Genomic DNA, 144179 nt, shown 5'->3' with positions numbered 1-144179 from the left:
ACAGACAACTAAAGAATGTACAGTTGTCAAATGCTTATATGTACATCCGCGGTGTAAGTCCTATGTTTTCTGGTAAATGTATGATTGAATTCTGCAAGTTAACACACGAGCAATATTCATTATTGGCATCATTTCTGTCCCATGCAATATCATTGACAGATATTACAATTCGCTCTGTCAAATGTGAACAGAATGGATGTGAAGGTCATGGAGTAGATTTGTCTAATCATACAAAACTAGAGAATATAGACCTTTCATATACCCAACTGTACATCTTCGGTGTAAATCATACATTTTCCGGCAGGTTTATTGTCAAATGTTGTATGTTAACACATGAACAATATTCATTATTGTCTTCGTTCCTGTCAAATGCTTTATCGTTGATGCATATTGATTTACTTCGTGTCGAATGTGCACGGAATGGATGTGAAGGACATGATATAGATCTATCAAATCATGCACAACTACAAAATATAAGCCTGTTATCTACTCGTATGAATCTGTTAGGTGTACATCCTACGTTTACCGGTAGACCTACTATTAGACATTGGCGGTTTATGTGAAGTCTGACTGTGAACATAGAATGCGGACTGTCTAGGGAACGTTTCAAAACATTTTCTTTTCAAATTCAGAATAATAACTCCGCAAACATAATTTCGAGCGTACGTGCCAATGATATGCTCAACAAGGCTTTATACCAAGCACTTTCTACTATCATTGAAACCGTTGAAGCGTTGACAAAAAATTCAAGCAGTGTTTATACCCTATAAATCTGCCCCCAGTAAAAAGAGGTAATCTCAAAGCATAGAAACTATTTTTTTTTCAGTTCTGAATTTAACTCAACCGAGTGTTACATTTTAGAAATTTTGCCGTTTTAAAATAGTTTTTTTTTCTGATTTGTATGTATATTTAGGTCATTAAAACAACAGTTATACTGTTGAACAATTTCTGAAATACAATCCATTAATATTTTACACAAAAATATCTTTACTTAGATATTGTTTATTTGCAAATTTTCTCAAATAAAACAATTTCTAAGAGCATTTTCCTAATTCCACTGGTGTTGATGGCGTTCCCAAAATGATGAAAAAGGAATTTCTAAGTCAAATAAGGCGGCGTAAAGAAAAAAAAATGTTTGTTTCCGGTATCCCGACCTACCTTAAAATTTTGGCCCGACCCTAAATGTTTTATGACCTTGGAGAATAATTTTTTCAACTTTTTGACAAAAAGTTGCCGAACTGCACTTTCTATGCTTTACACATGGTCAGTGATGTTAGAAATCAACTTCCTGATGCTCTAATGACATAAACCCCTAGTTTGTATTCATTTTTTTCTACACAAAAATAATTTCCGAAAAGACTCCCTTGATAAAAAAAAAAAAAAAAAGAATCCGACCTACCTACCCTAATTTCTTTTGAGCATGTTACCGGAAATCGAGATCTTTTAGGCCTAACGAAATACAATTAATTTGTTATAATCATTCAACATAAAATCTGTAAGTTGTGAAAAATTAGAAATTTAACGATTCCTAAGACGTTTCAGTCAAATCACTCAAACAGTATATTAGGAGAAGTAGTCCAAACAATTGTTTTTCACTGCAGTAAAATCAATAATGAACATAACTCCGGAAAAATATTTCGAGCGGTATATCAACGATATGCACATATTATTTCAGCAAATCCCTTAAAGCTTCAATGAAATCTGGTCAGAAGGTTTGAAGATGAATTACAGAAATCTCTTCATAGATTTTATATATGGTAATCAAAGGGCCATTACTTAGCACAAGATCATTTAAATATAAACCCTGCAATACATGTTCAGCTAGAATTTATTACGGATCATTCCAATGAAATTGTATTCAAATCCTGCTAATTATAAAGCGTTTCGGACAAATTTTATTCAAAAAATTTAAGGGACCCTAAGTCCTCATAAATGTCCGAGGATACGCACAACAAGGCTTTATACATAGACGATATATATGTTTGTTTTTCGTGAATATGGAATATATCTCGCGTAAACAGACATGACGTCAGACATGTTGTGACGTTAGAAAGAAGCACATAGCATAAAGTTCCATTTTATTTTACTTTTTGCTGCATAACGTTATGAAATTCTCATTTAGTAAAATAATTTGAAGAAATATACTGTAAAGAACAAAGTGCGGCTACAATTTTCATCATGTTTTAAACAAATAACTTATAATTCATACACAATGTACAAGCAGATCGGCATTTACAGTGAGTGATATCAGTGAGTGGTATGGATTATATCTCACTGATAAAACACAGTATTTCATCAGTTAGTATAAAATAAATATCATTTCTGTGAAGTTCCGTTTAAATCCTAACAGAGGATTTTGAGAAGCAAAATCAGGTTATGTGAAAACGGACTGATGGACGCACATCTGATGAAGGCAGAAAAAAATGTACCAAATGAAATGGGAAACTTATGTAGATCTTCTATATTTTCTTTTAAAGAAATCTTATACTAAGTACATGTATAATTTGGAGAGCTCTTGATAAAACACTTTACTCGTGCTTGGTTACAGTATCTCTTCTAATGTCTTATGAAGACATTCCGATACTAATATTCAGGGGCGGTTACAGGATTTGGTGTAAGAGGGGGCGTAAAATATTTGTAGTATAGAGCAAGTAGGGGGATCGGGGGTTGGGGGCATGCTCCCCGGAAAAGTTTGAAAACAATGGATCCATCTGGTGCATTCTGGGCGTTCTGAGGTACTTTATTTGGTATTGACAAATGACAGGTTTTGCGACAAAATCAATACAAATAACATGCAAACTATAGTCATGTTTTATCAGTTGTCAGACTTACTCTTCGCAAGTATTTCGGAATTACTTAGTCCAATTTCTGTGGATTTTTATGGGGAGGGTTTACCTAGGACTATTTAACATAAAAATTGTAAAGAGCTTGATATGAGCTCGTGCAAACTTTGTCCGACTTTATATGTGTGAGCATAGCGAGTGGGAAAAAATGCATATTTTTCACCCAGAACAGAAGACAAATTAACAATGTGATAGAGAAAAAATGCATATTTTCTTTTTATTTTGCACCCAGAACAAAAGACAAGCTACGTATTCGAGCTTAGCTAGCGAGAAAAAATCCATATTTTATATTTTTCAGTCAGAACAAAAGACAAATTATGTACCTGAGCGTAGTGAGCAAGAAAAATGTATATTTTGCACTTATTTTACCCAGAACAGAAGACAAATTACCTATGCTCCGGAGATTTTAGAGGGGGCACGCGCCGGTTGCACCCCTCTGGATCCGCTAGTGATATTCATTTAAATTATCCAATAATTACCTCCTACACAAGCATAGAACATAACCCAGACTCAGTTTTATACAGTCTGTTTATATGATACTTGAATGACGTTATGAACTGTTAGCTACTGTAACAGTGAACAAAATACAATTATGTTTTGAGAAGACCCCCAGGATTTACAGCGCATTCACAGTTCATTGTCCACATCAGCTTAAGCCGACAATGTCTACTGGAATATGTACTCATTACGACGATTCGGTTGGGACATTGATAACATATAGAACGATTGAATAAAAGCTATTAACCACAAAGGATGGATACTTGAGAGGTTATATTTATGTGATTTGTTACACTTTTATTGTCATTGCATTGTGATACGTTCACTTCGGATGGCACTACTCATGGAAAGTGCGAGTTTTGACGCGACATTTCAAACAACTATCAATATGCTGATGATACTGTCCTTAACTAAAATGTATGTGAGACCAGGTCAGTCAAAACAGTGTAATTGAAAGAGAAACAAAAAGTTGCATATTAATCGCGGTTCGTATACTTTCCATTTTGGAATAACATATCCCGAACAGTTTTGCATTACTTGCTTCCATTGCACTGCGGATGGAAGTGAGGAAATTTCTAATAAAGCTAGATTACTTATGTAAATTCGTTTTGAAAAAAAAGAGTTAAATGTTGGAAATGAAAGTGTGATGCTAATTGTTCCAGCTTGTCAAATTTTAAACAGTTAATGTTTAGGGTGTAATTTGCATAACAGTGTTCATCAGAACAATACCCTTTCCTTTTAGCTCACCTGAGCACAAAGTACTCAGGGTGAGCTATTGTGATGGCTCACCGTCCGGCGTCCGTCGTCTGTCCGTCCGTCCGAAGACACTTTTCTTTAAACAACATCTCCTCCTAAACCACCAGGCCAATTTTGATGAAACTTCACAGAGATGTTCCTTGGATGGTCTTCTTTAAAAAGTATTCAAAAAATTGTATTCCATACAGAACTCTGGTTGCCATGGCAACCGAAAGGAAAAACTTTAAATTCTTCTTGTCCAAAACCACAGGTATAGGGCTTTTATATTTGGCTCTAGCATCACCTAGTGGTCATCTACCAAGATTGTTCAGATTATACCCATAGGGTCAAATATGGCCCCGCCCTGGGGGACACATGGTTTACATAGACTTATATAGGGAAACACTTTGAAAATCTTCTTGTCGAAAACCACAGGGCCTAGAGCTTTGATATTTAGTATGTAACATCATCTAGTGGTCCTCTACCAAGACTTTTCAAATTATGCCCCTGGTGTGAAAAGGGGCCCCACCTTGGGGGTCCCATTTTTACATAGACTTATATAGGAAACAACTTTAAAAATCTCCTTGTCTTAAATAACAACCCTAGGCCTTTGATATTTGGTATTTAGCATTGCCTTATGGTCCTCTACCAAGATTGCTCACATTATGCCCCTGGGATAAAAAGAGACCCCGCCATGGGGGTCCCAAATTTTACATAGAAAGGAAAACACTTTAAAAATCTTCTTGTCTGAAACTGCAAGGACTGGGCTTTTGATATTTGCTATGTTGCATTGTCTAGTGGTCTTCTACCAAGAGTATTCAAATTATGCCCCTGAGATGAAAAGAGGCCCCACCCAGGGGTTCCAAAGTTTCACATAGACTTATATAGGAAAAAATCTTTTAAAATATTCTTGTCTGAAACCATAAAACCTAGGACTTTGATATTTGGTGTGTAGCATTGCCTAATGGTCCTCTACCAAGATTTTCAAATTATTACCCTGGCGTGAAAAAAGGCCCAAACCCAGGGGTCCCAAGTTTTGCATAGACTTATATAGGAAAATATTTTAAAACTCTTCTTGTCTAAAAGTTCAGGGCCAAGGCCTTTGATACTTGGTATGTAGCATTGCCTAGTGGTTCTCTAACAAGACTGTTCAAATTATGCCCCTGGAGTGAAAAGAGGCCCTGTCCCGGGGGTCACTTTTTATACGAGTTATATTTGAAAAAATACTTCAAAAATTTTGGACGACTTATACAATTTTGCACATCGGTCTTAAAACTGACTTTCAGTTACCATGAATGTGACCAACTGACCTACTTTCTTAATATTTTAGCATCAGTTTGACATTTGAAACATGTAGCTCATATTACTCTGGTGAGCGACCCAGGGTTATCATGATCCTCTTGTCTTTCTTAAATTTCACCTACTGATATGCAGGAGACTGTTAAAACCTTGTTTAATCGATGTTATTGACACTACAGAAAGCAACCGTGTTGATATTACATTACAATATAACAGCATATCAATTTCTGACATGTTTTTCACAGTGAAATATTGAAATACTAGAATGAAGCATGTTCAGCAGCCTGGACCAAGAACATAATTCCAATTTTTAAAAAAAGAGAGATTAAAAAGATTAATAATAACAGGGGAATAACTATAATAAACTATATGGATAAATTATTTTCACATTGTTTAAGAAATAGATTGAATAAATGGTGTGAAAATGAAAGTATAATTAATGACGCACAATTCGGCTTTTGAGATTATAGCGGAACAGCTGACTGCATTTTTATTCTACATTCATTTTTGTAGAAAACAACACTTTGAATAGTATATTGAAATTGTGTTGTTGCTTTATTGACAATAAGAAATGTTGTTACACCATAAGCACTGATGCACTATGGGTTAAACTTGAACAGTTGGGAATTTGCTGTAAATTTTAAAATATTATAAAATCATTGTATGCCTTTATATCTAAAAATCGTTTTGACCTTTTGTATCGTCTTGTGTAATATTGCCATGTAATTTTAATAGAGAAAATCCAGACTTTTCAATTTGGATTGAAATAAGAATAGCCACTCTCGTCTTTACTTTTTATCCTATTTGTTAATTATATAAACCAGTTATCGAAAATTTACTACTGTTTGCAGCTGTTATGGCAATATATGTAACAGATAAGTGTAGTCTACAAGCACAACTTAATAGTAATATTGTATGTATTCTAGATGAGGTCTAAAGATAAGTGTAAATAAAACCAAGATCTGTGTTTTTGAAAAACGTAGGCAGATTCACAATTTTGAATGGTTCATCAATAGAAGTTTAGTTTTTGTTACCTGAGAGTTAAGTTCTCGAAATCTGGTTCATTTGTACATTCAGTTAAAAGCCAAAAACATTTTATATGCGCTGTTTACAAGAGTAAGTCTTGATGTACAGACTTAACTAGTCCTTGTTTTTATATGGATCGGAGGTGTGGAGAATTTATAATTTTAGAGAAATTGATGCTGTACATATTAAAGTTTGTAAAGCGTTTATTATTAATAAGACAACACGTTACAAATATTGCTGTTTTAGGTGAATTACGGTGGAATCCATCTGGTTTATCTGCTCAAAGAGACCTAAATATTGGACCGAAATCAAAAGTTATGAAACTTCTACAATTCACAATGTATATTTAGACAAGAGGACCATGATGGTCCTGAATCGCTCACCGATCCCCACATGACCCAGTGTTGAACTGAGTATGACGTCGTTATTTCTATTATTTGACATAGTGACCTAGTTTTTGAGCACATGTGACCTAGATATCATCAAAATAAAAAATTCTGACCAATTTTCATGAAGATCGATTGAAAAGTATGACCTCTAGAGAGGCCACAAGGTTTTTCTATTATTTGACCTAATGACCTAGTTTTTAAAGGCACGTGACCCACTTTTTAACTTGACCTAGATATCATCAAGATGAACATTCTCAAAATTTTCATGAGGATCTCATGAAAAATATGGCCTCTAGAGAGGTCACAAGGTTTTTCTATTTTCCGACCTACTGACCTAGTTTTTGACCGCACATGACCCACTTTCGAAGTTGACCTAGATATCATCAAGCTGAACACTGTCCCCAATTTTCATGAAGATCCATTGAGAAATATGGCCTCTAGAGAGGTCACAATGTTTTTCTATTTTTAGACCTACTGACTTAGTTTTTGAAGGCACGTGACCCACTTTTGAACTTGACCTAGATATCATCAAGGTGAACATTTTCACCAATTTTCATGAAGATCCATTGAAAAATATGGCCTCTAGAGAGGTCACAAGGTTTTTCTATTTTTCGACCTACTGACCTAGTTTTTGACCGCACGTGATCCAGTTATGAACTTGACCTAGATATCATCAAGCTGAACACTTTCACCAATTTTCATAAAGATCCATTGAGAAATATGGCCTCTAGAGACGTCACAACGTTTTTCTATTTTTAGACCTACTGACCTAGTTTTTGACCGCACGTGACCCAGTTTCAAACTTGATCTAGATATCATCAAGTTGAACATACTGACCAATTTTCATGAAAATCCATTGAGAAATATGGCCTCTAGAGAGGTCACAAGGTTTTTCTATTTTTAGACCTTAGCTACTGACCTAGATTTTGACTCCACGTGACCCAGTTTCGAACTTGACCTAGATATCATCAAGATGAACATTCTGACCAATTTTAATGAAGATCCATTGAGAAATATGGCCTCTAGAGAGGTCACAAGGTTTTTCTATTTTTAGACCTACTGACCTAGTTTTTGACCCCACGTAACCCAGTTTCGAACTTGACCTAGATATCATCAAGATAAACATTCTGACTAATTTTAATGAAGATGCATTGAAAAATATGGCCTCTATAGAGGTCATAAGGTTTTTCTATTTTTAGACCTACTGACCTAGTTTTTAACCGCACGTGACCCAGTTTCGAACTTGACCTAGATATCACCAAGATAAACATTCTGACCAACTTTCATAAAGATCTCATGAAAAATGTGACCTCTAGAGTGGTCACAAGCAAAAGTTTACGCACGGACGCACAGACGACGGACGACACACGATCACAAAAGCTCACCTTGTCACTTTGTGACAGGTGAGCTAAAAACAGTAGTCAAATTGATAGAACTGGAGTCTGCTGGGCAAGATATATCAAGAATAAACTATCAGTTAGGTTTAGTAATTTGTTAGGCAATTTAAATATGCATATTAGCTATTTTCTGTCCGTACAAAGAAGGATATGAGATCATTATGTACAAGAAAGGCAAATGACCATAAATGCCACTCCCTAAAGTAAATTGTTTTGCAAATAATTCGATATATGAATGCTAGTACTTAGCATTTATATATCGAGCTATATAGGCAGAAAATACGACATGATTGTTCTGATTCATGCTTCCCTTGAAAAAATGCCTTTTTGTAAAGCCGAAATAATTAAACTTTTGATTTTGACAGTGTGTGAACATAGCTCACTCCCTCTCTCAACCCCACCACCACCCTCCCCGCTCTCTCTCTAACAAAACAATAAATTTTATTTAAGTCAGGTAACATAATGTAACAGTATGACTGAATAATGTAAAATAAATTGTGGATGTTTCCTTATCAATGCTACAATTAGCATAAATTTCTTTAATGACAATGGGGATAGTTATTCAGTTGGAATAACTCTGTTTATAAATTTCCTATGTGTACTGTATACTATATGCATATAAAAGATCAATGGCTTGAAATGCACTTGGACATTTTCCCTTATAATAAAGCTAAAGTGTTTACAAATTTAAGATTATGAACCATATTCCTGACATATTCAAAACAAGAGGACCATGATGGTCCTGAATCGCTCACCTATTCCATCATGACCCAGTGTTAAACTGAGTATGACGTCGTTATTTCTATTATTTGACATAGTGACCTAGTTTTTGAGCACATGTGACCCAGATATCATCAAAATAAAAAATTCTGACCAATTTTCATGAAGATCCATTGAAAAGTATGACCTCTAGAGAGGCCACAAGGTTTTTCTATTATTTGACCTAATGACCTAGTTTTTGAAGGCATGTGATCCACTTTTTAACTTTACCTAGATATCATCAAGGTGAACATTCTCACCAAATTTCATGAAGATCTCATGAAAAATATGGCCTCTAGAGAGGTCACAAGGTTTTTCTATTTTTTGACCTACTGACCTAGGTTTTGACCGCACATGACCCAGTTTCGAACTTGATCTAGATATCACAAAGCTGAACACTGTCACCAATTTTCATGAAGATCCATTGAGAAATATGGCCTCTAGAGAGGTCACAAGGTTTTTCTATTTTTAGACCTACTGACCTAGTTTATGAAGGCACGTGATGACCCACTTTTGAACTTGACCTAGATATCATCAAGCTGAACATTCTGACTAATTTTCATGAAGATCTCATGAAAAATATGACCTCTAGAGAGGTCACAAAGTTTTTCTATTTTCAGACCTACTGACCTAGTTTTTGACCGCACGTGATCCAGTTTCGAACTTGCCCTAGATATCATCAAGATGAACATTCTGACCAATTTTCATGAAGATCCATTGAGAAATATGGCCTCTAGTGAGGTCACAAGGTTTTTCTATTTTTAGACCTACTGACCTAGTTTTTGACTGCACGTAATCCAGTTTCGAACTTGACCTAGATATCATCAAGATGAACATTCTGACCAATTTTCATAAAGATCCATTGAGAAATACGGCCTCTAGTGAGGTCACAAGGTTTTTCTATTTTTAGACCTACTGACCTAGTTTTTGACTGCACATGGCCCAAATTCGAATTTGACTTAGATATCATCAAGATGAACATTCTGACAAACTTTCATAAAGATCCCATGAAAAATGTGACCTCTAGAGTGTTCACAAGCAAAAGTTTACGAACGGACGCACGGACAGACGGACGACGGACGCTGCGTGATCACAAAAGCTCACCTTGTCACAAAGTGACAGGTGAGCTAAAAAATTCAATATCATAATATCATTAAACGTTGTCAAAGAGGGTACACTTTGCAAAAATATTCGTTAAGGAAGAATTTCATTACCTTATTGAGTATGACTATTGGTATAAGCAAATGTTTATTATTGATTTAACCATACAAGCTCATTTAAATTGGATGACATTGACCTGACGAATTGCAAAATTAAGACAAAAAATATTGAATTGTCTTTATTTAAGATCGTTATTTAATAGTTGCATTCTCCGTAATATTTTGAATTTATAGTTATAATAACACTTGTGTAACTTTTATTATAAGTTATGATATTGAATCAGTTTTAAAACTGTAAAGTACCGCATTTGTAAACATTGTTTTATTGTGTATACCAGTGTTGTCATCTCATGAATACCATGTACCTAGATGTGCAATAAACTCTTAAGCAATTGATTATGGAAAATGATGTTGTATCTGCTTATAATGACACACTTAATACATATACTATTTATGTTTTTGCTTCTTTTCTGTAATTGTTTGGCTTCTGACAATTTAAGATTGCGGCGGAACCTGTAAAGACAGGCAAGGTCATTACAGTTTGTAAATATTTACATTATATTTCATAATTACATTTATACCTGTCAAATCAATGAAAATATGTTTGATTTCTGTGCTGTTGAGAATATCTGTATTTATATTTTAACTGCTGTTGAGAATATCTGTACATGAAACAACTTTCAGCCTTTTCCATTGTTTTTTCTCAACAATATCTGCAGAGGTTAACTGTAGTATGATTTATACGTGTCAGCCACATGTCGGTTCTTTCGTTGGAAAAGGGCCTAAAATAAATGTTACGTTACTAATTCCATGATTGTGATAAATAGCCGCAGAATTCTTTAGGAATTGAAAAATCAGTTTAATGCATAAAAAATACTCTTCTTTAACCTTTAGCCTGCTGGCAGCGAATATTTCAGCCTTTGCGACCAGTGCAGACCAAGATCAGCCTGCACATCCATGCAGTCTGATCATGGTCTGCACTGTTCGCTATTCAGTCAGTAAATTTTCAGTGAACACCCCTTCAAATAATAAATGGTATTGGCCAAATTGAATGATGGACCAGTCCATTTAGGAAATTTAGCAGGCTAAGGGTTAATTTTGAAGTACACAGAATGATTCTTTATTATAATGCCAGTAATTGATATTTTTGTACCTATTGTATTTTCTTTTAATTTCAGAATTATATTGCATAATATACATTTGACATTTGATTTGATATAAACTGGTATTGAAATAAACTACATGTATAAAATAGAAATTGTTTATTATCCTTTACCTGTGTCCGATTTCCATTTCGTAACCGGCGTTATAGGCCTACATTCATAACATTTAATGTTTTCTTGCCAACATCTTTACTTTAAACTTTACTGTTAGTTAGCTGCTTTATTTTGTCAATATAATCCTGTTTTATTCTGAAACACATTACACTCCAAGGCCATGTTCTTATAGCGATTAACTGCTCAACGAGAACAAAAAAAATTTAGAGATGAAAATGTTTTTTAAGTACAGTAGTTATACAGTAAACAAAGGTAATGTTAACATGACATTTCGAACAGTCAAATTATTTGTTTTTGATTAGGCCTAAAACAGGAGCTGTCACAGGAGATAGCACGCTCGACTATTTCGATGCTGGATAGTGAAACTGGGCACATCTGAAGAAACTGGAGCTGTCACTTGAGTGTTTAATGACTCCAATTGTGGATGAAGATATTGCACAATAGCTTAAGTCTGTATTAAAAATATTAAGTAATAAGAGAGGTAAAGATAAAAAGTATCAAAACACTATATATTAAGTATAATTCTAAGCAAAAAGGGGGTATAATTAATAAAATATTGGCGCAACAGTTATGTACCTTACGTCATATGATGTGGGTGATGATGTGGAACAACTACTTCAAGTTGAATCAAATGCATTTCGTAAAAACTGAGATATACTGAAAATGCATCAAAATTAACCTAAAATTCTAAGTAAAAGGGGGCATAATTTATGAAAAATTGGTGCCAGAGTTATGCACCTGGTGTCATATGATGTTAGTGATAAGATGGAACAATATTTTAAGTTTGAATCAAATCCATTTAGTAATAACTGTGATAGATTGAAAGTGTATCAAAACTTTAACCTGAAATTCTAAGTAAGAAGGGGGGATAATTCATGAAATACTGGAGCAAGAGTTATGCACCTTGTGTCATATGATGTGAGTGATGATGTTGAACAATTATTTTAAGTTTGAATCAAATCCATTTAGTAATAACTGAGATATAGTGAAAGTACATCAAAACTTTAACCTGAAATTCTAAGTAAAAGGGGGATAATTCATTAAATATTAAATATATAGAGTTATGGGACTTGCGTCATATGATGTGGGAGATGATGTGGAACAACTGCTTTCAGTTTGAATCAAATTCATTTAGGAACAAGCAAATTCGATGAATTGGTATTGCCTGCCGAAAGGGTTTGTGGTGAGGAATGGCAAAAAAATATATCTGGCAAAAAGTTAAGGATGTTTCTAAGAAGCAAATAATTTCATTAGTCAAAATCAATTTAACAGAAAATGAATGCTGGGGAGGGGCAGCGGGTGTGATCGGGTGAGGGTACAAAACTTCACATGTTGGTTATAAATATTGATGGAAAATTAAAAATGAAAAAAAAAACAAGAGGGCCATGATGGCCCTATATCGCTCACCTGTTATCATTGCACTTGAGGACAAGAAGGTCCTCAGAAAAAATATCTAAGTCCAAAGGACAGGAACAACAAAGGAAAGAAATTTAACCAAAAAGAAAAACAAAATTCTTACAAGGTACAGATATGTCAAAATACACCTAAAAATTGGAGGTACCATCCATGTTGTACCACAGAAAAGTGGTCTCAGTTTTTCCCTACGGCCAATAATAAAAAAGTTACTAAAAATAGGCTATTTATAGTAACGTAAAAGGGAAGTAATTCAAAAGAAAATTATTGTAAGATAACAAAAGAAGGATCTGCCAAATAAATCTGTTAACATAAATGAAATTTCAGATCAGTATCTTCATTAGTTACGGAGATATACCCATTTTAAATTCAAAAATAAAGGGAGGTAATTTGACATAAAATCAGTCCATAGTTATATACCCTGATCGCCTCGGTCCAACTAATGACAATAATGAAATTTCAAATAAGTCCTGTAAGTACTAACTGATATAAATCCATTTTGACTACAATCAGGGGAGGTAATCAGATATAAAATAACTCTGGAAACTACGAATGGATCTGATTTGTCATGGAATCCAAGATTTATTGTTGTTGAAGATATTTTGGAAGTTTGTATCAAATAAAACCATAAATGAAGTCTCTTTATGGCGGCAAAAGCCAAAATAGCCAATTTTGGACATTTAAGGGGCCATAACTCTGGAACCCATGATGGAATCTGTCCAGTTTAAGAAAGGAACCAAGATCTTGTGGTGATACAAGTTGTGTGCAAGTTTGGTTAAAATCCAATCATAAATGAAGTTGCTATTGTGCAGACAAGGTCAAAATAGCTAATTTTGGCCCTTTCAGGGGCCATAACTCTGGAACCCATAACGGGATCTGGCCAGTTCAAGAAAGGAACCGAGATCTTATGGCAACACAAGTTTTGTGCAAGTTTGATTAAATTCAAATCATAAATGAAGCTGCTATTGTGCAGACAAGGGCAAAATAGCTAATTCTGGTCCTTTCAGGGGCCATAACTCTGGAACCCATAATGGAATCTGGCCAGTTCAAGAAAGGAACCAAGATCTTATGGTGATACAAGTTGTGTGCCAGTTTGGTAAAAATCAAATCATAAATAAAGCTGCTATTGTGCAGACAAGGTCAAAATAGCTGATTTTGGCCCTTTCAGGGGCCATAACTCTGGAACCCATAATGGGATCTGGCCATTTCAAGAAAGGAACCGAGATCTTATGGTGATACAAGTTGTGTGTAAGTTTGGTTAAAATAAAATCATAAATGAAAACACTATCGTGCAGACAAGAAATTGTTGACGGACGGACGCACACACGACGGACGAAGGGTGATCACAAAAGCTCACCTTGTCACTATGTGACAGGTGAGCTAAAAAAATGGTGGGGGATGCATGATCGGGGTGGTGGGCAAGACTGGTTGAAGGAGTGAGGTTGGGGAACGGTACAACTTTGCATGCTGATAAATATTCATGGAAGGTTTGAAAAAAAAAATTTAAAAAAGGAATGAAAAAAAACAAACCAAGGCAATGTGGTGACCAGTTGTGGGTACACAACTTCACATGTTTATAATAAATGTTCATGGAAAAGAATGAAAGAAGTTTAATGAAATTCTACCAATTGGTTGGTTTGTTATGTACAAAACTGTGGATTTTTAAACAATTAAAGGGCAATAACTCTAAGGAAAATTGACCAATTAAAAAAAAAGGCGGGCATCATCGAAGTATGTTGGTCCATATCTATTTCAAGTTTCATGGAGTTTTACCAGCTTGTTACTGAGAAATGGCTGCAGACATGGATTTTTCATTTAATCAAGGGCAATAACTCTAAGGGAAATTGACCAACCAAAAAAATACTTGACGGACATCATCACAGTATGTTGGTTCATGTTTATTTCAAGTTTTATGAAATTCTACCTGCTAGTTACAGAGAAATACCTGCGGACGGATGGACGCACGCACACAGGCATGGACGGACAACACCATTTCAATACCCACCTCCCGATTTCATCGGCGGGGATAATAAGTGAGATAAAGTGAAAGTGTATCAAAACTTTAACCTGAAATTCTAAGTAAAAGGGGGGGGGGGCGATAATTCATAAAATATTGGTGTGAGAGTTATGGCTCTTGTGCCATATGATGTGGGTGATGATGAGGAATAACTATTTTAAGTTTAAAGCAAATCCATCAAGTAATTACAGAGATAAGGAGAAAAAAGTGAAAGTGTAAACTTTAACCAAGGTGTGGACACGGAAAGACGCCGACGCTGACGTGAGTAGGATAGCTCTCCATATACTTCGTATAGTCGAGCTAAAAATGTTTGTTTTCGGTATCCTGACCTACCCAAAATGCTGACATGAGTAGGATAGCTCTCCATATACTTCGTATAGTCGAGCTAAAAATGTTTGTTTTCGGTATCCTGACCTACCCAAAATTTTTGGCCTGACCCTAGATGTTTTTATGGCCCATGAGAATTTTTTTACAACTCTTTACCATCAAAAGCTGAGGAAGTTGCAATATGGGTGGGTTTTTTTTTTGTAAATAATGATGTCTTTCTTTTCTCTCATCTTACTTTAATTCAGTAGTTTTAGAAACTTATGTACCAAATCAGTATAGTCAATAAATGTGTGAACTCTCAGCTGAATGGTTCAAGCATAGCTTTTATTTTTGATGTGACGAAAAACCCATAACATGTTAATTAAAATACCTTTTCATGAATTACATCTTACTGTAACCAGTATTTGTAAAATGTGATAGAACTCACTTCATGAAAAATAGTGAAAAAATACTAAATTTAAATGTTGAAAACTACAATTTTATAACTGCAAAACTTTTCTGAAGTCCTTATGTTTCTCTTTAGAAGTCCTTCAACCTTTCAGCTTTGACAACAAAGTGTAGTTGGTTTTTTTTGTTTAATACCAAATAATAACATAAAATAAGCAGCAATTTAAGGATTCCAATATTACATTTGGCAAATTGTGAAAAAACTGTACATTTTACTTGCCATAATTATTGACATTTTTGAAAAGTTTCATGGAAATCTACATTGTGGAGCTTCTTCTATAATGATACAATGTCATCAAAAGTGCTATTTTCCCATAGAAGCTCATTGTGAAAGTTGACCTGATGATCAATACTTTCAAATCAATCTAACAAAAAATCAAGAACAAGACCTTGTATTTTTTATTTGCTTATTTTTTTTCAGATGCAATAGTGCTTTGTAAAAATATGGTTCAATAAAACTCTATATTGTAAAACAATAATTGAGCCATGCCATGAGAAAACCAACATAGTGGGTTTGCGACCAGCATGGATCCAGACCAGCCTGGGCATCCGCGCACTCTGGTCAGGATCCATGCTGTTCGCTAACAGTTTCTCCAATTCCAATATACTTTAAAAGCGAACAGCATGGATCCTGACCAGACTGCGCGGATGCGCAGGCTGGTCTGGATCCATGCTGGTCGCAAACCCACTATGTTGGTTTTCTCATGGCGCGGCTCAATTATTTGTTTCAAATGTGTAGAACTACATTAAAAATGTGCTGGTTTTGATATCAGCACGTCAATATTTCTTTTCATAAAGTACAATTAACACCAACTTCTCTACACTAAGACTTGTAGGATAAATGACTTTGAAAAGACTGTTTACTGTCAAACTTTCAAAGAGAACAAGCTCCTCGCCTAGAGATCAATTCTGCAACAGTTAGACAAACAGCTCTACCTACTGAGCTAATCAAGTATGCTTTTCATTTAACCCATATCAAGCTTGACACGATTGATTCTGCCTTTGCGACCAGTGTAGATTATGATCTGCACTGTTCCCTATTCTGTCAGTATATTTTTGGTTATCACCCCTTATAACAGTTAATGGTGCTGTCCAAATTGAAAGATGGACAAGTTCATTATAGAAATTTAGCAGGGTAAGGGTTAATACATCATGTCTTTGGACATATTATCACAAAGACTGTTGTTCTAATGGTACATTAGCCATGCAAACCCCGGCTGAACCTCCTCCTTTCAGTTTAGAAACACCCTAGGTAAAAAAATATCTTCAGGGGGCACAATTTTTCTTCAAATTCCTTTTCAAGCATTTTCAAGGTCCTTTTAATCTTATTTCACACTGGAAAGTCTTGATCTTTAAGAAATCCTTTTCATCCAGACAGTTTCACGTGATCCTAGCTAGGAAAGAAAATTTCAGTTTGAACAATTTTCCTCTAATTTCTCTCTCTGTTCTTTGTAAGCATATTCAAGTTCTTTTTGATCTTGCTTCAAGAAGTCTTGCTGTATATCTTCAGGGATATCTACTTCCTTCAAGTTGTCTCCAAATTCTTCAGATGGTTCATCTCCTATTTTTAATAGAAATCATTATTAAATCTATATTTTACCTACAGCCATTTCTACTGATGTAAACACAGTCACATTATTAGTGATACAAGAGGGTCATGATGACCCTGGATCGCTTACCTGAGTAATATGAGCTACATGTTTCAAATGTCGAACTGATGCTAAAATATTAAGAAAGTAGGTCAGTAGGTCACATTCATGGTCACTCAAAGTCAGTTTTAAGATCGGTGTGCAAAACTGTACATGTTATTCAAATTTCAAGGCTATATCTTAAAAACAAGAAAGTAGGTCAGTAGGTCAAGGTCACAGTCAAGTGATCCCTAATTACTTGAGGTCATCAGGTAATTATAATTAAACAGTCTAGGAAATATGATCAGATAATTTTTGAAGTATTTTTTCCTATATAACTCATATAAAAACTAAGTGACCTTCGGGACGGGGTGTAATTTTAACAATCTTATTAGAGAGCCACTAGGCAATGCTACATACTAAATATCAAAAGCCTAGACCTTGCAGTTTCAGACAAGAAGATTTTTAAAGTTTTTTCCTATATAAGTCTATGTAAAACTTCGGACCCCCGGGCGGGGCCTCTTTTCACCCCAGGGTAATAATTTGAACAATCTTGGTAGAGGACCACAAGGCAATGCTACATACCAAATATCAAAGGCCTAGGTCTTGTGGTTTCAGATAAGAAGATTTTTAAATCTTTTTCCTATATAAGTCTATGTAAACCATGGGACCCCTGGGGCTGGACCTCTTTTCATTCCAGGGGCATAATTTGAAAAATTTTGGTAGAGGACCACAAGGCAATGCTACATACCAAATATCAAAGGCCTAGGTCTTGTGGTTTCAGATAAGAAGATTTTTAAAGTTTTTTCCTATAAAAGTCTATGTAAAACTTGGGACCCCCGGTGCGGAGCCTCTTTTCACCCCAGGGGCATAATTTGAACATTCTTTATAGAGGACCATTAGATGATGTCACATGCCAAATATCGAGGCTCTATGCCTTGTGGTTTTGGACAAGAAGGTTTTCAAAATTTTCCCTATGTAAGTCTATGTAAAACATGTGACCCCCAGGGTGGGGCCATATTTGACCCTAGGGGGATAATTTGAAAAATCTTGGTAGAGGACCACCAGATGATGCTTAATACCAAATACAAGCAGCTAACGCCTGATGGCGTTTCAGCCAGGTTTTCCGAATTAGGTGATAATGAGTTAAAAGTTCTAAATAAATACAGGTTTACAAAAAATAACCTCCAAATTAAAGCACTATTGAAGGAAAAAGGGAAAAAAAGAAATAGACAGGTAGAAAATGAAATTAAAGAAATAAATTGGTGTAAAAAAAATCAAAGTAAGAAAAACACCATTTTCAATGTTTATATCCCTGTGACCTTGACCTTTGACCCCAAAATTAATAGGGGTCATGTACACATCAAGACCAACATACGTATGAAGTTTCAAGGTCCTAGGTGAAATACTTGTCCAGATATTGAGCGGAAACAATTTTCAATGTTAAGATCCCTGTGATCTTGATATTTGGCCCAGTGACCCCGAAATCAATAGGGGTCTGTACACATCAAGACCAACATACCTTTGAAGTTTCAAGGTCCTAGGTGAAATACTTGTCCAGATATTGAGCAGAAACCATTTTCAATGTTCAGGTCCCTGTGACCTTGACTTTTGAGTCAAAAGTTTTGACCCAGTGACCCCATTCTCACTTTGGACAAACTAGGGTAATATGGGATCATTCTGACCAAGTTTCTTGAAGTTTGGATAAGTAGTTGTTGAGAAATATGAATGAACTAGAAGGTTAATATGAAAGTCATTATCCCATCCATCCGCCCGCCTGCCCATCTGCCAGACAGCCTTAATCTACAAGCCGGATTTTTCTTCGAAAACCCGGCTAATAAAAGCCCTATGACCTGTGGTTTTTGACAAGAAGATTTTTAAAGTTTTTCCTTTTGGTTGCCATGGCAACCAGAGTTCTGTATGGAATTAAATTATTGAACAATTTTTAAAGAAGACTATCCAAGGAACATCCCTGTGAAGTTTCATCAAAATTGGCCTGGTGGTTTAGGAGATGTTGTTAAAAGGAAAGTGTGGACGGATGGACGCCGGATGGTGAGTGATCACAATAGCTCACCCGGAGCTCAGGTGAGCTAAAAAAGTTATATGATCCGAGAGAGGAGCAAAAAACCCATTCTGACCTACATGAAATGTGACATCATACACAATGTAACACCTAACTTCATACATGTGATACGTCCTGGTTTGACCGGGATTGTCCCAGAAATATCATGCTCGTCCCGGTGTCCCGGACAGAGTTGAAATGTCCCGGAGAAATAAATATACAGGTAAAAATAAAAATGACCTCCCCAAAACTAGTTCTGTGGTCTATAATTTGTTTAATTTTTCCCTAATAAACACAATAAACTATCTCCGGTGTCACCTTGTTTATTCTAATTATCCGGTATCAGATGCCCTCGAGCGGGACACGTGTTGATCATTGATCTCTCTCTCCCGCTTTGCACAACTTTGATATAATTGTGAACGATTAATTGATTAATGACTGTTAAAGACACCATCACTGAATATGTGTGAAAAGCACGAGTTTCATGCTTAAGCCGAAAAAGCTATCTAATTTTGTCCCGACAAACTTAAATGGGTAAGTTTAAGTGCAAACTGAAAATGAGTGTATGTTGGTTAATAAAAGTTTCGGCAGATTTCAAAGGGATGACAAAAAAAGAGCAGTCATTAATGCGTTTTTGAGTAAAGATTACATGCATATAAAGTATCGTAATAATCTTATTATAAAATACTATTAGTTTTCATAAAATGAAAACATCAGCTGTAACAAGCAACAGTAACGTAAAAATTTAAAATCAGATGAGCGTGTGATTCGAAATTCTTGATTCTAAATCGCGATGCCCTGGTTACTTCTTCGTATATAGTAAGTCTCTTAAAATTTCCCATCACATCGGGAACGCAAATCATTTCAGGTGCCGAACTATAGATGTGTGTATTACTTGTAGTATTTACCTCCCTTAGAAAGCTTGACGACATTTGCAGCAAATATGCGCGAGAACAATGTTTATCTCAGGAGTCTGGAAAACATGTAATTTTATGATTTTTATACATAAAAAAGACGAATGCCAATGTCACGGTGTTTGTCCCGGTCAGAGGATGAAAATCCCGGAAATTTCAACTCAGAATCCCGGAAATGTCCTGAAAAATTATGGCATGTATGCCTAACTTAGTTTTTTTACCATAACATAATATGCAGGAATCACCCCCAACATAAATAGCCAGGGAAACCCCACAAAAATTTGTGTACCTTTAGTCGATTAAAATTTCTAAGGCAGATATAGATGTGTTAGCAATGCATATCTGCGAGCCATAATGATTTTATCGTATACAAATTAAATCTGTTCAATTTCTTGAATATTAGATCTAGGGCACTGTGTCTTCACTTCAGCAACAATCATTGAAAAAGTAACCATAGAGACTGTACTTACCAATTAAAACATCAATTAAACTCATTGCTGCAATTTCATTGACATGGTCTATTTTCCTCTCCCAAGCATAATACTCCCTCATGATGACATATGTGTTCTTGTCTTTCACAAATTTCTTCCCTTTCTTAGTGGCACATAACTGCAATGAGTTTTACAAATATATGGGAACGATTATAATACTGTGACAAATGGAAAAGTGTGGTAACTCATTTACAAATTAAAAAAAACAACAAAAGCTTTAAAAGACTGATTTCAAATTTAGATGGGAATATCTCCAGCTTTATGTCAAATTTCCAAAATTTAGGTGTTTTTCTTTAGTTACTGAATGTAAACAAAAGGTGAAAATGAAATGACATGAAACCTATTTTCAAAATCAGTCATGTAGTCTATATTTATGAAGAAAAGCTCTCTAAGTCATCAGTTAGATGCTCTATACAAATATGCTGTAAAGTAGAAAGAATATAGCTGTACTTTATACTATTCTGTACTCATAGATTATTATACTATTCTGTACTCATAGATTATTATATTATTATTAACAAATCTGGTATAATAATATAGATAAACAACTCAAATACCTTGTAATACTGAATTTCTATACATAAACCCTGCTATCTAGAGGCATTCTGTGTAGATTTCATTAGATTAGCTTTTATTGAATATGTGAACAGATAATTCTAAGTAAAGGAAACATTTTAAAACAATGATAATGTTGCATTAATCTAAGAATACTCATGGTTGCACTGTTGAAATGCACATGTATGTATGTATGACTACTACAGCAGGATATTGGTAATTTTCAGTTTAGGAAATTTACTGTACTTGCAGCTCCTCTAAGTTGCATAATGTAAACTGTCTGTACACAGTATTCTAATCAGACAGAATTTTAGTCAGAGAAGTTTCTTAGCCATAGTTTCATAACTTCTTAGTTCTAGTCAAAAGATCACTCTAACAGTCAGTGGTGTAACTGTTTTAAGTTATGTAACCTATTTCAGTCATTTTTTTCAAGCATTTTATAACCTGTATTAGTTATAAACTATAAGTTAACTCAGGTAAGTTATTCAAAAAAGTCTTTTTGCTGTTCTCACAAAGAGACCTATACAGTGAAATAAGTAGCAATTTGTGGTTAATCAAATTCTCTTTCAGTCTGATCATGACCTGATAAGCATAATGGGATGCTAAGAGTTTTATAGCTTTAAACCTTTTGGGTAAAACTTTATCAGCCTTGCATAAAAATATTTACTGCACAGCAGGAAAGATAAGAGTTCAAGGATTCAGGAAATAATTGCATTAGTCACATTCAAAATGAGGAATTGGCACAGGAGGGCTTTGTAATATTTTATGATAACTGAAACAAGTTATGAAAATATAAGCAATAACTCAAATGGGTTATAAACTGCGATAACTTAAAACAGTTACACCCCTGACCGTATAAGACTTTAAATTTTAAAATCTCTGACTTAACCTACATCTTCCACCAACTCACAGATAGTTACAATGGTATATCATTTTAAAAATGTAAAAAATCACTTACTTGTAAGATTGCTTCAGTCAGCATTTTCCTTATATAGGCATCTGGTTCTCTTTGCTTATCTGACGGAAGATACTGCAGATCATCCGGTAAACGTTCCATGTCATCATCATCAAACTCCTCTGGTCCTGCCAGTGGTAACAGTAACCTTGGTAATATGTCAACTTGGTCACCTAGCAACCATTCATGGTATTCTGAAAGAATAAACATAATTTAACATTCATTTATAACGAATATATTCAGAAAAACATGTATTCAGTTTATTTCATTTTTAGGTTTAGCCAGTCAGTTAAAAAACCACACAATACCTGGATGTTGCACTACAGTAACTGACCACTATAGATCATGGACCAATGAAACCATACTATATAATTATAATGTCTTCTGTCATTGTCACTAATGACTTAAAGTGTATTTTCCTCACCTAGGAAGCAAGCAGGACATCTTTAGATGGGGTCCTTGCTGAGCTAACATCTTTTTCAGAAATATAATGATACAGGGATTTGCCATTTAGAACATGTGCATTATAAGAAATAGGGAAATGCAGTTAAACAAATTCTGGAAAAGCAGCTGATGCCATCTGAACTTTTAAATTGTTCCCACAAAAAAGTAATGCACATGTATTAAGCTGCAAATTCCTGTAATTATATTACGTAATTACATACCAATATACATATAATTAGTAACAAAACTACATCTTCAGGACAAAATCCTGTAACCCAAACCAAATAACCGGAAGCATGCATTATAACCAATTATTAGCCCGCCAGTGATGAATGATGTAATTTTTAACACCATTTTGACCTGTGTTGTCACTATAAAACAGTCTTAAACATCAATATTTTATACAATTAACTGATTCAAGCAATCAAGTCAATGTTATTGCGTTTAGGCATATAATATTAAGCAACACAATAAACAGCAATGACATTCCTTATATGGTTGCAAGCACTCATAAACCTATATTAGCACTCTGTCTATGCCCTCATGCAGTAACAGTTTAGTCATGAATATAACCACTTAATTTAAGGCCCGCCATAGCTGTTTGATAAGTGTACAGTAAAATATCTCGGTGAACTTTGGAAATAATTTATCTCTTAAAATCCTGTGAGATTTGACAGTCATTTAAAAAGCTTTCAAAAAGCGTAGAAAAAAAGAACAACATTAACACCAGCTCTGGTTTTTATGAAGAAAACTAAGGTGAAATTAACACAATATGCTTTATGAGGAAATTCAGAATCATTACATTCCTGCTTGTAAACAAAAAATCATAAATTACAAGATCAGATATCCGATATTTTTGCAGCCATTTACTTTCACTATTTGCTAACTTCTTCCATATTTATGAATATTATAATAAATACTTGCAAGAGTTCAAGTTGTAATAAATGAGCCGTGCCACGAGAAAACCAACATAGTGGGTATGCGACCAGCATGGATCCAGACCAGCCTGCGCATCCGCGCAGTCTGGTCAGGCTCCATGCTGTTTGCTAACAGTTTCTCCAATCCCAATAGGCTTTAAAAGCGAACAGCATGGATCCTGACCAGACTGCGCTGATGCGCAGGCTGGTCTGGATCCTTGCTGGTCGCATACCCACTATGTTGGTTTTCTCATGGCGCGGCTCAAATAGCCCTGTATGTCACTGAAGTTCTAAAGCTATGTTACAAGTGTTCTACCAAATCAGCAAATTCTCATTTTAAGTAGTGAACTTTTTGCCTTTTGTAAATAATAATACAATAAGTTAGCTAAGGTGACATATTTCTGCCATGAGATAGTCAAGTTATCACGATACTTAAAAATATGATCTTGATAAAGAGAAGTTTTCTAAAAATGTTATCTAAGTAGTCAAAAGTTTCCCAGACATTACTACATTTATCTCAATACTTTTTACGCAAATGTCCAGAGCTGCCATTGTTTTTAGCTAGGTAGGCTTTAGCTATCTCAATACTTTAAAAAAATATCTTGATATTTCTAACTTTTCTGAAAAATTCATCTAAACAGTCTAAAGTTTTCTGAAAAAATAATTTATTGAGATGTTTTCAGAAAAATGCACAACAATGTGAGATTATAGTGATAGCTACTTAAAGATTTCTTGTGGCAGTTTCGAGCATTAACACGTCAAACTTTAGAACTAAAACATATTTAGGAAGTAAAAAGAAATATCTAGAAAATGTAATGTTTTCTGAATAATGCATACATTTCCTGGAAGGTTTAGAATATCAATGTTATAGCTACCTATCTATCTTGTGGCAGAAATATGCCACCATTGTAAACTTTTCAATATTTCATAACCAGAATAGTTTGTAAATGACTTAAGTTCACTCTTTTTAAAACCTTACCTGTGTCAAAGCAGCAGTTTTTCAGAGTGCCAATTATCCCACCTCTTCTCACAGACGACTGTTTAAACTCTGTAAAGGGGAGTAACCTCTGCATAATACAACGCTCCTTATCCATAATTCTACATCTAACCTCCCTTATCTGTGATAAGTTCTCTAAAACAGCGCCCAAATAGTGCAAGTCTGCTTTTGGGTTGTGGGCAAGATTACACAAAACTAGCACAATCTTTTCAATACTAATGTCATCATTTTCTAAAACTTGTTGTGAAACGCGACCTGCACATTTCTCTGATCGAGTCAAATTTGACAACAATTTACAAATATTATCTGCATTTTTACAAGACGAGTCCAAAGCACTTTGTAACCACTCGGTGAATTTATTTTCAAATTTTTCCAAGTTTAAAATAGTCCAACAAGTCTCTTCATCACTCATTAGGTTTATTAATGCCTTAAAGACACTTTCCTGAATATCTGTCCTTTTATCCTCTGTCAATGAAACTAAACCTTCCAGTAATCTCTCACTACCCTTTAGGAATGTCTTTCCTTCCTCTGAACCAGTCAGACCAACAACATTCTCCACTGCAATTGTTTTAATCTCCTCTTTTGTGTTTGGACTAAGGAACGGAGCAAGCTCTTTCTCCAATAATTCTTTGTCCATTCTTGTTTCTCCTGGAACAAAATAAGCATTAGAACATGAAAACTTGCACATACATATTACAGTAGAGCAGAGGTGTTAACCAGTCAAGCACAACATTAAAGATTCCGGAGTCAGAACTGTGACAATCTGGAGCACTTCATCTGGGAGTGTTTTCGACTTGTCCACTCCAGTTACAAGAGTAGAAATTCTGGGTATGCGCAGTAAATTTTCTCGTGTTGTCATTCCTGAAAGCAGTACTCTGATCTCAAGTTAAAAATGCACAATGATCACGATATACACAACAAAATTTTCATTACAAAAACGCTTGCATTCTGCCAAATGACTATACTTAAAAATCTTTGATTTCACAAATAAATCATTTAAAAACAAGTGAATGAAGTATTGCCATGCATTGCAATACAAAGTCCACTACTGGAAGGCACTTAATTTTCTCTACTGCAGAATAACATAATATACTGATATCTGTCAATGATGTATAAACAATATTGTACTATATATACAAGACGTTCTAACAAAACACTTGGATTAAAGTTTGCATATACACAAACCTACAGTAACCGCTGTTAATTCTATATCATGTAAGTCCACAAAAAACTCTTTACCAGGTATAGATAGGTCAAAATACACCTAAAAACTGGATGTATCATGCATGTTGTACCACAGAAAATTGGTAAGTTATTTACAGTAACAACAAATATGACAAAGGGAAGTTAATCCTTAAAAAAAAATTCTATATAATATAAGTCCACAAAAAAATCTTTACCAGGTAGAGATAGGTCAAAATACACCTAAAAATTGGATGTACATGTAACATGCATGTCGATCCACTACCACAGAAATGTGGTATCGATTTGTCCCTACGGCCAGTAATAACTAGAGCTATCACTAAAGGTGATGAATGTACCCCCCGCATGCACTGACACAGTACACTGAATTTGACACACACAAGACTGCATAATTATGTGGACTGTATGTATACAGTATAGTAACAAACAAGAGCTGTCGGAGGACAGCAACGCTCGACTATTCAACAGCCTTGTCAATTGAATGAATACAAGTTGAAAAAGGGGCATAATTTTGTAAAATGCAAAGTAGAGGTATTGAACCTCTGTACTGCATGTCATATCATGACAGTGAACAAGTGTGTGAAGTTTCAATCCTTTCCAATTTGTGGATACTGAGATACCAGCTTACATACAAAAACTTAACAAAAAAGTGCTAAGTCAAAGGGGCATAATTTTGTAAAAATGCCAAGTAGAGTTATGGGACCTTCACAGTGCATGTTAGATCATGACAGTGAACAAGTGTGTGAAGTTTCAATCCATTCCAATTAGTGGATACTGAGATATCAGATTACATACAAAAATTTAACCAAAAACTGCTAAGTCGAAAAAGGGGCATAATTTTGAAAAAAAAGAGAGTAGAGTTATGGGACTTGCTTAGTGCATGTCAAATCATGATAGTGAACAAGTATGTGAAGTTTCAATCCATTCCCATTAGTAACTACTGAGATACCAGCTTACATACAAAACCTTAACCAAAAATTTCTAAGTCGAAAAAGGGGCATAATTTTGTAAAAAAGCAAAATAGAGTTATGGAACCTGTGCAATGTAAATCAGTTCATCACAGTGAATAAGTGTGTGAAGTTTCAATCCATTCCCACAAGTGGTTACTGAGTTACCAGCTTACATACAAAACCTTAACCAAAAATTTCTAAGTCGAAAAAGGGGCATAATTTTGTAAAAAAGCAAAATAGAGTTATGGAACCTGTGCAATGTAAGTCAGTTTGTCACAGTCAATAAGTGTGTGAAGTTTCAATCCATTCCCACAAGTGGTTACTGAGATACCAGCTTACATACAAAACCTTAACCAAAATCGGGACGCGGACGCGGACGCAGACGCCGACGCCGACGCTGACGCCGACGCATGGGCGAGTGCAATAGCTCACTATTCTATGAATAGTCGAGCTAAAAACAAAGTCCCATAACTATGCAGAATATTTATCTAAAAGAATGTAACATGCACCATGCACAACTAGGGTTGGTACTGATCACTTGTGTGAAGTTTCATTAAATTGTGTGCAAGGGTTTGGTAGATTAGGCACGCACAAGATTGCATATGCAGGCTGTATGTACATAGTATGTTAACAAGAAACAAAGTCCCATAACTCTGCAATTTTTGTCGCTGAAAGAACCTAACATGCCCCATGCACAACTACTGTTGTTACTGATCAGTTGTGTGAAGTTTCATTAAATTGTGTCACGGGGATAAGGAGAGATGGTGCGCACAAGATTGTGTCTATGTATATAGTATAGTAACAAAAAAACAAAGTCCCATAACTCTGCAAATTGTTTTTCTAAAAGAACCTAACATGCCCCATGCACAACTACTGTTGGTACTGATCACTTGTGTGAAGTTTCATTAAATTGTGTCAAGGGGATGAGGAGAGATGGTGCGCACAAGATTGTGTCTATGTATATAGTATAGTAACAAAAAAACAAAGTCCCATAACTCTGCAAATTTTTTTTCTTAAAGAACCTAACATGCCCCATGCACAACTACTGTTGGTACTGATCACTTGTGTGAAGTTTCATTAAATTCTGTCAAGGGGATAAGGAGAGATGGTGCGCACAAGATTGCGTCTACGGACAGACGACCAGACGGACAGACAGACAGACAGACAACCTGAAACCAGTATACCCCCCCTTACAACTTTGTTGTCGGGGGGTACAAAAAGTTACAATATAAGCTATTTATAGTAAAACAAAGAGAAATAATTCTTAAGACAAGGGTGCCTCATATCAGTGAACATTTGTGCCAAGTTACATCAAAATTCCTCCATGCATAAAGAAGAAATGCTCCGGACAAAGTCATTCTTGAATTTGACCTTTGACCTCTAAGTGTGACCTTGACCTTAGACCTATGGACCTGATTCTTGCGCAAGACAGTCCGTCTCATGGTTGTGAACATTTGAGCCAAGTTACATCAAAATCCCTCCATGCATGAAGAAGAAATGCTCCAGACAAAGTCATTCTTGTATCTGACCTTTGGCCTCTAAGTGTGACCTTGACCTTTGACCTAGGGACCTGGTTCTTGTGCATGCCACTCCGACTCATGGTGATAAACCTTTGTGCCAAATAATATTAAAATCCCTTTAAATATTGTTGAGTTACAGACTGGACATGAAAAAAGCCCTTTTGGCCTTTGACTTCCTAGTGTGACCTTGACATTTCAGCTAAGGGCCTGGGTTTTGCGCAGGACATGTTGTCTCATCCAGGGGAATATTTGTGCAAACTGGTATTTAAATCCTGTTTCGCATGACAAAGTTATAGACCAGACAGGAAAAAAATCATATTGATCTTTGATCTCCAAGTGTGACCTTGACCTTTAAGCTAGGGTTCTGGGTGTTGCGCATGACACATTGTCTCATCATGGGGAACATCTAAGTCAAGTAAAACTGTAATCCCTTTTGGGTAATTTTGATCTTACATACATGTCTTTACAATGGTTTTAACAACAGTATACTATACATTTAAGCACGTAACATCACATAATGACATCAGCACAATCAGCATGACGTCTTTGATCCCAGCCGCAAGGAATAAAGGTGGTTTCATTCAACCATTTCCTTTAAAAATGTACCTCAATCTGTAAACAAGAGCTCGTCGAACACGAAATGCCCCCCTTGATGCATTCAGTAATTGCACAAGGAACAGAAATTATATGCTCACTGTAAACACAAATTCCATTTCGGAACACAAAACTATGCAAGTGGTCCAAATTTGAAGCCTGTACCTTCAGAAATGTGAAAGTAGGTCACTAGGTCAATCTCAAGATGAAAGTTCATTTCAGTACACAAAACTATGCGTGTGGTTCAAATTTGAAGGCTGTAGCTTGAGAAATGTGAAAGTAGGTCACTAGGTCAAAATCAAGGTCAAATTTTATTTTGGAACAAAAAACTATGCATGTGGTCCAAATTTGAAGCCTGTACCTTCAAAAATATGAAAGTAGGTCACTAGGTCAATAACAAGGTCAAATTTTAAGGTATAAGAATCGTTCCTTTCTGGTAGAATCATAACATAACGGTTTTTGGAAAGAACTGAATATTCTTTGGTTTTTTGTTATTCACTGGAAATTTAAAACATGACATCACCTTAAGGTATTTCCGCCATCTTGAATTTAGGGTGACTTTCATCATGTTCATTTGAGGTGTAAATATAGTGAACAAAAGCTTTCAAATGCAGCTGTTCCAGAGTACAAAAACAGCTCAGTTTGCAAGACCTGAACTAAAATTAAAGTACATTGTAGCTGTATAAAAAGTAAAACTAAAATTTGGAAATAAACAAAGAAGATATTTTACCTGTATTTTTCCAAATTTTTGGTTAGATTTATAAATCCTTTCAAAATACTTTATTAACAAGAGGACCATGATGGTCCTGAATCGCTCACCTATCCCCACATGACCCAGTGTTGAACTGAGTATTATGTCATTATTTCTATTATTTGACATAGTGACCTAGTTTTTGAGCACATGTGACCTAGATATCATCAAGATAAAAAAATCTGACCAATTTTCATGAAGATCCATTGAAAAATATGGCCTCTAGACAGGTCACAAGGTTTTTCTATTATTTGACCTAATGACCTAGTTTTTGAAAACACGTGACCCACTTTTAAACTTGACCTAGATATCACCAAGGTGAACATTCTCACCAATTTTCATGAAGATCTCGTGAAAAATATGGCCTCTAGAGAGGTCACAAGGTTTTTCTATTTTTCGACCTACTGACCCAGTTTTTGATCCCACATGACCCAGTTATAAATCTGACCTAGATATCATCAAGCTGAACATTCTCACCAATTTTCATGAAGATCCATTGAGAAATATGGCCTCTAGAGAGGTCACAAGGTTTTTCTATTTTTAGACCTACTGACCTAGTTTTTGACCCCACGTGACTCAGTTTCGAACTTGACCTAGATATCATCAAGGTGAACATTCTGACCAATATTCATGAAGATCTCATGAAAAATATGGCCTCTAGAGAGGTCACAAGGTTTTTCTATTTTTAGATCTACTGACCTAGTTTTTAACCCCACGTGACCCAGTTTCGAATTTGACCTAGATATCATCAAGGTAAACATTCTGACCAATTTTCATGAAGATCCATTGAAAAATATGGCCTCTAGAGAGGTCACAAAGTTTTTCTATTTTTAGACCTACTGACCTAATTTTTGACCGCACGTGACCCAGTTTCGAACTTGACCTAAATATCATCAAGGTGAACATTCTGATCAATTTTCATGAAGATCCATTGAGAAATATGGCCTTTAGAGAGGTCACAAGGTTTTTCTATTTTTAGACCTACTGACCTAGTTTTTGATCCCACATGACCCAGTTTCAAACTTGACCTAGATATCATCAAGATGAACATTCTGACCAATATTCATGAAGATCTCATGAAAAATATGGCCTCTAGAGAGGTCACAAGGTTTTTCTATTTTTAGATCTACTGACCTAGTTTTTAACCCCACGTGACCCAGTTTCGAACTTGACCTAGATATCATCAAGATGAACATTCTGACCAATTTTCATGAAGATCCATTGAGAAATGTGGCCTCTATAGAGGTCACAAGGTTTTTCTATTTTTAGACCTAATGACCTAGTTTTTGACCCCACGTAACCCAGTTTCGAACTTGACCTAGATATCATCAAGGTGAACATTCTGACCAATATTCATGAAGATCTCATGAAAAACATGGCCTCTAGAGAGGTCACAAGGTTTTTCTATTTTTAGACCTACTGACCTAGTTTTTGACCCCACGTGACCCAGTTTCAAACTTGACCTAGATATCATCAAGGTGAACATTCTGACCAATTTTCATGAAGATCTTGTGAAATATATGGCCTCTAGAGAGGTCACAAGGTTTTTCTATTTTTAGACCTAATGACCTAGTTTTTGACCGCATGTGACCCAGTTTCGAACTTGACCTAGATATCATCAAGGTGAACATTCTGATCAATTTTCATAAAGATCCCATGAAAAATGTGACCTCTAGAGTGGTCACAAGCAAAAGTTTACGCACTAACGGACGCACGGACGGACGACGGACGCTGCGCGATCACAAAAGCTCACCTTGTCACTTTGTGACAGGTGAGCTAAAAATTCATGAATGGCAAAAGTTAGCTCAAATTTCAATTAGTGCATAGGAGAATTGTCTTACTGAATAGAACTAAACTTAGTACAAAATCTGCTTTCAAATCTGACCACCTCATGTATTAAAACGAAAATAAATCTGTACATACTGCTATTTTCAGCATACATAAAAGTAGTGCAATGGGCGGACAATGATTTTTCTACGTATGGTGTACCAAATTGCCTAAAATTTTAAGAAGTCTCAGACTTAATGTGAACAAGATTTGGCAAAGATCCAAAATTCTTTTCAAGGATTGTGCAAGTATAAGAAAGGTTTAATTTTAGTGGAATTTATTTACTTATATGCGCTGCTTATCTCACAGAAAATTTGGTGGAAATGGAATTTTCGGCACGGTAACTACCAAAATTACTTAATGTAACTTTCTCACACATACGTGATTGTATATTTATAGATTATAAAAACAATCAAAATATTTGCTTTATCACGATATATGCAAATATTTTTAGACAATCTTGAAACATTTGGCCACAGTATTTCCGCATACTGGTCCGGGACAAGTTCGATGTGTATAGTGATTCCTTATTAGATGTTTCATGCATCGTAAACTAACCAATTTTGATCTATCGACATTTTATACAATATGAGAATTTATGCAGCATGTTTTTAAAAACACAGTGAGAATAAATCGCAGAAAAAATGTACAGCCAAATATGTTAGGAGGTAATACAATTTGTATCAGGGTTGTTAACAATTACTTGCAAAAGTAACGCATTAAATTAGCATTACTTAGAAAAAAATTGGCACTAAATTAGCATTAGCATTACTCATTTTTGTCAAAATAATGCATTAAATTAGCATTACATAGGGTGCATTAGCATTAGCATTACTTTTTGTGAATCATTGCATGTTATAATCGAATCATTATTTGTTTGTTGTTTGTTTTTCATTTAATTATTTTAGTTGTTTATTTCATAGCAGCAACACATGACAATCATTTGTAATGAATCAAATCTACCAACTAGGGATTATATATAATTTGTATGAAATACTTGAAATGATCCAACAGCACCATAAGAAATACAGCATTTATGTCTCAAGTGCTTGATATTATCAATGTATTATAGTTTATCACTGTTGCATTTTATGAACATGAGCTGCTCAAAGATTTGAGCGTTTTGTCTGCTTTACAGTATTTACCTAGGTAATCTATAGTTAAATACATGCATGACTTTCTTATATTATATCTGAATTTTTCTTTTACCATTACCATTACTTTATAAAAAACACTTATGTTGAAAGTCAAGTACCTGTTTAATGACTCCCTAACAGCCTATATGACATGTAAAAGCTAGCTGCCTTAAGGTCTTTAACATCACTATCAGTGGCATACTGTTAATTGATAAAAAGGTGTCAAAAGATAACAATAGATTCTGTTTGATATTTTGGTTGACAAAACTAATTATGTCACACTTTAATGGTAATTATAAATTTGCACCTTGGAGCTGTCCCAGGTTTAAAATGTATAGTTCAATGCATTAATTTGCATTAGATACACTGTGTATATTTAATTGGTTACAGACAAAATTAATAGTGCTAGTGTTTTAGGTAAAATTGTATGTTCAAGAATGTGTCATACCTAGATGGCCCATATATGATTTAAATCTTATCAGTATTTAGGCAGAATATTGTGCATACCTGAACATTTGGATTGTGTTTTATGTCCTTCAGATTGAGGTTTGTGGTATATCTCTGGATCTGATCTGGTTCACACCAAGTTAACTTGAACCTGGGATTTCCAGTGATACAGAAAATAATGCCTAAGTAATGCTAAGCATTAGCATTAGCATTACTAACAATGGCATTAAATTAGCATTATTTTTAATGCTAAAATTGTGGCATTAATCATTACTTGGCATTATTTGAAAAAAATAATGCATTATTAATGCATTAGCATTAGCATTACTACAACCCTGATTTGTATACAATTCGTAGATAACTACGAAACATTTTACAAAATGCAATCAGTTGAACTTCTCACACGAAAACCTGAAGATTAAAATCAGCAATATCTCAAAAGTAAGTTTTCTGTATCTTGGTTGTTCGTTAAACAATGATATTTTTTCACACTTTCATAGATTTAAACTGATAACAAATGTGTATTGAAATTCCGGCATAGAAATGGACACTGACTTTAACATTAGTGATTACTGCGGTATTTTTTGTGAAAGAGTAAAATTGTATAATCTGAAATTGACTGGGAGTAATGTTACTTCTGAAAATTTATAATGAATGTGAACAAAAATTCAGAAATGAGTTTTATAACATATTTATTGGGTACATAACACCCATGAATTTGCTTGCAGTTAGTTTCAATTCGATATTTAAGTTTTTGATTCTTTTTTATCCCTTGGCTTGCTTTGGCTTCATTCACCAAAAAATATGGAAGTCCAACATTAAATAAAGATTTACCTTTCGTTATATTTTTGGGATTATTTTTGTTGGTTTGAAGAATTCATAGTGTTTGTTCACTTTTCCATTCTTAGAAAAAGACATTTTTGTTGTTTACTCCACAGTGGAAGTTGCTATTTTAAATCGACGTCGCTTTAAAATACACTACTGTAGCGTCAATATTAATTCCCAACTATCTGATTTACGCACACATCGAGTGTATAATAAAGTTTAACCTAGGTCTATCGAGTACCATTCAATGCATGTGGGAGAATGCCTACTGTGCTCTGTTACATAAAGCATCCAGACAATCAGATTTTGTTTACGCTAGTAAAAAGTAGTTGCGTTCGTTTCTGTAATTTCATATACGTTTTTATATGCTTAAAAATTATCAGACATGCGTATATGCATTATTTCAAAGCGTAATTTACGCTAATACGCATCTTATCTGGAGCCCTGATAATAGACTTGCTATTTGCTGAGTGCACACTTGTTTTCCATCGTCGTTAAAATAAAGTAGACTAGTAAATATTCGTACATATGCATAATCTCATAAACACTTCTTTAATGTATGTGCTCTGAAACTAACAAATAACTGGCTCAACTGAGACACCATACTTTGAAGTAAATTCAGTTTATTCATCACGAGGTTCAAAATGCACGGGAGTCTCGTGATAGTACATGCCTTTAATTTCACATGGTTGAAGTGTAAACAAATAGTTAAATTTGCTTCGTTTTATTTCTCACGGAAAAGATCGGACGTTTTTTTATATTGGAATAATTATAGAACATATATGCATTTAAAGTTGAAAGTCGATTGTTTTCTACAGGACGTAAAACTGAAACAGTAAGCACTTTTACTTTTTCAGCAATGTTCCTCAGGTGAAGTTTGACATTGTTTACGAAGAGAAATCAGTACTGTTTTGTGTCATCTTGAAATGCGTTGTTTGGCTGAAACGTATAGTTCCCGGAAAAGTTCTAAAATGGTTTATTTTGGGGATTTTTGTTTTATTTATGAATTCAACACAATGGGTAGTATTTCCAGTTTTTGAAAATGATTGAAATTCAACTTTATTTTAGAAAAAGTTCCGATCTTTCATTAATATTTTGCCACGGATGCTTACAAATTTTAAGTGAAACGGCTTTCTTGTCCAAGAGAGGTGTGTAAAGCGAAAAACTATCATTACATTGTACACACTGCATTTATTCTTTGGTTTAAACAATATTTTATTCATATATATTTACAACATGAAACGTTACATAGTTACAGCATGAAGGATTGAATAGAAAGCCAAGCTTATTTGAAACTCTCTCCTTCATTTATTCTTTAATTTTAAATGTGAAGGACTGGTAACAGATTAAGGAGATCGGACAGTGAAAAACTATACTAAATGGATATCTCCAACCATGAATAAGGAGACATACATGTATATTTCAGTAAGGAAGTCTGAGGTAAAAGAACAATCATATATTTTATTCCTTGAAATAAACATGGCGGCGAAATATTTTAGAAAAACCGTGCATGTGTTTTGCACATTACAATGTATAAAGACATTTTCTTAAAAAAGTAACGCTCGTGTGCACTATTTTGGCATTTATTTGATTTGAATATAAATATTTTATAGCAATTCTAAGGTTGCATACGACACCAAAATTTTGCACCAAAAATGTTCACTCATTTTGTTCCAAAGCACTGTGGAGATAGGGTTCAGAGTAGCTTTCATGCTCGCAAGTTTACCTACAGATACACTGGGACCCCGTTATAACGCTGTCGTCGGGGTCCAAGGTTCGAGACCCGCAGATCTAGCGGGGTTAAATTTATAACGCGGGTTGATCGTATCAGCGGTATACGCAATACCCCACCCACCGGTAACGTATTTTGGACGCTGTTTTATGTTAATAAGAAATAAGAATCGTATAAACGGGACATTTATTTACCTTAAATGCTACTGAAAAATACATTAAAAGAATTATAATGCTGTGTCATCTTCTCATTTTGTCGTGATTATAAAAGAATATCCCGGAAGTAAACATATATAACGCTGTGTGAGGAGTGCGCGGTCGTGAGAATTACATATGCACTGCAATTGCACTGGGGGTTTATGTAACTAAAAGAGAAAAAACGCGGACAGTCTTAAAAAATTAATTTTGAATAGATCTACATGAAGGAAATCGATAAATAAGATAGAAAATTTTTAAAACACCGTCGTTGATATACGATATTAAAAAGGGAGCACATTCTCAGTAAGGCTTTCAGTGCGTTGAATCTTCGTTATTTCCGATGAATTGAGTGTGATGATTACGAAATACGGCTGCAGTTTATTACAAAATTCGATTTTTTATTCACTCAAGTGATCATGTCATCTGCTTAATTGGGGCAAACTTAAACGGTTTGATAGTTGACTGACCAATGTTACACGCCTGTTATGCAAACAATCTGATTTTGACATGGTACTGATTGCCTAATTGTCACATGTCTACATGTATTGAAACTTTAACAAAGGCAATATGCAAACAAGTAAGCTAGCGGACGATTATTGATTTTTGTGACAGTTGTCTTGAAAGGTGTTAAAGTACAGGTACTTGAAGTTTTAACGCTGGTTATGATCAAATTAAGTAACATCCCCAGATTTTTTTTTTTTTTTTTTTTTTTTTTTTTTTTTTTTTTTTAATTTTTTACCTCTAAAATTTGGGTGCCAAGGCCATACAGCGTTATACCAAGGACCGCGCGTTATAACAGGTTTCGAGTGTATATCTTTTCAACTTTTATCATATATATTTTATGTCCTTGCGCTTTGAAAGCTGTTTCGAGGATTCTGATTTTTCACATAAATTTCTAATTTCAATTTGCAGAAGTACCTTCAAGAGTTATGAATTAATACTTCTGAAATACTTGCGACTGAAAAGTAAAGAAATCGGTTGAATGGCTTCAGTACAATGTAATACAAAACTGCCATAGAAATAGCTACCTAGGGGCTATTTCACTATTCGTACAGGAGAGCCGTATGAATAGCCTGAGAGGCTATTCTCACGGAACCGTACTAATAGCCACGAATTAGGGACAATACGGACCATGGGACAACCCGGACCAGACAACCCGGACCATACTGGGGACAACCCGGACCATGTTCGAGGACGACCCGGACCACGTTTTAGGACGACCCGGACCATAAATATAATAATATATATGTGAGCAATATTCATTGTCAGTAAACTTCATTTACCGACAAACGTTTTGGATGATCTTATCGTGGACGACCAAGACCATCATTTAATGAAGTTTAGTAATCCTTTAATTGTCATCAAAATTGTCAAGTGTGTCTATTAAACATGATTATTGAAATAATTGCAATTTTGTTTGCCTTTTCATGTAGGTGCAACATACGTATCTTTAATCATATGTTAATTGAGATACTTACCTTTTCATGTTTTAAATGTGTGACATACGTATCTTTAATCAAACGTTAATTGAGATACTTACCTTTTTATGTTTTAAATGTGTGACATACGTGCCTTTAATCATACGTTTATTGAGATACATAAAATGTGATAATGCTTATTACCAAATAAAATGTGATAATGCAACAATGTTAGTCTTTCATCTTTTAAAACGTGTAACATACATGTTTTATTCCTTTTTCGTGAGTAATATTTGGTAAATGAGAGGGAGATATATAAAAGCCACACAATCCTGTTGTTGAACAGAACATAACTAAGATAAGGTAAGATATGATAAAGATAAGATTTATTTAAAGTCGGCAAGATACAAGTACAACATAAGCTCCTGTGAGCTTTTAATCCGACCACAGAATAACGTACAGTATATATTAAACAATTGTATATAAAGCTGCATTTATAATGGAGTATATTACCGTTAAGAGTAAAATATTATATATGAACTATTATATATTTCAGGTGTTCCAAGCTGTCCTTCGACTGTTACCAACGACCCATGTACAGTCATTTGTGGCCGACTTTGAAGCAGGGATCTGGCAGGGATTGCGGTCCGTGTTTGAGGAACCTGAAATCAAAGGATGTGCGTTCCATTTCGGCCAGGCACTGTTCAGAAAGGTGCAAGATAGTGGATTACAGGTAATTATGTCAAACATTTGAAATTATTAATTCGTATTGAAAGAAACAAGATCGCAATATTTGATATAACACTGAAGTAATGATATATGATGTGGCGAGAAACCACAAATTCACTTTGTTTCTTTCTGAAACATGTGATTCAATATAACGGAAGTATTATAAAACGAACAAGTATTCGGATAGTATTCATATTCATAAAACTATTTCTCTTTTTCATTTTCAAGTGTGCCGCAATTCATTAAATAAACCATATTATATTAACTTATTGTAATGAATAGAAATCACATGACATTTTACTATATAAAGATATTCCTTCTATTTTACAGACTGCCTATACTGAGCGTGACGCCGTCTACCGCCTACTCAGAAAGACCTTCGCGTTACCACTGCTGCCTGCCGAGGACATCCCAGCAGCATTTAACAAGCTTCGAGAGAAAAGCAACGATGAGCGGCTCAACGCGTTCTTTGAGTATGTACAATCAACGTGGATTAACAACAATTTGTGGCCAGTGGCGTCGTGGTCCGTGTTTGGGAGGTCGATACGAACGAACAACGACGTAGAGGGTTGGCATGCTCGTCTCAACCGCCGTGCTTATAAGGGCAACCTTCCATTCTACCTGCTGGTAGACCTTCTCTTCAGAGAATCGAAGGACATTCCCATTCAAGTGAAGTTGGTGAGGGAAAACAAGTTACGACGCCACCAAAAGAAGGCAAGCCTTACCACGCAGGGAAAGTTAATGACTTTGTGGGCCGAATACTCAAGAAATGAACGGTCAACGCGCAGCCTTTTAGATGCGTGTGCATCTATGTACGGACCAGTTTAAAAGTGGTATTAAGTGTATTAAGCACTCTTTATCGGCTGCAGTGTTACTTGACGTGAGTTTTCTTTTGCCGTGTATTAAGGGAAAATGTGAATGGATTATTTATATTTGTTCATGTATTATATAATGTAATATATTGTTATGTTGTATTATGTGCTGCTTGAACTATTAATAAATCTTTAAATAAAAAGTTTGCATCGTTTTCTTTTTCAGTAACATCGTTTTCTTTTTCAGTCACAAATAACTATTTCAAATTAAGATAATAGATAAATATAACCCTTAAATACTATTGGTTAGTTTTTTTACGACGCAAAGTGATTTAAGCTATTTTCATTACTTTTAAATCTGAAATAAATGAATTTAAATAATTTAATTTAAACTATCGATCGTGTAATTAAAGATCATCAATAATATTTGATGAATGTTTAAGATCAATAGAACTGCCGGCAATCATTTTCTTACTTACGACAATTTTGATTAATGACAAACTGTAAACTAAATTGATCTGTAATCAGGCATTGACATTATCACAGCTTTTATGCAAAACAAAACAATTTCACTAACGCAATCGGCAAACAATATTCTTTTCACTTAATTAAACATAAATATAATAGATCTACATTTTGTATTTTACAAAAAAATATATAAATAAAGTAAGAGTAGAAAAATCTATCTCCTCGGTCATTTACATATCCTAATTATCTCATTATCCCCTTTGTTAATGACGTTATTAATGTTATAAGAATATGATTATATTTCTAAACCAACCAAATTAAGTTTCTAAACATGGTACGAGTTGACCAAAAACTTTGGTCCGGGTCGTCCATAGTATATGGTCCGTGTCGTCCATAATATGGTCCGGGTCGTCTACAAAATGAGCCTGTAAGTTAACTTTAATAAAAATGAGCAATGTTAGTAATAGACATTATTAGTAATTCTGAAACTTTAAAAACATGTATTTGGTACAAAATAGTGGCCTGGAACTTTACAAAATACAGCTCAGTTCGTTCTGAAACGTGGTCCGGGTTGTCCCAAATATGGTCCGGGTTGGCTGATCCGTATTGTCCCATGGTCCGTATTGTCCCAGTACCATAGCCACTTCCTTATTTAAAAGGACATAAAAATACATCAAAGTAAGAAAAAGTAATATAGTCTTACTGTAAATCTGATGAATGCCTTTATGTTTTATTTGAGAAAAGTATAATATTGCCTGCTTTGCAAACTAGTGTAATTTGACATCATAAATAGTCACTTATAACTATATGACAGCAAAATAAAAATGGGCGTCAAAAATCATACATGTGCATAAGAACAGATGATCGAACAATATAAATGGGCATCTGGTGCATTTTACAGCATTAAATTCCCATTCACCCTAAAACCTGCGTAAACTCACGCATAAAAAGTCATTTGCAGAAACTGGTGATGGATCTATATTTTAACCCTCGATACTTATCCGAATAAATCCTTCCGAATATAAGGCCAATAGAAAATGTGCACGTGTTCAACATTACTTCATTTAAATTGAACCGGAGTACTAAAATTGGTTACAAAAACGTTGAGGCTTGTCACATATGGAATAACTAAAGATTACCAAATAAATAAACTCAAAAATTCCCAACGTTTGTTGTCCTTTATCCAAGTTGTTGTTGTTCTAGTCGTGTAGCTGTTAACTCTAGTGCGAATGTGTTGCCACATCATTGTCATCCTTAGTACTTTTTAAACTCATGTGCTTAAACTCATTTGCTTATTTAATTATATGTCAATATTGGGAAGAAGTTTATTCCGATTCGCTGCTGAAGCGACTAGCAGGCTAAGTAAATACGGAATTCCGTTAGGGCCATCGCCTTTTAATTAATGCGTTGATCTGAAACGCGATACTCGATAGTACGATGATGGAAACGCGAAATCACGAAACTACGATAACGAAAACGCGACAACACGATGATGATAACGCGAAACCACGATTACGAAAACGCGATGATACGATAGCACGATGATGATAATGCGATATACTATCGCGTTTTCATCATCGTACTGTCGCGTTATCACCATCGTAATATCGAGATATCGCGTTTTCGCTATCGTAGTATCGTACTATCGCGTTATCACCATCGTACTGTCGCGTTATCACCATCGTACTGTCGCGTTATCATCATCGTACTACCGCCTTCCGGTGCTCATGCGCATAGAAACATTTCCCCTCAATGTGACAAACTGTCTGACTCAGAGTCAGATTACGAAGGTAAACATTAGGCTAATTCTGATTCATAAATTAGTAACAATGGTGCGATAATGATAACGCGACAGTACGATGGTGATAACGCGACAGTATGATGATGATAACGCGACAATACGATGGTGATAACGCGACAGTACGATGGTGATAACGCGATAGTACGATACTACGATAACGAAAACGCGATATCACGATATTACGGTGGTGAAAACGCGACAGTAAGATGGTGAAAACGCGATAGTATATCGCATTATCATCATCGTACTATCGTATTATCGCGTTTTCGTTATCGTAGTATCGCGTTATCATCATCGTGTTGTCGCGTTTTCGTTATCGTAGTTTCGTGATTTCGCGTTTTCATCATCGTACTATCGAGTATTGCGTTTCAGATCAACACATACAAAGGCACGGCTACTAAACGCTAGCGCCACCACCGAATTGTGGTGATAAGGAAAAGAGCTATCGACATTTCCGTGGTGCAGCTATCGCCCGTTTCTATCTGTAAATACGTGAGTACAATTTATATTTTATCTTATATTTTTATTGATAGAACTTTTTTCGAAAATCGGAGAATGTAGTTCCGTGTAACAACACTTTTACTACAAGTTGGCTGTTATTTCATTTAAATATTATGCAAAGTGTGGTGTCAGGAGCTTTTCTCCCGAATCTGACAGTGGCATATTTTCATATCGGCAAGTATTCGAACACCATTCCGATGAATAGACACACTATAAGAACATACCTGCGCATGCAAATGGTGTAGAAATGAATTACACGTATTCCCACACATCAATAAATTACGAAAAACACAGTAAAAAATTAAAACACGACTATTTTCGAAAGTGGTGGCGTTATCACTCAAGTGGTGGCGCTATACTGTAGTGGTGGCGCTGTTGTATATGATTAGTGGCTAATATATTCAATTTTAATATATAAAAATGTCTGTCTGCAAGCCACGGAAATTTCTACAATAATCGATGATATCAACCTATCCCACACTATACTAAAATTACGTTACTCAACAAAATACATAAATAAAATAATCTACATATATATGGATTCAGATTGTACATGTAAGCCCTAATTGATTAATCATATTTAATCGATTGGAATTGAAAATGTACTGTATTCACTTTTCAGAAATAATTGTGAAAGTAAGGTCTTTTGTTTACAATGACATGCAAACAACGTATAAAAACAAAGGGAAGTAACTTTCAGAATATTAATATAAAAATAAATTCTACACTGTCTTCAAATTATTGCCTGGACACAAATCTTCGTTTGAAATAAAGGTATTGCTACTATTTTTCTTGACCCGAATAAATATTTACTTTGACTACATGTGTCCCAAGGGTCTGTAAGTATTTTGTTCTCTTTTTTTTTTTTGGATAGAGAATGTTTCATAAAGGTAAATACACTATGATCGTGTTTTTCTTTCTTTAATAACATAATTATTTGCAGGAAAATTATCGATTAGAAAAATGTTGCGTTTGTTTTGTTCTGGACGCGTCAGCAGTTCGTATTATTGAATGTCGTAACAGCTCCACCACTACTGTATAGCGCCATCACTAGAGTTATAGCGCCACCACTTTTAAAAATCCTGGTATATTTCTTCTAACCCGAGATTCTATTATCATGGTGTGTGCGTATATAATTATTTATCATTTCTGCACCATTTGCATGCGCAGGTATGTTCTTACAGTGTGTCTATTCATCGGAATGGTGTTCGAATACTGGCCGATATGAAAATGTGCCACAGTCAGATTCCGGAGAAAAGCTCCTGACACCACACTTTGCATAATATTTTAATGAAATAACAGCCAACCTGTAGTAAAAGTGTTGTTACACGGAACTACATTCTCCGATTTTCGAAAAAAGTTCTATCAATGAAAATATAAGATAAAATATAAATTGTACTCACGTGTTTACAAATAGAAACGGGCGATAGCTGCACCACGGAAATGTCGATAGCTCATTTCCTTATCACCACAATTTGGTGGTGGCGCTAGCGTTTAGTAGCCGTGAAAGGCGATGGCCCTAACGGAATTCCGTAAGTAAAGGGATAAGGACCTGCACTTTGAAATGGGTCTAGCTATGTGTGACAGCTCTGTGAACATTGTACATAATGCAAACCTTAGATGCATCTCACTTATGCTACAGGCAAAACATAATCGAATGTCTGTGTTCGTGGATTTTGACATATCTTAACGTATCACGGTGTTGTATTTCGCCCACACGTTGCCTATTGAATTACGTTTTCACCTCATTTCTTTTGTTTTATGTGTCTATTTTTGGCAATTAACACACTCAATCATTATTGCATACATTTAGAAACTGATAAGGCAAACTAAAAAATACTAAATTTATATGTAAACCGACAATGTCTTTTAAGGACATATAACTACTAATTAGATTTAGTAACTCCTTATTTAGGCTTTAGTAAGTACTTTTGAGTAAGAAGTTACACCCTCATAATTAGGATTTAGATACTCCCAGTATACTTATTAGGATATCACAACTACTGAAAAGCAGGTGCAGGAATCCATATCAAAATTGACGACTTCAGCTTCAGCGGTTGCAATACCGATGACGTCTGCAACACACTACGGTAATATAAAAAATAACGGCAATTTTCAAAGACACCGACGATCATCCCGGTGACAACACTTACATAGACGTTTACAATGGCTACACCAAGGACAATTTCGAAACCGATTAAAATTGTTATCCCAACGGCCAGTGATACTCTGAACGACTGCTATACTGGGTAGCGATCGAGTACGTCGCTTAAGGTAGAACGCGACACTTTGCGAACATTCGAGTAGCGTCTTGAACTTTTGCATGTGTAAAGTTGACCATATTTCAAACAAGATGCAGTTTATTTTACACCAATAGAGCCAATCAGTTTTTGTACACGAGACGTCAAAGTTGACCACCAAAGCCCGTTTTTGAAACTGACGTTGCCGCGTATCCTTGGCAACTGTTACGGGCACTGCAACGGCACCAGCCAACAAATTTTCTTAAATCATACATTATTCGACGAGAATTAGTTTTTCCTTTATGGTGATGTAAAAATCATTGTTTTACACCGACAAATATTTGAAAAATGGAAAGAAAATCGCCGTTTTTTGACTAAAATTGACGTTCAGTTTCGCAGCATTTTTCGGCTTTAAATCAGCGTATTACAAAATCCCTGAATTAATTTTTTTTATTTTTTTCAATAAACGGTGTTTAAAATCATGTATACCGAGTGCAAATGACAAATAAAACTGGGGGGTCACCGACTTAGTTTTTTCTGTACATGTGATTTTATTTCCCCCACCCCCATGCGTAAATTTTATACTGTAATTCGACATCTGCAGATACGTTTGAGACATCATGATTTGGCCATTGTGTTTAGCTTATCAGCTGCACCATTTAGTGTTTTACTGGTTCTTAAAGAACGTTATACAAAACAAGAACAAACATTTTGTTCCATGGCAAGACGTTTATATATAAACAATGATGAAAGTGTATTAAAAAGTGAAATCTTAGTACATTTCAATATATTATATAACGTGCCACTGGTGCAAAAAAAAAATCAAAAAAAAATCCGAAGCATTTGGTATCTTTAAATGCGTCAAGTGGACACAATTTGCTATAATTAAGGTGGAATGCGCCTAAATTCAGAAGTTATTGGGTTCCGTTTCGACATTTTGTTTAATTTAAAATCCAGCATATTCCTCATATACTATGATGCGTATTTTACATTTTTGATATTTCTGTAACGTTTTTCTCCGCAAACCTTAGATGAACCATTTTTTGATGAACCGTGATTTCACGTCCGTCGGACTGTTTTCAGTGCCGTAGCCAGACACAAATTTTAACCGAGGCAACCTAGGGGGATCCGGGGGCATGCCTCCCGGATTTTTTCCCCAGGACGTCTCTGGTGCGGTCTGAAGCACTCTCAAACTGTTTTATATCACAGTAAAATCGTCCCTTTAGCCCTATATTTCACAGAACGTTCATATTTTAAGAAAAAATATATTTATAACAAGGATAATTGGGAATTTATCCTATTCTAATATAGTCTCGGATACAATCATTCAAAGTTTGTAATTGAAAGGCAATAAAATCAGAAAACCATCAGTAAGACATACAACATGCTTGTTTAGCTCACCTGTCACAAAGTGGCGTCCGTCGTCCGTGCGTCCGTGGACGTCCGTTCGTTCGTCCGTCCGTAAACTTTTGCTTGTGACCACTCTAGATGTCACATTTTTCATGGGATCTTTATGAAAGTTGGTCAGAATGTTTATCTTGATAATATCTAGGTCAAGTTCGAAACTGGATCATGTGTGGTCAAAAACTGGGTCAGTAGGTCTTAAAATAGAAAAACCTTGTGACCTGTCTAGAGGCCATACTTTTCAATAGATCTTCATGAAAGTTGGTCAGAATGTTCACCTTGATGATATCTAGGTCAATTTTGAAACTGGGTCACATGCCTTTAAAAACTAGATCTTTAGGTCAAATAATAGAAAACCTCGTGACCTCTCTAGAGGCCATATTTTTCAAGGGATCTTCATGAAAATTGGGTCATGTGGGGACAGGTGAGTGATTCAGGACCATCATGGTCCTCTTGTTTAGTATACTAGTAGTTTATTAGTTTATAACCCGGGAGGGGGTAGGTACTGGAGGGGGACTGTGTCCATGTTGGTGTAAAGATAACTATGAAATGGTGGCCTCTGGTGCATTTTTTTGGTCTGAATTTTAAGGTATTGGAGGGGATTCCACTTCAGTTTAGTGGTGATCAGATGGTTCTCTTATTTTGAAATACAGATACGAAATGGTGGCCTATGGTGCATTGTTTGGTCTAAAATTTGAGGTACTGTAGGGGGGTCTTCTCAATTTAGGGGGTCAGGGGGCTCTCCCCCTGGAAAAAATGAATTACAAGTATGAAATGGTGGCCTCTAGTGCCTTTTTTTTGGTCTGGATTTTAAGGTATGGAAGGGGATTCACCCTCATTTTCAGGGGGCTTTTCCCCTGAAACATTTTGAAAATTCAGTATGAAATAGTGACCTCTGATGCATTTTTGGATTTAAATTTGATAAATATAATACACAATTGGGTTCGACTTTGATGAGTAGTTCACTTCTCAGCCAACTTTGGGGAGGTGGAGAGGGGGGGGGGGGGGGGGGGGGGGGGGGGGGGGGCGTGGACAAGGCTATCAATATGGCTGTTAGGATTTCCGCCTCACCTTGCCTCAATGATGTCATGAGGCAGATATATTATGTTATATTCTCATGATATTAATATACTTCTCTGAACTTTTATAACTGAAATTTTCATCAGTGTGAAAGGCCTACTTTTTACTCTTCTTTTGTTTTTGCCTCTCAAATTTTAACCGAGGCAACTGCCTCGGTTTGCCTCAGTGTGGCTACGGCGCTGGTTTTCGTAAATCGTTCTGTCCAGTCAACAAGTATCTGCATTTAAAATGGTATATAATTTGTGGTGATCACTGACCTTAGACTCGATATTAACGTTAAAGTTACGTCAGAGCGACAAATATGACGTTGAGTTTGTAGGGATAACGCATGTTTTTTCGTGTTATAACATCTGCAGAATCCCGAGGGATTGGTTGATACACGAGCCCGTTAGGGCGAGGGTACCAACGTATCCCGAGGGATTCTGCAAATGTTATAACATGAAATGAACATGCGCTAACATTATTCTGGCATAAAACGCGTAGAAACTGCTGATAAATTGATAAAATGTCTCTCAACGTCATTAATTTTCCACCAAATGCGCGGGAATGTCTAAGTTGTTTTTAACGTTGACGTCATTTCGTTTTGAATTATCCGTTTTGGGGCCGAATGACGTTTACGCTTTGCCACGGAACGCGCATATATATATATATTATAAATTTTACGTTTTGGAAATATTTCGATTGTTTCGAGAGTAGTTAAATACCCCGATTCCAAAAGTGCAGCCACGGGGAAGCAGAATTTATATTCATTGTACGGAGGCTGTTGCTCTGAAAAGATTAATTTATTAACAAGACTAGATAGAAACACCATCCTTTACAAAGAGGTTTTAGTACTCCAGAGATGTGTTTTAAGAAAGGTTATCCTTGTATTCATAGACACATAATAGAAACATATTCCATATATAATATTTTTCCTAATATTAGAGACCTGTCAAACATAACAAGTACGAGTAAATACTCTGCTAAAAATGATAGATATTCCATAAAATGAAAATAAAATGAAAAAAGAAAGAAAAATGTTTGCATTGTTTGTTTTAGGCTTACCGCTGTTTTCTGTTACGATAGGCGGTTAACCTAACCAGTGTTCCTCAACAAGTAACTTTCAACTTCACCACATAAAATCGGAGGTGGAGGACGAATGATTTCGGACAGATACCTTCTACCAAATTGTCACGCCCTACCCAGGGATCGAAAAAGCGATTCATAGAACTGAGCTAAACGGATGGGGTAAAAGAAAGAAACACAGAAAACAATGGTTTTGATGGAAACTCGCTGTAACTCATCAGCCATGCCATGAATATCCTACCACTTTAGATTTCATACAGTTTGCCGGGTTTTAGTGATGAATATAGCCAGTCTATCCCTCTGATCCATGACACTCCGTGCAAAGCATGGTTGCAAATTCATTCCGTGCAAAGCATGGTTGTAAATTATCTAAATACATGTACACTGCTGACTAGCGTACAAATTAAACCAACAACAAATCGAGTCTGCAATATTTACTATTTGTTTTGTCCTCGTTGCTTCTGAGGAATCTATTTTTCAGATTTTGTTAGGGCCTAATATATTATGTTGTTATTAAAGACGTTCGCGGTAGTAATTTCTGCGCATCTTTTTCACGCATGTACTGTATTAGATAATTTTAGGATTTTATTTAATGATAACATCCTTACATCATTTAAATATGTTTCAGCAAATAACTTTTTATTTACACTACAGTATGTTCTTCGATTTTAATGCCGACCGTAACTTTGTAAAATCTTGTCCGTGCTGTAATTCTGTCATCCATGAGGATAGTTTGGCATAAATATATTAACCTTAATGAGACGACGTTTCATGTGTAACACTCAGACCCCTTTCTACAAGGTCAAGGTCACACTTAAAAGTCAAACAGTCTCTTTTGTGTCCGGATCGTAACTTTGCCATTCATCAAGAGGTTTTAAAAGTACTTAGCATAAATGTTTATCAAAATGAGAACCCTAGCTCCAAGGTCAATGTGTTAACAGTGTTATTTTTGTGTCCGGTCCATATTTCTGCTATCCATGGAGGGATTTTGAAATATCCTGGCATAAATGGTAACTATAATCAGACAATGTGTCACGCGCAAGACCCAGATCCCTTGCTCCAAAGTTAGTGTCATATTTAGAAGTCATATCATAATATTTAGTAATACATTGTCTTAGCCTTATATCTGTTACTGTCAACCTGTAATTAGACACTTGTTATTTCTCATTTCTCCATACAAAAATGTATAATTACAATTATGGAACAATCTGACTGAAGTACTTGATCTTCTAAACGAACTTGATCCGAGAATGACCCATTCTTAATCGTCTTCTGTACATTTTGATTTCCAGAATTGCTATTTTTATTTTACGCAATTCTATTTTTGTTTATTTTAACCAATGAGACGATTTGTTTGAATGTCAAAGATTAAGAAAAATGTGTAGGCTGTCAGGGACTCGAATCCGAGACCAGTCGCTTACAGAGCAAGTGCTCTACCGACAGAGCTGACGCTTTACCGACAGAGCTAACCGGCTGACACTTTACGTCATAAAAAATGTAACTATCAAAAACCCAGTCTAAATATAGATTTTTTATTCTTACAAAATGTTGTAAGTAAGCCTTCTGTCTGGCTAACGGAATGGTCGTCAGAACGAGGCTATCAATAGCACGTTTTCAGATCCTAAGTATAGCGTAATAGGAGATGTACTTTAGTCAGACAGCATTATGGAAATACAAATGGTTACAGTTAGTTAGTGTGTGTCTTTAAGGTAACTTGACAATAGCCACTACTGACCTTGACATTTTAAAGGGATAAGTACAAATATATATAACTCTCAAAGTTAGAATTGAAGCTCAAACAAGAGATGGCACTATTAGTGACAAACGCCCCAGAGGTTTGTCCAAGAATGCTACAGTTTGATGCGCAAAATATGCCAGAATAGTTAAGGTATGACTAATTTTTCGACAAGAGAAAAAATTTCTCCGAAGGTAACCTTGACCTTAGAGCTAGGGCCTGGGTCTTGAACATGACACACTAACTTATCATAGGGAAAATTGTGACAAATAATGTTTGATGATGGCAGAGTTATTGACTGGACAAGAAACATAAATGTTAGCTTTTTAATCTAAGTTTGACTTTGACTTTGAAACTAGAGATTTTGGACTTGCGTCTGACACGTCAACGTTTATGCCATGTTTGTTTGTTTGTTTGTTTTGGGTTTAACGCCGTTTTTCAACAGTATTTCAGTCATGTAATGGCGGGCAGTTAACCTAACCAGTGTTCCTGGATTCTGTACCAGTACAAACCTGTTCTCCGCAAGTAGCTGCCAACTTCCCCACGTGAATCATCAGAGGTGGAGGACTAATGATTTCAGACACAATGTCGTTTATCAAATAGTCACGGAGAACATACGCCCCGCCCGAGGGTTTATGCCATGTAATTTTAAAATGTCTTCATCGACGGAATAGGTATGGAACTGACAAGAAACACACCATGTAAACCGTTAACCTCTAAATGTGACATCGATCGTGGAGCTAGTGGTCTGGTTGTTATGCACGAGACGTTTTCTCGTTATCGGGGAATATTTCTGCTAATTAATTTCGAAATTTCTTGATTAATGACAGAGTTACGAACCGGATATGAAACAGACCCTTTTAACCTTTCACTTGACTTCTAAGTGTAAACTTGGTCTTGGAACTAGGGGTCTGGGTCTTGCGCGTAATCATTTTGTAGGGTCGAATCTACGTGAGTTTGTTTCATGTTTTGTCTTTTTGTGTGTGTGTGTGTGTGTGTGTGTGTGTGTGTGTGTTTTTCTTTTCGTTTTCTTTTTCATTCCCATATTTTTGTTTCATTCTTCGATGGTTTGTATTTGTATGTATGCCTTTATATAAAACAACAGTATGTTTATTATTTGCATGGCTTAAATGCATGCATTAAGTCAATATCATCTTTGATATAATGGTAAACTTTTCTGACCTGCCATATCGGCTTATGATAGTGTTGTCACATAGTTCATGAATGTTTACGAGAAAAAAAATAATGTCGATGGTGAGTTTCGAACCCACACGGTAAAATATTTGTTTAACATGGACTGCATGCTTTACCACTGAGCTAATTTGCAATTGGTAATATTTAGATTGTAACATGATTAATGACAGAGTTACGAATCGGATCTTAACCTTTCACTTGACTTCTAAGTGTAAACTTGATCTTGGAGCTAGGGGTCTGGGTCTTGCGCGTAACACATTGCCTCCTTATGGTAAACATTTATGCCAAGTTGTTTCAAAACCCCCTCATAGATAACAGAGTTATATATCGGACACGTAAAGATCTATATTATTCAATTAATGTAGAAGTATGCGCGGTACTTCATGTATTAAGGTGAGTTTAGATCACACTTTGTTTCTATATACAGTGTAAGATAGTTATTATTCTATTTTTTATAAAACTATACTGAGAAGAGAATGACTGAGTAAGTTTACAGATGAAGTTATGAAAACCAGACTGAGCTTGTCCACCTGTCATCTTGTAGAATAGTTGTATGATACCAGTATTACCAGAATTATTTGCACAAAGTTCATGTGGGAGGAAAAGGTAGACCACTAGGTATTGGTGGGTATTTAACTCTTCTAACTTGTTAAATACCGATGGATAAAAATAAATGCTATAGCCTATAATTAACGGTCAATGCGAATACGTTAATGTTACACACCGATAGCCACACGAAAACTACATGCAGATATAGACTTGCCACAGTTCTCTACTGCGAAAATCTAAAGTGGTAATTTTGACCGGGAATTCACGGCATGCGGTTAAACATGTATAATTCTATGTTGTAATTATCTATATGAGCGACTCAAGAATCGTAACTTTGTACATAGGACCGACGGCTCAAACTTGCTAGTCCTGGTCTCGTATTTACGAGATACTAGGATTTGTACCAGTATATGTATATGTGTAAGATTTTATTTTTTATTTATTTTTATTTTAATAAGCGTCTGAGATGTCAACATTCAGAATGTAACAATTTTCAAACAATTTAGCAGTTCACTCATCAGAATTTTATAAAGCTACGCTTATGCGTTAATGTAACTTTAGGATGGTATTCAAAGCGATACCTCTTATTGAGCCGTGCCATGGGAAAACCAACATAGAGCATTTGCGACCAGCATGGATCCAGACCAGCCTGCGCATACGCGCAGTCTGGTCAAGATCCATGCTGTTCGCTAAGGGTTTCTCTAATTACAATAGGCTTTGAAAGCGAAAGCACGGATCCTGACCAGACTGCGCAGATGCACAGGCTGGTCTGGATCCATGCTGGTTGCAAACGCTCTATGTTGGTTTTCTACTGGCGCGGCTCATATCATGATTGTCCTGGAACTCATATCTCAAATAGTGCCCTTTGCTATAAAATTTCAAAATAATCTGACTAGTAAAACCAAATCCCGCCGTCAAAATATGTGAACATTTGCGTGGAGCTGATAATTAACCGGAAGAGTCCATAGAAACTAATCTTATTGTCATATGTTACTAGGCTGGAGAAGTTAGAAACGAAATAGTAAAAAAACGTATGACAATGGGATGTGCGGGCGTGCGTGCGTGTGTGCTTATGGAGGAAAAGGGATAATATCAAGAAAAACACGATATTATATGTATTTCTTTCTCTTATTCTATATCTCAGTCATACACGTAATGCACGTAATGTGGAAATACATGACACGCGTCCACAATGGCTGCACGGACAAACACACGGATGAATTGCCCCGGGGAACCTCCGTTAATATCCGTGATAAAACGTACATTACCGAGGATCGCCGATTCAATAATGAAACTGCAGACGATACAAACATAATAAATATGGATTTGGCGCATGCGCGAGAGTTAAGTATTAGTTTCTGGAAAAAAGACTTAATGCACGGCGCACGTAACTATTAAGTATAAAACACTCTATGAAAATAACGATCCGTGACACTTCCAAAGGATCTGAATTCCTGACGATGCTCGAACCAACGAAAGAGAGGACAGCCTTAAGCACTCGACCACGTGTGATGATGATTTTGATGAGAGTTATGAGAAAGCGTGTGCGACAGAAGAGGCGAATTACGATAGAAAAATCACGATACAGATTCCGGTCTCAGAATGCAACTTTGCTATTGGTACATTCAAACAACCAACCAGGAGGTGAGGTTATAAAGCCCAATTCGGAGTCTGACGCATCTGAATGCGCAGTTTTAAAATTGATCAATTTCACACGGAAGCATTTTGAGACTGGTCTCCAAATTCCCATTTGAAGAATCTTGGACCGAGGATACCAGGCCATTTACTATATATTTTGTTTTATTTCTATCCCCAATCCAGGCCATTCACTATATATACATGTATTGTTATATTTCTAACCACCCCTCCTCCGAAAAAAATCACTTTTATCAGAAACCACGTTAAAGTGACCTTTAGATATATTTTGAAATTATTGAATATCTTGATGTAAATACCCGATAATCACTTTAATGTTGTTTTTTTTGTGTGTTGTGTTGTGAATGCATACTTTATTATGACCTTGATTACAAAATAAATAAAAAAAGCCCAGAGGCTAAAGTACACCCATTGAATTGTTTGTAATTTGACCACTCAAACACACGAGCTATACATGAGTCTTCGCTCACAAGTCAAAAAGTGGAAAACTAGTTGACTGGCTGACAACAATGCTAAAGGTTAGAAAATGGTGCAGAAGAAATGCCGACGACGGCCTGGTAGCAGCATGTTTCATGAAAGCAGGTATGTTATAGCTTGATATCTTTAAAACTTGGTAAAAACTAGGTGTGATTCTAATATATAGTCCTGTCGAACGTAAGGATTGTGCTTGAAATGCTTCTTCTGACAAAATTCGAACCCTCGTTCAGTTCATCTCAGGTCTGATCCTGAAATTATAACTTCCTTTAGCTTTGTTTTAATTTATGCATCTCTTTTGCTTTTTTGCTGAGACGGTTTTTTATATACTCGCCCCGGCGTCGGCGTGACCTTTCTTGGTTAAAGTTTTTCGGCAACCTTTGTTTTTCTGTCTTATCTTTGTTACTATTGCTTATATCTTACTGTAACATCACATAAACATTGTCCAGTATACAAACAAAGTATGTGTAGGGACTGAGCCCATTATATCCAAGTCAAGGTCACCAAGGTGTTATACTTAGGTTATTTTTAAGGTTAAAGTTTTTCGGCAACCTTTGTTTTTCTGTCATATCTTTGTTACTATTGCTTATATCTTACTGTAAGTTCACATAAACATTGTACCGTATACGAACAAAGTATGTGCAGGTCAGAAAGTTGTTATACTTGAAATTATTTTCATATATTTTTTTTTCGAAAGCTTCGTTTATATACATATCTTTGATAGTTTAAAAGGTAATGACTTGAAATTAAAAATATTTCTTTATAATCAATAATCACCATCTGCATGTGTGGTTACAAACCCCATAACTCTAATTGTATTTTTGACAGCATTATGCCTCTTTTGTACTTAAAGTTGTTTTTTTTTTTTGCAATCTTCGCTTTCTGGATATAACTTTAATGCAATATAAGATAAAGACTTAAAACTTAAAATGTATTTTTATCATCATTATCTGCATGTCTGGTAACAATCCCCATAACTCTGATTTGTATTTTTGACCAAATTATGCCCCTTTCATACTTATTTTTTTTAACAAACTTCGTTTTCTTGAAATAACTTTGGTACTATATAAAATAATGACTTGAAACTCAACATATATCTTTATCATCATCATCTGCATGTGTGGTAGCAATCCCAATAACTTTAATTTGTGTTCTTGACAGAATTATGCCCCTTGGTGTATATTCCCATTAAAGTAGAGTCTCTTATTGAGACATACATTCATTTTACTGTCAAATCCTCGAATAGTGGAGCGCGCTGTCTTACGGACAGCTCTTGTTTACTTTTGTTCCTTATAAATTTGTTAATAATACATAGTCGATTCAAAAGCACCTGGAGTTCTTATGTTATATTGTTGCGTGTTTGCCGACTAAAAATAAATTTGTCTTCTCTTATCTTATTAGCTCGACTATTCGAAGAATAAGTAGAGCTATCCTACTCACCCCGGCGTCGGCGTCACACCTTGGTCACGTTTTTCGTACCTGTCCATATTTTGACCAAGCCTTTTGAGACAAAGCTTTGAAACTACCAACACGTAAGTACCATCACCTTAAAATAATCGGAAAAAGTTGTTACCCTTTGAAAATGAATGCCATTTGTACTTAAAATAATCGGGAACAGTTGTCTCCCTTTGAAAATGAATGCCATTTGTAAAGAAATAAAGATAAACAATTGCTGAAAACTATGTTCCACCTTGTTATGCGAAATTTCACCACTCGCACGCTATTGCAAATGCATCAAAACGAACATGTGTAACTGTTCTTTGAAAATGGTGAGTTTTTAAAGGCGTTTAACTGTCCGGAAGTGGAGCCCCTTTAGGCAGCCCTTTTCCGGAATTCAATATTTATATCACTATACTGACACTTGTTTCGTAAAGTAATATACATGTTTTACATGCTGTTCAATTTTCATGTCAAACAACTCTTTCTTTCTATGATTTAGTGTTGTTTGATTTTTGTTTCTCAAGGCCTCCATCGAAACCTTAAATATGTAATGAAGTATCTTCATCAAGTTAGTTGAAAAAATCGACATAGGTGTTCATTTTACTTGAATAAATAATATAAGAGTTGAATATTACTAAATCCTTACCACATAATTAAAACACGTACCCGCAGAAATGTCGCGGGAACCGAGTTAGATCGGTATTTCAACTATGGAAGCATATCTATGTAGTTTATTCAACTATAATATCAATATGAGAAGCACGAAATATACATTAGCGTATGTAAGATCATAATACGGAAGGAGTGACATGAAAGGCACGTGCAGTTTCCCGCCAAAATGCCCTTATATATGTAACGTAAAATGCTTCCGCTTTCCTGCAAAAGATTTTGGATTATAGATGAAAGAAAATTTTTGGATTTTACTCCATTATGTTATATTCCAATTAGAATTGTTGCATTTATATTATATATTGCGTTTATATTAAAATCAGTTTACAAGACGACCTGGGAACAAGTGGTAACATTTGTATGCGCGCATGGAGACATTTGATTTTATTTTAATGGTATTAAACCAAAATTTATTAGAGCGGTAGGTATAAATTGTTTACAAAATAACAATAGGTCATGGTTGCACAATGAGAAGCAAATGCCCCGACTTTCCTCTGGATTACCGCTTTTCCTTTCCTCAGATAGAAAGACAGATAGATTCGAGACGAAACGGCTGCAGCGAAAAAGAACCGGCATAGTTGCTCAGTACGCACGTGTTAGTCTAAGAAACAGCTATGCACGTGCCCACGCAATAGCTAATAAGTGATCTCTATAGTAAGTTTTCAATCATGCCGAGTGATATGTACGCAGAGGTATTTTTTATACTATTACGTGCGCACGTAACGTAATTCTTATTACGTGCGGAAGTAATAGATATTACGTGAGCACGAAGTAATTAATACGTGCGCACGTTTTAGTATGACAAAAACATCCATGTCCCCCGCTGTAATACCTTAACTACATGTATATACATTCTTCCGTTGTTGTTTTTTAAATCATTACAGTTATTCTAGAAGATAGAGAGAGAGAGAGAGTGGGAGAGAGAGAGAGAAAAAAAAATAACACCTGCATATGTGCCTTCATTTCAAAAGCGTATTCATTAACAGTGCAGAGAGCCTAGCTAGTCCGGGTCAGCTTCGACTCCGGTGGGGCGGGGGTGGTATTGGGTTTGATCTCCAGCCCCGTGATACCAAAGACGTGAGAAATATTACCAGTAGCTCCCTAGCTTGGATGCTTGTCATTAAAAGGGAAACTGGTTTCTCTGCTCCTACTCTGATGATGGATTCATCAGGAATGGAATGTCGAAATTGATTTATATAAGTTGTAGAACTTGCTTCACAAGCTCAATAAGGCCACCGCAGCTTTGCGGATCCCCGGGAAAAGTTTTTCTTCTCCGTGACGATTTGATAAGGGGTATTTTGACTTCATCATTCGTCCTCCATCTCATAATCATGTGGGGAAATTGACAATTACTTGGGGAGAACAGGTTTTTACTGGTACGGAATCCAGGAACTGTGGTTAAGTTAATTGTCCGTTACTGTTGAAAAACGGCTTTAAAACGCAAAACAAAACAAATCACAATCAACCTACAATAAATTATTAAAAACAATAATAAAATGACGCGTCTTTCGATATTTTTGATAGTCTTTAAACACAAATATAGCTTAGCTATTTTGTTTTTAAAATGGTTGTAGAATCTAGTGGGATTTTATCTTTTATTCATAAAATAAAATATTTTACACCGGAAATGACATATCAGTGACATTTATTGACTCAACATACATTTATTTATGAAACTTCGTATAGTAGTCGCAACTTGACCGCGATGGTTGACCTTAGGCTGATTATTCATATCGATTACTTCATTATAGTAATCAAGGGTGCTTAGTGTAGCCGTGTATATTTATATTGAATTAGTTTGTATACATTGCAGTATCAAAGTATATATACTTACATTTGATCAGTTAAAATACACTAATTTTTATCTACATAAATTTATATTTCCATTTTCTCGCGCAGCTCGTGTTTTACGTACGCTCCTTTTCAATAATAGGTTGTGCCTCATTATGTATTATAATGCAAAGGTCAACCATCGGGGTCAAGTTGTGTCCACTATACGGCGATGAAACGGAGTATTTTAAAATTGATGAAATAATTCTCAGTTGTTGACTCGCTATTTTTCATACGTCATAAAAAAAAAGTCCATATAAAAACACATGTTTATAGCTTTATCACAGACATACAGTAAACAGTAAAAAAAACAAGAGATCACAGAGTGATCTTGGCGCCCACCAATGTGCCATTTTTGAGTGTTCCAAATTTCAAGACTTACTGACTAGCTCAAGGTCAAATTTCATTTTCGTACACAACACAAATCTATGCATGTGGTCCAAATTTGAAGCCTGTACCTTCAAAAATGTGAAAGTAGGTCACTAGGTCAATGTCAAGGTCAAAGTTTGTTTCGGTACACAAAACTATGCATGTGGTCCTAAATTTGAAGCCTGTAGCTACAGAAATGTGAAAGTAGGTCACTAGGTCAATCTTAAGGTCAAAGTTCATTTTGGTACCCAAAACTATGCAAGTGGTCCAAATTTGAAGGCTGTAGCTTGAGAAATGTAAAACTAGGTCACTAGGTCAAAATCCAGGTCAAATTTTACTTCGGAATACAAAACTATGCATGTGGTCCAAATTTGAAGCCTGTACCTTCAAAAATGTGAAAGTAGGTCACTAGGTCAATGTAAAGGTCAAAGTTTGTTTCGGTACACAAAACTATGCATGTGGTCCAAATTTGAAGGCTGTAGCTTGAGAAATGTAAAAGTAGGTCACTAGGTCAAAATCAAGGTCAAATATTATTTCGGAATACAAAACTATGCAAGTGGTCCAAATTTGAAGCCTGTACCTTAAAAATGTGAAAGTAGGTCACTAGGTCAATGTAAAGGTCAAAGGTCATTTCAGTACACAAAACTATGCAAGTGGTCCAAATTTGAAGGCTGTAGCTTGAGAAATGTAAAAGTAGGTCACTAGGTCAAAATTAAGGTCAAATTTTATTTCAGAATACAAAACTATGCATGTGGTCCAAATTTGAAGCCTGTGCCTTCAAAAATGTGAAAGTAGGTCACTAGGTCAATGTCAAGGTCAAAGTTTCTTTCGGTACACAAAACTATGCATGTAGTCCAAATTTGAAGGCTGTAGCTTGAGAAATGTGAAAGTAGGTCACTAGGTCAAAATCAATGTCAAATTTCATTTTGAAACACGAAACTATACATATGGTCCAAATTTGATGCCTGTACCTTCAAAAATGTGAAAGTAGGTCACTAGGTCAAAATAAAGGTCAAAGTTTTTTCCAGTGCACAAAATTATGCATGTGGTCCAAATTTGAAAGCTGTAGCTACAGAAATGTGAAAGTAGGTCACTAGGTCAAAATCAAGGTCAACTCATGTCAAGGTTCATCTTGCCACTCAAAAATATACATGTGGTCCAAGTTTGAATGTTGTAGTTACTGACAAGAACATTTTAAAAGCTTTTCCTATATAAGTCTATATGAACCAATTGACCCCCGGGGCGGGGCCATATTTAACCCTAGGAGGATAATTTGAACAAACTTGGTAGAGAACCACTAGATGATGCTACATTACAAGTATCAAAGCCCTAGGCTTTGTGGTTTGGACAAGAAGATTTTCAAAGTTTTTCCCTATATAAGTCTATGTAAACCATATGACCCCCAGGGCGGGGCCATATTTGACCCTAGGGGTATAATTTGATCAATCTTAGTTGAAGACCACTAGATGATGTCACATACAAATATCAAAGCCCTAGGCCCTGTGGTTTTGGACAAGAGGTTATTCAAAGTTTTTCCTATATAAGTCTATATAAACCATGTGACCCCCAGGGCGGGGCCATATTTGACCCCAGAGAAATAATTTGAATCATCTTGGTAGAGGACCACTAGATGATGCTTCATACCAAATATCAAAGCCCTAGGCTCTGTGGTTTTGGACAAGAAGGTTTTCAAAGTTTTTCCCTATATAAATCTATATAAATTATAGAAATAAACAAAGGGCCATAACTCACTCATAAATTGTTGAACCAGTCTGATTTTAAGGGGGACACAACTAGGGTACCAATACATCATTCTGACAAAGTTTGGTCAAAATCCCCCAAGTAGTTTCTGAGGAGATGCGATAACGAGAAATTGTTAACGGACGGACGGACGGACGGAATGACGGACGGACGGACCACGGACGCAGAGTGATTTTAATAGCCCACCATCTGATGATGGTGGGCTAATAATTGAATAATTATAGAAATAACGCGGTTAAATGGTTTAAAATATTTTAACTCGCGGTTAAAAATATAAAATCTAAATATGGTTTGCAATTATCAAAGAATGGTACTTTCTGTCGTTTATGCAAGAAAAAAAGTTTTACAGGATTTGTTGGGAATCGATCTCGCATACCACTGGCATCAGGCATAAAATTTAATTTTAGTCGTCGTGCGTCACATGTACAAACTATGTCATACTTTTTTACATAAAAGAACTATCTACATGTGTCTACTAGTTGCGGTGTGCATGAGTTATCTTTCTTGTCTCTATAACATTTACGTAAACAATAACAATTTTCTTTTAAACAACTTTAATTACACTTTATTTTTTCTTTAAAAAATGCCGCATAAACAAACTTTGATCAACTTGAATATAATCCCGAAATACAGTTCACGTAGAACTTAAAGTTAAACACGTAACTGATCATTACTGAAGATAGCTTGGCACAGAAATAATAATACTAAAAAGAACAACCCAAGACAGTTGTATGAATACATCACTTTTACTATCAATAATTTTACTATAGCAAGCAATTAGTATCTAATTTCGTTTAAATTAATGGTTGGCAGAAATTGGTCACAGCTTCACATAAATGTCAATATACAAATACATATGATATAAAGTATATGTTTAAAATGCAGATGTGGAGGCCCTGTGAACAGAGGCCTAATACAGTATACTTGAAACAAACAAACTTCTTATTACACAACGTTAAGATATACTGGTGGAGGCTGACCTAACCGCCGAACCTGGGATCAGAATTCAACGGAGATCAGGTATACAAACAAGAGGGCCAAGATGGCCCTAGGTCGCTCACCTAAGAAACACTCTGTAACAGTGTAAAACATGTTTGACCTAGTGATTTCATGGAAACAAATATTCTGACCAATTTTCATTAAGATTGGACCAAAAAATTGGTCTCTTGCGATAAAACAAGCATTTTCTTAGATATGACCTAGTTTTTGACCCTAGATGACCCATGTTCAAACTCGACCTAGATTTTATCAAGGCAATCATTCTGACCAAAATTCATGAAGATCAACTGAAAAATACAGCCTCTATCACATACATAAGTTTTTTCTTTGATTTGACCAAGTGACCTAGTTTTTGACCTCAGATGACCCATATTCAAATTCGACCTAGATTTCATTAAGGCAATCAACCTGACCGAATTTCATAAAAATCAATTGAAAAAAACAGTCTCTATCGCATACACAAGATTTTTCTTTCATTTGACCTAGTGACCTAGTTTTTGACCCCAGATAACCCATATTCAAAATCGACCTAGATTTCATCAACGCAATCACTCTGACCAAATTTCATGAAGATCAATTGAAAAATACATCCTCTATTGCATACACAATGTTTTTCTTCGATTTGACCTAGTGACCTAGTTTTTGACCCCAGATGACCCATTTTCGAACTCGAACTAGATTTTATCAAGGTAATCATTCTGGCTAAATTTAATGAAGATCAGTTGAAAAATACAGCCTCTATTGCATACACAAGGTTTTTCTTTGATTTGACCTAGTGACCTAGTTTTTGACCCCAGATGACCCATTTTCGAACTTGGTCTAAATTTCATCAAGGGTATCATTCTGACCAAAAGTCTTGAAGATAAATTGAAAAATACCGCCTCAATCGCATACACAAGGTTTTTCTTTGATTTGACCTAGTGACCTAGTTTTTGACCCCAGTTGACCCATTTTCGAACTCGGCCTAGATTTCATCAAGGCAATCATTCTGACCAAAATTCATGAAGATCAATTGAAAAATACAGCCTTTATCCCATACACAAGGTTTTTCTTTGATTTGACCTAGTGACCTAGTTTTTGACCCGAGATGACCCATTTTCGAACTCGGCCTAGATTTCATCAAGGTTATCATTCTGACCAATATTCATGAAGAAGAATTTAAAAATACAGCCTCTATCGCATACACAAGGTTTTTCTTTGATTTGACCTAGTGACCTAGTTTTTGACCCGAGATGACCCATTTTCGAATTCGGCTTAGATTTCATCAAAGTTATCATTCTGACCAATATTCATGAAGATTAATTGAAAAATACCGCCTCTATCGCATACACAAAGTTTTTCTTTGATTTGACCTAGTGACCTAGTTTTTGACCCCAGATGACCCATTTTCGAACTCTGCCTAGAATTCATCAAAGTTATCATTCTGACCAATATTCATGAAGATTAAACGAAAAATACAGCCTCTATCGCATATACAAGGTTTTTCTTTGATTTGACCTAGTGACCTAGTTTTTGACCCGAGATGACCCATTTTCGAACTCGGCCTAGATTTCATCAAGGTTATCATTCTCACCAATATTCATGAAGATCAATTGAAAAATACAGCCTCTATCGCATACACAAGGTTTTCACGTGATATGACCTAGTGACCTAGTTTTTGAACCCAGATGACCCATTTTCGAACTCGGCCTAGATTTCATCAAGGTTATCATTCTGACAAATATTCATGAAGATCAATTGAAAAATACAGCCTCTATCGCATACACAAGGTTTTCATGTGATATGACCTAGTGACCTAGTTTTTGAACCCAGATGACCCATTTTCGAACTCGGCCTAGATTTTATCAAGGCAATCATTCTGACCAAAATTCTTGAAGATAAATTGAAAAATACCGCCTCTATCGCACACACAAGGTTTTTCTTTGATTTGACCTAGTGACCTAGTTTTTGACCCCAGATGACCCATTTTCGAACTCGGCCTAGATTTCATCAAGGTTATCATTCTGACCAATATTCATGAAGAAGAATTTAAAAATACAGCCTCTATCGCATACACAAGGTTTTTCTTTGATTTGACCTAGTGACCTAGTTTTTGACCCGAGATGACCCATTTTCGAACTCGGCTTAGATTTCATCAAGGTTATCATTCTGACCAATATTCATGAAGGTTAATTGAAAAATACCGCCTCTATCGCATACACAAGGTTTTTCTTTGATTTGACCTAGTGACCTAGTTTTTGACCCCAGATGACCCATTTTCGAACTCTGCCTAGAATTCATCAAAGTTATCATTCTGACCAATATTCATGAAGATTAAATGAAAAATACAGCCTCTATCGCATATACAAGGTTTTTCTTTGATTTGACCTAGTGACCTAGTTTTTGACCCCAGATGACCCATTTTCGAACTCGGCCTAGATTTCATCAAGGTTATCATTCTGACCAAAGCCCGCCCGCTTAGCTCAGTAGGTAGAGCGTCGGTCTACGGATCGCGGGGTCGTGAGTTCGATCCTCGGGCGGGGCGTATGTTCTCCGTGACTATTTGATAAACGACATTGTGCCTGAAATCATTAGTCCTCCACCTCTGATTCATGTGGGGAAGTTGGCAGTTACTTGCGGAGAACAGGTTTGTACTGGTACAGAATCCAGAAACAATGGTTAGGTTAACTGCCCGCCGTTACATGACTGAAATACTGTTGAAAAACGGCGTTAAACCCAAAACAAACAAACAAACATTCTGACCAATATTCATGAAGATTAATTGAAAAATACAGCCTCTATCGCATACACAAGCTAAATGTTGACAGACGACGGACGACAGACGACAGACGCCAGACGACAGACGACGGACGACGGACGCCGGACATCGAGCGATCAGAAAAACTCACCTGAGCATTGCTCAGGTGAGCTAAAAACAGACATACAGAATCAGTGACTACGTTAAACGTTTATATATGACACATACACATTTCACAGTTCTGGAAAACAGACACTGTCATGTCCATACATCAACATGTGAAAACTGCCAATATTCCATGTGAAGCTGTAACGACTGAAGGGAAGGAAGGCGTAGGCTGAACTTGAACACATAAGATGTACCTGAAATTATAAAGAAAAAGAAGAACACAAGCAAAATAAGGGGAGTGGAGGGTGGGATATTAAACATCAGCAAGTATAAACAATCGATGATTCCTTCGATAAGAAGCAAAATCAACCCTCGCATCTATTTGCAAACGACCTTCTTCTTCCATGTGCAAAACTGAAAGGACCCAAAAGGAGATTAAATCGCAACAAGTATATTAATATACCAACAAGACATAAGCTAAAGCGGGCCCTTACAACAGGATAAGAGCTCCTTCAGTAACAGGTTTTGAATGGTAATCATTAAAAACACATTACTGAAGATAGCTTGGCACAGAAATAATAATACTAAAAAGAACAACCCAAGACAGTTGTATGAATACATCACTTTTACTATCAATAATTTTACTATAGCAAGCAATTAGTATCTAATTTCGTTTAAATTAATGGTTGGCAGAAATTGGTCACAGCTTCACATAAATGTCAATATACAAATACATATGATATAAAGTATATGTTTAAAATGCAGATGTGGAGGCCCTGTGAACAGAGGCCTAATACAGTATACTTGAAACAAACAAACTTCTTATTACACAACGTTAAGATATACTGGTGGAGGCTGACCTAACCGCCACATGTCGAGAATTTGGAACAACGTGGAAAATTCTTGACAACCGCCACTAAAATAAGTTCATCAATATACATTAGTCATTAATTCAAAATCTAATTACCATACAACACAATGAATATAATGAGCAACTCTCTTTTTTATGATAGAACATAGCCAAATGGGCAAACACAGTTCATCAATATACATTAATCATAAATTAAAAATCCGATTACCATCCCAACACAAAGTATATAATCGGCAACCATCCGTTTACCACCAAACACAAATTATATAATCGGCAACCATTTTGTTAATGATAGAACAGAGTCAAATGGGCTAAACACAGTTCCTCAATATACATTAATGTTAAATTCAAAATCCGGTTACCATCAAACACAATGGATATAATCGGCAACCTATTCTTTTATGATTGAACATAGCCAAATGGGCTAAACACAGTTCATCAATATACATTTATCATAAATTCAAAATCCGGTTACCATCCAACACAATGGATATAATCGGCTAAAATAAGTTCATCAAAATATAGGCATAGGAAATAGAGATCAATATAATTGCACCTTACTAATCCTACCAGGTGTTCTGTATTACAAAAGTGATTCTCATGTGACATTTTGATACAAGCAAAACTGTATTATCTGCACTATAAAATACTTACAAGTATTTCATTTTATTATCGGCTTGTTAAAAGTTATTTTTTCACCATAAGTAAGTTGACAAAATCATAGGAACCAGGTTTTGAGGGGTAAATCAAATACATATGAATAAATCCTAAATGTTTTTGTTGTGCAAAAAAGTATCATATTGTGTCTTAAACCGTTTTAATTTTCCACTCATTTGTGTAATTGCAAGGGAAGTAAACTAATAGATATCTCTGCTTATAAGTTCTAGCCCAAGGCAAGAGTTGTCATTCTTTGTGGATCACAACTTTAAATTAAATATTTAAACTTCTGTAACTGATATTAACAAAACTATCATAAATTTCACATTTGTGAAACCATTTTTGGTTATGTCAAGGACTTGGAAATCAATATCTAGACTTAATTTAATGTGTTTCTATCATTGAAAATTTTAGGGTCTATCTCTACAAAATACATTAATCATAAATTCAAAATCCGATTACAATCCAACACAATGCATTTAATCCGAAACCTTTTTTTAAAAAATGATTGAACATAGCCAAATGGGCTAAACACAGTTCATCAATGTACATTAACCATAGAATCAAAATCCGGTTACCATCCAACAAAAGGGATATAATCGGCAACCTATTTTTTTTATATATTTTTTTTTATTATTATTATTAAATGATCGAACATAGCCAAATGGGCTAAACACAGTTCATCGATGTAAAATAATCATAAATTCAATATCTGGTTACCATCCAACACAATGGATAAAATCGGCAAACTTTTTTTTTTTTTTTTTTTTTGAAATTATCGAACATAGCCAAATGGGCTAAACACAGTTCATCGATGTAAAATAATCATAAATTCAATATCTGGTTACAATCCAGCACAATGCATATAATCCGAAACTTTTTTTAAAAAATGATTGAACATAGCCAAATGGGCTAAACACAGTTCATCAATGTACATTAACCATAGAATCAAAATCCGGTTACCATCCGACACAATGAATATAATGGGCAACCTTTTTTTTTTTTTTTTTTTTTTTTTGTTTTTTTTTTTTTTTTTTTTTTAATGATCGAACATAGCCAAGTGGGCTAAACACTTAATGTACAATAATCAAAAATTCAAAAATTTGGTTACCATCCAACACAATGGATATAATGGGCAACCTATTTTTTTTCTTTTTTTTGAAATGATCGAACACAGCCAAATGGGCTAAACAGAGTTCATCAATATACATTAATCATAGATTCAAAATCCTGTTACCATCCAACACAATGGATATACTTGGCAACCATTTTTTTTTTTTTTTTTGAAATGATCAGACATAGCCAAATGGGCGAAACACAGTCATTATACATTAATCATGAATTCAAAATAAAGTACCATCCAACACAATAGAGATAATAGCAATTTTCTTAACTTTCTCTTTTTTTTTTATAAGAAATGATCGAACATAGCCAAATTGGCGAAACACAGTAAATATACATTAATCATAAATTCAAAATCAAGTACCATCCAACACAACGGAGAAAACAGCAACTTTCTTAACTTTCTCTTTTTTTATTAGAAATGATCGAACATAGTCAAATGGGCGGAACACAGTCAATACACATTAATCATAAATTCAAAATCAAGTACCATCCAACACAATGGAGATAATAGCAACTTTCTTAACTTTCTCTTTTTTTTATTACAAACGATCGAATGTAGCCAAATGGGCGAAACAGTCAATACACATTAATCATAAATTCAAAATCAAGTACCATTCAACACAATGGAGATAACAGCAACTTTCTTAACTTTCCCTTTTTTTTTTATTAGAAACGATCGAACATATAGCCAAATGGGCGAAACACAGTCAATATACATTAATCATAAATTCAAAATCAAATACCATCCAACACAATGGAGATAATAGCAACTTTCTCTTCATCCCTAAGCAGTAATCATAAATTCAAAATCCAGTTACAAACCAATACAAAGGATAAGGATGGCACTCTTTTTCCTAAGGCAAGTACGGCTGATACAATCAGACATTAGCAATTGGGCTAAACTATAGATTATGATCTGAAAGGCTAACTATAGATTAAGATCTGAAAAACAGTCATCCTTCTACAAATGACAATAAGTTATAACTACATTTTTTTTGTTTTTTTTGTAGGAAGCCAACTTGTTTTATATTTTTTCATTTGATTGTTTTATTAAACAATATTCTTCTATACAAATCATATACATTAGCCATCAGGACTAAAAACAAACATACTGCAAGAAACGGTGGTATATTGAAAAGTGAAACTACTTATTTTCCTCACACAGGCGCACTTAATTACTTGATCCGTGCTCATGAAAATTTAACTTTGCTTAATATATATGTGAAATGGAAGTTTAATTACTTCACTTTAGAAGAAAATACTTTTCAGCGAGATTAAATCTGATAAAGTTGCTTAAACCCTACTCTGTTTGTAAGCAGGTATCATGAATAATAGACTCTTCCACGTGTTTATTGTACTACATATATAGTTTAACAGATTCATGAATAACTCGCCACTTGTATACAGAAATCGTCTGCTACACTGCTAGCAGTGATGTTTACACATGTCTATTTTTAACCCTGCATTACAAAGGAATGCATTGTTATCAAAATTCGCGTGGGAAACCACATAATTACCTACATAAATTTGCAAGACATATTACCAATTTAATAATTCATATTACCTTCGGATTTCGACCTGCTCTTTTACCTCTCGTTTAAGTGTACACCTTCCAGTAACACACAAATAAACACCTCAACACTCCAGGATTAAATTGTAGCAGGTCACAAAACAAATAGTCATTATGATAACTGCAAAGTATAATAGAAAAGCTATTAATCAATTTAATGTTTAAATCCTTCGGTAATTACACAGATATATCCGTACAATAAATACAACTACATTAAAAATAAGCAAATAATACCAGCCTACCTCCCTGCTATATAAACTGCATAACTTACAGATTAAAATCACTCAACAAAAATCTCAAAATACTATTTAAGTATTCTCTCACAATATCTAAATGCGCATAGAATAATTAAGTCCATATATTAAACATCAGCAAGTATAAACAATCGATGATTCCTTCGATAAGAAGCAAAATCAACCCTCGCATCTATTTGCAAACGACCTTCTTCTTCCATGTGCAAAACTGAAAGGACCCAAAAGGAGATTAAATCGCAACAAGTATATTAATATACCAACAAGACATAAGCTAAAGCGGGCCCTTACAACAGGATAAGAGCTCCTTCAGTAACAGGTTTTGAATGGTAATCATTAAAAACACATTAGAATGTCTAGATCTAGTTTCAGTTTCACTTTTGTATTACTGTAAACTCGGCTTTAAACATTTAAATTTCTTATAGAAACAACTTTTCGTTATCGGTTTCATGTTTAGAACAAAGCTCCCGCGTATCTGTTTGATGCTCGGTTGCTTTGAGATGAGCACGTTATACTGTTTCCATCAAAGAAAAGTGAGGCTAAAAAGTGCGAAAAAGTGGAAATTCAATATGAGCCGGAACGGGTGTCAAGTTAATTTTTTCTGAAAATGTATATTTTAGTAACCTTATTTTCTCAGCAAATCTTCAGCTTGACACCAGGTCCGGCTCACAATGAAAATCGAGCATGTAGTGTGTACATCGCGTGTAAAAAACGGTAAAAGTCACGGACCTCGACTACTTTAAAGGTGTGAGTCGTACAAATAAGTTGGTATTGAAGTTTTTAAAAGTCATATAGTTTTTACGATTTATTATATTCTTCTTTTTTGTTTTAGACAGTTAAAATTTCAATTATGGAGTTTTCATATTCTAATTATTTAGGGGGCCATTTCGTATATCTTATCATATTCCGCCCCTTTGATGCATTTTCATTTCACAAGCGATTGGATTCAAACGTAAAATAATTTTTCAGCATCACTACCTACTTCATTTGACACAAGGGGAATATCTGTGACACCAATATTTTATGAGACTATCCACCATCGAAATAGTCGAGCGCGCTGTCTCCTGTGACAGCTCTTGTTAAAAATATCTATGAGGTCTTACCGTCATTTGATCGTCGACGTCGGTTAAGATTTTTGCATATGCCCATTTTTTCTCATACACTGTATCAAATTAGATAACAGCAATTGATAATTTAGATATTTTTAGCTCGACTGTAGTAGACTTCTAGTTATTCTACTCACCCTGGCGTCGGCGTCGGCGTAGGCGTCACACATTGGTTAAGTCTCCTTGATCGAATATTTCGGTGCTTTCCACAACACTCTGCAGAGGTACGCCGACTGGGGTGATCAGCCTCAGCCCTGAACCACCAGCTAGCTCTTCCGCCTCTCTTCTCTCTTCCTCTTCTGCCTTCTTAAAGTTTTCATGCAAGTACATATGGCTATCTTTAAAGGCAAATAGCTTTGAAAATTATCTTCTTTTTATGCCCCCGGCATCTACTGATGCGGGAGGCATATAGTGATCGTCCTGTCCGTCCGTCCGTCCGTTCGTTCGTCCGTCCGTCCGTCCGTACGAGGTTAACCAAATGGGATCATTTCGTCTAGCATCAATACCCCTTACAAGAATGACTTCATACTAATGCAGATGTAACCTCTGACCATTCCTCATCTTCAGACATCACCTGACCTCAGTTTGACCTTGACCTTGACCTCATTTTGGACTTAGGTTGCTTTATATGGGCCATCTCTTGGTTAACCAAATGGGACCGTTTCATCTAGCATCAATACCGCTTACAAGAATGAATTGATACTAATACAGTTGTAACCTGTGACCATTCCTCATCTTCAAACATTACCTGACCTCAGTTTGACCTTGACCTCATTTTTGACTTAGGTTGCTTTATATGGGCCATCTCTTGGTTAACCAAATGGGACCGTTTCGTCTAGCATTAATACCACTTACAAGAATGAATTGATACTAATACAGGTGTAACCTGTGACCATTCCTCATCTTCAAACATCACCTGACCTTAGTTTAACCTTGACCTCGTTTTGGACTTATGTTGCTTTGTATCGACAAAGATGCCACCGGGGGCATCAAGCGTTTATTGAACGCAGCTTCTTGTTTTCCAGTTCAATTACCAATCTTACTAGGTCAATACCTATAACTCTGACACGTATTTTGACCGAATTATGCCCCTTTTGGGCTTAGAAAATCCTGGTTAATTTTTTTTTACATGCAAATTACTATCTCCAAAACTGATGCAAATATTGAATTAAACTGCACATGTGTCTCCGGGTTTATAAAACTAGTAGTAGGTGATAGCATCAAGTCTCATAACTCTGACATGCATTTTGGTCAAATTGTCACCCTATGGACTAAGAAAATCCTGGTTAAAGTTTTACATGCAGGAACATATAGCTATTACTTAAATATAGCGTTGAGACTTACTTTTTCTTTTTCTAAGTCAGTTTCCAATATCACTGGGTCAAGTCCCATAACTCTGACTTGTATTTTGGGCAAATTATGCTCCCTTCTAGACTTAGAAAATCCTGGTTAAAGATTTGTAAGAAAATTACTTTCAGCGAAACTGAACTGGAACTTTAGATGTGTCTTTGGGGTTATAAAACTAGGCAATAACATCAAGTGCCAAAACTCTGACATGCGTTTTGGCCATATTATGCCCCCTTTTGGACTTATACATTCATTATGTTTATTTTGAAGCTCATTACACTACAACATGTAAATCTGGAAGCTGTGCTTTTGTCCGAGTCTGTCTTGAAACTTGGAACTTTTATTACTGGAAACATTTTGTACTAAATTTCGATGAAAAATTAAATGCAAACAAGATTTCTGACACGTTCATGTAAGAGGTCTGAATATTTTGGCAACAGTTGCCTACATCATATTTAGCTCGGTTATTCGAAGTAAGAGCTATCAGGACTACTGACGTCTGCGTCTGCGTCCTTCCGGGTCCGGATCTTGTTTAAGGTTTTGATGCACTTTCTCTTTATCTCTATTATTACTTGATGGCTTTGTTTCAAACTTAAAAAAAGTTATTCCTCATCATCGCCAACATCATATGTCACAAAGGCCATAACTCTCGCACCAATGTTTCATGAATTATCCCCCATTTAAAAATTACTTAGAATCTCTATTGGACTCGCCCTTGCATCGGCGTCGGCGTCTTCGTCGGCGTCCCAATTTGGTTAAGCTTTTGTATGTAAGCTGATATCTCAGTAACCACTTGTGGGAATAGATTGAAACTTCAAATACTTATTCACTGTGATAAACTGACTTACACTGCACAGGTTCCACAACTTTATTTTGCTTTTTTTTTTACAAAATTATGCCACCTTTTCGACTAAGACATTTTTTGGTTAAGGTTTTGCATGTAAGCTGGTATCTCAGTACCCACTAATAGTGGGAATGGATTGAAACTTCACACCTTGTTCACTGTCATCATCTGACATGCACTAAGCATGTCCCATAACTCTACTTTGCATATTTTTTTTCTCAAAATTATGCCCATTTTTCGATTTATCTGTTTTTGTATGTAAGCTGGTATCTCAGTATCCACTAATGGGAATAGATTGAAACTTCACACACTTGTTCACTGCCATGTTGTGACATACACTGTGCAGGTCCCATAACTCTACTTTGCATTTTTTTCACAATCATGCCCCTTTTGCGACTTAGCAGTTTTTGGTCAAGCTTTTGTATCTAAGCTGGTATCTCAGTATCCACTAATGGGAAAGGATTAAAACTTCGCACACTTGTTCACTGTCATAATATGACGTGCAGTGCAAAGGTTCAATAATTCTACTTTGCATTTTTACAAAATTGTGACCCTTTATCAACTTAGCAGTTTTTGCTTAAATTCTTATATGTAAGCTGGTATCTCAGTACCCACTGATGGGAATGGATTGATACTTCACACACTTGTCCACTGTCATGAGCTGATAAGCGCTGTGCAGGTTCCACAACCCTGTTTCCCATTTTTACTAAATGATGCCTTTTTTCGACTTTTGTATTCATTCATTTGACAAGACTGTTGAATAGACTCCCGCCAAAAACGCAATAAAATTGTCCCTGGTCATGTGATTCTTTTAGCTTCTGACCTTTCAGATTTGCAAGTGCTTTCTTTTGCATACTTTTTAGCTCGACTATTCGAAGAATAGGGGAGCTATCCTACTCGACCCGACGTCGGCATGAGCGTTAACATGAGCGCCACACAAATGTTAAAGTTTGCGTACCAGCCCAAATATTTTCAAAGTCCATTGAAATATTGCTTTCATATTTTGCATACTTGTTTACCATCATGACCCCAGTCTGTAAAAAGGAGGAGGCAACTCTATCAAGCATTTTGACTGAATTATGGCCCCTTTTCGACTTAGAATAAATGTTAAGTTTGCGTACCACCCAAAATATTTTCAAAGTCCATTGAGATATTTCTTTGATATTTTGCATACCTGTTTACCATCATGACCCCACTCTGTAAAAAGGAGGAAGCAACTCTATCAAGCAATCTGACTGAATTATGGCCCCTTTTCGACTTAGAATATGCTTACTGTAATGTTAAAGTTTTACTCATTGCTTATATTATACTATCAAGCACTGAGAATAGTCGAGCGCGCTGTCCACTGACAGCTCTTGTTTACTCTTCTTGATTTGTTTTTCGAATCGTAAATGCATGTATGAAATTTCTTTGTGTTAAGTGTGCAGGTACTCGCTGGTGTGGTCGCGTGATGAAAATATCCGGAAGTGAATTACAGACTGCAAGACAAATGCTTCCAATAGCATAATATGTACTGCACTTGCTTATATATAATATTATATAAAGCAACTCTGGGTCATGATAAAACTGTTAATAGATCTACTAGATTAGTTCTTAAGTTTATCTAAATTAGTAACAAGTGTGTTTCCCCTATGCAATACTTATAAATGTGTTTTCCAATGTTTGTTGCCCCATACAATACTTAAAGTTTTTCATTTTTATGTGTGTTGTCCCATATAAAACATAAATTTTTTCATTTTTATGCGTGTTGTCCCATATAAAATTTAAACTTTTTCATTTTTATGTGAGTTGTCCTATATAAAACTTAAACATTTTCACCGTACGCATGCGCATTGTTTTCAAACTTTTTCATTTATTCTTACAAGTGTGTTTCCCCTATGCAATACTTATAAATGTGTTTTCCAATGTTTGTTGCCCCATACAATACTTAAAGTTTTTCATTTTTATGTGTGTTGTCCCATATAAAACATAAAATTTTTCATTTTTTCATTTCTATGTGAGTTGACCCATATTAAACATAAAGCTTTTCATTTTTATGCGAGTTGTCCCATATAAAACAATTTTTTTTCTCATTTTTATGTGAATTGTCCCATATAAAACTGAACATTTTTCATTTTTATGTGTGTTGTCCCATATAAAACATAAACTTTTTCATTTTTAGCACCAAACAATAAGATTAGGTATGATCTCAAATATCTCGAACTAGGTGGCGGCAGGGGTTGGTAAGGAGGGTACGCGCGCGGCGCATTTTTTTCAAACTTTTTCATTTTTTTTTGTCTTTTGCCCCATTCAGTACATAATTCCTTTTAATTTTTTAGTGTGTTGCCCCATATAAAACTTAAAATTTTTCATTTTTATGTGAGTTGCCCCATATAAAACATAAAATTTTTCATTTTTATGCGTGTTGTCCCATATAAAATTTAAACTTTTTCATTTTTATGTGTGTTGTCCCATATAAAACATAAAAGTTCTCATTTTTACGGGTGTTGTCCCATATAAAACTTAAACATTTTCATCGTACGAATGCGCGTCGTTTTCAAACTTTTTCATTTATTCTTACAAGTGTATTTCCCCTATGCAATACTTATAAATGTGTTTTCCTATGTTTGTTGCCCCATACAATACTTAAAGTTTTTCATTTTTATGTGTGTTGTCCCATATAAAACATAAATTTTTTCATTTTTATGCGTGTTGTCCCAAATAAAACTTAAAATTTTTCATTTTTATGTGACTTGTCCCACATAAAACTTAAACATTTTCATCGTACGCATGCGCGTTGTTTTCAAACTTTTTCATTTATTCTTACAAGTGTGTTTCCCCTATGCAATACTTATAAATGTGTTTTCCAATGTTTGTTGCCCCATACAATACTTAAAGTTTTTCATTTTTATGTGTGTTGTCCCATATAAAACATAAACATTTTCATTTTTATGCGTGTTGTCCCATATAAAATTAAAACTTTTTCATTTTTATGTGAGTTGTCCCATATAAAACTTAAACATTTTCATCGTACGCATGCGCATTGTTTTCAAACTTTTTCATTTATTCTTACAAGTGTGTTTCCCCTATGCAATACTTATAAATGTGTTTTCCAATGTTTGTTGCCCCATACAATACTTAAAGTTTTTCATTTTTATGTGTGTTGTCCCATATAAAACATAAAAATTTTCATCTCAAACTAGGTGGCGGCAGGGGTTGGTAAGGAGGGTACGCGCGCGGCGCATTTTTTTTCAAACTTTTTCATTTTTTTTATCTTTTGCCCAATTCAATACTTCATTCTTTTTCATTTTTTAGTGTGTTGCCCCATATAAAACTTAAAATTTTTCATTTTTATGTGAGTTGCCCCATATAAAACATATTTTTTTTCATTTTTATGCGTGTTGTCCCATATAAATTAAAAAAACTTTTTCATTTTTTTGGTGTTGTCCCATAAAAAACAAAAAGTTCTCATTTTTACGGGTTTTGCCCCCAAATAAAATTTAAAAATTTTTTTCTTTTTTAGGGTGAGTTGCCCCACATAATACTTAAAAAAATTTTCATCGTACGCATCCCGCGTTGTTTTCAAACTTTTTATTTATTTTAAAAGGGTGTTTCCCCATGCAATATTTTAAAAAAATGTTTTCCAAATGTTTGTTGCCCCATACAATATTTAAATGTTTCTTTTTTTTGTGTTTTTGTCCATATAAAACAGGGAAATTTTTATTTCTTTTGGTTGACCCATATTAAACTTAAAGTTTTTTTTTTTTATGGGGTTGGCCCCAAATTAAAACATTTTTTTTCTCTTTTTTATGTGTTTTGGGTCCCAAAATAAAATTGAACTTTTTTTTCTTTTTTATGTGTGTTGCCCCCTTTTAAAACTTAACCCTTTTCTTTTTTTGTGTATTGCCCATATAAATTTAAAAAATTTCATCGAACACATGCGCTTGTTTTAACCATTTTCATTCTTTGTGTTTTCCCCCCTAAAAAATACTTATGAGTTTTCCAGTTATTTCCCATTCAATACTTAAACGTTTCCATTTTTGTGTTTGCCCCAAACAATCCATATTAAAACAAAACGCCCGGGACTTTTTTTTTTTCCCCTTCATTTAAGTAGTACAAAAAAATTTTAAAATATCACTTTTTCTGCTTTCTTTTTCAGGAAAAAAACAACAAGTACCCCTCCCACCCAGAACATTTCCTCCAATGCCTTTTTTAAAACCCCATCCTGGAGATCAACCAATCACGCAAGCAACCCAGGGGGGCAAAAAGGTGTAATGTGTCATTTGAAAAAAAAACTACCAAGGGGCAATAGATCGGGCCAAAGGGAAAGGGGGTTCCGGGTACGCGTGCGCGTTGTTTTCTAACTTCCCTTTTAAATTTCTTGTGTGTTTCCCCTAAAACAATATTTTATGAAGTTTTCCAATGTGTATTCCCCCCCATAAAATATTTTAAATTTTTTTCATTTTTTAAAATGAGTTTTCCCATATAAAACAAAAACTTTTTCTTTTTTTAAACCAAACAATAAGATTAAGTATGATCCCCAAACATCCCCGAACTGGTGGGGGCGGGGGGTTTGGTAAGGGGGGTACGCGCCCCGGCGCATTTTTTTAAAATTTTTCATTTTTTTTGGGCCCCATTAAATTTATTTTAAATTTTTTTTCATTTTTATTTGAGCTGTTCCATAAAAAACATAAACGTTTTAAATTTTTAAAACCCAAAACCCAATAAGTTTAAGTTTGTTTTCAAACATCTAAACCCTGGGTGGGGCAGGGGAAGGAAAGGGAGGGAAACGGCCGGGGGCGCTTTTTTTTTTAAAAATTTTTCATTTTTTTGTCTTTTGCCCCATTAATTTTTAAAATTTTTTTTCTTTTTTTTTAGTGTTTTTTGCCCCATTTTTAAAAACTTAAAATTTTTCTTTTTTATGGGGTTTTTCCCCCCATAAAAAAACATGAAATTTTTCATTTGTTTGTTTTTGTTGTCCCTTTTTAAAAACTTAAATTTTTTCATTTTTATTTTTGGGGTTGCCCATATAAACCCTTTTTTTTTTTTTAAATTTAAAATTTTTTTTCCCGTAAAAATTTTTAAAACATTTTCATGTATGCTTGCAGGTTTTTTTTAAAAACCTTTTTTTTTTAAATTCTTGTGGTTTTCCCCTTTTTAAAATTCCCATAGATTTTCCGAGGTGTGTTGCGCCCGCCTGTTTTAAGCATTGGGGGAGCGGGGGTTATTGGGATCGGGGGGGTCTGAGTTCGATCGTGGGAAGGGACGTATGTTTTTCCGTGATTTTTGGGATAAAAAATTTTTGGAGAAATCATTAGTCTTCCCCCTTTAAAATCATGGGGGGAAGGGTCGGCAGTTATTTGCGGAGAAAGGTTTGTACTGGAACAGAATCCGGGAACACGCATGGGTCTAAAACCAAAAAAATTTAAAGTCTTTTCCCCCTTAAAAAATTGATAGTATATAATTTTAAAAAAAATAAAAAGTTTTTAAAACCATAGACTTCAGAGTGTGTCTCTTTTAAATTTAAATTCGGGGTTTTCATTAGTTGTAACCTGAAAAATAAGTATTTTGAAACCCTTAATAATCTAGATCGGTGAAAACTTTAAAAAATTAGTTTTTGAAACCCTTTAAAGCTTTTAGTAATTTTGAACCCTTTAAAAAATTTTAAAGGGGTGAAATTTTCAAAAATTTAGTATTTCTGTCCCCCTAAAAAATTTAAAGTCTGTAACCTTAAAGGGTATTTTAGTATAAAAATAAAACCTTTCAAAAATTACGTAAAAAAAAAGTAACCCCTAAATTTTGTTAATTTGTTTTTTTTTTAAAGAATTTTGGGAGTGTGAATTTTTAAGAATTTTGTAGTTTAATTTTGGAAATTTAGTTCTGTGAAATTTCAAAAATTAGTAGTTTGTACCTAAGAATTTTTTTTAGAAAGCGTTTGCCCCTTAGAAAAAATTCCCAAGTACTAACCTTTAAAATTATAGTAGGTAATTTTAAAAGCATTTTGAAAAGGGTGTAACCTTAGAAATTAGAAATGTGTAACCTTAAAAAATTAGTGGGTTTTTTAATTTTAAATAATATAAAAGCGTGGTCCCTTTTAAAAATTTTACAGTGTTACCTAAGATTTTAGTAGTTTTTAACCTTTGAATTTTTTAGTCTGAAACCCTTTTGAAATAGTAGTCTTAACCAAAGAAGTTATTTAGCCCTGTACCCTTAAGAATTTAGTAGTGTTACCTTAATTGTAGTTTTTGAAACCCTTACAATCCGAAAGAAAACAAATTTTGCCCCTTAAAAGGGGGCTGGGGCTCGGAAACCCTTTAGGGGATCTTTTGGGGTTTTTTAAAAGCACCCGAGATTTTTATGCCAATATAAGTTGTGTGAAAGGGTTTGTTTGGGGGTTATTGAAAAATTTGGGGACGGACGATGGATGGGGGAAATCAAAAAATTTACCCTTATACGTCACGGGTTTACCAAAAAGACCGATTTGGGGCAAAAAAGGGGCCATAATTTAAAATGGGGCCTGTTGCCGTTTTGGGGCTATTTTATTAAACTTGACCGGGATTTTGTGGTCAAACACATTTTTTAAAGTTTGGTGATGATGGGAAGAGAAATTTACTTAGAGGGGCTGAAAAGAGAAAAATGACGCTTTTTTTGGGAAATTTTCAAGGACCATCTTTCCGAATCCCTGGGTCGATTTGTTTGGGTTATCAAAACTTGGCCGAGCATTTTTAGGGTTCAAACACTTTTTGTTCAAGTTTGGTGAAGATGGGATTTGGGGTGGGAGACTTTGGAACCCCTATCGTAGGGTATTATTATAAAAAATTTATTGATCAGTTTTGTTCAAGAAACAAATTTTCCTCTTAAACAAAAAACCCAAAAAATTCTATAGATGTATTACTCAATTACTGTTTTTCCCTTTATCAATAGAAAATTTAATTTTTCTATCAAACATAATTTACCACCTCAGTACTTTACACTTTTTCTTTTTTCACTTTTTGGGCATCGACGGGGGGATATTTTACCCCAAAATAGTTTAAAATACAGAACAACCGGGTAACTTTTGAACATGTTTTTTCCAACAGTCTAGCTGACACACATGCTGGCCCCAAACTTTTTTTCTAGAAGTTCGAAACAATGAAGGGGACATTCAATTAAAAATTTTACACCCACCCTACTTTATATTTTTTTTTTTTTTTCAATATATAAAATTCGCTGCAAAAAGGACCAGCCATTTCAGATAGAAATTTTCGAAGGATGTTTCCCGGGAAACTCAAATACATCAATGCACTTTTACATTCATTTTTTTTTAAACAATTGCTCCCATGTAGAAAAATCTTTGTATACAGCTAGAAACAGATTTAAATCTTTCAACGAAAACAAATAATATCAACCCCTTGCAAAAAAAACAACGGGCCACAAAAAAAAAAGGGGCCCGATGGCCCTCGATTGCTCACCTGAGAAAACATACCTAACAGTGAAAAAACATTTTTTTAACCTACAAATTTCATGGAGAAAAATTATTCAACCAGTTTTCATTATGTTTGGGAAAAAAAATTTCCCCCTTTTCTTGTTTGGAAACAACATTTTATTTAAATTTAACCTAGTCCCTATTTTTTTTACCTCAAAAATGCCCCGTTTTGAACTAGCCCAATATTTCATAAAAAAAAATGCAAAAAAAAGGGGCCCTCTAGAGTTTTATAAAAGCTTTTCCTTTTTGATTTGACCGGGAGGATTTTTTTTGACCCACGTGACCCCGGTTTTAAAATTCATCCATACTTCAGATAGAAAACCCTTCTGACCAAGTTTTATAAAAGTTAGAATCAAAAATGTGCCCCTATGGGGGTTAAACAAGTTTAAAACCCTTTGATTTAAACCTGGTGACCTTTTTTTTGACCCACATGACCCAGAAAAAATTTTAAATTTCGATATTTCATGCGAAAAACCTTGTGACTAATTTTCATGCACATCAAATGAACAAGAGTTTAAAAATGGTTTTTCCTTTTGATTTCACCGGCTGATTTAGTTTTTGACCCCATTTTAACCCAGTTTCGAACTTGGCAGAAAAATTTAAAAAACCCCCGGAGGGAAGAAAAGGGGTTTTCGAAAGGAACCAAAGATCTTATTATAAATTTAAACTTGTGTTAGTGTGGTTAAAATCAAATTTTTAATATGTCACTTTATCGTTTCCAAGGTAAAAAATTTACAAATTTTGGCTCTTACGGGGGTTAAAAGGGGGCCCCGCAACCCCGGGACCCTATGTTTGGGACTAAACAGATCATCATGGATTCAAGAAATTTATTGTTTGTCAAAAAAAATTTGGGGCAACTTGAAATCAAAAAAACCCAAAAATGAAGTCCTGAAAGGGCTGCAAAACCCAAAAAATAGAAATTTTGCTTTTTAGGGGGCCAAAAATGCTGGAACCCATCAGGGAAAAGGGGGCCCAGTTTTCGATAGGAACTGAAATATTATGCCAATCCAATTTTGTGTGATTTTTATTAAATTGTTTGCAAAATGTGTTTCTATGTAAAACCCAAATTTTTTGGGCCCCTTTAGGGGGACATAACTCGGAACCCAAGGGGAATTTGGCCAGTTTTCAAAAGGGAACCAAATTTTTTACTTTTAATAAAAGTTTGTGTGAAAGTTTGTTTAAAGTTGATTACAAATGGGGTCTCTATCGTGCTCACAAGCCAAAGTTTCCCAAATTTTGACCCTTTAAGGGGCCATAACCCCAGGAACCTATGATGGGACCTGAAAAATTTTCGAAAGGAACCAAGATTTTATGCCAATACAATTGTGTGCAATTTTGGGAAAAAAAATTGATTGCAAAATGTGGCCCCACAAAAAAATTGGGGAAGACGGACGACGGAAACAAAGGGGGCGATCACCAAAAAAGGCTCACCCTGTCAGGGTGAGAAAAAAACAATTTTTTGGGGTTAATAAAAAAAAATTTTTTTTTTTAGAAATAAATTTTAAAACTTTTTTCATTTATATATCACAACTATTTCAAATGCATTAGAATTTAAATTTTACGTGCTGTATTTTTTTTATGTAAAACCCACAATTGCTAACAGGGCCTGTATCTTTAAATTTTTTTTAAATCTCATAAATTTTTTTTTGTTCCCCTTTTTAAATAAGAACAATTTGCACTGAAACTCCACCATTTTTAGCAAAATTTCGTCAGTAAAAAATTTTCGACAGGAAATTTAATATTTGCGAGCCAAGTTTATAAAAACTTAAATTTCGGACCAAATTTCCCCCGCTACGGAGAGGTCCAGCATTCTTTGCTACGGCCTATTTGTAGATGTTCTCCCAGAGTAATGAGTTTTTAAAAGAACGCACTGCCCTGTTAAACGTTTTTTTGAAAAATTAAATTTCCGGGGAAAGGGCTTTTAAATGCGGGAATAAACCAGCGCTGCATCATCAACCCGAATCAAAAAACCCCTTTTTTAATATTTTAAAAATTATAAACAAGGAACACTGAATCCCTTTTCCAACTTTTTTTCACTTCACAGTGGATTTGATCGAATATGAAATATTTAATTAAAAGGCAAGGGATTTAGGTAAATTTTAAAATAAAAAGATTGTCCTTTTACATTTCAGTCACAAAGAAAAAAGGTTTTCAATTTTTTTTTTTATGCTTTTTCAGCGAAATTTTTTCTTTAATAGATTCTAGATCTAGAATTGATATTTTCATCTTCAAACAGGGAAATATCATTTTTTTTTTCACTGTGTAACGGTTGAAAATTTAAATTTTTTTCCCCCTTTTAAAAATTTCCCCCTGGAAAAAAGATCAATTTTCAACGTTGAAAAATTTAAACCCCTTTCCCCTTATTTAATGAAACCCCCCCACGCGTAAAAAATTTACCCCGGGTTTAAAACTGATCACCTTTGGCATCATATTTCAACGAGAAAAAATGACCCAATAATCTTACCCCATAATTCCTAATTTCCATACAGAAAGAAAAAAATTTAAAATTTCTGTATTTTTTTTAGAAATTAACGTTTTTAAATTTAAAAGGGTCCCCATCCCATTTTTTACCGTTGGTTCGGGGTGACAGTAATGAACTTTTTTCATTTACTATAATTTTATCACTTGGGGTATCAGACAAAAAAAAAAATTGCCTATTTTAAAATAAGAAAACTTTTCCCGTTTTTTTGGGACAGTCTGGGAAAAAACTTGGAAAACATTTCTCTAGTTAGGTCAAACAAACATGAAAACCTTTTCAGAATTTTTCAGATTTGGCCCCATCGGGCACCTTTTAAAGGCTTTTAAACTTTTTAAAAAAAGTTTTTTTGCATAGGGGTTTTCGCTTGAAAAAGGCGAAGTTAAAAAAACCCAATTTTGTTTATGAAGTTTGAAAATTTGGCAGGGACGAATTTTTCCCCATAAAGTTTCGGAATTTTTCGCAATACTATCTCATTTCCCCAGGGGTGGTTTGACATGATCCATCCCTAATATATTAGGATTCGTATCGTTAGTGTTTTGCCCTTTTGGGGCATTAAAGGGTTGTAAGTTATATTTAACCCCCCTCGGTAATTTACATACTGGGGCATTTTTCAAAAGTTGAAAATTGACCCTTTGGGGCATTTTTAACCCTTTTCACCGCCATAAACAAAAACCCCCCCCCCCCGCCCCCCTTTAAAAAACCAGGGATTTTAAAAAAGAATGTATATCCAACCGGGGCTGTTACAATTGTTTTTATTAATCAAAAGGGCCCTTTGTGGCCCATTGGGGTTTAAAATCGCGGGCTTTAAATCACTTGCCCCCCCATTGGGTTTTTATTTCCCCCACAAATTTGGGGCGTTGAATTCCCTTTCCCGCTTTTTTTACGGGAAAGGTTTGGGGGTTTTTCCCCGGGGCCCGCTCTTATTGTTTAAAGCAGACGGGAAATTTGGCCTTTTTTCAAAAAATACTCCATAAATGTCAAACTGACCCCGGAACACCAAACTTTTGGGGGATGGTCATGGGGTCCGTCCTCCTGCCCCCTTCCCTTTATTTTCCAGGGTATATTTTAAAAATTTTTCAATCACATTGAAAATTTACAATCACAAAAACAAACCTTGAAGATAATGGACTATATCCAGGCGGGTAGGGAAGGGTTTTATCAAAAAAGGCGAGTGGTATGGAGACGTAGGTCTAGGGCCAAACCCCGGGAGGGGGGGCAGGCGGGCGAAGGCCTTTTTAAATTCATGCAAATTTTTAAAACCCGTATTTCTTGAGTCAACCTTATTCCCCAAAGAGTGAGGGTAAAAGAAATTTTTTAAAAAAACCAAGCCTTTTTTTTGGAAAATAGATCTTTTTTTTAGTTTATATACTTGACGTTCGGGTGAAAGTATAAAATCTGGAAAGTTTTTTTCACACAAAGTGTGCCTGAAATGATCCCAATTTACCTGATTCGAAAGCCCTGCACCACCGTCACACCCAAAAACCCAAATTTTAGCTCCCGTTGTCATATTAAAATTTCATTTTAAAAATCAGTGCAAATTTTTTCTATATTCAGTAACATATGCAATAAAAATGTTTTCAAACCGTTACCGTCCATGACAGGGTCAATCAAAACCGGAAAATGCAAAATTTTCGTTGATGTCCCGGGGGGCGAAACCCGTTTTTTTTTTTATTCTTTTTCCCCAAAAATCACCATACAAAATCTTTAATCTTAGTGTTAATTGGGAAATTTCTTGAAATTTAAAAACCGGCTTTACTACATGTTTTTTTAAATCTCAAATGCTCTTGACTGAAAAAAAAAACTTTCACAAATTTATGTTGAAACAGGGGTATATACATTTTCTACAATAACCCCCATCCCGTTTTCATTATTAAGTTTGGGCCCGTTGGGTTTTGGGAATTTTTTCGTATAAAAACAGTAGTTTTTTTTATTTTGGGAGGGAAATTGCAAAGGCTTTCCCTGATTCCTTCGTAGACTAACGCGTTACTACCTAAAAGTTAAATGTTGACTTTTTTTTTAGTTTACCGGTAAATAGAAATGTTAATTGATGAGGGGAAAATGTTTGGGAGTAAACGGGCCCTTTAGCCTCGTGGACCCGGGCCCACGGACGTCATGACCCTTTTAAAAAACAAATAAAAAATGTTTAGTTTCCGGGTTTTAAATTTAAACAGTTGCAAGCTAACTTATGAATTTTTGATAAAACAAAAGGGGTTTTTTAATCGGGAAATTTTAACCCATCAGGAACAAAGAGGGAAAATGTCAAGGTATTTGATTTTTATTCCGTTTTTTTTAAATTTAAAAATAAATAACTACAAAAAATCCTTTTTTCATTTAAAGTAGTTCGTAATACGTCATTTAAAGCACGAGAGTTTAAAAAACACCTAAAAAATCCGGGAAAAAACCGTTTGTTATGCAAGAAAACAAAGAAGCACAGTAAGGCATACTTTTTTTACGTGGGGTACAACAAGGCCGTTTTTCTAAACAAATTCCCGTTTTATCAGCAGAAACATTTCTACAAACCGCAACTATTCGGCATATTTTTCGCAGACAACTTTGGGGTTCTTGGGGGCGTTTGTTTATATTTAAAAGCTCTTTAATGAGGTTCTATTTCCATTCTTTTTACCGAAAGGGAAAAACTTCAACGTCAAACTTAGGGAAAGTTCCCCTGACTATACGCCGGGGGCGTCGTCCCAAAAAACCGGGCGGGTATCATAAGCACGATGATGTGACCTTCGCGCCTATCCCCTTTTTCTGTTTATAAAAAATAAAAATCATTTAAATTTTTAATGGAAAAAAAAAATAGGGGCCCAATTTAAAAAATTTAAATTTAAAAAAAATTAAATAAATAAAGCACGGTTCTTCATTCATTTTAAATTTTTGACCTAACTTTATTTCTAAAGTGTTTAAAATAGTTATTACATTTTATAAAACTATACTGAAAAGGGGAAATGACTGAATAAATTTTCGATGAAATTTTTGAAAACGGACCTAAATTTCCCACCTGTCAACTCTTAGAATAGCTGTATTTAAAAACCCGTTGCAAACCCAATTCATTTTGGGGGGAAAATGTTTAAATCACTTGGGCTGGTGGGGGCCTTAACAAATTCAAGCAATTTTTGAAATTTCCGTGGGTTTAAAAAAAAAATTAAAAATGCTATAAGGGCCCATTTATTAATTTTTTATTAAATTTTAATTTCCCGATTTATATAGCGCCCTTTTCATGATAAACCAAATTTTTAAAGGGGCCCTTTTTCATTTAAATTTTATAGCCCAAACAGTCCAAAAAGGGTGCGAAAGCCCCTCTACTGGGAAGACACAAAAGCGATCTGCCAAGGGCAGAGTGAGATATACCCCCCGAAAAAAGCAGAGAGAACGTTTTAGATAAGACGGTTTCCCACTAAAATTTGCCTACTCTTTGCGAATAGAAGCTTTGGGTTCCCTTTTAAAGTGCCCGGGGTACAGCACCGATCACGCGAAACCGTCTTTCCCGGGGAAAAAACCGTACAGGGCCCCTATTTTGACGAGAGACACTCGAGAGCATCTCAAAATTTTTAGGCCTGGGCCCGGGTTCGAAACAGTCAAGCGGGGTTTTCCACTAACCACCGGCCCCCCTTTTAAAACTGCTAGCCCAACGAGGAAAATTTTATGCAAAATTAACTTGTCATAGTAAAGCCCACTGCGGAAAAATAAAGTGGTTTTTTCCCAGTGGATTTTTTTATTTTAAAAAATCGGTCTCTGTTTTATTTTTGGGCCCCCGTGACTTTTTGAAAAAAAAAATTTTAAATTTGACTGAATTGGGAAATTTTCCCCTGGAGGGGGCGGCCAAAATTTTTCACACAAAATATCGGGTGACGTTTTGATCTAATTATAAATACAGTAATCCAGAGGGCCCGTGATCGAAAACAATATTCATTCCCTTTCCCCTGGCCATTTGCTTTCGCTGAACGGTGGTTTCAACGCTGCAGCGGTGGGGGAAAAATGGCCCGGGGTTTTACTACATTTACCTGTCATCGATCCCTTTTTTTAATGATTTTTTCACGTTTGGGGCTGAAAACAAACCCGTGAGACAGGGGCACAAATTTTGTACTCTTTTTAGCCATAAAATTTTTTTCATGCAATTTTTTGTTTATTAATGTAAACACTTCCCGTACAATTTGACGAGGGACTGGGCGTTTTTTTAAGAATTTTTAAACAAAAATGGTAAAAATCTTGTAAAAAACGACCCCTGAGCACGTTTGCATCAAAACGTAAGTGTGACACCGCCAAATAAAAAATTTTTCTCCGTAATCGGTGAATTTTTATTTTCAATAAAAAAAAATCGAAACCCCCAAAGATTTTCCCAAAGCAGTGTGCGGTGGGTACCAATTTCAACCTTTAAAGGTGTATCTTGTTCTTTTATGTTCGTTAAAGATTTTTTACTTAACTATGCAGCACTTTTCCTGGGATTTTGACTGGGCAAAGGCCATGAAATCACCTTGACATTATTGTTAATAATACCAACGTGAATAAACCAACACCCATAGACCATATACTTTGTCACCTACTCATATTATCTTGAACTTGTAGAAGTCCATCAATATAGCTTTTATCAATAACTTACATGCACATTAAGAAATTAAACTGCAGAAAAATATGCCCCTAGCCACAAAAAAAATCTAAGGGGTCAAAGTGTCAAATAAAAAAAATGTAGGGGTCAAGGTGTCAAAGTCAGTAGGAGTGGTGTACTCATTAAGTACTATCATCATGTGAAGTTTGAAGGTCCTGGTAGAAGTGGTTCGCGAGTAAAGTGCCTTCATGCAAAAAGTTAACATTGGCCCCTGTGACCTTGACCTTTGACCTGGTAGCCCCAAAGTCAGTAGGGGAAGTGTACTCAAAAAGTACTATCAGCATGTGAAGCTTGAAGCTCCTGGGTGCAGTGGTTTGCGAGTAAGTGCCTTCATGCAAAAAAGTTAACGTTGGCCACTGTGACCTTGACCTGGTGATCCCAAAGTCAGTAGGATTGATGTACTCATTAAGTACTATTAGCATGTGAATTTTGAAGGTCCTAGGTGCAGTGGTTCGCGAGTAAAGTGCCTTCATGCAAAAAGTTAACATTGGCCCCTGTGACCTTGACCTTTAACCTGGTGACTTCAAAGTCAGTAGGGGTGGTGTACTCATTAAGTACTATCAGCACGTGAAGTTTGAAGGTCCTGGGTGCAGTGGTTCGCTAGTAAAGTGCCTTCATGCAAAAAATTAATGTTGGCCCCTGTGACCTTGACCTTTGACCTGGTGATCCCAAGATCAGTAGGGGTGGTGTACTCAACAAGTACTATCAGCATGGGAAGTTTGAAGGTCCTGGGTGCAGTGGTTCGCGAGAAAAGTGCCTTCATGCAAAAAGTTAACGTTTAGACGAACGAACGAACTAACAAACGAACGGACGGACAGTTGAAAAGTAATATGCCTCCCTTCGGGGGCATAAAAAGACTATCTAGAGAGTGTGCAACTTTGGAATAGAAACAAAATATGCTCCAGGAGTAGAAAGTTTAGTAGAAAGTTTCAGAGGCAGTAGCAGTTAATTATATAAATCTGTGCGACAGATGACAAAAGTTCAAACATTATATATTCCTTGAAAATTAGTGGAAAAAACAAACACAGACAACTGGAGCAGGTTTGGTGTGTGTGTGTGTGGGGGGGGGGGGGGGGGGGGGGGGGGGGGGGGGGGGGGGGGGGGGGGGGGGGGGGGGGGGTATTTTGGAAAGTCTCCTTTCAATAGTTTTATTTTTACCTCTATCAGTCCCTAAAAATGGTCAAGTGCTCCCAATTTGCATAAAATTGGGAGATGACCTTACAATGATGCTAGAGACCAAGTTAGATGAAAATGCATCCAGCTATTCATGAGATGTGATTTAAAAATATTTCTGTATCCAACTCTAGCGGACCCTGAAAGGGGGCCGAGTGTCCCCATTTGATTAAATTTAGGGGAGGACCTTACGATGGTGCTACAGGAAATTTGGTGATGATACACCAAACTGTTCATAAGAAGTTCATTTATGGTATTTCAATTTTTAGCTCTAGCGACCCCATAAAGGGACTGGGTGTCCTAATTTGAATACATCTTAGGGCAGAACTTGCATTGATGCATCAGACGATGAAGATCCATTCAGTGGTTAATGAGGTCATTTAAAGGTATTTTCTATTTTAGCGTGAGAGGCCCGTAATAGTGGCCAAACTCCCTAATTCAAACAAATGAGGACCTTATATAACAATGCTACAGATCAAATCTGATGAAGATCCATCAAGTGGTTCATAAGTAGAAGTCATTTGGGAGATATTTCTATTTTAAAATTTTAGATCTAGTAGCCCCTAAATTGGGTCAAGTGCCCCTAGATGAACAAATTTGGGAGAGGAACTTATATTGATGCTAAAGATCAAGTCTGATGACCACACATCCAACAGTTTTTGTGGAAAAAATCATTTAAAAGTTATTTCTGTTTTTAGCTCTAGTGGCTCCTATAAAAGGACAGGGGTCCCTATTTGCAAAAAAAAAAATGGAAGAGGACCTTACATTGATGCTATAAACCAAGTCTGATGAAGATCCATCAAGCAGTTAATGAGAAGTCATTTAAATGTTGTTTTCTTCTATTTTTAGCTCTGACCGCCCTAAAAGGGCCCAAGCTTACACTTTTGAGCAAATGTGATAGAAAACCATGCCAGCATGCTACTGACCATATTTGGTGTAATTCTGATCAGTAATTTCAGAGGAGATGCCATCTAAAAGAAAGTTAGGATAGACAGAAGACAGACAGATGCTAAATGATCACAATAGCTCAGTTCATGCTCAGGTGAGCTGAAGACTCATTTTCAGTCTTGCTGTCGCTGTAACTTTGCTTTTAACCTACTGACCTTAAACAGGTAAAGGTCACCAACTGACCACTGGCAATCATCTCAAGAAGTTTGAAGACTGTAGACAAAAGCCTTACTTAGGTATTGAGCGGAATCCATTTTCCGTCTCATGGTCAATGTGACCTTGACATTATTGACCCATAGAATGACATGGATCACCAACAGCAATCACCCTTTCAAATTTGATCACCGTGAGATCAAGCATTCTCTTGTTACTGATCTGAAACCAAACAGTCTACAGAATGCAGACCGACCAACAGGCAGACACACAGATGGACTATGAGAAAAACAACAAATGATCTTGGTCTACACTGGCTGCATAGGCAGAACCCCTTACCGACAGCAGGCTAAAGGTTAAAATTCTAAATTTGGTGTATATGTGGAGACAATCCTAATTAAATGTCTAATTTTAAATCAATTAACATCCCTCTCCTCTTGTTAAGTTATAATTTTATTAATCATTCACATTTACACAGATAGGGTCATCACAAGAAAACAGGAACAAACAAAACTGACAACTTTATTCAAATGCTTCATTCATAATTGAAACATAGTAGTTACGTCAGGAAACAAGATCAATCCATTTGATCCTTACAGTTTCAAACATAATTTACAGGCCTGGGGTTCAGTCAATATCAAAAACTCAAATATCTACACTTTCAAGCCTGAAATGACCTTTATCAATGGTGTTATATTTCAGACTTAGGCTATCATTGAAATTCTGCCAGCCAAAAGCCAGAAATCAGGACCAGTCCTGAAAAATCCCAGGCCTCTTAAACCTATCAATATTTTGTGTTTTATTTCAACCTGCAATTCATTAACTTTTATGAAAAAATATTCTAAGAATTCTAAAAAGAAATTTAATTGATTTATTGAAGTCTTCTACTATCTCTCACACTTTGTATTGGTCTAGAAATCATTATGTCTGTTCAGAATTTTGTCTACTATCCCTAAGCTTTTCAAGTATTTTTATAGAAATTGCCAACTGCTTGCTTGAGACAGAACAGGCAATAGTTCAACATATTCTACCATTGTCTATTTTATATGGCTTAAACTTCACAGATTTGTCTATTTCTACCACCGTTTTCATTTAAATAATGTCAATCAAAAGGGCATAAATCAATGTGTGCATTACAAAAATGTGTCTGACATTACAAGTATTTAAGACAAATGTATTTCCCCTGAAAATAGTAAGTGGTTCACAAAAATTTAAAATGCATAAAAATGAGAGTACAATTGACAGTTGGCTGTAAAAAGAGTAGTTTTTAACACTGTGACTATACATTATCAATTTTAATTCTAGTCTTTCTGGAGTACACATTAACGTGACATTTGCCTGTAGGCATTAACAAAATGGTAATTATGAACTGGTTATGAGTACAGGTGTTAAGATTTGTAAAATTTGGACAATTTGCAAATTGAAATTCTATTGTGGACTCTTTTAAGATATTTTAGCTGGGCGGTACACCCAGCTGAAAATGCCTGGCAATAATCCTGAGTTATGCTCCACGTAAGGACAGTGTGACATTGAACAAACATGGCAGATAAAGTAACAACCATAGGTTCATCCTCTAGCAAGCATCAGAATCTTATTCCCTGAACTGTATGTTATTTCATCAGATTCAGTATATAATGTCCATTTTTCAGGGATACGCTTATCATATATTTATTTATCAATTCCAGCCCAACAATTCTAAATCACAGATAAATACATAACATACATAGTATCAATCAATTTACACAAGATTCATGTATTATTATATCCTGCAGTGTCAGTCAGAACTGGACTCCCCAGAATCTGAACTACTTTGCCTCTTTCTTTCCGATGATCTTCGGTTTTTATGCAATTTATATCTCTCACATGATCTCTGTATTTCAGTAGATACAGACCTTCGTCTTTCATTAGATCTAGACCTTCGTCTTTCATTAGACCTAGACCTTCGTCTTTCATTAGATCTAGACCTTCGTCTCTCAGCAGCTCTACCTGTATCTCTCTCATATTTTTCTCTCTTTGCAACTCTTTGTCTGGGTGATTCAGACCTTCTGTTAGACCTTTTAGGCTTTCTTTCCAAGGAACTGTCACTTTGATCAGACTGTGACAAACTGTCGTCTCTCCGATGTCTTGATTTAAGTCTATCAGATTTATCTCTCTCATCACTATCTGCTCTGCGTCTCTGTCTATAATTTGGAGACTCACTCCCTTTTTGTCTGGATCTTTTGCTGCCTTTATTTATTCTTCCTCTGTCTGAAGAACCTGATCTATCTCTATACCTTTGCTTATCATTGTCTCTATTTCTATCATCCCTGCGTATTCTGTCCCTAGATCTACTTCTATCTTTAGACCTACTTCTCCTTCTTTTATCAAATTCAACATTATCTCTTCTTTGTTCTCTGTTCCTGCCATTTCGAGGGCTTTCAGCTCGTCTTTCTCTGTTCTGACCGCTACGATTTTCAAACGTTTCTCTGCCTCTTTCATTATAATGTCTAACTGCATTGTTTCTGTCTTTATCATGATCTCTGTGTCTATCCACATTGCCATTTCTATACATATGTTCAGGTGAAGGAGAATCTCTTCTTTTAGAAGACTTTTTACTAATACTGCTGTGTCTTTTCTTTATGGTCCTTTCATCATCTTAAATAAAAAAAAATGTTGATTTATATTTCAACAGTATTTCAGTAAATTTTACCAGTGTTCCTGGATACTGTACTAACAGTTCTTGTTCTCTACAAGTAACTGCTAACCTCTCCATCAGAGAAGGAGGGTCAATGATTTCAGACACATTGTCAACAAGAATGTATACCCTGCTCAAGGATAGGACTAATGCCACAACCCATAGATTTGGACCCACTCAAGCTTAGTGGGTGAGCTTAAAATTGATGCAGTATTAATTAGACTAATATGTGAAAAATTTTACTTTTAACATTGTCAATACTTAGTCCTGGGTCTATAAGTTAAAACACTGTTTGAAATCATCTTTACCAGTATTTTATAAACTACTATGATACAACCTGATGAAGTGATTTCCTTATCAATTTAAACTAGTAAGTTCTATGAAAATCATTTAAGTGTTTAGGATATAAAGACATTAAATAATCCTGTAGATAATATGGGTCATACAAGCACTGCCTGTGTATGACAGGGTTTTCCCTACCAGAGGGATAGTGTGGAATGACAAACTGAGCGTCAACAAGGTTTTTAATCCATGCTGTCCCATTTGCAGCCATGCATGTAAGATCAATTTTTTCTTGTCTATTTTGTTAAAGACAGACTGCAATGACAAACAGATCTGGATATTTCCCGAAAATTACGTATTGAGGGCTGAACCTAAAACTGTCATATTACACTGAAATTAAGGAACAAGTTACAAGATATCAATTCAACCCTTAGTAAATAGTTTAAGATGTCACAAGCTAGTACTATAGTGACATCACTCAAGTTTTCCTAGTGAAAACTTTTACAGTGTTCTGTTCATCTAAGTACAATGATGGAATGCACTCACTCACAGACAGACAGACATATTTTAAGAATTCTTAATTATTCACATTTTCTTTTAAATATTTTCAGTGCTATTTACTGTATTCTTTTGTTTTTCCTTGTACTGGTAACCTTATTTTCTGAATTTCAGATTTGCTAATACTGTCACATCAGAGCATTAAGTAGGTACTGCAAGTGCTTCTTAATATATGTACCATAAGTGCATCTTAATATATCCACTTTTGTTTTGCTCTGAGAATGCAATGATATCTAGATTAACAGCAACGCAATACAGCTCTTTTTTGGGGGTGTTTTAGTGACAGTCACAACTGTTTTTCCTTGAGAAAGGTAGTGGGTATGACATTAGAACTGTTGCCAAAGGCCAAAAGGCTGTAGGACAAGAGATGTGACTGTTCGCATGATGTGTATATACCTACTTTTGGCACATGAAACAGTTTTTCATGGAGGGCAACATTAGAAGTATGTTTATGCAAGAAACAATAAACAAGAGCTGTCTGTAAGACAGCGCACTCGACTTTTCTCAGTGCCTGACTCTGAATTAGAGCTTTGCCAGTAAAAAAAATTCCAAGTTAAAAAGGGACATAACTCTGTCAAAATTCAAATCAGAGTTATGGGAACTGTGTCTCCTGGTGTAGACTTTGATAGTCAATAACTATTTTGAGTTTCAAGTCAAAAGCTTTAATAGTAACAGAGATATTTGACTTTATTAAAAATTTTAACAAAACATTCTAAGCTAAAAGGGGCATAATTCTGTCAAAATTCAAACCAGAGTTATGGGGATTGTTTCTCCTGGTGTAGACTTTGATAGTAAATCACTATCTTGAGTTTCAAGTCAATAGCTTTAATAGTAACAGAGGTATTTGACTATTAAAAGTTTTAACAAAAAATTCTAAGTTAAAAAGGGGCATAATTCTGTCAAAATTCAAATCAGAGTTATGGGGATTGTTTCTCCTGGTGTAAGACTTTGATAGTAAATAACTATTTTAAGTTTCAGGTCAATAGCTTTGATAGTAACAGAGATATCTGACTTTATCAAAAACTTCAACCAACGGTGATGGTGACGGCAGGGCGAGTACAATAGCTCTACTTTCTCTTCGAAAAGTCGAGCTAAAAATACAAATTATCATTTATATACAGCATAATATAATAACCATGACATTAGGTTACATGCCTTTGACATTAAAAAGGGATAATTATGTACTTATAAATATTAAAGATATTGGACATTAAGTCTGTGTCGGATGTATTTGGTAATAATAGAGATAAAGTGTATCAAAATATTAAGTAAGTATAAAAGGGAAAATGTCTGCAAAAGTAATGCACCATGTGTCACATCATGTGGCTAATAATGTGGAACAACCTTTTTAAGTTTGAATCAAATCTATTAAGTAATAACTGAGATAGAGCAGAAGTGCATCTCAACTTAAACCTGAAATTCTAAGTAAAAAGGGGGCATAACTCATAACATATAAGTGACATTATTACGCCTTGTGTCATATGATGCGGCTGATGTTGTGGAACAACCATGTTAAGTCCAAATCAAATCCATTTAGTAACAACAGAGATATAGAGGAAGTGCATCAAAATTAATCTGAAATTCTAAGTAAAAAGGGGGCCTTATTTTTTAAATACTGGTGCAAGAGAAATGACCCTTGTGTCATACGATGTGGGTGATGATGTGGTACAACTATCTTAAGTTTGAATTAAATCCAATTAAGTATTTACAGAGTGACTGAAGTGCACCAAAACTTTAACCTAAAATTCCAAGTAAAAAGGGGGATAATTCTTGAAATACTGGTGCAAGAGTTATGGCCCTTGTGCCATATGATGAGGTTGTTAATGAGAAATAACTATTTTAAGCTTGAAGCAAATCCATCAAGTAATTACAGAGATAAAGAAAAAGTGCATCAAAACTTTAACCAAGTTGTGGACGCGAAAGGACGCCAACGCAACACCAACATGGGTTCAAGTAGGATCGCTCTCCATTTACTCTGTACAGTGGAGTTAATGATAAAATCAACACAGGAGCCTACAAACCTGTTTCAGAATCACTTGATTCAGATGATTGTTTCATCTTTTTCTTTGTTCTCTTTCTCTTTCCATCCTCTGATTCAACTAAAAGAAACAGGCAATTATAATGAATGAAGCAGTTTTATGCTATAGCAGAAGGCTTGTTTTGATATGCTTTGTTAAATTTTATGTCACATCAGCGTAATTCAGTCATATGGCCTCTTTCAAGCTTTAATGGCACAGGAAAACCCTAGGTTTGTCTTTACACATTATTTCTGCTACTGGAGGGTGCCATGTATATTTGCAATCCAGCAGAATATCTTCCAAACATCACAGATTGAGTATCCTGTGAGCATAAAATGGTGTCTGTCAAAATTAATGTTATGCCGAATGTGATCCGACCTGGCATAATCCACTCTAGCCGAATACAAAATCCCAGATCTAGCTACTGTTGTAAAGACTTTTTTATTACATATTTCCACTTTTTTCTTTGTTCTTTTGATATCGAACATTATCAATGTTAAAATAGAACTGAGTGTAGTTTTTGTGTGTGCTATTTCTAGAAATGTGCCAGGTTAAGTTAAATAAAAGTAGTATGGGGACATATAATACAAAAGGTACAATACGGATTATTTTCTATCTATTCATATTTACTTGTGAAATACAAGCCATATTTTTGTACGTATTTATATAGCTATATAATAAAAGCATTTATTTACAGACTCGCTTTCCACATATCATGGATATAAGTGAACATTTTTCCTTGAATTTTAACTAATACTGACAGCTTTTCTACCACTAAAATGACACCTTCTCCATAGAAATCAGCAACAGTAGATGAACAACTTTGGGTAAAGTAGCTTAAGTCAATTATATGAGAATATTTATTTTGGTCTGCCACTAACCAAAGTAATACTAGTTGAAATTATCACTACATAATTAAGATACATGTTCAGAAAACCAAAACTGGAGGTTTCCTGTTTTTTAGCTGCAGTTAGAATCTCAAAACTTGAATTTTTTTATCCAAACTATTTAAGCATGCCAAAGTGCAATTCTAGAAACAAAATCCAACATATTTAGCTTTATTTATAATTTATATCAGTGTATGATATTAACACTCTTAAGATATTGAAAACACAAAGTAAATAAAACATGGACTAACCTAGCCTTGACTGGAGTGATTGAAAAAGGGAGATTTGTAAATCATGAATTGAGGCAGACTAGAGAAAGCATATCCTTTACTCATTAAATAACACTGACATTGTTGTGCCTTTGTTTCTTATATTATAGCAAATATATTTCTACAATAATGAATCTATGACATTAGTGTTTCGGTATAAACTCATTTGCATAAATCAGTAGTTTCTAATGCTTTAACAGATGGTTAACACCATTTATTGAGTTCCCTTTTATCAGTTTAAAACAGTTTTTAGCAGATCTCTTTTTCTGTTAAATAAATGTTAGGTAGCAAGTTAATGCACCAGAGTTCTTGATTTCTACATAATTTGTTCCTTTAAGCCAAACAGCAACTTCCCCATAAATTTTAGCTCTTGGTGACAGATCTAGTCTGTGGTCAAATCATCATCATTGCAAGCTCAGCAGGCTGACCACTGGACTGTAAATTGAGAGGTTCTATTTTATTCAGCAGGCAAGGTTAATGACAGAAGATAATATGTCTGAAGACGTTTGTCCTCCGCCACTGACTAATGTGGGGAAGTTGCAAAAGAAACAACAACAAACAAACCTGAACTAGCACTGTCTTTCCTCCTTTTGTCTGATTTGTGCTTCTGTTCTTTCTTCCTTTTCTTCTTCTTCTTTTTATCAATTTTTCCTCCGGTCTGTCCCTGTTGTAACCTGTTGAGTTTCCTACAAAGATGTTCAGTATTCATTATTCCATTACACATACATGTATAGTATCATGTACATAAAACATCTGAGACTGTTTAAGTTTAAAATAAATATTCAACTTTGTGACCCAGTTTTTCCAGCAACTGGCATGGAAAAAAAACGACAACAGGCATTTCATCTGAAATCTTTATACAATTAAAATCTGCATCTAATAAAAACAAGAGCACTACCTACAGGTGCCATCGTTCATCTGCAAGTGTCGGCTGTATGTAAGAAAAGAGTTATAGTTTAGAATTTCATAATTACAAAAAGGGCCATAATTCTCACAAAATTCATATCAGAGTACGGTTCTTGGTCTACACAGTCACGTGACGACAATACCTCGTAAATTTTTTTTTCAAAAATCAGACGCGCTAAAACACAACTGTAGACAGAATAATACTGTTTTATATCAGACAAACATAACTCGGTTAAATATAAATTCTAATATAGGACACCAACAAGGCAGCTATTTTGTTTTGGGGAATATGAAGCAAAAATGAAAATACATTTTCATAGCACTCATACAAATGTTCCTGCTTCTACTGAAAGCTGAAAATATACTGAGAAACTTGAAGCCACATAGCTGTTTATGTGCAAAATAAAGTTTTTAAAAGAATACACATATTTATCTATTCGAAGGAGTATTTGTTAATAAAACACATTCATACTTTAGTAACTTTTTCTTCTGCTTAGCAGACAGTGACTTGAGAAACTTCACTTCAGGGTCATCTTCACCATCGCTAGGCAACAGTTGCTACAATATCAACAACAATTTCAATGATGAAACTTTACTTCATATGATGCATTTTGCAAGTTAGCATTTTGGATAACTGCAATTTGTTTGTTCTGAAATAATTTAATGGCCAAAACTAGAGCTATCACTAAAGTTGATTATTACTCCCAGGCGCCGCTTTGTTAATGGGGAAGTGAAACATCATGATCATGACCTTTGACCTTCAAGTTTGACTTTGACCTTGAACTAAGTGACCTCAGCAGTATTCTCTGCAAGTCATCTTGATGAGGTTAATAAACTGATGACTCTGACCTTGGACCTTATGACCTGGGTTGTGCACTCTGCATATTGTCTTGATGAGGTCAACAATTGATGCCAATTTCAAGATAGTTCTTCCACTGGTTAAAAGATATGGAGCAGACACAAGTTTAAACTATTTGACCTTTGACCTCAAAGTGTGACCTAGATCTTGAACTTGGCAACTTAGGTTATAATTCTGAACGCCATCTTGATGAGGTAAACAACAAGAAGTTAACCTATTTGACCTAAGGCCTCCACGAGTGACCTTTACCTTGAACCTAGAGACCTAGGTTGTGTGCTATGCAAATTGTTTTGATAAGGTAAATAATTGATACTAGTTCTACAAAAATCTTCTCAGTAGTTAAGAAGATATGAAGCAAACATTAACTAAAGCTATTTGCCCACTGACCTCTGTGACCTTGACTTTGGATCTAGTGACCTGGGCTGTCTGCACTGCATGCTGTCTTGATGAAATTAACAAATGATGCTGGTTTATGAAAATCTTCCAAGTTGTTAAGAAGATATGGAGTGGCCTTGTGTGACCTTGACATTGAACCTAGTGATCTGGGTTGTGTGCTCTGTACATGGTCTTGCAAGAGTAAATAAATCATCCAAATGGTTAATATAATATAGGGCAGACACAAAGTTAAGCTACTGGACCTTTGGCCTTCAACTGTGACTTTGACCTTGGCCCTTATGACCTAGAATGTGCACTCTGCAAGTCATCCTGATGAGGTTCACAACTGATGCCCAATATAGCCCCTATATATTTTATATCTGGAGTATAATAAGGGTCTAAAATGTTTACAGTTTGACAGAAATTTCTCAATCTTTTAAAATCATGACAACTTAAATACAGTGATTGAATACTTGGTTTCAAATTAAATTGTACAACTGCACATTCTGGAAACTATCTTTTGTAATCATTAAATATGGAATACTTTCACAGACAAAATTTATTTTGATATATGAGCATATTTCCAATTTGGTTTCCAAACTCAGTTTTATAATCCTGTTGCCGGAGCTAATGCCTTGTGACTTGAAACAAGAAGGCCATGGTGGCACTTTACTGTTAACATCGGTAAAACTGCTCTTAATGACTGTGCTCAGGTGAGCTAATAAAGTGTGAATATACAAAATAGTTATTAAGCCAGTGGACCCATAATGAAACTACGCAATTTCCATGTGATTATATATTGTCACATTCTTCGGCTTTCCATGAAAACAGGATATTGCTGAAATAGCAAATGGAAAACACACAACTTGATAATTGCCATTAGAGGTCCACTAGTTTAATTTAAGTAGTGATCTGTCTCATACCTCATTATCAGCCTTTGGGTCAGCCATCTTTCCGAGTAGGGACTGTTTCAGTGTAAAACCATCTTCTCTCATAGACTCCAGTAGAGACGTTGCACTTGTCTTTGCTGCAAAAAATTGAAAACATCGTCAAGTTATTGGTGAAGGCCCCTGATTATGTTGTTATAACTTTTTGCAATTTTTGTATTGATTACATGGCAAAGAAATTTTGACTGATTCTCAACACTAGTCTAGCATTAATCAATTTTTGCCCAAGAAACTTTAGGCCCGCACTGGGATTAGAATCACTACCGATCTGCTGCCCCCCAAAATTTGTACAATAAACCATGCCTTAGACAACTGCGCCATGGAGGGATTTTCATAGTAAAGGATTAATTAAGTTATAACAGTCTCCGGATTTAGTTTGCAAATCCGGAATTTTCGCAAACTCAGCACCTTTTATCTTTACTTTTTTGTGATCTTTTGACACCTAACAATAGTTCGGGTCTCATAGAGAAATAATTGGCCATTTCCTTTCAAAATATCCAAACAACGAAATCTTGGGACGGCTTCAAAGTTGGTCCCTCCCCTGGGAGTATTTTTTTCTCCGCGGGGTTTTCGCTATCCCATGGAGGTCCAATCGGGGTTTCTCCCACTTTTAAGAATTGCGGGAGAAATAACCCCATTGGGTTTATTAAATTTTCTGAAATTCATTATTTATCGCTGGTAAGTATTTCTTAGATATTTAATGTTGTTTGTTTCTATATTAGACTGAAAATAAACGTTCGAAAATCTCCCACTGGAGGTTTCCTCCCACATGTGAACTGGCGAACTCCAGCGGGAGAGTTCACCTGCGGGGGAATTTCTCCTGTTTTGAAAATGGGGTTATTCCCCCATTTATTCTTACTTTCTATAAAAGAATCAGTTTCTTGGTAGTTTACGCAACAAATTTTTTTCTTGCAACTGATTTTTTAAAATAACAATAATAATAACAACAACAAGTTAACAATAATAATAATAATAATAATTAATAATATAATAATAATAATAATAATAATAACAACAACAACAACAACAACAATGATAATATAATAACAAGAACTCTAAATGTTTATTTTCGTGTAAAGAAGATCCATCTCAATTAAATGTATGCTAGCTATCTTCTATTAGAGGTAATAAATATGTTTTAAAGCGCACCGAAATAGCCCGCGGGCGGGGTTTTACGCTTCTGCAGGAATTCCCCGTGACGTTTTTTTCTTGTTACCTGTTGGTCAAAATTAAGATTTGGGATTTAGTGGTCCTTTATGTCAGATTGTTTCTACGCTTTTGCTGAAAACTTTGTGGGAGCCGCATCGTTTTATCTAACTGAATTTAGGGGTATTTTTTGGCAGTCAGCTCTTAATTTTCAGTCAGCTTTTCAAGCTTGAATCTTGTTTCATTCAGGCCTGCTGTTTTTTTCTTTGCTTTTTCCTTTTTTAAAATAGATTAGCTTTGATTTTATTTTTATATTTTAATATTCTATTTTTTTCATCAGTATATTGTACTGTTAAAGAAAAATACTTTTGTATTTGTTTAGTTAGCTTTACATGTTCATTTCCAAAGAAAACTTAATTAAACAGACCCCACATTAACAATTGTATAAAACTAATACTGTACCATAAACATTAAACATTAAAAGATTTTCAATGAGCAAAAAAGTTACGTTTACGGTATTATTATTCTTTGCTGGCTTAATTTTGATTTCGTACAAATGTGCAGCTGATAGATTAGCTTATTGTGCATTTTTTTTTCACCATGTTATTATTCGCCCAAATTTCATGATATTGCACTTTTAAACGATCAGGGAATGTCCTTGACACATCCTTGAATTTTAATCAATATAAAAATCAGCAAGTGACCAAAAAACTGTAACTGAATATATAAAAGATAAATGTTTCGAAAAATAGTTTTTCTTTGATATTCTTTTTCTTCGGTGACCTTAAACTATAAGATAAAAAAAATGAAATAAATATAAATGTCATTTTTTAAAATTTATTTGTCCGTTTACGTTTCTAGGTCTACGAGAGGTATATGTCGCAATTAAACTGATTGCTAGTTTTCTTTGTATTATTTTCGGGTTTAATCCCGTTTTTCAACATTATTTGATATAAGTAACGACAGGCAAAAATTGCAATAGGTCAGTGCTCATCAGAGATGGTGCACTGTGACACATTTACGGCAGGAAGCAAACGGCTAACCCCTTGATCGAAATTTCTGACTCAAAATCCACACCTGCCTTATCGGGGCGGCTAAATATGAGAGGGGTGAGCAGCTACATCTACGAAGATACAAATCACACATTAAATCAGTAGATCGCATTTATACGGAATTCCGTTAGGGTCATCGCTTTGAAAGTGTTCATCTGAAACGCGATACTCGATAGTACGATGATGAAAACGCGAAATAACGAAACTACGATAACGAAACGCGACAACGCGATGTTTAAAAACGCGATACTACGATAACGAAAACGTAATAATACGATAGTACGATGATGATAATGTGATATAAAGTCGTGTCCCGTTTTTACCATTCACTGTCGCGTTTCGTTATCATAGTATCGTTATTTCGCGTTATCATCATCGTACTGTCGCGTTTTAAACCTTCGTACTGTTTTGTTTAAAACCATCGTACTGTCGCATAATCATTATGGCATCATCGCCTTTCGGTGCGCAGTGATGCTCAAATAACAAGATTAGAAGTTATGCTTTTAAACTACAGTTCCCCCCCTCAAGATAGGGCGATATGCAAATTCGAACCCGGGTCCTATGTATGAAAATCATGATTTTTATTGATGATCTCCACTAGCTACAGGTGCCAGTTAGCCAAAAGCAACATAACTAACTATTCATTTTGTATTGGCAACTAAATAGACATTTACAGAGAATGAATTTAAGGAGGCGAACACCTTCAAAAAGGGTTTAAAAATATAATTTGAAATGCATTTCTCATTCCTGTGAAATCATGAATAAAATTTCTGATTAAAGGATATTAACTCTATCCCTTTCGGTGTTTTAAACCCCTTTACTTTTTATTTTGACATGTGAAAACTGGAAAAAAGAAATGCTATGTATTTCTGAAGAAAATCCCCAGACGTTGATGCATTAAAATTTAAATATGTGCCATGCAAACTGGAAAAAAAAATTTCTTCGAATATTTGCGATGTTCCCATTTCAGCGTGGTTATGCGTCTTATGGAATTCAACATCGATAACTTGAGTTTTACAAAAAATGCATTCGCTTGAATTTTATTTTCAGTGTAGAAATAAAAGCCATCATTTTGTGCCGAAAACTATCATCGACATATTTGTGAAAATATTCATGTTAGACACAAAAAAAACAACTGTCTAATCATGTTACAATATGACATTCTCTTTTGTTGTTATTAATCTTGTACAACATAGAAAGCTTTATAGCGATTGACCTGCCCGAGTGTTTGCAAAATAACATATTTGGTTTTACCTGAAAAAAGTTACACAACCCTGAACAAGCAACAGAAATCAATTTCGAATTTTAACAGTATAACAGTACTAAATTAGCATGAAAAAATATTACCCCGAACTCTGCTGGGGGGAAATTTTCCTATGCACATAGGCACGGAAGGCGATATGATGATGATGACGTGATAGTAAAAGTGGTAATAACGCGACAGTACGATGATAAAAGATGCGACAGTACGATGATGATAACGCGACAGTGCGATGGTAATAGCGCGACAGTATGATGGTGATAACGCGATAGTACGATGATGATAACGCGACAGTACGATAGTGACGATTGTGATAACGCGACAGTACGATGATGATGACGCGACAATACGATGATGATAACGCAAAATTTCGATGGGGTTTGCGTGACAGTACGATGGTGATAATGCGATAGACGATGATGATAACGCGACAATTATTGATAGTGGTAACGCGACAGTACGATGGTGATAACGTGATAATACGGTAATGAAATTGCGAAATCACGATACTACGGTAACGGGAAAAACGCGATCATACGATATTACGATGGTGAAAACGCGATGTACGATCGTCTATCGCATGATCGGTTTTCGTTATCGTGTTTGGTGATTTTTGCGTTTTCGTCTTAGTACCATCGATATCGCGTTTCAGATGAAACATTCAAGGCGATGGCCATAACGGAATTCCGTACATTTAACGTTTTAATGTCGCTTTTTACGGCTAAGTAATTGTGTGTTCGAAAGCTGTTTTTTTTTCACAAAAACCCCCAATGGCATGTGTGCGGCTCATTGTTGTGTCCTTATTTTTAAAATTTGTAAAAAAAAAAAAAAAAAAAAAGATTTATGATAATATTTATATGATTCAGATAAATCCTTATTGTACTAGTATTTGGATTAATCGCCCCAAAATGCTATCGAAAATTATGTCTTATATTTTTATATATATGTACTTTGAATGTGAATAATGTTTGTTAAGCGAGAGAAAGAAGAAATCCATAGTCTTGTTGGAGAGAAGATGAAAATATCATAGCTCCAAGTTCTATGTTACTGCTTCGCATTCATAAAACAGAATATTTGTGGCAGAAAAAAAAAAAAAAAACGAGACAATCAACGCCGCGAACAATTTATTTATTTATTTATTTACTTAGTTTATTTATCAAAGTTAAAATGGGACCGGGTATCAGATAGCAATAATTTTTTACTATTGATTTAATAAATTGTTTCATTTCAACATAATTTATTTCCTTTTCAATCACAGTCGTAATTAGTTTCTTGAAAGGAATATGAGCCCGGGAAAATTTAATACGTCAAAATCTTTATTTCCTTTAGATAATTATCTTTTACTTGCCAGTGACTGTGGGATATTACGTAATGACGTTCCTTACCTATGATCATACACACCAGGCCGACTGGGGTAGCACCGACCAATATACGACGTAATAAAATATAACATCACGGCAAATAAATATTTCGCTTTCTAAATCCTGTCTTATTTACACAACCTTACGTTTATGTTTTTAAAAGTATTCAGAATTTTTTAAAACATACCAATAAAAATAAAGTTTAATTTCATTACTCCGATAACAAAAAACTATATATCTATATCTTAACTTTTTATAATGCTGGACACGGCTGATTCTGCCTTTGTGACCAGTGTAGATCACGATCAGCCTGCACACCAGTGCAGTTTGATCAAGATCTGCACTGTTCGCAGTTCAGTCAGCGTTCCCTTGTAACAGTGAATAGTACCGTCCAAATTGAAATTGACAAGTTTATTATAGCAATTTAGCATAGTAAGGTAAATAATGTTATTTCAACATTTTGAGAGGCTTAAAATTGAGTTGACCTCCTTTTTAATATTGTTACTCTTTTTATGAAAAAAAAAGTTCACGGAGTACATAGGGACGGGAGAGTAGAGGGCGAGGGTAGGCAGAGAAGAAAAAAGTCAGTTACATCGAGTTTCCTGAAACAATGCCTACAGAATGTTTGCTTTGCATTTCATGCATTCACATTTACAAACAAAAAACTGACTTTTTTTCGGTCAGCTATGTTTTGATGTATTTTGTGAATATGTGTTTCATTCTGCAAACTGTTCTCCTTGAATATGGAAATTATTTTTAATAATTCATGATACACAGTGAGTAAATAAATCATAAAAACGGCAACATTACTATTTTACTATTTACTAAAGATATAACATCTCCAAGCGTTTGACGCCGTAAATAATTCCAGAATCCCTTAAAATGTAAAGACAGCTGTCTCATCAACATTTAGATTGTAGAAAACAATATTGGTTCAACGCCAATAAAACACAGCTTGATCCGTTATATTATACCACTCCCATTCATTTGCACAAAGTTAAAAGGGTCCTCTATTTCAGCCAATCAGATACAGGGAGAAAGATAAGTCACACCTACAGGCATGACGTAATATGTAAATAGACCCTCTTTACTTGTGCGTTGTTTCAACAATAAAAGAATATTTTTTTTGACAGAAATTTTTCGAAATGAGCTTGTTTTTTGTCTAGGTTATGTTGTCGGTAAGTAAATTTATATAGAATAATGCGGCAATTATAAATATAAGAATAAACATCAAATATTATGTAATTTTTTATCAAGAGAATTATTGAAATATTTGAGCGAAATTGTTTTGGTGTAAACCCAAAACGAAATTGTCATATTAGAATGGATCAGATATGCAAAATTTGGGAAAATATTAAAAATTAATTTATTATATCAAAAAACCCGGAGTAATATTTTGTTGCTCATGTTATGTTTGTATTTTTATATCCAGCTTTCCTTAAGGAAAAAAAGGAAAAAAAAGAAACAGTTATACGTTTTAACACAAAATACTGCGGTCAGATTATTAAAGAATATACAAGTGTTTTTAGAAGTTTATTGCTTTTAAATTGTTTGGATCCTTGCTTATTTTTCTAAAATCCATCTGTATAGAAGGCTTATTGCGAACATACTTTTAAAAAGGGAGGGTCGTTATTTAATTTTCCGCAAAAATGTAAATTCAACTGGTGTTTCGGTGTCGTTCTTCATTTCGTTCCTTGAATTATAAAAAAGAAACATAAATTAAATGGCAGTTATAACGACTTTCAAGATGTAAAATCTGATTCGTTGTAAAATATATCAAATTTTCCATTATTTTACAAAGACCACCAGAATAAAAAACATTGACTAAAATTGTTTCGTGAATTACTTTGCAAAGGGACGTTAAAGGCCCAGATTCACTACTATATAGTGTCCCCCCCCCCCCAAACCAATATACAAAATCCCTCTTATTTTGCTGCTTATCAGCGATTATGTAACCGTAACTGATTAGGGGCAAATTACACAGCAGGGACCCCCCAAATAGACCATGAAGATGTGTGCGTGGAGTTGAAAGAAATTAATTTTTTTTTCAGTGAATGTGGAATGAAATAATATTAATTATTATTTTGATATTATATAGATGAATAAGTATTACTTTTAATGTTATAAAATAATAATAATAATAATAATAATTATTATTATTATTATATTACATAAAGGATGATTAAAGATACAATAATAATATTGAAAATAATAATGATAATAAAACACAAGATAGTGAAAACTTCGGGATTTTCTTTGTGCTGACAAACAATATTTTTTAATTGGAAACTGGGTTTCTTGTATTCATGCAATCAACATTTTTTTAACTTAAAATTATTGTGTTCCATCTTACTGAATTTTCATTTTTCAGTATGTTGCCAAAAGTGACTTTTGTCATGCTTTGCTTTGTAACTTTGAAATGCACATACTGTTTTCAATTTTTAGCAAATGTTATTTACAGTATTTTGCAGCTTTAGATGAGTGAAGTCACAATTTTCTGAAATATCCCCAATTTTTCCAGACAGACTTTGAAAAAATAAAACTTGCTTTATTTCTTTAAGTAAGTTTATCATTATTTCATTATTGTGAAAATAAGTTTCTGATTATCTATTATTGTGTTTGATCAACAATTTTTTTTCTTTACATAGAAATGCCAAAAAAAATCTAGTATAACTTTAAAAGTTATCAATTACATATCGATTTAAGATAATTAACATATTGTTTCCCCTTCTCATAATTGATACATTTGTAAGATAGACTGACTCTCCAATAAACATTGACCTTGTTAATTGGAACCATACTGTGATGGTCATTAGCCCCCAACTGTGCTGGTGAAGACAGAAATCCCTTGGCCCACGCCAAAATCTAGGCCCTTTAATATATGCTCTACGTGCGTTGGGGTGCATTTATTATTATTATTATTATTATTATTCTCGTCTCAAATCTACTAAGACCAACTTTACAAACTCGCGATTTACTATGCAAGTTTATATTCACTCTCTAGAAGCTTGTCCCAGGTATTTCGTTCGTATGAGATAACTTCTGAAACTACTCAAATATTTTTCATTCTTCAATTATGGCTATAATATGAGCAAGAAAATTACAGACAAAAATGATAATAAAAGAACAAGAGCGGAAAGAGAGGTGTTGATCGGTGGCAAGATTGTGAATAATTTATTACATAACATTATTGTATTTTTTTATTTAGTATTTACTGATATCAACGGGTGACTTTAATATCAGGCATATAAAGTTCACTGTTCTAAACAGAATGTTTTTTCGTCTTTACTGCCACAGGACCAAACTTGAATTCTGAAGAGGTATGATTAAAAAAAAAAAAATGGAATTTCCCGAAAAATATTAATCGTAAAGTCTGCAAAAGCAAATAGAATTTAAAATTTCGCTCCATGGTATTCAAATTAAAGAAAAAAAATAAAAATAATAGAATCAAGGCACTGCCTAAATCGGGACTTAAAGGTAGATTTTGTAATAAAAAATACTGCCCATGCTTGTACTGATGTGCAAGACATTGCGGTTCGGACAAGTTATGTGGACGCTTATTACGCACAAGGAAAAGGGGGTATTCTTCCAAAAATCCGAAGTCGGGACGCTCTGTGCACGTGTCGGAAAAAAAACATTTTCTTAATTCCTTCGCTAGTATTCTCATTCGGTATATATCGTATGTTACTGTAGAGGGTTCGATCCCGGCCACGTCAAACCAAAGACGTGAAATGGCACCAGTAGTTCCTTGCTTGGCGCTCAGCATTAAAGGGAAACGGGCCCTCATCTATAACATACCTCTTGGCGGTGGATTCAATCAGGAATGAAGGTGTCGAGAGTGATTAAATGTAAGTTGTACAACTTGTTTTACAATTGACCAAAAATAAATGTTTTAAACTAAATGCGTATCACGCTGTGAAATCAAATAAAATAAATACAAAAAAAAAAAAAAAAAAAAAAACAAAACAAAAAAAAAAACAACCCATTTAAAAACATGAAAGAAAATAAGTACGATCGAATTTCAAACTTGTTTTACTTCTTTTCATATTTTCCCAAGCGTGTTTAGGGGAAAATATTGCATCTGATGTCAACACTATGAGAAATATTTCTATTTAAGACTGATTAAGAAAAAAACAAACATTCCTTATACCGTAACACATAATTAGATAAGAGTCTAAAGAGACTTTAAAACCTAATCTATCATGTAACATAACAATGAAATTTAAAAATGTCATATTATAGTTCATCTAACACCAGTCCGAATTGCAATGGATCCGTCAGGTCATAAATCCCCGCTGTCACGACGTAGTGACCTTAAATTGGATTAGTGCGAGAGAACATACAGGCTTGATTAAGGACTTTATTCAGGTTTGTGTTTTTAACCGTTTGTTGCATATTTATTTATAATATTTTTGTGGAAACTTTAAAAAACGAAGCAGAACGGAGAAAAACAGGGTTAAAAAGTCCCAGAACAGACATTGTAGTATATTTAATTTTAAACATTTACAGTTTATCGTCTGTTGTGCTATTTTTTTAACCCGTCAAATGTGATTGCGTTCGATATCTTAATATTCGTCCCAACTTTTAGTTAAATGTCTAAATATCATAATAAGTATTGCTGTAGCGTAACACAACACGAAACGAACACGACACGAGTCTATACATTTTTGATGTTTATTTAACGTAGAATTTTTCGTACATACTTTCATACTTTATTTCGTAACTTCTTAAGCCTTAACAAATGTCATATCTAAAGCCTAACTTAATATCCGCGAGACCCATTACTAGGTCTCGCCTGGTCTCTCTAGACCCTTTCTCTCCAAGACCCTTCTCCCCATCTAAATATCTGTAGCTCTATTATATAGCTACTAGTTATATCATAACATCGGTTATATGTATTGTCGGGACAATTTGATTTACAAAACGTGAGGATGTGATTTAAAAAACAATTAGATAAATGCATCAACAATATCAGCTTGACAGGTGGTGTAGCTGGTGTACTGTCAAACCTTGATTATTTTACATCGTTACCCACCGAAAGAAAAAATTTGAATTGCAAATTTAAATTTTTTCAGACTTGAAGTACTATCTATCGCCTTACAATATGACATGTAGAATGATATTTTATATGTCAAGAACATTAGAATACAATCTGAAGGAATGATATTAAAAACAGTGTTAAAGAAAAAATCTTAAGTCATTTATGCAATTAATGTAAACAAGAAAAAAAGGAAAATTAGTATTTAAAAACTAAACAATTTTTCACATTTCATAAAAAGTTTTTTTATTTTATATCGGCCTTTGTAGTGGACTTCTCCTTTCTTCCCCCAAGACTTTTTCTTTAACCCGTGTTACATTCATATTTCACAAAACCATATCTGTAAAATAAACCAAAACACAGGTGAGGATCTTTTAGAATATATGCTATTAAGAGTTAGGAAAAAGTAACAATTTCGTTTTAAAAACATTGATAAATTGTCTGTAATTATTGTCGCGTGTATAGAAATTTTTCATGATATTTAAAATTTTACTTATTTATACAAAGATTTTATTCAGCATATTTATCTTACTTTCGAAATATTTTGAATTTGATACAGATCTTAAAAAAAATAGTAAAATCGATATGTAATGACCAAAGTGTATGAATTATGTATTGATAAGTGAAAGAGAGAGAAGATAATTTGTTTTTTTTTGTGTTCTGTTTAAATTTTCCCAAAGGGGCCATTTTTTTCGCCAAACTTCACAGGCTCACAGCTTGCGTCCACTTTCGCCATTGTCGCTTTGGTTTTTGCCATCTTTTACACACTTGTCCTTTGGTTCCGACATTCTTATACAGCGTAACGCATCACCATCGTTCAGTAGCTAAAGGGAAACTCCCCTCATGGCCGTAACGTTTTACCGCAGTATCCAAGTTTATGATGTTCATCCATCTAATTTCATTTGGGTAACTTCTGAAAAATTTTCTAGAGTTCTCCAAATTATAATATTATTGTTTCATTAACGAATGTTCAATATTTCAGATGCATTTTTAGAGTTCTCCCAAGTTTTTAAAATTACTGTTTTATTAAAGTCATGTCCAATATTCCGATGGCCTCCGAAAATTTCTTTATTATTCATTGTTCATTTGTCATAAATGACAGTTTATGACAGATAAATCAAGTCTGCATGTTTACAAATTGTCATAATACAAAAAGCAAATGTCATATTTTGCTTTGAAGGTACTTCTCGATATGTAACCGATATATAATTAGTTTCCCTTTGGCTATTACATAATGACAGTCCACAATACGACAAGACTTATAATGTTGACTTTTCGGACAGTTCGTATTTTATTCAAGGCAGTTCGTTCGTACTTTCTTTTCATAAGTGGTATCTGTATTCGAATAAACGTTATGTTACCGAAAACCTTATTCTTTGTACTGTGTTTTGCAAGCTATGTCCTACGTTTTACTTATTCGAAAAAAAAAAAGATATCAGCCAAAATATGTTTTAACAAAAGCAAAACATGTTCTAACATAAAAATATACTTTTAAAAAATGGGATAAGAAGCTATAAAAATTCTACAAAAAAAAGCATTTTGTCATTCCAAATACAAACAGGAAATACATACAAAACCAACACCAATTTTATAAACAGAATAACTGATAATGATTTCTTCCATGCTTTATTTTACACAATGTAACCTTTCCAGATGATTTAACAGAAATATTATGTCGTTTCCCCGAGAAAATATAAATTTTCCGACAGAATACCCTGCTTAAACCCAGAAAGGTAACCCAAAAGTAACAGCCGTTCGTGTTTTTGCAACTCTTGACAAAAATACTACTCAGGTCTCATAAAACAAAAGCTATTGCGCTTTAAAATATCCGGTACACACATGTACCTCATTTAATGCAATATATGCATCGATTTCACGTATGATAGTAAGACTCGATTAAAATATTTTGGAAGGACAGTATCTGTTTTCTGTATAATAGTATAATCTTACAAAACAATGGGATAACAACTTCCGTCTCACAAACACAATATCAAAATAACACCTAGTATCTCACAATATATAATTCGACCTTACTGGGGAAACACATGTTCCCGCGACAATACAAGTCATTTTTACGTAATAAACATATTCTTGTGCCATATCAGGCTTCAAAATATTTCCAGCACAACAGACAGGGCCAACCTTTTAATTTACTGAGACCCCAAGTAACCAAATGGTTAGAAAGATAAACCATGTACACATTTATTCAGCAATGACAATTTAAAACCCCAAAAATGCATTTCATGTTTTAAAACATCTTAAACACGAAATCCACGTATTTAACTAGTTTCAGCCGTTCCTTGTATTTTCACATATATTCGTGATGAAATATTACCCCTAACCTCAACAGAAATATTACAACTCATTTTGCGCAATCTATGACTATAACACAAGTTTCATAGGACAATCCATTCTCCCTTTATTTAACAATTTGTCAATGCGGGAATGCTCAAACTGTTTAAATGTGGCCATAAGGGAAACAAATATTTATATGGAACAAGTTAAATTTAAAATAATATGACAAGAAAAATTTTCGAAAAAAAAAAATATTTTCACATTTGTATTTTTTTAATTCAGTCTCTTGAGTTTTTTCCTCAATGCATTTTTTCTTACTTTTACGGTTTTTTTTCTATTTTTTTACTCTTTTTTTTTAAGAATTTTGTATATTATGAGTTAGGGTTTATCATTTTATAAATTTGAATTTTTTTTTTCATGTCTAACAATTGATCAAAATAAATTTTTCCTTGAAATTTTGTTCAAAAATTAGAAACAAAAATTTAATAAAAGAAAAGACTAGCTTGCAAATTGCACTAGGGAAAATAGGTAAAATGGCAACTCACAGTTTCTCTTTCTTCGTCTTGGCAGCGTGTCGTCGTTGGCAGTAGTACTTCGCTTGGTAATGTCGCACAACCCATTTTGATATTCGTCATCCTGTCTGCGGCACCAAAATTGAATAAAGTTGTGTAGCGTAACACAACACGAAACGAAACACGACACGAGTTATAAAATTTTTGATGTTTATTTACACAGTAGAATATTTCGTACATACTTTCATACTTTATTCGTAACTTTTAAGCCTTAACAAATGTCATATCTAAAGCCTAATTAATATTCCGCGAGACCATTACTAGGTCTCGCCTGGTCTCTCTAGACCCTTTCTCTCCAAGACCCTTCTCCCCATCTAAATATCTGTAGCTCTATTATATAGCTACTAGTATATCATAACATCGGTTATATGTATTGTCTGACAATTTGATGTCAAACGGAGGATGTGATATAAAAAACAATTAGAAAATGCTCAACATATCAGCTTGCAGGTTGTAGGGGTTGTCAAAACCTTTGAAATTTTAATTGAAGAAAAACCCTTATCGTCTTTCGTATTTGTGGCCGGGCAAATATGGGGGGGAAAAATTGCTGGTTCGACCCCATTGCAAAAAACATTTTTAATTTTCATTTTAGCTATTTTTGATTTATGTTTTAAATTACACATTGAAATCCAGGGTTTTCACGATAAAATGGTTTCGTACAAAATTTTTTTAAGATCAAAAGAATCTAAATTGCTTTTTTTGGGGAAAAAAATATGTTTAACCAAGTAAGTAGTCAAAACTATTCCCCGAGCCCCATTAGATCAAAAAGAAAAAGATTAAAATTTTAATGTTGAATATAGCCGTAAATAACAAAACTATGCACCGCGATTTATGCAAGGAGTCATTTTGGTAATCTATTTGGTTTAATGTGTAAAAAAACAGAGTGCTGTAGCAAAAGTACTCCGAATTTTTATCGAAAAAAATTTGTTTTAAAAAACCAGAAAAAAATGAGCACTTGTTATGCATACTTACATTAACCAAAAAATATTGTGAAGAAGGTAGTTCCCGTTGCAGCTTTTGAAAAAATGCAAAACATTTTACAAAAAAATATTTTTTTTCAAAAAAAGTTGCGGGCCCCCGTGTGCAAGTTTGTTTGCGGGGGGGGGGGGGGGGGGGGGGGGGGGGGAAATTTTGGGGGGGGGGGGGGGGGGGGGTTCGGGGGGCCCTACCCCCCTCCCGTTTGTAAAATTTTTTTTAATATGGCCATAAATTAGATACATTTTCCTGCTACCCAAAAAACCCCTTTAAGGATGCATGTTGTATTATTTATTTAAGGAAAAGTCTACTTTTTAAAAATTCACCCAACCCTTTTCAATGTATGTTTTTTTTTGTACAGTCACGGGTTATGGATTTATTTTTCTGTTGATACCCTTTTTAAAAAAAAATGTTGAATTTTTTAAGATGATTTTTTAAGTAGCTAGTTTTTCCTAAAACTATGAGTTTTTTCCCCCACTTTTTTTATGATTTCATGTAGTGAACTGACCCCGGGTCTTAAAATAGTCCAATTTTAAAATTTTAACTTCATTTCCTCTTAAAAAATTTTCTTAAAATTGTCTGGCTTTTGTCTCTATAAACTTTAAAAAAGAAAAAAATCTTGGGAAAAATTTCGTAATTTCAGTTAGTGGCTAGTCTAATTTTTAAGGGTATTTTTTTGCAAAAGGGCCCCAATTTTTTTTTAGTTTTTCCAAACAAAACAAACGAAGTTTATGAAAAATTACTATTTAAAACCCAAAGTTTTTAAAAAATGACAATAAACTCTTTCTGTACCAAAGATTTTTAAAAAAAATAAATAGATGTGTTTTTTTTACTTCTTTGACTGAAACAAACTATAAATTAACACACATTTTAAAGATTTTTTATGTATAAAAAGCCCTCATAAGTAACGAGTTTTAAAATGCGTTTTGAAAGTTTTACTGGAAACTACTTTTAAAACTATGAGAGTTTTTAAAAAAGGGTTTAAATTGGACCCAAAGAGTAAAATTGTTAAGTAGTTTAAAAATTCAAAAATTGTTTTTAAAATAAAAGATAGGATAAAATCTAAAAATTTTAAATTTTTTTGGGGGGAATGTGCCTTAATTTTAAAAAAAAAATAAAACCTCAAAAATTTTTAAATTTTTAAAATTTTCCTTTTAGGGTTTTAAATTACAAAACCAAAAATTTGAAAGATCTTTTAAAAACATTTCCCAAAAGGGAGAAAAAATATAATGTTTTCCCACTACCAATCAAGTCCCCCGATCAACAAATAAATTGAAGCTTTGCACAGATAAATTTTTTCCCTGTGACATGCCTGGGGTTTAATTTCCCACTCCCGGACAGGGTTTTTTATGGCTCTTTACCCTGGGGTATTGGGTCAAATCAAGCCATTTGGGCGATGGTGTATCAATTTTTAAAATTTGAGGGGGCCCATAGTAATAAAAATCGTAATACCCACCCAGCTGGGGGGGGGGGGGGGGGGGGGGGCCCCCTTGGCCCCCCCTTTGGCCCAAGTGCCGGGTTTTTGAAAAGAACATGTTAAAAACCCATTCCCCAGAATTGTTTGGGGGTTGTTTTAAAAGATACTTTTAAAGCTTCTATTTTTTTTGCCGCCGCACATGTTTTAGTTGATTCGTTTTTGCTTTGAAAAAAAATTTTATAAATCCCCAAAATGAATATACAGGGAATTTTTTACTTGTTTTTTGTTTTTTTTAAAAAATAAATGATTTTTGTCAAAATGGTTGATTCAAAATTTAATAGAACCCCCCCCCTTTTTAGAAATTTTCTTTGGTTTTGTTTTAATTTAAATTTTTTTTGGCTTTTTTAAAATTCCCACTTTTTTTTTTTTCTTCTTTTTTTTTTTTTTTTGCCTCTTCAATTTAAATTTTTTCCCGGGTTTTAAATTTTACATAACCCTCAAAGGTATTTCTTAATGAAAGATGGGGAAAAAATTTTAAAGATTTAACGAAAAATCACCTGGCGAAAACACTTTTATCAGTCTTATGTTTGCCCATTCCAAAAGTCTGGGGGTTTTGTTTAATTCATTAAGGGTAGCGTGGCTAGGTGTTTTTTTTGAAACCATTTTCTTTCATTTTAACCCCTTCTTTTTTTTAAAATTATGGTAAGGGGGGGGTTTTCGACCGGCTTAAATTTTCATTTTTTTAAAATTTTAAAAATGAAGTATTTCCCTTTTAAAAACCTTTTAAAAATTTTGTTTTTAAATTAAAAAATAGTCAATGCTCAAATACTTTGATTTCAAGATGAAATCTATAAATTCTGTTTAAATTTTTTGTTTGGTTAAATTAAAATAATAACGTTGGGGGCGTCTGTGGCGGCATTGAAAACCCCAACAATGTTTGTGGCGTTTCTGGGTCATTTGTTCATTATTTCGGCTTTTTCCCTTTAAGAGAATCAAAAAAAATAAATAAACAAATCATTTTGGTTATCGAAATTTTTAGGGTTTGCTTCTTTTTTTGGACTTTGCCCCCATTTTTATTTTACGACTTACGGGATGTGTGTGTGTAGGTGTTTTTTTTTAAAATTTTTTTTTTTTGTCTTTCTTTTTGAAAAAATTTTTACTTTTTTTGCATTCGAACAGTGAGAAAATTGTTTTTTAAGTTCATGAAAAAAGGGTGTTTTTTTTTAGGTATGTCTTCAAAAAAGAGCCTAAATGTCGGGCGGTGAAGGACTTTCTAAAAATTGGGGGTTTTTGAAAAAACAGATGGAAAACGAAATTTCCGGACACAAGTGCGACTTGCAAGGGTTAAAAATCTTTATTTTTTGGTTAAGTACCATAAACTTTGTGGTTACGGGGGTCTAGAGTGAATAATATAAAATTTTGACGAAGTCTCAAGCGAGCTAAAAAAGAAATAGATTTAGCTAAAAAAAAAAAATTTTCCCTGTAATTTTTATGTAACCCAGAAAAAACATTCACTCCCAAAAAATTTTCCCCGAAGAACTTTCCCGTATTCACTTTTTTTTTCTTTTTATATTTTTTATAAACCCAACTTAAATTTTTTGGTTGTATATATTTTTCTCCGACTTGAAAAAACTTTTACATCATAGGGGTTTTGGGGCTTCATGTCAAAAAGTTTTTTTTTTTTAAATTATCCCGGAAAAACTTTACTTTAAAATTAGGCAAATTGAAAGGGAAAAAGCTTGGCCCTTTCGGTAATCATGACCTAACTTTTTTCGAGAATGCCCCCAATTTTGAGCGGATCAAAAAATTTTTATAAACCCCTTTTAAGATTACTTTGATGGGAAAAAGTCAAAAAAAACGCACTCGGTTTTTAATATTGAACCGCCCCCGGGGAAAAAACCCAAAACTTCCGGGGCCCGGGCCCCTGCGCACCCGCGTGGTCGGGGACCCCTTTGCGGGTCGGAAAGCACTATGTTGTTTTTTTTCTTTTCCGGCTTACATTTTCACGTGGCGGGGTGAAATTTAACTTTTCCCCGCGATATTTTGCTTTTAAAATTTTATCGAATTTTTTACAGGGACTTTGGGGTTTTTGGAACTTTATGGATTTTTAAAATTTTTATAAAATCCGTGCAGTCTGATCTTTATGGGCACTTTTGCCTTTCTAGTAATCTTTTTGGTAGCCCACTTTTAAATTTAAAGGGTTTTACTGCCCAAAATTGAAAGATGGAGAAGTCATTTTAAAAATTTTGCGGGGGCAAGGGTTAACAACAGAAAATAAAATTTGTAAGGGTAGAAACACCCCCCCCCCGCTACCCCCCCCCCTTTTTCTTTTAAAATCTAACCGTTGCATTCCCCACCCCGGAACTACTTTGTTATTGTCAAATAAAATTTTTCAAAAATTTCAATGAATCAGTAGAAAAAAAAAAAAATAAAAATTTATAAGAGGATTATTTTTTTTGGGGTTTACGGAATTTTTTTGATCTCGATTTGAGTAAAATTGGAAAAAAAATTTAAAAAGATGGACTTGAAATTTTAACTTTTCTTTTTTAGCTTCATCTTTAAAATTTTTATTGGGGGGATATGAAAGTTTTTCATAGGGGGTTTATTTCTGGAGATCTTTGTTGGGAAAATGAAAAAATCAAAAAGAATTTTTTAAATTCAGGGAAAAAATTTTCATTTTTTTTTATTTTTTTTTTAAAACCAAAAAATTTTTGTCGAGATAAAAATTTACTGCAAAAAAATAGTTTTTTAAACCCCCAAATTTTCATCAAGGGTTTAATCCGCATTAAAGTATACCAGGTGTGGTTTGGGCAAAAAAATTTTTTTTTTTTTATCTTGGGGGGGAAATATTTACTATAAAATAAATTCTTTATGATCGAATAGACTGAAATAAAATGAAACTCTAAAGCAATTTTTATTGTGCGGTCAAGTCTTTTTGCCCTACATAGTTTGCGTTGCGCAAAAAATTGTCCCCCGTTGCTGGGGGGCAATACCCTCTCTGTAAAAGATTTATACTTGCGTTACCGAAAAACTCGTTTCTTTGAGCCCGTTTTAAAAAAAAACCCTTCAAAAAAAAAAATTCAAATAAAATTAAATTTGTAGCGGTCAAAATTTGGTCAATTTTAAAAACCCCGAAAAAACGGCTGGGGCTTCCCTTGAAAAAACCCAGTAAGATTGCCAAAGTTTCAAAATACTGGTCCATATTTATTTAAAATGCAAACCCCCCCCCCCCCGAACCCCCCCCCCATAATTTTAGCTTTTTTAAAAAAACGTACATTTTTTTTTTTTTCCCTTCTTTAAACTTTCAGTTCTCTATGTGCATGCGAAATTTTCCCCGGGACTTTTAAAAAGGCCAAACGCCCCAACTGCTCCCTAAGATGATAAAAAGGACGATAAAGAAAAAAGGGGTTTTGTTTTTTTTTAAAATTTTTTTTTGGGTTTTTGTGGTTTGACATTTTTTATTGATAAGGGTAAATTTGCTACAGGCAACCCTTTATTAAGCAAAAACCGTTGACTATATTTTTTTTGAGTTAGAATTTATTTTATAGTTCCCTTTTTAAAAAAAAAAATTGTAATCAGAACCCAGACACCTTCCCGAAAATTTTATTTTCGTGTACTTTAAATGCACGTTTTTTTAAAAAGTGCCCGTCAGATGACGTACTAAATTTTTTGCACTACCCCGCTCTAGACTTCCCTAGTATTCTTTTAAGGGACTTTTTTTTCGCCCCTTGACCCAACCCAAAATTGTGGCATTTGGGTGTTTTCGGGAAAAAATGCCCCCAAAAAAAAAAATTAATTTGAAAATTTTCCAAAGAACCGGATGTCTGGTGAATTTAAATTTCTTTTTTTTCCTATTCGCCCGTTATACGACTTTTGGAATATTAATGCCAGTATTTCCAGTATCTTTCTAAAGTTTATCTATGGGAAAGGGAATATGATCATTTAAAAAACTGAGTGATAATTTAGAGAAATAGAAGGCCCGTCCTCTCTTCCGCTGTGCGAGAAAAAATTTCCCCGAAAAGGTTTCCCTTTTGGTTAGTTTCCCCGGCGGTATTTTAAATTTCCATCACCTTGTGCTTAAACCGAAAAGGGGGGGGTCGGTTCTGGGAAAAGGCCGGTTTTAAAAGTTCTGTCCCAAACGCTTGCATTTATACTTCATTGTGTTACATTAGAAAAACATTTTCTTTTTTGATGTTGCCACTTTTTTCAGTTTCTGAAATTTAATTTTGCTGTTTAATTTGTTTCAGAAGTGTAGTTTTTGAAATGGGGAACGATTGACAGTTTGTTTTTGGGACAATTTCTACATCTTTTAAAGTTTAAAGGTTTTTGCGAAAATTTTTTTTTAAAAGGGAATTTCCCGTTTTAAATAAATTCAAAAACTGTAAGCGATTAGATTAAAATAAAAATGAATTGTGTTTTTTTTCCGGTTTAGGGTCTGCTTCACTACGTTTGGGAAAAAATAAACATCTATTTTCCCAAGCTGGTAAAACAGATTTTCAAGATGAAAACTAAAAAAGAAGGGGTTTAAATTTCCGGCCACAAGTGTCAAAATTTTTTAAAATTAGGGTAAGTCTTAATTTTTATTGGTATGAAATTTTTTTTTCCTTTGGGGGACATGGAGCAGTCACGTGACGGGGTTTTTCGATACTTTACAGTTTTTTTTATTCGTAGTTTTTTTTTTCAAAAATTTAAAATTTTTTTTTGAATATAAAATATTATTTTTTTGGGTTATAAATATTTTATCATTTTTTTTTAAAAAAAAAGAAAAAAATTTGGGGTTTTGTGACACGTTTCTTTCCATTTTTCGTAACACCCCAGTAAGTTTCGCCCATCTTAACTTTTGCTTTCGGATGGTTGGGGCCCTAGTTCACACAAATCCTTTTGCCCACGATTGGAACGCGAAAATTTTCCCATACTGTTTTTAAAAACTTTTGTTCGGAAGGGCTTTAAAGTGTAAGAAAAATAGAAACGGGGGCTTTTATAAAAAAATTTATCATCTTTTTCGTTTTTTTTTTAAAAAGGGTTGTTTTCACCCGGTTTTTAAAATAGCGGTCCAGAGGGGGGCGCCCCCGGTGCGCCCCCCCCTCTAAAATCCCCGGAGCATACAAAATTTGTTTTTTTTTTGGGGTTTCCCAATTACTGCAAAAAATTACCCTTTTTCTCGCCCGCTACGCTCAGTACATTTTTTGTCTTTTGTTCGGGACGAAAAAAAAATTTTTTGTTTTTTCCGCCCCGCTTTGCTCGCAGGGGTGAAAAAAAAAATTTGGATTTTTCTTGTCGAAAAACTCAATACGTAATTTGTCTTTTTGGTTCTTTGTTAGAAAAAAAAAATATGAGCCGCCCATGAAAAAACCCAAAACAAAAGGGCTTTTCCCGACCTTTCATTGATCCAGCCCAAACCTGGCTTTTGCAGTTGGTCAGGCCCATGATGTTCGCAAAACAGTTTTGTTTTTCCAAAAGGCTTTGAAAGCGAACAGCTTGGACCCTTTTCCCAAAGACTGTAGGGAATGCGCGGCTGGTCTTGATCCATGAGGTGAAAACGCCTGGGTTTGGGTTTTCTCATGGTGCGGTCATTTTGGTATTTTTTTTCTTGTGAAAGGAAATTTTTTTTTTTTTGGGGTGAAAAAATGCATTGTTTTCTCGCTCGCTCTGTTTTGCACTTTTAAAAAAAAAAAAATTAAATCCGGGTAAACCCCCCCCATAAAAATCCCCCAGAAATCTGGCTAAGAATTCCTAGTATTTTCAAAAAATTTAGTTTTGAAAATTCTTAAACATTATTTTAATTTTAATTTGTTACTTGTATTGATTTTGTCAAAAAACCCTTTTGTTTTGGGAAATTAAAAGTTAAAGAAACAAAAGAAACCAGAATGACCGAGGGGGCCAAATTGTTTTAAAAATTTTTTTTCGGGGGGGGCAGACCCAAAAAGGGGACCCCCCAAAGTTGCTCTACACTACGATTTATTTACTTTCCCCTCTACCCAACCCCTATATCCGAACTGTTTTTATTCCACGTTTTCCGGGTTTAAATTCCCCCCTTTTAAAACATTATTCCGGTTTAGAATTTTTAGAATACCTGCTTGAAAAAGGGACCCCCCCCCACCAGCTCGTAGGTAGAGCGTCGGTCTACGGATCGGGGGGTGTCGCGAGTTCGATCCTGGGGTGGGGGATGTTTTTCCGGGGATATTTGATAAACGCCCTTTGTTTTCTGAAATTTTTTGCCCTCCACCTCTGATTCATGGGGGGAAAATTGGCAGTTCCCTTGCGGGAGAAACATGTTTTTTTATGGTAAAAAAACCCGGGAAACATGGTTGGGTTAAACTGCCGACGTTTCATGGACGGGAAAAATATTTGTTGAAAATGGCTTTAAAAAACCCAAAAACAAAAAAAAAACCCAAAAAACCTGTTTTTGAATGAAAAATTCATGAGTCTTCATCATGTTTAAAAATGTTTTTAAAAAATTCCCTTTTAAAAAATTAAATTGTTTTTGTTTGCTTAAAAATTTTATTTTTTTTTTATTAATCCTACTTTTGTGATAAAACTATTGGAAAAAAAAAAAAAGGGTTTCATGTCTGTGCCCCAATTAAAATCCCCTGATGAAAAATTAATTGTTTTCAACAAAAAAATCATTTTTATGTCTGTGCTTTTTGGCACGTGTGTGCGCCCGTGCGGGGGTGCGCACAAAATGTGTGTGTGTTTTTTTTGTTTTTAAATAGAGAGGGTTTTGCTAGATGTTTTCATTTTTTTTTACGTGTTGGAATTTAAAAAATTTATATTTCAGGTCAAAAGGGAAAAATATACGTCTCCTTGGGGGGTAAAAAATACAGCCGGTTTTTTGCTTAAATTTTACGTGTTATTCAAAAAACAAAACATTTTTTAAAAGAAAAAGGCCCCAACCCAAAACAAATTGTGTCAGTTTTTGGACTTTGGGAAAAATTCCCCCCTTTGCTGAGAAATACCATCATCTTTTAAATGGATTTTTAAACCCTAGAACAGAAGGAACGAACAGAACAGAACGGAACCCGAAAAAGAAATCTCAGTCAGAATTTTAAACTCTGTAAACCCGGCCCTCGATTTTTGCCTTTTAATTTTTTCATATATTTATCGATTTTTTAACCGGGGATTTGGGGGACTCCCTTTAAATTTTTTTAATTTTCCATTTTTTGACCCAAAAAATTGTTAAAACAGTTGATAGCCGTTTCCGAAGTTTTGGGTTTGCTGTTTCCCCAATTCGGGGAAACAGATAATAAATAAGTAAAAAATGATTATCAAGGTTTTTTAAAAAATGTTTAACCCCAGGGTTTTTTTGACATAGGAAATTCTTCAGTCTGAAAAAACCGGGTAAAAGGGTTTACGTCCCTTTAACCCGGGGGGAAAACAAAAAAAACCTTTGGGCCGGCATATGGATTTCCTTTTTGTTTTTCCTAATTTTCTTAAAAAAAAACTATTTGGGTTTGAAAACTTAAGAAATTTTTTCAATTCGAGCAAACAAAACAAAAATTTCAAAAACCCCCATAATGTTAAAATTTTGTATGTTTTGTGCAAATTTGTCAAAGGGGTACTGTATTAAATGTGTTCATGATATTTTAAAATTTTTGTCAAGAATTTTTAAAATTTTTCTTTTTGTTTTTAAATTTGATGAATCCCTTTTTTAAAGAAATTTTTACCCAAACTGTGTTTTATTTGATAATTGCAAATTTTCGCTTCCTCCCGGGCCCGGGTCTTGGATTCCTTAAAATCATTAAAATCATTTGTGCAAGTAACCCCACCCCCGTAACGGGGAAAATTTTGAGGAAAGAATTTTTTTTTAGAATTTTCCTGGAGACAAATTTTTGCTTATCATGAATTAGAGTTTTGAAGTTTTTTTTTTAATACTTCCGACAGGTCCATTTTCCCCCAATTTTTTTGACTCAAACCCCCCCCCCGTCCAGTTGCCCTCATTAAGTGCGGGGAACATTGCATGCCCCCCTTTTTGATTGTGATAGTTTGGGGGAAAAAAATCTGTTATTATTTTCTTCCTGTCGGCATGCTTAAAAAAAAGGGAAAAAAAAAGAAAAAAAAACATAATTTTTATTAACTACGGGGGGTTATGGTATTTCCCTTTTTTTACGAGTTAAAACACAGGAAGCGTTTAGGGGCAATTTGGTGCACGCAGCAGTTTGATGACTCGTTGTGATTTCGTGTACTCTGGCTGGATTTAAATCGAAAACCGTTTCTATAAATAATTTTGAACTATTTAAAAAAACCCCTGCCGCTTGTTAAATTTTTATGAAAGGGCTGACAAGAAAAGGCCCCCGTTCGTTTTTTCCAGAAAATTTCCTTGTATGAAACTACAGTTTTTTTTGACCCTGTGTTGTTTGGGTTTACAGGAAGGGGAAATCCCCGGTTTGCTCAAATTTTTTTTAATTAGTCCCTTTTATTTTCAAAAAAAAGCTAGTTTAAACGAGACAAGGATGAAGGAAATCAGAAAATTCAAATAACTTTTTTAAAAAGATGGTTAACTAGCCCGTTGGGCCGGACTAGCATGAAACTTTTTTTGTCCCATTTTTTTTGCGGATATAAAGAAATAATTCAGTCAAAATATACTTCCTTTGGGGTTGTTTGAAAAATTGAACCCCTTTTGATAATATAGATCCTTTTTTTTTCCCTTTTTAACGTATTTTGGGGCCCTAAACCGGGGAAACCAAAAAGGGGATTATTTCACACGTGGAAAATTTTTAAAGTTTTTTTAAATAAAATAAGGGCACTTTGGTGCGTTCGGTTGTTTGGGTTTTAAAAAAAAAAAAGGTTTTTATTTCGCGGAAAAGCGGCAAAATGAAGATACTGACTTTTCACTGGGGCTTTTCTCAACCCACCCCTTTTTTTTTTGTTTTTCTTGGGAGCAAATGCTTTGATCGATATTTTGTTGAAAAAGGTCTTTCTAGAAACTGTATCCCAAAATTTGGGTAAGAAGTCGCCGTTTTGCCTATGATGTGTCGGTGCAACGTTAAATAAAAAAATAAAATAAAAAAAAAAAAACCTGGAAATTTAAGTAGAAGGGGAAATTTTATATGAAAAAAAAGAGCAATTTCTTTTTTGGTATTTTTTTGCAAAGAATTGACTTTTTATTTAAAAATTTTAAAAAATTTGTTTTATCCCTTTTTTTTTTTATTTCATTTAGCGGGGGTTTCAAATTTTTTTATAAAATAAAATAACAGTTTTTAAAAAGTTTGGTTTTATTTAAAAGGGCCCCCTTTTTGTGTTTTGAGATTTTTAATTATTTGACTTTGGAGGTTATTGTTGTTAAAACAAGTTTTAACAAAAAGGTATAAAAATTTCAATACAACCTCCTCCATTTTCAGGCTTTTTCCCTAGGGCGGCCGACTATTTTTTTTTTAGAAAAATTGCCCCGGTTACTTTCGTCTTGACAAAGGGAAGAAATGACGTCAGAAAGCCTTCGCTTTTCGCGGGGGAAACAGTGGGGGAAAAGAAAAATTAAAATTTGGTTAAACTCGGAAAAAAAAGTCGCTTTTTTCTTGGCGGGGCTACTACGCCTTTAAAGTATCAGGTGGACTTCTTTTTTTTTTGCTAATGGGGTCAAGTTATTTTCTTCGAAAGTTTGGGAAAATTTTTTGGGCTTTTGTAAGGGCATGCCAAATTTTATTAAGAAAAAATTTTTTTGCACTCGGAAATAAACAAAACTTCACAAAACATTCCCAAAAATCTTTTTTTTGATTTGTTTAAAGTGTTAGCATATACCTCTGGGTGTTTAGAAAACCCTTTTTTTTTTTGAGCGCTGGGTACCTACATATTTCAGAAATATCCTAAAATAAAATTTAGCCCCACCATGAGGGGAAAAACCCCCAAGGGCTTTTCGACCAGCATTGGGGCCCTTTGCGCAGTATGGTCAGGAACCCAAAGCTTTTTTTAACTAATGGTTTCTTTCATTGCAAAAGGGGTTTAAAAATCGAACAGCGTGGAAACCTGACCAAAACTGGGGATGTTTAAAGGTGGTGGGGTCCATGCTGCTGCAATAAACCAAAAAAAGTTGTTTTTCCCTTTGGGACGGGTCATTTTATCACGTGGGGGGGGCTTTATTTTTTTTAAATAAAAATAAAAATTTCCGCGATAAAATTTGTACTTTTTAAAAACAGTTTAAAAATTAATATACATGCCCCTTGGAATTATATTAAGGGAAATTTTTCCCGTTGATTTTATGGAAGGGTTAAATAGCCTTCAGAAAAGGTAATAGTTTTTAAAGGCCCGGGGCCCGGGATATAAAAAAAGTAAAGGTTTTTTTATAGATCATTTATGTTCTTAAAATTTATAAGCTAGGGCCCCCAGGGCTGATGGGTGATATATTTCTACATTCCCCTTTTTCGAATTTTTTTTTTCCTTTAAAAACAAAAGGCCCAGTCTGTTTTAGAGATTTTTTTTGAGGATATTGAACATAGGTTTTTTCACTACGTTGTCAAAAAAAAACAAAAAGATATCATGCCTTTTTTAGCTTTTTCTAAAAATTTATAATGAAAATTACATTCAGCGGGGGGAATTTTTAAAATTTTTTGTAGTTTAAAAAAAGGCCAAGGGTTTTAAATTTAAAAACAGCGACCCCTTTGGGGACTTGCTAATTTCCCCTTTTTTCCCTTTTCAAAAAATCCCGTTAAAAATTTACCAGATTGGAAGGTACTGTACAAATAAACAACAATTAAGAAAAAATTTTTTTTAAGGGTTTTTTGCTGGAGGTTTAATTAAAAGGTTGCATTAAAACCCCAAAAATATGTGTTGTTTTGCTCTTTACGTACACATAATACCATTTAAGGAACCACATATACACGCGGGCTATACTAACCCCCGGTTTTTACAGATGTGGCATAGATTTTTTTATTACCCGTTTATGTTTTTTTTTTTGTTTGTGCTCACCCTTTCCATCTAATACCCGCGGTTTTATTGTTTTTAAAAAATTGGGATCTGGCAAGTATTTAAAAGCAATATTTTGCAGGTTAAAAGGGGTAAGTGCTTACACCATTTGTTTAAGTCCAAAAAACCGGTTCTTTCCAAAATTTGGGGGTGATTTCATTTTTTCTGTGCGGGATATTTGGGCCCCGTCATGAGGGAAAAACCAAATTTGTGGGTTTGCGAACAGCATTTGGGTCCAGACCAGCCTGCCGGGATACTGCAGTTTTTGGGGAGGATCCATTTTTGTTCGCCTTTTACGGGGTTTTTTTATTGCTAAGGGTTTGAAAAAAGAAAAAGCATAGGGCTCCGACACAGGCTGTATGGAAAGCGCAAGCTGGTCTGGATCCTAATTGGGCGCAAAGCCCCCTATGTTTGGGATTCTCTTTGGGGGGCTTTTTATTTTTTAATTGAAAATGTGCGGGAAAACTTTTTCAATTTCAAGTTTGGGGGCGTTTTTTAAAATCTAATTGGCCCGCCCGAAATAAATTTTTATTGCTCACGTATTTTTTTATGAATTAAAAATATTCTTTATTTTCCCCCGGGTAACATTCTGCCTCGGGTTGACAAAACAAAAGTCAAACCGTACGCTGCAATTTTGATATTTTATTTTGTGACCTCTGTTTGCCACCGTAAAAATTTACTATATTCCCCCTTTTTTAAGATTAGTTTCTGGGTTTTTTTAGGTAACGAAAAAACCCCTAAAATTTTTCCCTCCCAAATTTTTGGGTTGAAGGGAAAGGTGTTTTTTCAAAAAAATATTCACTAAAAGGCAGACAGCCCAAAACCGCAAACCCCTTCTTATATGTGGGGGTCGTGGGTTCAGTTTCCGACCCCTTTTTTATGAAACTTCATACTAAGAAATAAATTTTAAAAGGTTTGTAAAAAATGGCATTTATTCTACAATTTAATGAAAAAAGCACTTATCGAAAAGGTACGTTAAGTACTTTCGGGTTTTTAGGCTTTTTGCGTCAAATTTGTACAAAACAAATTTTTTTAAATGTAACGGACTTTAGTTAAAAAATTTAAAGAAAAAAAGCATAAATAAATGGTTCGGAAAATTTAAACTCGAAAATTAAAAAAAAAAAAATTTTGGTACGAAAAATTTGTGTTTTTTTAATTAAACAAAATAGTATTTATTTTTCGGGTTTTTGACAGGGAAAAAGCCTTTAAGATTTTGACCTCAAATACCACTGAGCTGCCCCCGGGGGGAACCGATCGCGTCAAAAGAAAAAATAAAATTTTTACATAAACATTTTTTATTTTTAGGTTTTTGCGGGGCCAGAAGGGGGGTTTTTCCCGGGCCTTTTTTTTCATTTTTTTGGGAAACCCAAAATTTTTTCTTTTTAAAAAGCCGGGGGTTTAAAACCCATCAAAAACCCGGGGGGAAAAAACGGGATGTTTCCGGTTAAGGGGGTTTTTAACTGGTTTTTAAGGGGGTTTTTTTTTTCAAAATTTTTAAAAAACGGGGGGGGGAATTTTTCGGGGTTTTTTATTTTCGGCCGGGGGGGGATTTAATTTTTTATAAAGGTTCCTTTACTGGGCAAATTACGGGGAGGGAAATTTTTTCCCGAAGGTGCGGGAAAGTTTGGGGGTTGGGAGGTGGTCATTATGTTTTGAATTCGAAAAGGGTTTTTTTTGTTAATTTTTGTCATTTTTATTGAAAATTTTTTGATTTTTCGCTTTTATTTTTAACAATTATTTTGAAGGAAAAGTACATTTGTGGGGATATATTTTGGGATTTCAATAAGAAAAGGAAAAATACTTTAAAATGATTTAAGGTTTTTTGACACTAGCATTTTGGGCAGAGGCGATCGGGTTTGATTTGGTTTGGGGTTTTTTTTTGTGAACTTCAATTTTTTAAAAGGAAGGGGTTTCCTCTAATTTTCCCGCATTTTTTAAATTTTTGGATTTAAAATTTTGTCCCGGTGGGCAAATTTTGGGGATGTCAAATTTAAAAAGTCTATGCTTCAGTTTAAATTTTTTGGGCCCCGTTTTTAAATTTTGTGACATCGTTTTAGATGCATTGCTTTAAGGGGCTTAAACAGCCAAAAACGGCCTGTGTTTTAAAAGTTTTCCGGGGGGCTTTTTAATTATACAAAAACAATTTTATAATATTTTCGTGAAAATTGGGAAACCCCGATGTTACTTTTATGAGGGAAAATTGTATTTTTTAAAAAAAAAAATGAAAGTTTGGGTTTTGTCAAAAAGTCACAAAAATTTTTTTTTTTTTTTATTTTCTAACCTCCCCCGGGATTGTGCTCCATTTTTTAAAAAAAATGGGGAGGTTTTTTACCCGTGGGGTTTTCGATTATTTTTTATTTTTGAACCCCGTAATACAGCCCTTTTAAATTAAAATTTTAGGGTTTATATTGATTAAAAAATTTTAATTTTTTAGCCCAAAAAATGGGAAACCCTTAAATGCAATTTCAAAAAAATTTATCGAGTCGCCAAAGGGGGGGGTTTTTTTCCCCTAACGAAAAATGGGTTTTTTTTTTTCAAAAAGGGGTTTTCAACGCGAAATTTTAAAGTCCCCAAAAAGTTTTTTTTTTGTATAAATTATTAATTTGAGGGTTTTTAAAATTTTTTTGGGTTTGAAAATTTTTTTGAAAAAACCCCGGGTTTTTTTTTTCCCCTAAAAATTGGGTTTTTAAAAGGGGGGGAATTTCCCCCCGTGGGCCTCCCCCTTGGGGGTTTGCAAAAAAAAACCCCTTTGGGGGGGAAAAAAAAAAAATCCCTGGGAGGCCCACTTTAAACCCCCATGAATTCATTTTTTTAACATTAAAGAAGGGAAAAAGACCAAATTTTTACTCTATTTGGGGGTTAGAACTATCGTTTAATGTCAAAAAATCAGAGAAAAATCAAAAGGGAAAAGGTAGCCGGTTTGCGAAAATTCCGGATTTGCCCAAAATAAATCCGGGGGACTGGGTTTTTTGGTAAACTTTAAATTTTTACCTTACTGACCTCCAATCATGCCAAACCAAAAATTGGTTTTTTTTTGCCCCTTTTGGCCCGTTTAATGGGTTGTCCATCAAAACTTTTAAAATCATTGAGTGTTTTAAACCCTTTTTTATATTTTAACTAGAGGGCCCCCGGGCAAAATTTTCGAGCCCGCCCCGCTGTAAAAGACTGGGAGTTGGCCCCAATTTTCCCGTCTCACTGGGGGCAAACCCTTTTTGCCAATTTTAAAAAAAGGGTTGCAAAAAAATTCAATATAAGATTTTTTTAAAGTAACAAAAAAAAGGGACGAAAAACTTTAATTTAAAAAAAAAAAAAATTCTTAAATCCACACAAAAAAACCCCACCCCGTTGAATTTTGGTCAAAAAAACACCTGGGAAAAATTTGGGTGTTTAAAAGGGATGTTTTACTACAGGGAAAAATGGTCTTGATTTTTTTCCCACGACCAGTAATTTAAAAAAAGGGTTTGAAAATTTTAAAACTATTATTGTAACCCCCAAAAAAGGGGAAATAATTCTAGGATCTTGCCCCCTGACAAACCGTCCCTTTATGATGAACTTGTCCCATTTCTAAAAATCCCTCTATGCATCAAAAAAAAATGCTCGACGTCTTTCTTGAAATTGTTTTTTGACCTCTAAGTGTGACCTTGCTAGACCTAGGGCCTGGTTCTTGCGATGACACTCCGTTCATGGGGGGTGAACATTTGTGCCAAGTTTTAAATCAAATCCCTCCAGCATAAAGAAGAAATGCTCGACAAAGTTGTCATTTTTTTCCCTTTGCCCTTTAAGTGGCCCTTGCCCTTAGATTTGGGAAACCTGGTTATTGGCAGGGCATCGTCTCATAATGGTGAAAAATTGTCCCAAAAGTTACACAAAATCCCTCCATGCATAAAGAAGAAATGCTCCGTTAAAGTCTTTTTGAATTTTGACCTTTGCCTGTGTGTGCCCTTGTTTTGAAAAGGAACCTGGGGGTTTGGCAGCACCCCGTCCATGAGGTTAACATTACGGTTATAAAAAGTTTGCCATGCTGTCAAAGTTATGGTCCGGGACAAAAAAACCCGGACGGAACACGCACGCAATACACCAAACACCCTTTTGGGCAACTAGTCTTCGCTCCGCAGGGGGCTCGACAATAGGTTTTGAACTTGCCCATGGCCCAATGCAGTCTCAAAATTTCGTTTTACTATAAGTCCTTTAGGCCAAGTTATTTAAACCCCTAAACCAAACCAATTCACGGAACTAAAATGAAAAAACCTGTCCCAGGCCATCTGTCCATTGCCTCCCCAACAACGTCAATCTTAAGGGGTTTTCAAACTTCGAAAATTTGGGGGCAAAAAAATTTTTGGGGAAAGACCTCATACTGGGTGTTTACAGGGGCAAAAAACCCATTAAAGCCTCTGGAACTGGGTGTCTTCGATCTTGCTTTCCCAAAAAATTGGGGAGTAATATTAAGGTTAAGAGTGGGACTATAAATAATCTACCACAATTTTCAGGGAAAAGCTGAAACAAATTACGTTGGGGGTTTCTGTCCCGGGTCCTTCCCCAAAAAAGGGACAGTTCCTGTCATTTTAACAGCCCCCAACTACGCACTTGATAAAACGGACATTTCGCACTTAAATACCAAACGGTGTCAGTATTTGTTATCATTCTTGGCGTATCTGTTGTTTGTAATGTATTACTTTCATTATATCAAAATTCAGGGAAATCAAGGAGCATATATTTTTGCAGATTTGAATAGTACAAAAATAAATTACAAATCTGTGACCTGAGCAATTGATTTCCCTGAAATAAAAATTTTTTAAAAATTTTGAAGTGAGTTTGGGCATGTTCCATTAAAAGTTTAAAAACGTTTTTAAAATTTCCTTACTGCCTTCATTTGACCCCAAATTGCTTTTGATACTAAAATTACTATAAAATGCTTTTTAACTTTAATATAAAAAATTTTTTAAAATCATTTTCATCCTCTAAAGTGTAAAGACCATAAAATGAAAAGTACCTAAAATATTTCACAGTATCGGCACACAGCTTACTTAAAAAAAAGTAAAAAAGACTGAAAATACCTATAAATGAAAATACACAACAATGTAAGTCATTTTTAACCAAACATTTGTGAGATACAAACTTGGACTTACTGTTCTCTAGGAGCATTAAATTTTCTCTGCCATTCAAACTTGTATTCAGGCTCACCCTCTTCTTTCTAAAACACAGAAAAAGAAAGTTAGTACCGATCGTCACTTTTCTTAAGTGGTTACATGCCATTTACAGTCGTATTTAATTTCCACAAGGAAATTTTTTTTTGAATTTTACATTAAATAACCATTCTGTTTATGTTTTCTGGCATTGTTATCATTTAATTTTCCAAATGAATTTTTGGTCCCCTTTAACTCAGGCACATCTTTTTCCCTTTTTAATTCCCCACCGGTCAAATTATGGGGGAAAAATTTATACTCTGGGTGTTTGTTAAACATAAATTAAAAAATAAGAAAAATTTCAAATCTAAAACAAAAAAACTATGCATTTGAGGTCTGTTGTTATACCAAAAAGTTGCCTAATTTTCTGAAACTTTAAAATTTGGCAAAAAAGAAATGTGAAAAATTCCCACAAAAAAAACCAGGTTTTAAATTTGCATCTGCCCAAGTTTCGGTTTTTAAAAAAGCGGGCCATGCTTTTTTTATACATTTTTTCTGATCCAATATCTATTAGAAGCCCCGATATAGAAAGTAGTCTGTCACTTGCAATTTTTAAATTTCCGACTTCGTATTAATGACCTTTACCCCATGGGGGAGTAAGGCCCAGCCCAAAATTTGAACTCTAACCTTTCATTTCCACTTAAAAGGTAACAAGACCCGTGCTTTGCCCCGGCTTACTCAAGACTTTTTAAACAGAAAAGTTTGTTCTGATGGAATTTTAAATGCAATTCTCTTTCCACACCAAAAGCCTTAGGCCAATGTCTGACCACTGAGTAAAAGGGAAGTTCAAACTCGCGATTAAAAAGTTTTTCCAGTCCAAACTAAATTTTTTGAATGGGAAAACCTTGTTCATTTTTTTACATGCCTTGGTCCTGACCCCAAATGCCCCCAAAAACGTCCGATCCCTGGTTTTTAAAAGCTACTTTTTCTACACGTTTTCTGCAACAGGTTACCCAAAACAAGATATTGGTGGTAACAATTTTTCCCATTTTTTGTAAAAGTGATCCTAATATCATCCAAAGCTAATTCTTCAGTTAAGTTACTGTTAAAAACCCAAATTTGGTGCAATAGTTAATCCCATTTTAAAAATAAAAAATTTTTAAAAAGAAAACCACCTTTTTATTTTACAAGGGAGTTTTTTTGCACTAAAAAAGTTAGGGTCGTGGGTTGAATAGACAATAACCAGTAACCTCTCAACCCCAAATGTTTAAAAATTGTTTAAAATATATAAATTTTCCTTTAAAACCTCATAAAAATACTGCATTTTAAAAAAAAAATTGTTACCTCTTTTCGCTTTTTAGCCAGGTGGAGCTTTATCATGAAAAACAAAAACCCGTTTTGCTTTTTTTATTCCCGCAGAGCCCCGTTTTAAAAAAAAATCAATACATAAAAGATTCAAAGGGCAATCTTGTAAAAATCTAAAAACTTCCCTGTTCAGTCCTGCAGAAAAGTTTATTTTAAAAGAAGAATTCTTACATAGAATGTCAAAATTGAATATCTCATATGATATTTATAATTTAGAAAATATGTGTCATGAGTAAAAACTTTTTTTATTGGCCGTGCCAGAGAAAACCAAATAGTGGGTTTGCGACTAGCTGGATCCCGCCCGCTGCGCATCCCTGATTTGGTCGGTCCATGCTATTTGCTTTTTAAAACCCTTTGAATTGGAGAAAAAAATATTAGCGAAAACCCCCATGGTTTTCCGCCAGACTGCGCGGATGCGAGGCTGGTCTGGATCCATGCTGGTTGCAAAGCCACTATGTTGGTTTTCCCATGGCACGGCTCATATATGCTTTTACAGTTAACATGTATTTCTCGTTTTGTCAGAATTCCGATGACTTCAGGATTTTTTTTTTCATATGTGGTAGAAGACTGTTGCCCGCCTCTCTTTAAAAGACGCCTTAAACAAATGAAAACTGGTTGTATTTATTTGGGTCAATTTAAAGAATTGAATAAAATGAATCGGTTTTCCAATTTTAAAAACGAAATAATATTAGTGCCAATGGTATTTTCCAGATGTAAAGTTGGTCACACATGCGCCCGCAATGGAAATTTACAGGTCTGAGGCTTTGATTTCCTTGGAAATGCATGCATAAATTTTCTTCAGTGCTTGAATAAAAATAAAGAACATATGAAAAACAGGATTCCTTAAAATGCATGCTTAATTTACATATGACCTGTCATGCTAGTCGATGGGCGCCTTTAAAATTAGCAATCAAAACGTACCATACATAATCTTGAGTAAATATTGAAAAAGAGGTAAAAATGCAATTACAAAAAGTTGATTCCAGTTTGCATTCATGCACTAAACTGGCAGCCAGACTAGTTTAAAAAACATACTTTTTGGTTCTTTTCAATATTTAAATCGATACTACAACTTTTGAAGCAATATACCAATTAAACCTACAATATCAATATTCTACTTATAAATATCGAAAACCAGTCGGACTGTCCACAACCTACTTTTAATTAACTGAGTGTAATAATATATATAAGTTTCAGCTGCAGCCTAGTGGCAGTTTTTCAGCAAATATATGTTTATTTTTCTTAACAACCCATTTTGAGATCTTTACATAATTTTATTATCATCTGAATATAGAATAAATTGCTTGACTGCTATTATAACTTGGATTATTCTTGCTGACTAATAAAACTACATTTTACATATATTGCAGCATTAGTCCCATTTTTTTTCTGAAAACTGGTACAGAATACCCAAGCAGACTGCGTGATTTAAAACTGCATTTTGTATCAAGTAACAAAATGAATCTTACCTGTTTTCGTACATATCCTGTTCCTTTCTGTACTGAGCAACCATATCTTCCTCTTTTTTCTTCTCGAATTCTGTTTTTTGCTGTGCCATCCATACCTATGTAGTGAAAAAAAGCAAACACTTTGTTAGTTTATTACTTCAAACATTCCCACAAAATAAATCTTTGCCCGTAAATAGTGGTTCTTAAGTTATTCACAACACTTAATCAGGGTTGAATTCCTAGTACCAGTCCTGTAGCAAGCAGATCATTAAGGTTTGGGAGTCTGATGAAGATCTGACTGTCAGATATACTACAATATCATCTGCAAAGTTCAAACAGTCTGGCTCTGCTTTTTTTTTTTTAAAATTTTCAAAAAAAAATAAATTAAAAAAATTTTAAATTTCATTTTTTAAATTTTTTTTAAAAATTTTTTAAAAAAATTTTTTTTTTTTCCCAATTTTTTAAAATCTTACTTAAATTTAAAAATAACAATTAATTTATTTTTTTAAAATTAAAATTTCCCAATATTTTTTTAAAATTTTTATATATTTTTTTTGTGAAATTTTTTTTTTAAAATTTTTTATTTTTTAAAACCCATTTGGGGTTTTTTTTTTTTTTTTACTTTTTAATATAAATAATTTTTTTTTTTTAATTTTTTTTTTAAAAAAAAAAATTTTATTTTACTTTTTTCCCTTATATTTTTTTTAAAATTAAAATCCCAACATTTTTTTTTTTAAAAAATTTTCTTTTTTTAATAAAAAATTTTTATTTTTTTTAAATTTTTTTTTTTTTTTTTTAAAATTTTTTTTTTTTTTAAATTTTTTTGTTATTTATTATAAAAAAAAAATTTTTTTTTTATTTTAAAATTAAAAATTTTTCCCAAATATTTTTAATTTAAAAAAAATTATGGGGTTAATTTTTTAATATTTAAATTTTTTAATTTTTACGAGAAGAGATTCAGTTTTCCAAATTTTTATTGAAAGTTAAAATCTGGCTTCCTTTATGAAGCCAAAAGCTTTATGGGGAAAAAGAAAAAAAAAAAAAAGGGTGAGAACAGTTTTGGGGCTCTTTTTTTGACAGCAAGGCAAAAAAATTTAAAGACTGACATTTACCGTAAGTCAGCCCTACGTCTCAGGGTTAAAAAAATGTGGGGGAAAAACCCATTTTAAGTTTATGATTATATTTTACAAACTTTTTCATGTGTGTTATTTTCTCTAGGGGAAAAAAAAAAAACAAAGTTAAAAAATGTTTAAAAAGCCCAAAATATAAAAAAGGCAGTGGTAGAGGTCCCCGTAAACCCCGACTTGAATCGGGCTGAGGTCCGGTAATCAGTATGAATATTAGAAGGATTTACAAAGAAGAGACTTTTGATTCTATCTTTAAAAAGGGCGAGTATAAGGTTTGTTTTTATTTTTCATTGTTTTAAATTATGTAAAGTGACAGGAAACAGAAAGTATTTTAAAATTTTTTTAATCCCCGGAAAAATAAATTATCATTTGTTTTTGTTTTTCCTTTTTTTATTTTAAAAAAGGGTTGTGCTCATGAAAATTTAATTGTTTTAATATTTGGACTTGACCCTTTACCCACACTAAAAAAAACCATGAAGATGCTACAAAAAAGAATTATTTATCGAAATATAACAATGCGTGGGAACTGGAATTTCCTTGGCTTGGAAAAGCAGACAATGGACCTGGTTTTGCTTTCTGCAAGCTATGTAGGAAGTAAGTTGTATGCACAACCGTTTTTCCAGTGCAGTTTCGAACCGAAAGTACATACTACATTTCAAATAGAAAGTAGAATATGTAGATCAGTGAGATGTTTGTTTACATCAAACTTTAAGTTCTGCGATACATTTTATATCACGGCAGTCATAAAAACTCAAAACAGTTATAAAATCTGCATTTTCTATTTTATTTGTTTTTAGAAAACTAAACTTTCATGTATCATGAAATAATGTGTTAAAGCAAGGCAAAAAAGGGTGGACCTGAAATTCATATTAAAGCAGCATGCCTTCAGATCGTTCGACAACACAAAATTTATTTTTTTTTAAATATCTTGAAATAAATGCTATATTTCTTAAGAAGACTTTAAAACTCAATTACTGAGCAGACAAACTTTATGTTACGAAAACACATGAAAATCTGCTGTTTTTACTAATTTTTGCGATGAAAATCGGAAAGCGTTTGTCTCGCTTTTACTCCAGGTAAACTGTCTCCATTATAAATTCTATATTTTGAAGTCATTATTCACTACTTCAGCTATATAGCTCTATTGGTTACGACGACGGGAAAATGTCTTTATTTCCGAGGCGGTTCGGGGTTCGATTCTGCGGTCATCTTTTTTTCTTGATTTGAAACTTTTAAAATATGTTAGAAACAAAAATTCATATTCTAATGTTCATAATATGACCAAACTTCAATTTGAAAGAAAGATTATTTTTTAGCCAAATCTGGAGGCATGCTGCTTTAATGGACTATGAAAGCACCAGAATGCATATTTTCATGTATATTTAAAAAAAAAATTCTTGGGGGAGATCCCCTAAACATCCCTCGCAACTCACATATATCTCACCCTTTCATATTTTGGAAACTTGACAGGTATGAATTATGTATCTGAAGAATCCAAATTTAGCGACGCGTTTTGCGTCGCTGGTTATATACACATAATACAAGTCACTGAAGGAAAAAATTTTCCAAGGTTTGAATGGTAAGTGGGTTTGGGGAGGGAACGCCCTGTCCCAAAAAAGTACACAATTTTTGGACTCGCGTAAATTAGTTGGATTCATTTCCCTTGGGAGCTACACTTTTTAAGGCAGGGTAGATTACGGTCCCGAAATCCTAGCCCCGGTTCTGGATTACGGAAGTTCCGTTTTCCTAGACAACCCATGAGGATAGGCTAGGTTTACGGAAGTATTAAGAGACTCAAAAAATGTTAGGAAGTAAAGTGTTGTAAATTTTATTTTACTTTTTAAATGCGATTTTTAGCCTGCTTTATTTTTTCTATCCGCCATTGTGGGTTTGTTTAAACTTAAACGCTTTTTGGGGGCCCGCGGAAATATTTAGAAATATGAGGGTAAAAAATTTTTTAAAAAAAATTTATACTTTTATTTTTTTTTATTTTTAACCCTAGTAGTTATCAAAGACCTTGTGTTGATTTTAGCAAAAAGTGCAGGGTATATGAAAAAATAGATAAATTTTTAATATTTCCGCTGCCACCCAAAAATTATACTAACCCAAAACAGCGGACGATTTGCAAAATAATCGTGAAATAAGTAATTTTACAACGTATTTTTGCTGCCTAACATTTCTTTTATGCCCTTTTAAAAAACTTCCTAATCCCGCCCATCCTCTTAGGGTTTTTAGGAATACGAATTCCCTTTAAACCTTGAACCAGAGGCAGGATTACGGTACCGTAATCGTAGCCACTTCCATTTTTTAAAGGGCCTTTCATGAAAGATTTTGCTCCTTAACAATCCCCTTCAGGCATTCTAATCAGTATCTATATACTCAGATTCTAGTGGTCCGAATCTATATCTAGATACTACAGATACAACATCTAATATATGTAAAGTTTATCAAAATTCAGACAGTCTTTCCTGTCCGAACACTACTTAACTACGCTGTGCACCCAGTACACAGAAAACCATTAAAATCTTAAAAGATAGCATACCCTCTTTATGTTTTCTTTACTTGAAGGATGGAAGAACTTTTTGGTCATGTAATTATTGAAACCTTTCCCCATTTTGGCTGTTATTTGATTTTCCTCCGATGAAATGGGAAAAAAAGTATACGTTTACTAAACGACTTCCACTCCGATTTGCTGTCCTAGCTTCGCTAAACTCCGTCACAACAATAAAGTCAAAACGTCTCCTAGTCAAAACACCCGCTAGTCAAAATAGTTGTAATGTGAAAAGCAAAAAGCAGATGAAAGCCATATTTTGCATTCCAAGTGTTGAAGTTCTCCGAAATTGAACTTTGAATATCATATGACTTCACTTTTAATCTAATAAAGACACATAAATGCCAAAAGATAAATATTAATAGGCAACAGTAGATTTTTCGGAAGCACAGAGCACCACAAACACAGCCTCAGAGTCACGCATTTGCAAAGTAGGACCACAACAAAAAGAAGCTGTAACGGAAAAATATTATAGACGGGTTGCTTTAAAAGTCCAACAAGTACATTTTAATTTTATGCAAAATATAGAGGGATGGGGATGAAGGGAAAAACAAGGATGAATATTCAAAAGGGAATGCTACGGTCCTGAATCACAGTTACCCTACATCGTAAACCACAGCAGCGCAGACACTCATCGAAACATCAAAAGGAATGTAATATCAATTAATTGTGTTAAATTTAGCACTGAAATAAACTTATGTACGTGGCAGCTTGCGCTAATCAGTTTTGAGCTAGATACAAGATACAAGAAGCTTTATTTTATGTCGGATACAATATAACAAGTTAACATTAGCTCATGAGCTATTTTCCTACAGACAGATATAAAACAGAGATTAACAATGATAAAGCAGCTAAAAAGGAATACATAATAATGTGCTTAAGCATGTTGAAACATATATATGTTGAGTAAGATGTTAAGAGATTTAGATTAAAACAACTAGTATTTATGAAAGGTTTAAAGTATACTTAAGACAATTTAATAATAGTAATAAAGAAAATTCATGAAAACATAAAAATAATAGTAATCATTATTACTTTAATAGTTTTAAGACATATTTTAATTAAGAAATAATAAATCTGTTCCTATATTTTATCAGTTAATAAATAGGGGCAGGAGTGGGGGATGCGTAATAATTAAATCACGAGAGCGTAGCACGAGTGATTTAATTTTTCGCATCCAAACGACTGCCAATTTTTTATTAATTGAAAAAATTTATTGGAACATATTTTATTTTGGGTTTCTAAAACGCAAATAATTCGTTTTTTTACGTACTACATTTTCAGGTAAACGTCTTCGGGTCTATGCTGTTACAATTTTACCCTATGTTTAGAAAGTGTGATAGCCAATGGAACGTATAGATACTTTTTCTTTTATCAGAATTTTTAGAAGTATTATAAATAAGTAATCTAACAGCTCGCAAATAATTATGAATAGAATCATCAAATAGGCGATTTGACCCTGTGTTACGAGTGACAAAATTAACTTTTATATGAGTCACATCCCTTATGACGTCACCTGTATGTCATACATGTATGACGTCACCGCTGAATCATAATAGAGTAATTGAATTTGTTCGTAGAGATCAGAACGTGTTTTGCGGTTCCTACACATAAGTCAGTATGACTTTTTATCATATTTAGTTTTTGAAATGCTGTTTCAACCGTTTGACCCCGAAATAATTCGTATGTAATGGAACTGAAGTAGAATCTCTAAGTCACAATCATAGGGGGTTTAAATTTTAAACAGCCAGCCATATTTTATCGTAGATTCATGTATAGGCGATTTCGCTATATGTTTATATAGCAATTGCTGTGGATCGTGTTAGAATAAACAAATAAAACAAAATTTATAAAAGTTACATAAAAACAGTAACTAGTAATACTATATAAATGGTAGAATAGCACATAGAGACATTGACTAAATTATAGCTAAAACAGGCATATTCACAGTTAAACTGAAAAAAAAACTGAAACTGCTTTATTTGATTAAATGCCTAATTTTACACATAGTATATTCACTGGCGGTGTACATCAAATTTAAAAAGAAAAGAAAAATATGATAAATTTTTATACATAATGGTATCAAACAATGAAAACACGACATATTTGAAAAATTACTGTACGTACAGCGAAAAACTACAACATTGCGTTATAAAACCACTACATAGTAGGTATACTCAGCGTCCCTACCATATTCAGCCCACCAACAGAGGATAATCAAAACCATGTTTAAAAGCTTTTAAAAACAGTGTTTTGAGCTTTTTCTTAAAAGTGTCTACCGAATCAGAATTTCTCACATCTACTGGAAGTTTGTTCCATAGTTTCGCCCCTACAGTTTGAAAACTTCTATCGCCAATGTTTACCTTTGTTAATGGTACCTGTAACAACGGTAACAGAGTCTGAAGACCTTAAACTCTTTTTGGTGTTGTTCGTAATAATTCAGTCAAGTAAGATGGAGCTGGCCGATTGAAAAATTAACATGACATTTAAAAATCTTAAATTCAATTCTAGCTTTGATGGAAGCCAATGTAGTCGGAACAAAGATTGTTTTGACTGTTCGTACTTGCTGAGTCTTAAAACGAGTTGGCACACATGTTTTGTATCGATCTTTGATTTTTGAATTTCCAGTGAGGAATACCATACAATTTTGCATTAGAATTAGTCTATATGTAAAATGCCCCGTGATAATACCAGAATTTCAGTAGCCTCTTTAGTAAGGTATTTTCTGATCTTTTTGATTCTAAGATAACTAACCATTGCGGTCTGACATTTTCTCTTGACATGATCCTTAAAAATAGGATTTTCATCTAAGAATGCTCCTAGATACCTTATACAATGTACTGATTTGATTTTGTCACCAGCAATGTCAATTTCTGTTATTGAAACATTTGTCAAATCGCTGTCTACTACCGAATAAGATGAATTCGGTTTTGACGTATTTCATTTTAAGTTTGTTCTGTTTTATCCCGTTATCAATGGTGAATGCACAGTTTTCAAGTTCTTGGGAAAAGCTGTTTCTCATTTTCAATGAAGTTGGTCCGAAAGCGTTTTTTTGGCAATTGGTCATCAGCAAAAACCATACCTGATATTGACTCGGGAATGACATTAATAGAGTCCTGCGTAAGTGAGATAGAGCCAGGGGCCTAAACAGCTACCCTGGGGTACGCTACATTGTAATGGGCGTGGAGGTGAAACAGCAGTTTCTACACTTACACTACAAAATGCGTGGCCTAAGATAAGAGTCAATCCAGTGAGAGCTGTACCACATAGCCCATACTGAGAGGTGTAACACTTGCACTAAAATATCGTGTTCAACAGTGTCAAAGGCGGCACTCAGATCCAGTGCAATTAGGCACTGACCCCCTGATTTTCCAAGCCTTCCAACAAGTCACTGGTTATTCGGAGTAAAGTGTTTCGCATGAGTGAAAGCGTCTATACGCTGATGATTCTTGGGAAGAAGATGGTATTCACTAGCATGTTTATTTAATAAGAAAAGAGCTGCCTTCTCTATAAGTTTCGATAGAAATGGCCCAAAATGCTCACAGGGCGATAATTGGATAGCACAATTTTCGCGCCCGACCTTCTTCAACAAAGGCCGGACTATCGAAATGTTTCCACTTCGAGGGAAAAAAATCCTTGACGTAATGACAAATTCCCAAGTCAGTTATTAAAGAGACCAATTTATTCAGATGCATCTTTAATTTTTTGGGGGTAGTTTATCAAGCTCACAGGATTTGGTTTGAAGTTCATTTATCAATTTTTTCACTTCTGCTTCACGTAGATCTCTGAAAACCTCAAAACATGGAACATCCCTTTTTTCTGGTACGTAACTTTCATTATTTCCAAGTGATTCACTGATCTTTTCAATTTTGCTTAAAAAGAAATCTGCAAATTCCTCTGCCAATGTAGTGTTACTTTCTTCAGCGGGCATTGGATTTTCAGACTTTGTTCCAGTGAGTTCCGATACCAACTTGTACAATTACATTTACATGCTAAGAAATAACCTATGGAAATAAAAGAGAAGCAAACAACATAAAAAAACACAAGCAAACACAGTGAACACATACACCAAGGGGAACAGAACTCCTGGCTCTTACTGACGTTTGAATATATTATCTGTCCAACCAGTCTACTCGTCCAGTTGACAGCAGATAGGCTTCTCTATGGAAAATAGAAAAAAGCACAAAGGGCACAAGTGTATTATATGGAAGATTATTTATGCAAAAATTCTATTATTGTATTTGATCAAACGCTTTATGATTAATGACAACTATTATTGCATTTGGTAAAGTGCTTTATTGTTGATGACAAACGCATGTACATGTTGCAATTTAGATACCTTATATATGGATATAAGTAAACCAATTATGCTTTAAATGCCAAAATCCTTAGTATCTTATGTATAGCTTCATGATAATTTTCAAAGTATTTTTCTAACCCCCAAGTGCAAAAGAGAACGGGTTTAGTCATTTACTTGATTTGGGCTATTGGGACTAGTTAAATGTTAGCAAATACGTTCTCTCATTGTTAATCAACTTTTTTTATTACGTTATTACATGTTTACACTGTAATGTCATTAAGTACTTGTGTAATGTCAAGAGAGCAACGATTTCGTATGCGCTTATTGCTTATTCATATACTTTAATTTCATGTCTTCATTTTTTGTTAGCGGGTCCATTTTCGTTTAAATGAAGAACGATAACTCCAGCTTACTTATTTGAGAATACAGTTAATAGCTGATCCCTTCAAGAAAACTCTCGTAGAAAGAGGTAGCCGGGGTTTTTAAATTAAAACCCGGCCCGGCCCAAACCACCGATTCCAATTGTACGGAAACCACCGGAAAAATTACAGGCGGAAGGCTAATATAATTACGAATGGTGATACCGTCATCTTATCAAGGCCATTATGGTGTATTTTATTTCTTTATTACAAAAGTAGAAGCAAAAGTTTTTGTATTGATGATACGTATGTTTGATAAAAGTATTGCACTTGAAAATAAGCGAAGCCCTTTAAAATAACAAGATATTGAATCACACTCAATCAAAGAGTAATACGTTCGGCATTTCGATGTGTCTTTTGGGTGTACCGGACAGACACGAGATAGCAGTTTCCCAGGATACTTTCAACAGAACTGGACAGGCTGTTAAAATGTACGTCGTTATTTCACACCTAACGATGGTGACATAAGGCGAAGGGGTCTATACCGTGCACTGGATGTATTTATAAATTTGGTTGCACGACCAAGTAGCGTTTTAGCATATTAATTTTTTAATTTAATGAAAATATCTTGTCTTGGGGAACATATGAATATAAACACTCTTATTTTAAAGGGTTTTGTCAAAGATTTGCATTGGTAAGTACAATTTCGCGAAAATTAACTAGAAATGTAAGTTATGAAATTATTATTATACTCCTTTTGCCTATCTCGGTTGCGCAACCCAAGTAGATCGAAAAATAGATAAAACTACGAAGCTATGCGCTGTTTTCATTACTTGCCTTTTGTTTCAGGTTGTTGAAGGATTAAAATTTTGAATATAAAACTAAATAAACTAATAAGTTATATCAAAATTAAAAACATAGTCCACTTTTTAATTTTTTTTCATATTAAAGGGAGGGCAATTACAAAATTTCATAAAAAATATCAAGTAAACTTTTCCCAAGAAGAGGTATAACTTAGGTAATGGTCTTTGTTCCTGAAATACAAAAAAACTGAAAACAAAATATCACAAAATGTTGCACAAATGATAATCATATGATTTGCTTTAAACAAAACCGGGTGATTTTGTATGGAGATGATACCCGGAGTTACAGTAAGTTGTAGAAAGAATGAACTGGAGTATAAAATTTAAAAAGATCGGTCGCAAATTTTCGAACCCGGACCCCACCCCCCCCCCCCCCCCCACACACACCCCCACCCACACACCCCCACCCCGAAACAAATGCCCGCTCAGTCTGTTTAAAACAAAACAATAAAAAAAAACGGTAAATATCTAATACGGATAAATGGGGGGGTTTAGTGATTAGCAATGAACTTTCATGTTTTAACAATTTATGCTAACGTTTTTTTTGTTTTTAGTATTTAATTTTTTGATTTCTCTTTTTTTTATATTTGAAATAATACTAGCATATCTTTTTAACACAGAATTAAAAAAAAAACCGGCCCGGTCGGACTACGAACTATGCTTTGCTATATGCTTATACAACTATTACACAATGTTAACTTTTTTTTTTAAAAATAAAAATTTTAAAGCATGGATTACAAATGTGTGCAATTCAGATGTAAATTATTATACCCCACACAAGTCCAATGCAATTTTCCCATTGTTTAAACGTGAAAATATATCATAAGCGGTTTTATATCTCGTTGCGCCAAAATTTCGTTATTTTCAATTTCTTGCCCCTGTGATATTATACAATAATTGCCTTTGGTTTGAGGTCGATATTTAAAGCCGCGCCATGAGAAAACCCACATCCGCCCAAGTTGGTCAGGATCCATGCTGTTTGCTAAGGGTTTTCTCTAATCGCAATGGGGGAGCGGTGGTCAGGGGATAAGGTGTGGCCGCTCAATCCAGAGGTCGGGGTTCGAGCCCCACTGGGGTCAGACCATGACTTCTCATATGACACCAGTACTTTTTTTCCAGGAAGCGGACTCGAGGTGGTTTACAATAAGCTTGAAGCTTCATCACAATCGAGCTAAAACAAATTTGTTAAAACTAAAAAATAATCGCAATAGAAAATTTTGGTTTTCTCATGGCTTGGTCATATGTGGATTTATCGGCCTGATAAAAGCAATATCAACCTCGATCGAATTATCGACTTGATATCGCTTTAACAGGTCGATAAATCCACATATCGACCACAAAATAAAAACGACAATTGTTTTATTATCAAATCCAGCTACTCAAAAGTATAAACATTAGATAAAAATGTCTGCAGCCTTAGGTCATCTTTCGTGGTTAATTGTATACGACGTCGCATTGTTTTAACGTTAATAACGTGTGGACGTCACAGCTGGAGGGTCAATATGTGTGTTTGGCTCCGCCTTCGAGAAAATACGATTTTTTATCGTTGAACATGTGGACTACATCTAGAACAATGGAAAGGACTATAAATATAGATTTAATGATAAAAAATTAATTTCATATCACATGCGCAACAACGTATTCTGTTTTTCTGCGCATGTGTATTACATTTTCGTGTCTCCCTATGAGAGATCGATACTTTCGTACTTTTTTAAAAAGACGATGCGCTTATTTATACATTAGGATTAAATACTTTATCTTGTGTTAAATACATGTGTGAACCGGCCTTTTTTGTGAAAAAAAGACACACTACTTAGTCATTCCATTTGAAAACATATAGGTTTTAATAATGGGCCCTGCTATACCAAATGAAACATAATTACTTTTTGGATATAAGGGAAAACCCCAAAAAATAATTTAATCTCCGTAAAAACAGAAAAGTCACAACTATATATATTTAGGGTTGAGCTAAAATGTGTTTTCTCGACGCGATTTGCGTAAGGATTTTTCAATACAATGCAATTCGGGTTTAAGATCAACTTTTACTATTATTTAAACAAGTTATGAAGGATGCAACTTGTTTCTGGAAAATCCCGCTCATTTTCACTTTCTTTACCGTTAAAGTTGAAAAAAAAATTGTAAGGTTAAAACTTTTCTGAGATGCTTTATGGATTTGGCCACACAGGGGGAGTTTAACAAACCAATTATAGCTGAAAAATTACAAATCAGATTTTCGTAAAAACTGCAAACTATCGTACAATTACTCGGTATATACAAAAGAAGAGCAACAGTTTTATTTGCATAATTACAATAGGTTTGGTTTCTACCCAATGAAAAACTCACAAAACGTAAGGTTCAGAATGCGACAGCATTAAAGTGCTCAATATAGATCCAAGTACAGTTCACTTCCGGTGTGGGTCACGTAACCATAGTAAAGAAGCAGTGTTAAGAGTAAATCGTCTGCAGTACATTGTGATATTGATAAATTTACAAAAAAAAATCTTAATGAAGAAATTGTGAGTTTGAAGAAACATCATCCGTTCAAAATTTTATTTTTGCTTTTTCGAGACTTATTTGTAAATTATGATTAGCGGGCTCAAACGATCCTTCAGTTGTTATGTATCAAAAATGCCGAGCACTAGCAAATGACTGAAAAAAGGGAAATTTTGTATACAATAATAATCAAATCAACCTAAATAAATTGCAAAGTTTTTCAAGATATGTCTAACATTGAAGTTTAATTTGAAGTATCTAAATTTATAAATCTGAAAGTGTAGAGCATTGGTAAATATCCAAACGAACCTTAACCAGTTTAAGTTTTTCTTGGGTTTTTTTCACGAAACAGTGGAATCGTTCTGTATATTGAGTGCAGTTAAATGGTAATTTTGTTCCCATTTAAAAGATTTCTTTTTCGCGTCGAGTTTTGGTTCACCAACTAATGTTTAATACACTCGATGACTGCTTCCTCGAAAGTAACCAGTACTCGCACCGAAAGAAGGGACTGCTGGGTCACGGTCAAAATCCGCTGACAGGATTCGACCCCGCGACCCCGGTTTACGAGACATCTGTACAAAAAAGAAAAAGGTAAAATTTGTATCTCGATTCTACTCTATATAGTTTGAACTATTTTTAATATAATTATGTAAGTCAGTTTATTCAGAGATCACTTGCAAAACTTAAAAAAAAAAAAAAAAAAAAAAAAAAAATTATATATATATATTATTATTAAAACAATTATAGGAACCTGCCGAATATGAAACGATTATGCCACAAACTGCAATGTACCACAATATATTCAATTTGTGACTTTCATCGTACGTCAATTCAGTCGATAAGTTCAAGAGATATCAGAATCCTGCGTGAAAAAAACTATTTTACTATTTGTTTCTATATATTTGTTTTATGGTCTTTGAGATTTTTTAAAAACTTTTAATAAAAAGTTTTTTAAAAATGCTCATTCTATTCTCTAAAATTGTCAGTGATATTAGAAATTATTTGTATTCATTTTTTTTGACATTAAAATAATTTCCGTAAAGTCTCATTGAACAAAAAAGTATAAAAAATCCTGCCTTTTTACTACCTATTTTTTTAGGCATGTTACCGAACACAAAGAATTTTTAGGCTTTGGGAATGCACAGGTGAAACAAAAACTCTTTGAGGCCCGAGAGGAATTCCTTTCTTCGAATATAACAAATTTTTGGACAAAAACGTGATTTTAAGATAGTATATAATGATAACGATACAAAATATCGGGAACTAATTAGAAAGGTCGTCAAAACAAAAGCTATGGGTTTAAACGATTTCCCGTGACAAGTTTACAAATTATATTAAGACGTTTTGCAACCCGAAAGAACACGCAGTTTTAACCCATTCATCAAAGAAGTTCCTCGCGGCATCATAAAATCAGTGT

General features: G+C 34.5%; 3 protein-coding genes and 1 long non-coding RNA gene across 7 annotated transcripts in view; 2 read left to right on the top strand and 2 right to left on the bottom strand.

The window, feature by feature from the left end:
* The window catches only part of LOC128547065 (uncharacterized), an 18458-nt gene extending 17085 nt beyond the window's left edge, over window positions 1–1373 (top strand). For both annotated transcript variants that reach the window (XM_053518741.1, XM_053518742.1), the window contains exon 6: window positions 1–1373. This exon is cut by the window's left edge and continues 2532 nt beyond it. In XM_053518741.1, coding sequence (XP_053374716.1) covers window positions 1–563 — 563 coding nt within the window. In that variant the 3' untranslated portion in view covers window positions 564–1373.
* A 14885-nt stretch (window positions 1374–16258) lies between these two features.
* Window positions 16259–40426, bottom strand: LOC123530818 (protein HGH1 homolog). 3 transcript variants are annotated; one of them, XM_053518739.1, is made up of 5 exons: window positions 40327–40426; window positions 24533–25198; window positions 22196–22386; window positions 20662–20800; window positions 16259–17148 (listed from the first exon to the last, which is right to left on the bottom strand). In XM_053518739.1, exons 1-5 carry the CDS (start codon window positions 40409–40411, stop codon window positions 16997–16999), a joined length of 1233 nt encoding a protein of 410 aa, XP_053374714.1. In that variant the 5' UTR covers window positions 40412–40426; the 3' UTR covers window positions 16259–16996. The 3 variants fall into 3 exon arrangements, with proteins under 3 accessions (XP_053374714.1, XP_053374715.1, XP_053374713.1); XM_053518740.1 differs by having other exon boundaries at window positions 40299–40407; XM_053518738.1 differs by lacking the exon at window positions 40327–40426 and adding an exon at window positions 25268–25424.
* Window positions 40427–61985: 21559 nt separating this feature from the next.
* LOC128547064 (uncharacterized) lies at window positions 61986–62845 on the top strand. The gene is made up of 2 exons (XR_008366304.1): window positions 61986–62093; window positions 62683–62845. It is a non-coding gene; the product is annotated as an uncharacterized LOC128547064 (long non-coding RNA).
* Window positions 62846–87851: 25006 nt separating this feature from the next.
* On the bottom strand, window positions 87852–134897 carry LOC123531587 (corepressor interacting with RBPJ 1-like). The gene is made up of 8 exons (XM_053517989.1): window positions 134739–134897; window positions 131091–131185; window positions 128260–128324; window positions 97097–97212; window positions 95412–95497; window positions 94598–94719; window positions 92881–92958; window positions 87852–89979 (listed from the first exon to the last, which is right to left on the bottom strand). The coding sequence occupies exons 1-8, from the start codon at window positions 134808–134810 to the stop codon at window positions 89120–89122; spliced, it is 1494 nt and encodes a 497-aa protein (XP_053373964.1). The 5' UTR covers window positions 134811–134897; the 3' UTR covers window positions 87852–89119.
* Between the last annotated feature and the right edge of the window lie 9282 nt (window positions 134898–144179).

The sequence above is a fragment of the Mercenaria mercenaria genome, chromosome 11 (assembly GCF_021730395.1).
Source record: "Mercenaria mercenaria strain notata chromosome 11, MADL_Memer_1, whole genome shotgun sequence".
Classification (NCBI taxonomy): domain Eukaryota; kingdom Metazoa; phylum Mollusca; class Bivalvia; order Venerida; family Veneridae; genus Mercenaria; species Mercenaria mercenaria.
The sequence above is the reverse complement of the archived record's forward strand: the minus strand, read 5'-3'. Positions and strand labels throughout refer to the sequence as shown.

Excerpts from the sequence above, each read along its gene's own strand:
- LOC123530818 (XM_053518738.1), bottom strand. The coding sequence starts at position 25,409 with ATGACAACACGAGAAAATTTACTGCGCATACCCAGAATTTCTACTCTT. Across the intron at positions 25,199-25,267 it reads TTTAATGTTGTGCTTGACTG|GAGAAACAAGAATGGACAAA; the intron begins GTTAACACCTCT and ends ATTTTGTTCCAG. Across the intron at positions 22,387-24,532 it reads AAACTGCTGCTTTGACACAG|AATACCATGAATGGTTGCTA; the intron begins GTAAGGTTTTAA and ends TTATTCTTTCAG.
- LOC123531587 (XM_053517989.1), bottom strand. The coding sequence starts at position 134,810 with ATGGGGAAAGGTTTCAATAATTACATGACCAAAAAGTTCTTCCATCCT. Across the intron at positions 131,186-134,738 it reads GTAAAGAAAACATAAAGAGG|GTATGGATGGCACAGCAAAA; the intron begins GTATGCTATCTT and ends TTCACTACATAG. Across the intron at positions 94,720-95,411 it reads CAGAAGAAAAAGTTACTAAA|GAAACTCAACAGGTTACAAC; the intron begins GTATGAATGTGT and ends ACATCTTTGTAG.